The 142,647-nt window shown below is 47.1% G+C and overlaps 6 protein-coding genes and 1 pseudogene across 10 annotated transcripts; 4 read left to right on the top strand and 3 right to left on the bottom strand.

Annotated features, from left to right (window-relative positions):
* Positions 1–4,471: 4,471 nt before the first annotated feature.
* On the bottom strand, positions 4,472–32,486 carry ZNF283 (zinc finger protein 283). Of its 2 annotated transcripts, XM_029241589.1 has the most exons (7): positions 32,424–32,486; positions 29,202–29,268; positions 28,805–28,892; positions 26,525–26,651; positions 8,414–8,480; positions 6,513–6,568; positions 4,472–4,519 (listed from the first exon to the last, which is right to left on the bottom strand). In XM_029241589.1, exons 2-6 carry the CDS (start codon positions 29,231–29,233, stop codon positions 6,538–6,540), a joined length of 345 nt encoding a protein of 114 aa, XP_029097422.1. In that variant the 5' UTR covers positions 29,234–29,268; positions 32,424–32,486; the 3' UTR covers positions 4,472–4,519; positions 6,513–6,537. The 2 variants fall into 2 exon arrangements, with proteins under 2 accessions (XP_029097422.1, XP_029097413.1); XM_029241580.1 differs by lacking the exons at positions 4,472–4,519; positions 6,513–6,568; positions 8,414–8,480 and adding an exon at positions 13,321–16,110.
* Positions 32,487–34,802: 2,316 nt separating this feature from the next.
* LOC114906951 (proteasome maturation protein-like) lies at positions 34,803–35,576 on the top strand. Its single transcript, XM_029241975.1, has 2 exons — positions 34,803–35,181; positions 35,399–35,576. The coding sequence occupies exons 1-2, from the start codon at positions 34,836–34,838 to the stop codon at positions 35,476–35,478; spliced, it is 426 nt and encodes a 141-aa protein (XP_029097808.1). The 5' UTR covers positions 34,803–34,835; the 3' UTR covers positions 35,479–35,576.
* A 16,750-nt stretch (positions 35,577–52,326) lies between these two features.
* LYPD5 (LY6/PLAUR domain containing 5) lies at positions 52,327–55,838 on the top strand. The gene is given in 6 exon segments (XM_029241951.1): positions 52,327–52,408; positions 54,125–54,253; positions 54,799–54,921; positions 54,924–54,974; positions 55,203–55,349; positions 55,597–55,838. Coding segments are annotated over 6 exon segments (774 nt in total).
* A 9,847-nt stretch (positions 55,839–65,685) lies between these two features.
* KCNN4 (potassium calcium-activated channel subfamily N member 4) lies at positions 65,686–79,267 on the top strand. Its single transcript, XM_029241718.1, has 9 exons — positions 65,686–66,815; positions 69,731–69,826; positions 71,076–71,506; positions 73,543–73,678; positions 76,266–76,376; positions 76,608–76,726; positions 77,044–77,113; positions 78,313–78,480; positions 78,792–79,267. The coding sequence occupies exons 1-8, from the start codon at positions 66,657–66,659 to the stop codon at positions 78,475–78,477; spliced, it is 1,287 nt and encodes a 428-aa protein (XP_029097551.1). The 5' UTR covers positions 65,686–66,656; the 3' UTR covers positions 78,478–78,480; positions 78,792–79,267.
* Positions 79,268–95,072: 15,805 nt separating this feature from the next.
* On the top strand, positions 95,073–113,720 carry SMG9 (SMG9 nonsense mediated mRNA decay factor). 4 transcript variants are annotated; one of them, XR_003796538.1, is made up of 14 exons: positions 95,073–95,437; positions 98,073–98,228; positions 100,465–100,539; positions 100,628–100,892; positions 100,970–101,067; positions 102,571–102,683; positions 104,879–104,990; positions 107,282–107,377; positions 107,780–107,865; positions 110,526–110,632; positions 111,353–111,452; positions 111,630–111,758; positions 112,048–112,192; positions 113,204–113,291. XR_003796538.1 is itself a non-coding variant. In XM_029241663.1 (14 exons), exons 2-14 carry the CDS (start codon positions 98,079–98,081, stop codon positions 113,280–113,282), a joined length of 1,563 nt encoding a protein of 520 aa, XP_029097496.1. In that variant the 5' UTR covers positions 95,073–95,437; positions 98,073–98,078; the 3' UTR covers positions 113,283–113,720. The 4 variants fall into 4 exon arrangements, 3 of the variants coding, with proteins under 3 accessions (XP_029097496.1, XP_029097515.1, XP_029097505.1); XM_029241663.1 differs by having other exon boundaries at positions 111,353–111,460; positions 113,204–113,720; XM_029241672.1 differs by lacking the exon at positions 95,073–95,437 and adding an exon at positions 99,804–99,838 and having other exon boundaries at positions 98,173–98,228; positions 111,353–111,460; positions 113,204–113,714.
* A 2,074-nt stretch (positions 113,721–115,794) lies between these two features.
* Positions 115,795–120,727, bottom strand: LOC114903270 (annotated as a pseudogene).
* A 445-nt stretch (positions 120,728–121,172) lies between these two features.
* Positions 121,173–122,965, bottom strand: LOC114903260 (interferon-inducible GTPase 5-like). Its single transcript, XM_029236108.1, is given in 6 exon segments — positions 121,173–121,448; positions 121,450–121,714; positions 121,716–121,920; positions 121,923–122,345; positions 122,348–122,605; positions 122,899–122,965. Coding segments are annotated over 6 exon segments (1,494 nt in total).
* Positions 122,966–142,647: the final 19,682 nt, after the last annotated feature.

Below are 142,647 nucleotides of genomic sequence, written 5' to 3'. Positions count from 1 at the left end.
ACCCAAAACAACTGAAAGCAGGGACTTGAACAGATGTTTGTACTCCAATGTTCATAGCAACATTATATCACAATAGCCAAAGGTGGAAAAACCCCAAACATATACAATAGATGAGTGCATAAACAAACTGTGGTTTATACATATTATGAAATATTATTTAGCCCTAAAAAAGAAGTAACATTTTGATACATGCTACAACATGGAAATCTTGAAAGCATTAGGCTAAGTTAAATAAACCAGACACAAAATGTCAAATATTGTATGATTCCACTTACATGAGGTACCTAGACCAGTCAAATTCAGAGACAGAAAGTAGAATAGTGGTTACCAGAGGTTTGGGGGAACAGAGGCTGGAGTGATGGGGAGTTATAGTTTAATAGGTACAGAGTTTCCGTTTGGGATGATGCAAAAGTTCTGGGGGTGGACAGTGGTAGTGTGAATGTGCTTAGTGCTACTGAGTTGTACACTTAAAAATGGTTAAAATGGTAAACATTATGATACATATTTTACCACAATGAGAAAATAATGAAAGAAACATAGACTACCAATATATTTATAAAATATAAATGAAAGCTTTCAGAATCCTGGGTGTGGGTGCATAACATCCAAGCAGAAAATAAGTAAATAATAAACAAACTTATCTACGAAAATAGTAAAGCTCCTGTTTTAATATCCCCTTGAGCAAAGTTAAAGCAAATTAAGTGGAAAATTTTTGTTCCAAATATGAGAAACAAACTATTGGACTGAATAATGTTTTCATATAACAATATACAGATGAATACACCAATGTGAAGAAGAATGAGCCAAGGATAGGAATGGAGATTTAATAAAAGAGGAATTAAAAATGTACATGAAAACATATGTAACTTATGACAACTAAATAGAAACGTTATAAGATATGCCATATTGGCCTTAAAACTAGCAAGTTTTTATAAAAATAATGTTCACTGTACCTTAATTTTGATGTACTATTAGTTCCTAATTCATTTTGGTGGTAAATAATTCATATACAACTTTTCTAGAGAGTACTTTATATCCTTATTTAAAATAAGCATGCTTTTTGAATTTTATTTTTTTATACAGCAGATTCTTATTAGTTATCTATTTTATACATATAAGTGTATATATGTCAATCCCAATCTCCCACTTCATCACACCACCACCACCACCCCTGCCACTTTCCCATCTTCGTGTCTACGTTTGTTCTCTACGTCTGCGTCTCTATTTCTGCCCTGCAAACTGGCTCATCTCTACCATTTTTCTAGGTTCCACATATGTGCATTATATATATACAATATTTGTTTTTCTCTTTCTGACTTACTGCACTCTGTATGACAGTCTCTAGATCCATCCACGTCTCTACAAATGACCCAATTTTGTTCCTTTTTATGGCTGAGTAATATTCCATTGTATATATGTACCACATCTTCTTTATCCATTTGTCTGTCAATGGGCATTTAGGTTGCTTCAATGTCCTGGCTATTGTAAATAGTGCTGCAATGAACACTGGGGTGCATGTGTTTTTTCGAATTATAGTTTTCTCTGGGTATATGCCCAGTAGTGGGATTTCTGGGTCATATGGTAATTCTATTTTTAGTTTTTTAAGGAACCTCCATACTGTTCTCCATAGTGGCTGCATCAATTTACATTCCCACCAACAGTGCAAGAGGGTTCCCTTTTCTCCACACCCTCTCCAGCATTTGCTGTTTGTAGATTTTCTGATGATGCCCATTCTAACTGGTGCGAGGTGATACCTCATTGTAGTTTTGATTTGCATTTCTCTAATAATTAGTGATGTTGAGCAGCTTTTCATGTGCTTCTTGGCCATCTGTATGTCTTCTTTGGAGAAATGTCTATTTAGGTCTTCTGCCCATTTTTTCATTGGGTTGTTTTTTTAATATTGAGCTGCATGAGCTGTTTATATATTTTGGAGATTAATCCTTTGTCCGTTGATTCGTTTGCAGATATTTTCTCCCATTCTGAGGGTTGTTTTTTCTTCTTGATTGTACTTTGCTTTGCAAAAGCTTTTAAGTTTCATTAGATCCCATTTGTTTGTTTTTATTTCCATTACTCTAGGAGGTGGATCAAAAAAGATCTTGCTGTGATTTATATGAAAGAGTGTTCTTCCTATGTTTTCCTCTCAGAGTTTTATAGTGTCCGATCTTACATTTAGGTCTCTAATCCATTTTGAGTTTATTTTTGTGTATGGTGTTAGGGAGTGTTCTAATTTCATTCTTTTACATGTAGCTGTCCAGTTTTCCCAGCACCACTTATTGAAGAGACTGTCTTTTCTCCATTGTATATCCATGCCTTTGTCATAGATTAGTTGACCATAGGTGTGTGGGTTTATCTCTGGGGTTTCTATCCTGTTCCATTGATCTATATTTCTGTTTTTGTGCCAGTACCACATTGTCTTTTTTTTTTTTTTTTTGCGGTACGCGGGCCTCTCACTGTTGTGGCCTCTCCCGTTGCGGAGCACAGGCTCCGGACGCACAGGCTCAGTGGCCATGGCTCACGGGCCTAGCCGCTCCGCGGCATGTGGGATCTTCCCGGACCGGGGCACGAACCCGTGTCCCCTGCATCAGCAGGCGCACTCTCAACCACTGCACCACCAGGGAAGCCCTTCATATTGTCTTGAAACTGTAGCTTTGTAGTAAAGTCTGAAGTCAGGGAGTCTAATTCCTCCAGCTCCATTCTTTTCCCTCAAGACTGCTTTGGCTATTTGGGGGCTTTTGTGTCTCCATACAAATTTTAAGATTTTTTGTTCTAGTTCTGTAAAAAATACCACTGGTAATTTGATAGGGATTGCAATGAATCTGTAGATTGCTTTGGGCAGTGTAGTCATTTTCACAATATTGATTCTTCCAATCCAAGAACATGGTATATCTCTCCATCTGTTTGTGTCATCTTTGATTTCTTTCATCAGTGTCTTATAGTTTTCTGAGTACAGGTCTTTTACCTCCTTAGGTAGGTTTATTCCTAGGTATTTTATTCTTTTTGTTAAAAGTAAGCATGTTTTTAAATCCAGCAATCCATCTATAGGAATATATCTCATGGTAATCGTTAAACTTAAGAGAGAAAATAGTACATTCCTATGGGATTATTTACATTAACAAAGTTTGGAAATGATCAACAATAACAATTATGTATAGCAGATAAAGTATTGTGTTTCAAAAAATGGAAAACTTGGTAGGCATTAATAATTATGTACAGATATAATGACTGATAGTCACAAGATTTTTTTTAATTGATTTTTTTAATTGAATGGTTCTTTAAATTCTATAGTGCTTTACAATTTTCAAAAGTTTCACAGACATAATTTCATGCAATCCCATAATAACCCTTTTTTCCCCTACCCCTATATTGCCCCTCCCCCCTTCCCTCTCCTCACTGATAACCACTAGTTTGTTCTCCTTTACTGTGAGTCTGCTTCATTTTTGTTTTGCTCACTAGTATTTTTTAGGTTCCCCATATAAGTGACATCATACAGTATTTGCTTTCTCTGTTTGACTATTTCACTTAGCATAATGCCCTCCAAGTCCATCCATATTGCTGCAAATGGCAAAATTTCATTCTTTTCTATGGCTGAGTCGTATTCCATTATATGTGTGTGTGTGTGTGTGTGTGTGTATATATATATATATCACATCTTCTTTAACCATTCATCTGTTTATGGACACTTAGGTTGCTTCCATACCTTGGCAATTGTAAATAACGCTGCTACGAACTTTGAGGTGCATGTATCTTTCCGGATTAGTGTTTTTGTTGTTTTTTGTTTTGGATATATACCCAGGAATGAAATTGCTGGGTCATATGGTAGTCCTATTTTTAGTTTTTTGAGAAATTTCCATACTGTTTTCCACAGTGGCTGCACCAATTTATATTTCCACCAACAGTGTATGAGTGTTCCCTTTTCTCCACATCCTTACCATCATGTGGTTTTTTTGATGACAGCCATTCTGACCAGTGTGAGGTAATATATCATTGTGGTTTTCATTTGCATTTTCCTAATGATTAGTGATGATGAGCATCTTCTCATGTGCCAGCTTGCCATCTATATTTTCTGTTTGGAAAAAATGTCTATTCAGTTCTTCTGCCTATTTTTTAATCATTTTTTTATTGATGAGTTATATGAGCTGTTACATATATGTTACATATTAACCCTTTATTGGTCATATCATTTGCAAATATGACCCATTCAGTAGGTTGTCTTTTCGTTTTATCAATGGTTTCCTTTGCTGTGCAAAAGCTTTAATTAGGTCCCATTTGTTTATTTTTGCTTCCATTTCCTTTGCTTTAGGGGACGGATCCAAAAAAAGATTATGCAGCAATTTATGTCAGAGAGTGTTCTGCCTCTGTTTTCCTCTAGGAGTTTTATAGTATCCAGTCTTGCATTTTGGTCTTTAATCCATTTTGAGTTAGTTTTTGTAGGTGGTGTTAGATAATGTTCTGATTTCATTCTTTTACATGTAGCTGTCCAATTTTCCCAGCACCAATATTGAAGAGACTGTCTTTTCTCCTGATATTCACAAGATTTTGAGAAAATAAACAGATTACATACAAAAATGCAATGTCTCTGCAATTTTGTAAAAATTATAGATATGCCCTAAAATACCAATGTCTAATGTAAACACAGTATTTGTAAAGGTACATTTGATATTAGACACTAATTCTGACTGGTTTATAAAACTTTTGAAATTCAGGCATCTTTGCTCTTAAGTAGATAATAATTTCTTCTTCAATTTTTTATATAATACAGAGTAATTAAGCCCTGAAGGCACTGAAACACAACCTTCTCAGATCAAATCCATGTCATCCTACTTAGAAGGTGGGGAATCTTGGACAAGTTGTTTCACTTGCATAAGCTTTAGTTTTCCTTATTGGTATAATGGCAATATTACTACCACACACATAGGGTTTTGTTTCTAGATTTAAATTAGATAATTATACGAATCTTTTAGTTCTGTGCCTCACACATGAAAAACATAAACATAATATTTTCAGTCGCCCTCCTTGGCATGTTTTCGCTGGAGTAAAACAGGCAGGGATTGTTGGGTGGGACACCAACAGAATGTTCTGCTCTAGCTCCTATTATATGAAAGCTGTGATGGGTAATTTTATGGGTCAACTTGACTGGGCCATGGGTGCCCAGATATTTGGTTAAACTCTATCTCGTATGTCTCTGAGGGTGTTTTGGATGAGATTAACATTTGAAATCAGTGGACTGAGTAAAGCAGATTGTCCTCCCTGATGTGGGTTTCACCCAATCCGTTGAAGGCCTGAATAGAATAAAAAGACTGAGCAAAGAGAATTCTTCCTGTCTTTGAGCTGCAACATCAGTCTTCTGCTGCTTTCACACTCACACTCCAACTGGAACATACACCATCGGCTCTCCTGGTCTTCAGGCCTTCAAACTTAGACTGGGACTATGCTATCCTGGGTCTCCAGTTTGTCAGCTGCAGAACTTGGGACTTCTCGGCTTCCATAACTTATAACATTGGGTTGGCCAAAATGTTCATTCAGGTGTAAGGAAAAAGTGAACAAACTTTTTGGACAACCCAATAACTATCTATCTATATATCTATCTATATGGTTATATATGGTCTATATATAGGTAGACACATATATGTATGTATATATTATCTATATCTATATCACCTATTGGTTCTGTTTCTCTGCAGAACCCAGACTAATAGAAGAGCAAAAGAAAGAAATCTCAGTTATGCTGGGGCTCAGACATCCACTGTATGTGACCTACAGAAGTTGTCTGAGGGAACTCTTAAGGGAGGGGACCCAGGCAAATGACATTTAAATCAAAACTAAACTTTAAGGGAAGGGGAGATGAAGTGCACACCCAAGAATGATGCTTCTGCACCTCTGACCCTCTTCCAGTTCCTCTTAAAGTCTCCAAGCACTTTCCCTTCTTGGTGTTGGTTTGAAAACTCAGAGAAGTCCCCAGCTTAAATTCAAAACTGGCCCCCATACATGGAGGGCAAGGAGAGACCAATAGAAGCAGCACAACACTCCGGATTGGTAGGTGGCAGTGTTAATAAGCAAGGGAACTTACATAGGAGGCCTGTCTTGAGCAGCTGCAAGTGAGTAAATCTCTACACCCACCTGCCAGAATCTTAAAAGTTTATATAGAGGCTGTATCTGGGTTCAGTCACATATACTGTCCAGATGGTCTCAACAACACATTAGCACCTCAAGGATGCATGCCTGGAATGACTCCTAGTGTGAGAACATTGGGCAGAATGTACATTCCAAGGAAGGGAGTAGGGAGGAGTCTCCAATTGCCAGGATCCAGTTTGCAGGTCAACCAGCGGTCACTTCCTCCTGATGACCTCTTCCAACAGCCTCCATCTTTTAAAAGGCTGTTGGTGGGATTCTGTACGGCCTTTTGTTAGAGCACCTCCCAGTCCAGCATTGTGGTCCAGATAATAGTCATTCAAAGGTGTTCCCTGTTTCGAGACAACCCCACAAAGTAAGAATACCCATTTGCCTGCCCATACCTTTTATTTCTTTGTCAAATTGTGCTCACATGGTGGGGGTCACATCTTCAGGAAGTCTGTATGAAGAAGAAATCTCCTTAACTTGGGATATTAAAAAGCATCTTAATGTAGAGTTCTGTCACATTTTCTTTTTCTCCTGTAATTTTCTCCACAATTATTCATAAACTGGCATACTGTTGACTTTAATCATTCTGCCATGTCATCATAAGACTCACTTTAAACCATATTAATATAGAATAGTTTGCTGAATTTTTCACTATTTTTAAAAGAAATAAATATAAATTTATAAATTCATATAGCAACTATAAGCACGGTTATAGGAAAGGTTTATATTTTTCTATTGACTGATGTCATGGAGGTAAATTATCCTCTTTGAAATTATTAACTACTGCTCAGTTACCCTGTAATGGGTTGTGCTGAGGCACAGGGATGCCAGCTATGTTGTTAGGAGTCTGGTAGCTTACAGCGGTTTTCCGCAATTCTCCGTTTACTAGGTGCCCTTGTCATGGCTCACCCCTGCTGTTAATATTGGACTCGTTCATTTGACTTGTCTAATCAACAGAATGTGGGCTGATCAGGATGGGTGTATAGACTTTAAAGATGCTTTGGCTCAGCCTTTTGTGCTTCTGCCGTGCACCATGAAAAGAACATGCCTAAGAACCTGCTGGCCAAAATGAGACATCAGAAACAGAAGGGGAGAATAACCTTTTTAACCGCATGAGTTATTTCAAAAACCACCCCTTCTAAGAAAGCAACTGGAAGTTTTCCACCAGGTGAAAGAGTAGAAAACTAGAAATTCAATATAGAAGAGAAGTGAAAAGCATCTCTATAGTGATGGTGGTGGAGGAGATTACAGTATCTCTTGTGCACCAGGCACAGAGGGCAACCAGCCCAGAGTGGATCGTATTTTAAAATTGTGGCCAAAGATGATGCAGACCTTTTCCTCCACAGGAAACACTCAGGTATACCGAAAGTAAATTGAATTAAAAATCTGACTGGTGAAATCCGTAGTAATGGTATATGACTGACACTGAATTATGAGGTATTAAAGAAATATTTTCAAATCTTGAATGTCTACTCTGAGGCAATATAGTCTGCTATTTATATAGAACATCTCCCCAAGAATACAGAAGCTGAAAAATGAGGTTGTCTCTAAAGAGCATCATTGTGTAGCTTGGGGAAAGGGGAAAGAATAAGACTTGTTTCTTTTGAATTTAGCACTGTGTGTTATAAAAATGAACTGGGTAAATATATCCCCCAAATTCCAGTTACACCTTTGTTTTATTTCACATTATAAAATTTGGCCTTCTTTAGCTTTGAAGCTAACAGAATTCCAGGAGTTAAATTTGAAAGAGTAGCCTCCTCTGACTCTGGGAGAAAAACCACCTTACAAAGATGGACCAATAATATTTCCCCTGTCCCCAACAGCTACAAAAAATCAGATAATAAAAAGCTCCTAGTAAATGTTCTCACTAATAAAATAGACTTTAATACTTCAGATTTTTTTGCTGTCTTTTTGAAATAAACATTAACCTCTCAAGAGTCTGTAATTATGTTTGGTGGTCTTAATCATACATACATTTAATTTAAATTGTCATGTTTTATGAAATGTACACATATATGTAAAATTTTTGTTAAAATAAAGGATCTGGTTTATTTTGGTTTTTCTTTCATTATATATACATGCATGAAAAGTTAATGAACTGCATGGGTCTGCTAGATTTCTTATTTAAATAAAACATTCAAGAGTTTGTGACCAATTTAAAGTAACATTAGTGATTATGTCTGAACCTACCCATGACCCATTTTAGCAATTAAGAGCAGACGTACACTGTTGGCTAATGGGAAATGTTTCCTTGCTCCTAAGAGAGAGAACAGAAAATGATCTCTCCTATTTTTACCTCTGGATGTTGTCATGGCTGTGTAGAATGTCCAAAAACCTGTCAGCCATCATGGTAGCAGCCAACACTGGGGAATACAAAGTGGAAAACGAAAGAGAATCTGAGTCTCTGAATATTTCATTTTGCTAATGAATCAAAAATCTCTGGAGCTGGTTCTCCCTTTTAAAGCCTGTTATATGACTCAACATACTTTCTCATTGCTTCAGCCAGGTTGGTATTTTAATTTCTGATGAGTATATCCTAACTGTAACAAACAACTAAAGGACATGGTTCATACTCAGAGCTGGAGATGCAGAGACAAAGCTGATTCCATCACAGCCATCAACCAGCTGTCTGGTGGCGGATGAACACACACACAGAAAGGCCTAGGTGTTAAATGCTGTCCTACAAATTGTACAGATACTTTGTGAAACTAGACAAACCTAATGCATCCAATGATGTATGAGCAAGGAGCGAAGAGATATTGCAAAAATATTCAAATAGCCAATAAACAATAAGAAAATTGGAAATGTGAACCACAATCGTCACAATCAGATGCCACTATATACCTACCAGGGTAGCAGAAAATATATATATATCTTAAACTGACGATGCCAAGTATTGTCAAGGATACAAACACACACTGCTGGTGGGAGTGCCAGTTGGTATATCTGTTTGGAAATCTATTTAGGAGAACTAAACTTACTAAAGCTGAACACAGGCATACTCATAACCAAACCGAAGCAATTTCATTCCAGTATATAGAGAAAGAAATGTGTACATGTATGCTCTGATAGACATGGACAAGTTTGGTCATAACAGTCCTATAAGGAGCTCTGACTTCCCAACACAGCATACCCAAGAACATATAATGAAGGATTTTCAATGAGAGACAGTGTTGGAATGCTGCTTTTATGTGGATCTCGGCTATGAAGGTTCCTTAGAGGAACTGTGCTGGGCACTCAAGAGAAATTGTTGTGTCCTAAGTAGAAATTTGAAAACAAGCAAATCAACAGATGAAACTAGAAGAGCGATTAAGGGTTTCCAATTCAAAACAAAACAACCCAATACAGTCCTGCAATTTTAAAGAACAGGTAATCACAATACAAAACATACAAAAATACATTTTAAGAGACAATTATCAGTCTCACTCATGAGATGTAAAAATTCTAAATAAAATAGTAGCAAATGAAATCAAGCAGTGCATATAAAACAGACACGTGCGCGCACACACACACACACACACACACACACATCAGTGGCTAACCTGGGAATATCCAGGGATGGGAAGAAGTCAAAAGGTCTGTCAGTATAAATTATCACATTAACATATTAAATACTACACCACTGCAGAAAGGGATAATGAAATGGCATTTGATAAAACTCAGGAGCCATGCCTACTTAGGTACAAAAAGATTTTTACTCACAAATAAGAGAAAACGTTAGAAGGCAACTGTTTGAGAGCATGATGCTGTCAGCTAACAATCAGACTTGGTGACTGAAATTTCCAACTTTGCAAACTCTCTTTTAGTTATGGCAGCATTTCCCAATGCAGTTTCACATCCCTAAGATGTTAATAAGTCATGAGAATTGGTATTTCCATAGTACAGTTTGAGATATACCAATTTAAACAAAGTTGAACAATTTTCTTCACTACTCTTTTGTCTTTTGATAAGCTGATAAGGTGCTTTTGGTCATTCCCTAAGGGGGATTTAGAAGATGCTGCTTCATAAGCTTCTTTAACCAGAGAATTCCCCTTGTTTTTCAAGTATTTTTAAGTACTGGTGATCTTTGAGACAATTTCAGAAATGCTTGGTGGGACGAGGCACGATCTCCACATCTCCTAGTTAACATGCAAATATGGCACCCAGGAGGAGTAAAATACTGACTGGTAACGCTTTACTCTATTAAAACACTCAAAAGTATTCTGCTTTGTGTTACACTGGATGATTAAAATTGCAATTACGTGGAATAATGCTGTCAACCACTAGCCAGTAAACGACTGTACAGTGATATCGCGGATGGCCTACCTGCACAAAATGGACATAGAGGTAGGGTGCAGATTAAAACAATGACCAAGATGAACCACAGACATTTGTCAATGCAGTTTTGATGTAACTGATATTTGGAAATAAGTAATTTTTAAAGGGTTGAATTCTATTTCATCATAACTAATATGCTTTGATGCTAGCACTAAATCATGACAACCACCCAGATGAAAGTGAATGTGAGAAGCCACCAACTTTGAGATGCATTCTGATTTCCAAATATTAAAATTCATCTTATAATTAAGTCGCTGTGTGTGATTTCCTGCTCTAAAAGTCATACAGGTCTATGAAACTATCAGAATGAATTACAGTTGTGCTGATTCCATTTTTTTGTCAGTTAGCTATTTCCATTTAAACCAGAAAATTTTGGGTCTGGATATCCCATATATTTTCTATTGCACAATCTTACATCTTACATTTGGATTCTGCTTGCTGATATTTTAATTAGAGTTTTTACATTTACCTAAATTCAGTTAATCTAGCTTTTGCTTTTTAGAGGGTATCTCCATTTAGTTTTGTTACTGGATTTATGTTATCCAGGTAAGATGAGTTAGTAAAATTTTTAGCTATTTTCGTCTTGAAATTTTTACCTAAGGAGATGACAATTTCCAAGTGTTGTTTCTAAAAGGGAGATCCTGGACCAATTTTTTCAGCCTTTTCCTTTATTCGTCCAAATAGGTTTAAATATATTGTACTGCCTTAAATTAAAAAAAAAACTCCATATCTATAATTATATCTCCTTTCTTATTCATGATTCTACAATGTTGCCAATTTTCTTGATTTTTCCTTGTTCAGATTTATCAAAGTCTAGTTGAGGTTAGTGGACTTTTCACAGAGGAATAATGATCAAGGACTACTGCTTTAATTCCTAATCATTAATCTCAAATTTTAGCTATATTGATTGCTTCTGTATTTTGGTTTAGGATTTGTTATTTTTCTAGCTTCTTAGTTCAGTGTGACAGGAACCATGTAGATACTGGGGGAAACAAGGTGTAGTTCTGGCCCTCCATCTGGGCCAGATGCATCTTGGTTCCTCCAGGACATATTAACAATGGTATTACTTTTCCACTGAGTAGAGCTTCAGGGACATCCTACAAGCTCCAATATACAATCATTTCATTATCATTGTTTTCTGCAAAATCTCTAATTGTTTCAATTTTCTCTTTGATTCAGAACTTATACATACATATGATTATACATTCCCAAAAGTAGCTGACCAAGGTTCACTAATCCTACTAGTTGTATAATGGATCTTTATAATGGAGAACTCTAGCAGTCACCATCTTTTTTTAAAAATTATTATTTATTTTATTTTATTTTTGGCTGCGTTGGGTCTTCGTTGCTGCATGCAGGCTTTCTTTAGTTGCAGTGAACAAGGGCTACTCTTCGTTGCAGTGTGCAGGCTTCTCATTGCGATGGTTTCTCTTGTTGCGAAGCACGGGCTCTAGGCACATGGACTTCAGTAGTTGCAGCGCATGGGCTCAGTAGTTGTGGCTTGCGGGCTCTAGAGCACAGGCTCAGTAGTTATGGTGCATGGGCTTAGTTGCTCTGTGGCATGTGGGATCTTCCTGGACCAGGGATCGAACCCATGTCCCCTGCATTGGCAGGCAGATTCTTAACCACTGCGCCACTAGGGAAGTCCAGCAATCACCATCTTAATGATCAAACGTAGCATTGGTGATAGTGGGGAAAATGGATATTAATTGCTTATGATGTCTTTCAGTAAAATTACATGTCACCTCCTATGAATTGTTCTGGTGGAAAATGTTTAATCCTGTAACTCTAACTTGATTTTATGAGAGATATGAAGGATAGAGGTACAAATTAAATTTCACTATGAGAGAACAAAAAAAAATCTAGAATGTATGGCATTCTATAAAATAGCTTTCCTGAAATCTTCAAAAAGTCTGTTCAAGACTAAAATCTAGAGACATGACAACCAAATGCCATGTGTGAATAGATATTCAGAAAGCAAAAATGGCCAAATGTTTAGAATTCTTGATTCCATGTAGAGAGTAGATGGATGTTCATTATACTGTCCTTTACATTTTTCTGAATGTCTAAAAAATGATCATAATAAACTTTTGGTAAAGAATTCCAAAATGGACAGTTTTCTTTTTGTTCTCTTTAATTTCTAATTTACCTTGAAAAGTGAGTGGAGAATTTTAATTACTACTTGTCTGTTGGGATTCATTACAGCAAATTGCTTCACATTTCTCTCTGATTCTTCTCCAGGTATAATCCCAACATCTTAACACTTACTAAATCCAAAATGTTTCTTTTTAGTCTTAATTTTTGATGCAGCTTAAGGAATAAATTATGAATAAAAATTCTCTCAAATTCTTTACATTTTATTAGGTCTTTTATCCAGAATGCACTATCTGAAATTCAAATGGATGAGTGGTTATGGGTACTTTTCTTAATTATACGAAATGGGCATTCCTCTCCTAAGACTTCGCCAGTAGTAATATTTATGATGATGATAATAAGAATAGTATGTATTGAGCACAGGCTACATACTAGATACTCTTCCAAGGATTTGACCCATACTACATCAATCCAATCTCTACAACAGCACTATTACAGAGCTACCATCACCAGCATATTAAACATGATGCCCAGAGGGGATAAGCAGTTTGCCCAACATCCCACAAGTAATAAGGAGGTAGAATGGTGATAAAAATAAGTATGGTTGTGCTTCCCTGGTGGCGCAGTGGTTGAGAGTCCGCCTGCCGATGCAGGGGACACGGGTTCATGCCCCGGTCCGGGAAGATCCCACATGCCGCAGAGCGGCTAGGTCCGTGAACCATGGCCGCTGAGCCTGCGCATCCGGAGCCTGTGCTCCGCGACGGGGGTGGGGGTGGGGGTGGGGGTGGGGGCGCGACAGTGAGAGGCCCGTGTACTGAAAAATTTTTAGAAGTATGGTTTCTGCCATGGATAAGGTGTTTCCTACATTTGTGATATTAACAGGGTTATTCTCTAGGAAGAGTTTGCTGAAGTTTAACAAAGACTGAATAGTGTTGGAAAGCTTCTATACATTCACTAAATCAACATATCTGGTATAAATTCTCTATGCTCTTATGGGCAAAAGGAAATTGTGATTCCCACATTAGCCAAATCTTCCTATGGAATGAATATTCTGCTACTTTAATCAGGGAGGTAACAAGGGAGGGATTTCTTGTTCTAATTAAGTCACATTGTGACTTGTCTCATGTTTTAAAAACTGTGAATGCTGTCTCTCAAATTATCTAGGAAAGGACAAACTTTTTGCTTTTAATTTCCAATCATTCATCGACTGATACTTTTGTAAAATATAATGATGTTATAGCAATATCAGACTGCTATAAAAGCTTCCAGACACTTACTCTCATTTTCTGCATTTATCTCATGATTGATAGGTAACAATTCTGTGGACTGGCAAAAAGTCTCTGGCCAATAGTTTGAGTAGCACTTGTCTAAAAGCCTTCCTACAATTCTAATTCAAAGGACTTCTCATTTGGATGAATTCCCTGATGTATTCTAAGATGTTTACCATGTCTACAAGTCTTCCCACATTCCTTAAATTCACAGGATTTCACAGCAGTATGAATTCTCTGATATGCAGGGCAAGAACCAAATTAAATTTAGATCCTTCCCTTAAAGAGTAATGAGCATTTTTCCAATGTTTATGAGGCTTTGCACCATGAATTAAATAAAGATCTTTACACATTCCCTACATTTAAATGGCTTCACATCAGTATAGATGTTCAATAAGATCATACAGAAGTCTAAAGGACTTTTCATATTCCTCATGTTCAAAATATTTCTCACTAGTATGAATTTTCTGGTATCAAGTGAATTGTCCATACACAGGTAAGGCTTTTGCACATTCCCTACATTAATAAGGTTTCTCAAGAGTAAGACTTCTCCTCATGTTAAGTAAGTTGTCTGTACACACACAAAAATATGTTCTTTCACATCTCTTCAATCATAAAGTTTCACCAGCAATAACTGTCTTATTTGAGTAAGCTGTCCATATAAAGACTTCCCCACATTCTTTATATTTGTAGGGTTTATCATTATTATTAGTTCTTTCATGTTGAACATGGCTTGAGCCACAAGTAAATGTCTTTCCAAATTCCTTACATTGATAAGGTTTCTTGCCAGTATGAAATCTCTGATGAACATGAAGTTGATAGCCACTACCAAAGGCCTTCCCACAGTCTTTACATTCATAGGATTCCTCACCAGTATGAACCCTCTCATGTTTAACAAGGCTTGAACCCCAACTAAAGGCCTTCCCACATTCCTTACATTTAAAAGGTTTCTCACCAGTATGGATCTTCTGATGTTGAGTAAGGTGATAGCCACGACTAAAGGCCTTTCCACATTCTTTACATTCATAGGGTTTCTCACCAGTATGGATTCTCTCATGTTGAACCAGACTTGAGCCACAATTAAAAGTCTTCCCACATTCCTTACATTCATAGGGTTTCTTGCCAGTATGAAATATCTGATGTCGAGTAAGTTGATAGCCACTACCAAAGGCCTTTCCACATTCTTTACATTCATAGGATTTCTCACCAGTATGGATTCTCTCATGTTTAACAAGGCTTGAACCCCAACTAAAGGCCTTCCCACAATCTTTACATTCAAAGGGTTTCTCACCAGTATGGATTTTCTGATGTTGAGTAAGGTGATAGCCTCGACTAAAGGCCTTTCCACATTCTTTACATTCATAGGGTTTCTCACCAGTATGGATTCTCTCATGTTGAACCAGACTTGAGCCACAAGTAAAAGACTTCCCACATTCCTTACATTCATAGGGTTTCTTGCCAGTATGAAATAACTGATGTCGAGTAAGTTGATAGCCCCAACAAAAAGCCTTTCCACATATTTTACATACATAAGGTTTCTTACCAGTGTGGATTTTATGATGCTGAGTAAGCTGATAGCCACGACTGAAGGCCTTCCCACATTCTTTACATTTATAAGGTTTCTCACCTGTATGAATTATCTCATGTTTAGCAAGGCTTGAGCCCCAAAAAAAGGCCTTTCCACATTCTTTACATTCATAAGATTTCACACCAATATGAATTTTCTGATGTTGAGTAAGGTGATAGCCACGACTGAAGGCCTTCCCACATTCTTTACATTCATAGGGCTTCTCGCCAGTATGAATTCTCTCATGTTTAACAAGGCTTGATCCCCAACTAAAGGTCTTCCCACATTCCTTACATTCATAAGGTTTCTCACCAGTATGAAATCTCTGATGCACAGTGAGTTGATAGGTACTTAAAAAGTCTTTCCCACATTCTTTACATTCAAAATGTTTTTCAGCCATATGAATTCTTTCATGCTGAACAAGTTTTGAGCCATGACTACAAGCCTTCCCACATTCCTTACAAACGTAGGGTTTCTCTTGATTATGAATTTTTTGATGTGCAGTAAGAGATTTATGTTTTCTGTAAGTGGGCACTTTTTCATAGCTGATTATCATTTGATTGAAGTATCCCTCTTGATGTCCCTGGAGGCCCTCAAATCTTCTCTTACACTTCCAATTATTTTTGAAAAGGAATGCCTCAAAGCCAAGGGTTTTACTTCTTTCCTTTATCTCCTGTTGGGGAAAATTTATTTCAAAAATGTCCTTTTTTGCAAATGTATTTTTGGTCTCGTATGTTGACTCCAGCTCTGAAAGAAAACAAGAAAACCACACATTTTATTGCCTTTACCAGAAAAAAAGCCCTTTATAATAGTAGAAATAAAGACAAATTGAAAAGAATACCCATAAGTGAACTCAATCAGGAGACTTACTGAATTCCTAAGCACAAGCCTCTCCCCTGTCCAACAACAAACTCAGCTTTGATTTTTCAGTTCTTGTGATATTAATGTTCTGATATGACAGTTTTCTGGAGGATTCCACAAAGATCACTTTAACAAGTCCCTCATCTTCCTGTGTAAATGATCTCTTAAACCAAAATGTGCCCTTCCACTAGTCAAGTCACTGGGCAAAGGATATTAGGATTTGAGTTCAGGGCTGCTCAGTTGACTGGAATTTGTGGTTCAAGATTTATCAGAGAAAGAAGTCATGCAAAGAAGTTCCGGGAATCTATACAGGGATTCTCCCTTGGATCTGTAACCGAATGTCGTTATGCATCCACAAGGTGCCTCTCCACAATGTGACTGGGGTACTCTCAGAGATTCTAGAGGTTGTACACTGGAGTGCCAACCCAACCTGAATGGAAAGACCTCAGTGAACACCCTCAAGCATTTATCTGATGCCTCTCAAAGGCCACATACTGAAAGTAAGAACCACACCCTGGAGTAGTAGTTCTCAAATTTTTTGGTCTCAGTATCTCTTATACTCTTAAATATTGGTAAATCCCTTGCTTGCACATGCATAAGTATATTTGAAATACAAAATATACAAATCTAGTATTTTTGCCTATTGGTGATTGTATAATATTTTGGTTGAGCTATTAAATGGTGGATGAGTACTGTGGATGTGATTGTGGGAAGTAATTTTAATCATGAATTAAACTGCACTATTACTCTTTTATGTAACAATGTCTTATTGCTTTGTATACGTTTACATTTGGGTGTAAAGACTGTGTGTATATGCAAAAGGAAGCCACAGTATTTAAATTGACCAACCTAATATTACAACTACTTTGAGATGACCAAATGTCAACTAAAAGGAGTACAGTTTTGTACAACTTAGCACCAACAAATAGTTCAACAAATTTGAATTGGGGGCTTCCCTGGTGGCGCACTGGTTGAGAGTCCGCCTGCCGATGCAGGGGACACAGGTTCGTGCCCCGGTCTGGGAGGATCCCACATGCTGCGGAGCGGCTGGGCCCGTGAGCCATGGTCGCTAAGCCTGCGCGTCCAGAGCCTGTGCTCCGCAACGGGATAGGCCACAACAGTGAGAGGCCCACATACAGAAAAAAAAAAAAAAAAAAGAATTGGGCTTGTATTATAATTACTTGGACTTGAATGTTAAGTGTAATGCTTAACAGTGTTAGTAAATGAATACAGGTTTAACTTCTTTTTAGATGTTTAAAAAAAAGCACTGAGAACCCAAAAGAGGTTTTGTTTATGTGGGTTATATCTTTTGATATTTACCATATTAGAAATTAAAATAGAAATTTAAAGATTTATTAATTATTTTAAAGTGACAATAAATCATTAAATGTTAACAAATAATATTAAATAATTAAATTTTCCCAAACAAAAGAATTAATGAATTATTGTTTTAATCTTCTGCAAATCTCTTTAATATCTGGTATAACAGACGACAACTGGATTCTCACATCTGCTTTTGCATTCAATCTGTAGCAATGCTATTTTGGTTGAAGGATATGAAGAAAATCCAGCCTCTCACAAATGTGTAATTGTAAAATGGCAGAATAGTCTATGAACCTGTTCAGGTAATTTTGGGTGTTAGTCTTTGATACTACAGTAAAAATCGAGACATGGTGGTTTCTTAAAGATTAGTTCCAATGTGGAATATGCAACCATACTGGTGAACTTTTCATACTACGTTACATTAAAATCCATTGCACTTTGGATGATTTTTTATCCATGCATAATTTTGTACTATGTACTGGTTATCTGAAAAACAGTGGTTCACTGAGTTATGCAGATCTTTGAAATGTTGACATATTTCATTACATGATATCAAAAAATCACGTTAATAATATCACCTCACCAGAAATTTTTTTATTTATTGGGAAGCTGTAAATCTCAAAATAATAGATATAAGCTTCACACAATTCTAATTTTTACTTAAAAGTTTGAATTTTATCATTGGCAACAAATACTTTTAGTTGTTCTTCAAGTGACAGGCTCATTTACAAGAAAATGTTTTCCAAATACCCAAGCCTAAAGAACCATAGTTTGTCTCATTCTTCCAAGGGAAAAAAAAACCAAAAACAAAACCAAAACTGTGTTCCATGAAAAAAGCAGCTAGTTTAACTCACAATTCAAACATCGGCACAGGTGGTTTCCCTCAAGGCAACCACTGCACCTTAGTATACAGCAAAAGAGCTTAATGGAGACTTCCCATTTCATCATACAGAATATTCGAAAAATGTATCCTCAAGGGTCAAGATTTAATAAAATGAAGCCCCAGAGCAGGGTACTAAAGGTCAACCAGCATGAGGAGGGTTTCAGTATAAAAGGGTTGTCCTATGTCAGGAGTCAGAATGCAAGCAGAGTAAGGACAAGGGTCTGTGTGTGAGTGACCTGGTATGGGTTGTCACAGCCCAAGTGGGATGAGACAGGCAATCACATATCAAGGTGGTGGTGGTGGTGTTGATAATAGAAGACTGGTTACAGATAGAGAGTTTGATCAAATAAGTACAGTTGTCCCTTGGGATCCTTGGGGGATTGGCTCCAGAACCCACCTCAGAACCTATACCTGAGGATGCTAAGTCCCATAATCGGCCCTCCTTTTCCACAGATGCAGAACACATAGAAATGAAGGGTCAACTGTATATTTATTGAAAAATAATCTGCATATAAGTGGACCTGCATAGTTCAAACCCATGTGGTTCAAGGGTTGACAATAAATACATTAAGGATAATGGAACCCAGGTCTTTCACTGTCAGAAAAGGGAGTTAGAAATATGGAAAGTGAATAAGCTGAAATGAAACCTGTACTTTGAAATGGAATTGAAGATAACTGTATGAACTCATGGTTTCAATCTATAGATGTAAATGTGTGTGCATGTATACGTATGTATGCATATAAACATATTCCCTACTCTGTCCACTGAGAGGGCCTAGGGACAGCCATCCCCCAGCAGCAATGAGCAAATCTAGTACCCAGATTCTGGCTTCTAAATAGCATTCTCAACTAAAAGGAACCAGGACACCTTGAAGAAATGGCTGTCTTTAGGGCTGGAGCAGGGAAAGTGCAAGATGAGCCTGGAACATGGTGTGGGGAAGAAAATAAGGAGGTGCTCTAAGTGTGATGGAGACATGCCAAAGGACACAGAAACCACTGCTGAGAGAATTCCCACTGGTCAAATCCAGGACCAGCTTCAAAATAAAAAATGGGAAGAACAGATTACAACCCACTGACTAGAAATCCAACATATGAATAAGTTGAAAGTTTGAAGAGGAATATAATACTTAATAGTCTCAAAGTTCCTCCTCACAAAAGGCTCATTAAAGGAAAAAAGATTAACTTTACAGGGAGGAGGCCCGTGGACACTACCATAATTACCTGCTCAAAGTAAGCATCATCAATAATGACAAATCATTTGCTCCACCTGACAGAATGCAAGGAGAATACACCAACAGTTCTGTGATACTCCTGCCAAAGATGCATAATCCAAATCTAATCATGAGGAAAGAGCAGACAAACCCAAACTGAAGAACACTGTACAAAATAACAGGGCTAGAATCTTCAGAAGTAACAAGAAATGGGTATTTTGATAGGGAATGCATTAAATCTGTAGATTGCTTTGGGTAGTATGGTCATGTTAATGATATTAATTCTTGTAATCCAAGAGCATGGGATATCTTTCCATTTCTTTGAATCATTTTTAATTTCCTTTATCAATGTTTTATAGTTTTCAGCATATAGGTCTTTCACCTCCTTGGTTAACTTTATTCCTAGGTACTTTTTTTTGGACATGATTTTAAATGGAATTTTTTTTTTTTTTTTTACTTTCTGGTATTCCACTGTTAGTGTAAAGACATGCAACATTTTCTGTATACTAATCTTGCATCCTGCTACCTTGCTGAATTTATTTTTTAGTTCTGATAGTTTTTGTGTGAAGTCTTTATGGTTCTTTATATGGAGTATCGTGTCATTTGCAAATAGTGACAATTTTACCTCTTCCCTTCCAATTTGGATACCTTTTATTTCTTTTTCTTGTCTGAATTCTGTGGCTAGGACTTCCAATACTTTGTTGAATAGAAGTGGTGGGAGTGGGCATCCTTGTCTGGTTCCTGAGGTTAGTGAGAAGGCTTTCAGCTTTTCACCACTGAATACTATTGATATGTTGGCTGTGGGTCTGTTGTAAATGGCTTTTATTATGTTGAGATATGTTCCCTCTATACCCACTTTAGTGAGAGTTTTTATCAAGAACGGATGTTGAATTTTATCAAATGCTTTTTCTGTGTCTATTGAGATGATCATGTGGTTTTTCTCTTTTCTTTTGTTAATGTGGTGTATGTATCACAGTGATTGATTTGCATATGTTGAACCATCCTTGTGACCCTGGAACGAATCCAACTGACCATGGAGTATGATCCTTTTTATGTATTGTTGGATTCAGTTTGCTAATATTTTGTTGAGAATTTTTGCATCTATATTCATCAATGATATTGGCCTGTAATCTTTTTTTGTAGTGTCTTTGTCCAGTTTTGGTATCAAGGTGATGATGGCTTTATAGAATGAATTTGGAAGCATTCCCTCTTCAATCTTTTGGAGTAGTTTGAGAAGGATAGGTAGAAGTTCTTCTTTGTATGTTTGGTATAATCCCCCAGAGAAGCCATCCAGTCCTGGACTTTTTGTTTGCATGGAGTTTTTTTAAATTACAGATCCTATTTCATTTCTAGTGATCAGTCTCTTCAAGTTATCTGCTTCTTCTTGATTCAGTTTTGGCAGGCTGTATGTTTCTAGAAATTTGTCCATTTCTTCTAGGTTGTCCAATTTGTTGGCATATAACTGTTCATAGTATTCTCTTATGATTTTTTATATTTTCATGGTATTGGTTGTTGTTTCTCCTCTTTCATTTCTTATTTCGTTTATTTGGGTTGTATCTCTTTTCTTCTTGGTGAGCCTGGCTAGAGGTTCGTTGATTTTGTTTATCTTTTCAAAAAACCAGCTCCTGGTTTTATTGACCTTTTCTATTGTTGTTTTGATCTCTTTTTTATTTATTTCCTCTCTGATCTTTATTGTGTCCTTCCTCCTGCTGACTTTGGGTTTTGTTTGTTCTTCTTTTTCTAATTCTTTTAGGTGGTGGGTTAGGTTGTTTATTTGAAATTTTTCTTATATCTTGAGGAAGGCCTGTATCACTGTGAACTTCTTAGAACTGCTTTGGTGCATCCCATTCATTTGTAAGTTGTGTTTTCATTGTTGTTTGTCTCAGTTTTCACAGAACCAGAACAAATAAACCTAAAATTTATACAGAACCACAAAAGACCCAGAATTGAAAAAGTAATCCTGAGAGGAAAAACAGCTGGAGGCATAACTCTTCCAGACTTAAGACAATATTACAAAGCTACAATAATCAAAACAGCATGGTATTAGCACAAAAACAGACATATTGATCAACGCAACAGAACAGAGAGCCCAGAAATAAACCCATACATCTATGGTCAATTAATCTATGACAAAGTAGACAAGACATACAATGAAAAAAAGACAGTCTCTTCAACAGTGGTGTTGGGAAAGCTGAACAGCTACATGTAAATCAATGAAATCAGAACACTCCCTCACACCATATACAAAATGATTTAAAGACGTAAATATTAAGACATGACATCATAAAACTCCTAGAAGAGAAACAGGCAAAACATTCCTGGACATAAATCGTAGAAATATTTTTTTAGACCAGTCTCCCAAGGCAAGAGAAATAAAAGCAAAAATAAACAAATGGGACCTAATCAAACTTAAAAGCTTTTGCATAAAGCATAACAAAAGAAACCATCAACAAAATGAAAAGACAACATACAGAGTGGGAGAAAATATTTGCAAATGATGCGACCAACAGGGGTTAATTTCCAAAATATACAAACAGCTCAAACAAATCAGTATTAAAAAAACAAACGACCCAATCAAAAAATAGGCAGAAGACCTAAATAGACATTTTTCCAAAGAAGACATACAGACAGCCAACAGGCACATGAAAGGATGCTCAACATCAGTAAGTACTAGAGAAATGCAAATCAAAACTGCAATGAGGTATCACCTCACACTGATCAGAATGGCCACCATCAAAAAGTCTACAAATAATAAATGCTGGAGAGGGTGTGGAGAAAAGGGAACCCTCATGCAGTGTTGGTAGGAATATAAATTGGTGCACTCACTATGGAAAACAGTATGGAGGTTTCTTAAAAAACTAAAAATAGAGCTACCATATGATCCAGTAATCCCATTCCTGGGCATATATTCCAAAAAGATGAAAACTCCAATTCAGAAAGATACATGCACCCCAATGTTTATAGTGGCACTATTTACAATAGCCAAGGCATGGAAACAACCCAAGTGCCCATCAATAGACAATTCATTTTAAAAGATGTGGTGTATATACACAACAGAATATTACTCAGCCATAAAAAAGAAAGAAATATTGCCATTTGCAGCAACATGGATGGACCTAGAGAATATCATACTAAGTGAAGTAAGTCAGAGAAAGACAAATATTATATGATATCACTTATATGTGGAATCTAAGAAATAGTACAAATGCATCTATATACAAAACAGAAGCAGACTCACAGACACAGAAAACAAACTTATGGTTACCAAAGGGGAAAGTGGGGGGGGGGATAAATTAGGAATATAGGATTAACAGATACAAACTACTATACACAGAATAAACAACAAGGATTTACTGTACAGCATAAGGAACTATATTCAATATCTTGTAATAACCTATAATGGAATATAATCTAAAAATATATATATTCTTAAGACAAAACCCCCAAAACTGTGTACTGTCTAGCCCTTGCCTATCTTCATGACCTAAATTCTTAGCACATGCTCCTTTACTAACTCTACCCTGGCCTTCTTAGAGTTCCTCCAATAAAGTTCCTTACCAACCTTAGGGCCTTTGCCATTCACTGTGATTGATATATTCCTCCCCCAGGTATTCATGTAACTTGATCCCAGGCTTCATGTCTCTATTCAAGAAAGCTTTCCCTGACCATATTATCTGAATTGGCCCTATCAATTCTCATCATTTTCTATTCTCTTACGCTGTCTGCCTCTCCTGAACATGTTTCATTACATGATACTATTTATCTACTTGTTTACTTATTTTATGTTTCTCCTCAACTACATAAAGTGCATGAGAATAAGCAAGTTATCAATCTTGTTCCTGATTGTATTAATAGTGCCCAGTACAATGCCTGGCTAGGAGTAGGCACTCCAAATGTTTGAAGAATTTATGAATGAATATTTATATTTATTCACATACACACACAAATGCAAAAGAGCTGGAAAGCACCTGCATCCAACATGTAAGTAAAATGGTTCCATTGGGAACAAAAAAGAACACTTTCCTCACTGAAATGGGAGGGAATTATAAGAAGAAAAACAAGAAGCCTGGGAAATGAGATGAAGATGAAGTTCCTTTTGTAGCTCACACTGAGATCTCTATCTCCTCCCAGGCCTTGGTCCTTCATAAGGAGTTTCCAAATACCATCCCAGCTGTTCCCCCTTCTCCTCCTCTGTGACCTGTGAGGTTGTTCCTGCACTGATGGTTCCCTCCTGCCTTTGCCTTCCTGGAATCCGACTTCTTGTACCCCACCCACCCCTCAACTACCCAGGGCTCTTCTCCTTGCTCTAATAATGTCATCATATCTGGCTTAGAAATGGAGTGTGTGCTTGCAAGAAAAGAAATGCCAAATGGTGTAAGGGTTTTGTTGTGTTTTTTTTTTTAATTATAAGGGCAAAACATTTGGTTAAATTTGCAATAAAGTAAAGGTAAAAATAATATTGATGAAGACTTCAGAGAAGAGAAGGATGGTGGGAATTAAGAACATTAGATCATATAAATAGGAAAATGATCTTGTTTTAGACTCATTCAGGTTCTATCTCTTTAGAGCAAACAGAACACAGTGGTTAAGAACACAGTTTCTGGAGCCAGACTTCCTAGGTTCAGTTGTTGCCACTGCATCCCCACCGGCTGTGTGACCTCGGGAGGGCACTTAAACTGTATGTGCCTCAGTAATCTCATCTATAAAAAGGGTTAAAAATAGTATCTACCTCATGGGGATCCTGTAAAAGTTAAATAAGTTCATGTATTTGCTCTGCTTAGAACAGGGCCTGGTTTATAGTAAGCACAATGTTAACTATTACCATTATTATTGTTACTGTTGTTATTTTGCTTAAGTGGAAACAAGTTTTGTGAGACATTTCTAGGATTTAACTTAGTGTAGGATTTAACTTTGTAGAGTGCAAAGTTCACAGATTGTAACTTTCAACTTCAAATATGTTGGAAGTAAAGGAACGTATTCACTTAGTATGAATTTCTGTTCATTCAATCCACTGCTACATAAATTGGAGAGGCTCTTTTGAAAGCCAGAGTATGTCAGGATCCTGTTTCTAGCTGTACTCCCCATACATGGGTCAGAATATAACAAAGAGCAGCGATTCTTTAGTATGCATAAAAATCACCTGGGGATCTTGTGTAAATGTAGATTCTGTTCTGCAGCTCTGGGGTAGGACTCAACGAGCTGCATTTCTAACAAGGCCCGGGGACTTCCCTGCTGGTGCAGTGGTTAAGAATCCACCTGCCGAAAAAAGATGCAGACTTAGAGAACAGACTTGAGGACATGGGGCCAGGGTGGGAGTAGGGGGCTGGGGGCTGGGATGAAGTGAGAGAGTAGCACTGACATATACATACTTCCAAATGTAAAATGGATGGCTAGTGGGAAGCTGCTGCACAGCACAGGGAGATCAGCTCCATGCTTTGACGACCTAGAGGGGTGGGACAGGGAGGATGGGAGGGAGGTTCCTTAGAGGGAGGGGATATGTATACTTATAGCTGATTCACTTTGTTGTACAACAGAAACTAACGCAACATTGTAAGGCAATCATAGTCCAATAAAGATATGAAAAAAAAAAAAGAATCCGCCTGCCAGTGCAGGGGCACGGGTTCAATCTCTGGTCCAGGAAGATCCCACATGCTGCAGAGCAACTAAGCCCGTGTGCCACAACTACTGAGCCTGTGCTCTAGAGCCCACAAGCCACAACTACCGAGCCCGCATGCCACAACTACTGAAGCCCATGCGCCTAGAGCCCATGCTCCACAACAAGAGAAGCCACTGCAAGGAGAAGCCCAAGCACCACAATGAAGAGTAGCCCCCTCTTGACGCAACTAGAGAAAGCCCACACGCAGCAACAAAGACCCAATGCAGCCAAAAATAAATTAATTAATTAATTAATTTTTAAAAAAAAGTTACTCTAAAAAGCCCCGGAAGAAGCTGATGATAGATATTTGTGTAATACTTAACAATAAAAAAATTAAAACCCCACATAAAGCAAATCATGGCTTCTAACCACTAAGAGAACAAGCCACATTCTTCCCCAAAACCAACAATGCTGCCTGTCACCTGGATCCTGCCTGTCTCCCTGACTCACTTCTTGGTACCCTCTCCTTCACTAACGCTGCTCTGGCCTTTCTATGGTTCCTAATACAAAAGAACCATACTTTTGGGACTCCCCTGGTGACGCAGTGGCTAAGAATCCGCCTGCCAATGCAGGGGACACGGGTTCGATCCCTGGTCCAGGAAGATCCCACATGCCGCGGAGCGACTAAGCCTGCAAGCCACAACTACTGAACCCACGTGCCACAACTACTGAAGCCCACGTGCCTAGAGCCCCTGCTCCACAACAAGAGAAGCCACCGCAATAAGAAGCCCCTGCACCTCAATGAAGAGTAACCCTCCCTGGCCGCAGGCAGCTAGAGAAAGCCCATGTGCAGCAATGAAGACCCAACGCGGCCAAAAGATAAGTAAATAGAAAATAAATAAATTTATTTTAAAAAAAAGAACCACACTTTGAGTAGCAAGGACACAGATCATCTATAGAAATGTTGAAGCTAAACACAGTATGAAATCTGGTTTCTTTGACAGTGGTTATGAAATAAACACCCCATAATGCAAATCCAGCTCTTTGGTCATTAAAGAAGAGAGGCCATTACAGAAAGGGCCAGAGGAAGGTTGAAGCTCACTGAGGGATGGGACGATCGAGGTGCTCAATGAACCCATTTCTAAGCCAACAAATACCAAAACATTCCTTTGAGAACACGGAGGAGAAATTCACCTGGTTTCTTCAAAGATAGCCCTGTAATTCCTAGTGCAGAAAGCTGATGTTCCAGAAAGGAGATTCTAAACTATTTCAGGCAGGTGAACTTACCCAGTGAGACCAAGTTGCTATAGTTCTCCAACATCACATCCACGTACAAGTCCCTTTGAGCAGGGTCCAGGAATTCCCACTCCTCCTGAGAGAAGTCAATGGCCACATCCCTGAATGTCACCAAGCCCTAAAACCAAAAACCCACACATTACTTGTGAAGTTAAAGAAATTTAGAAACTATTTCCAACAGGAAAAAAGAGGAGTATGAAGCATAAACTATAAGAAGAGGAAAATATAACGATCCAGTCGGCTGGAAGCCTGTGAGACGTATGGGTAGGGAAAAGTTAAGAAATTAGTATGACTAAAGCAGAGTGTCTACATGTTCTAGAAGAAACCTATTACAGCAGAACTTCCTGGATACTGTGAGGTAACTCAGCTATCCAGACCTGTCTGATAATGCATAAAATAATGTTTCTCTTCTATTAAATAAAAATAGTGTTGGGGGAAGGGGATGGGGGCGTTTATGGGTGTGTATACATACAAACAACTTGCTAAGTGCCTGCCTCATAAATTCTTATTTATTTATTTATTTATTTATGGCTGCGTTGGGTCTTCGTTGCTGTGCGGGCTTTCTCTAGTTGCGGCGAGCGGGGACTAATCTTCGTTGTAGTGCACGGGCTCTAGGCGTGCGGGCTTCAGCAGTTGTGGCTCGTGGACTCTAGAGTGCAGGCTCAGTAGTTGTGGCACACGGGCTTAGTTGCTCCGCGGCATGTGGGATCTTCCTGGACCAGGGCTCGAACCCATGTCCCCTGCATTGGCAGGCGGATTCTTAACCAGTGCGTCACCAGGGAAGTCTCATAAATTCTTTATAAATGTGAACTGCTACACCATCTTTTCCCTTTAAGAAATACCAAAAACACATAAAAACTTTTTTTCCAAATGTCCTATAAAATCTCTTATTTTAGAAAAATGATTTCAATTAAGGATTATCATTAAGCCTCAAGTGAACCATGCTGTGAGATTATATCATCAGCATTTTTTCTTATTATGATGAATCGAATATGTAAAATGTTTTTATTACCTGCAATTCAGTTCATCATGTGGATATATGAGATTAATAACTATTATACATTCAGGTTGAACAAAACTTCCAAGATTTTCTTAATTCTAGGAGTCTATTATCAGCCAGTACTTAAGAATCTGGATCATCTTTTTACATGGTAACTTCAACCACCTGTTGCTTAACACATTCCTTGTTCCCGAATTGGAGGATATTGATAGAGTATATCAGACACAACACAGGTGTCACATCCTGGTCAATAACTAAACAGACTTTGACACTGGTGTTTACTGATAAGGGAGTCCCTGGAAAGAACCACTCACTCCCCGCTCTAATCCTAAAAGCTTGCAAAGCATGTGATCCCATACAAACTGAGGCTATGACGAAGAAATCCCATATTCCATCTTGTCTTTCTGGAAAACTCAGGTCTGTGAAGAAGTTCCACGTTTTCCTGTGTGGTCCAAAGGGACCCTCATCACTAACTCATCACACCGCAGACCTGTCTTGGGAATGAGAAATTCTGATAAGGGAAATGGGGCAGCCCTGGCCGAACAAAGATGGAAGTGATAACAAAAGGCAAGACCCAAGACAGCCTGCCATGGATACGTCCCAGTTAAACACCAAAGCTCTTCCAGACAATACACAGACTACTGAAACTGTTCTCGTGGGTGGCCATCCAGCTGGCTAAGGGCAGAGTATCCTGACCAACTTCTTTGCTAGCTGTATCTTAGCCTGAAAAAGAAAAACAATTGGGAGAACTTCAGCCATTTTTTTCTAGATAGGACATGAACTAATCAGCATCTTAGCTTGAAAAAGAGAAACTGTTGCTTTCCAAATGTCTGCAGTCTTTCATTCTCTCCCCTTTCCTTCTTCTATGAAATCCTCTTTGTGCCTTTGAAAGATGAACTCAATCTACTGTTGGTTTTCCTTGTATACAAATAAAAGCGAGCTGATTGTTCTCTATATTTCTTTACATTATTCTTTGATAGACACTCAAATATTTCCCTTAAAGGACTCCATTCCTTCACTGCTCTTGATGGAAGACTGAACCGCAGGAGATGTTGAGTAATGTGCTCAATGAATATGATGGCACTGATTGGAAAAGGCACAGAGGGAGGACGCTGGGCTCTTTGGCATCATCCTTTACTGGAACAGAAGGAACCGAGAAGCAGGTTCAGGCATGGGGTTCTGTTAAGTAGAAAGCTTTAGGGTTAATTCAGGAAAAGATTCACATGACCTAAAAATCACAACACTTCAAGGAGAGAGAAATACCAACTTACGTCAGTCATGGTTCTAGAATTGCAGGAACTAATTAATGCTCCATAGGGTTCCTCTACTGGTGAAGCACAGAGTCCAGAAAAGCCAGAGCTGCAGAAGGAAAAAGAAGCTTTAGATCAGGTGTGCTTAAGTGATCCTGTCCTGCCTTAAGCAACTGAATAAAAATACATCAAAATATTAGAGATGATTAACTCTACAGGATATAATTTTAACTTCCTTCTCTATACATTCCCTGGATTGCTGAATTTTTTGCAACACACCTGCATTAACTCCATAATCAGAAAAATAAAGATATTTCCAAATGTAGAAAACTGAGTGACAGGGAATTCAGTCATTAGGAAAACTGAACAAATAGGCCCAACACTGAAAATCGGTGGGTCTGAAACAAATGACACCTACCAGCTCTTCAACATCTTGTAGCTGTAGCTCATCACTACAGTGAGACACTTTCACTGTCAAGATTCTCCTGTGAATGAACACAAATTATGTTAAGTCCCCTTCAAAGTCGCAGCAAGGAAATATATGCATATAAACAGAACAATATTTGGTACAGAGTAGATACTTAACAAGTGTGGCTACACCTCTCTAATTCTTCACTGAATGGTCAATTTAAAACATTTGGATACAATCCTTGAAAAATGTCTTTCAAAACTCTCTCTTATTGGATGGGATCCATATATAACTCATAATATTCTTAAGTACTTTTGTTCATAACTATAACTATTGCTTGATATTTTATCATTTACATTTTCCCTTCTTTTGATTCTTTATAAACATAATGTGTATTAGGTGCATATTATTCCATCAAATGGTATACTGCATTTACTTAACTGTTTCCATGTCATTGGATTCTAAATTTGTAAAAGCTCCTTCCAAGCTATTATAATTTTATTCCAGACAAACGGAACTAGATCTTTTTGGGGTCATGCATACTCGGTAATCTCATGAAATTAGGGACACTCTGCCCACTTAGAAAATTAATTTACAAATATTTACAAAAATTCTGTCTCTATTTCAAGGGATCTGTGATCACCTGGATGCTTATAAATGGAATAAGAAGACCTCAGGTTAAGACTTCCTGTTCTAGACCATTTGAGCCCCTGGTAACTTTTTCAAACTTGCAAGGACCCACCACAATCATTTTATTTCTCTTCATATTTTGATCTATAAAAAGTCGATGTGGAATGATCCAGAATCACCACATAACAGCAAATCTTAATATTTACTAAGCCTTCATATTTTGATCTATAAAAAGTTGATGTGGAATGATCCAGAATCACCACATAACAGCAAATCTTAATATTTACTAAGCCTGTATCATGGGGCAGGCACTGTTCTATGGAGCTTTACACATATGAACTCAACTTACATCGTTATAACTCCATTAGATAGGTATTACTTTGTTTCAATTTTGTAGACATGGCACAGAGAGCCTGAGTCGTTTATTTACACTCACACAGCAAGTAACAGGTAGAGCTGGATCCAGATGCTCTAGATCCAGAGCCTTACTCTTAACCACAGCACAGTACTACCTCTCAGAACCCGCACAGAATTGGACCTGAAATAACTCATGTTTGGCAATGCTACAGATTTCTACCTAAAAATTATCTGAAAGTCTCTGCCCTTGTGGGTACAAACTGCAAACCACTACTGTAATAGGGAAGAAACTTTATGTTCTATTACAAGTTAATCACTAAAGATATGTTGCCTATAAGCTTAAATTATACATAATGGCCCATCTCTGGGAACCCTGCCTAACCCCCCCAGGTAATGAGCATTAAGCTAAAATACCTTTGTTTAGCTCACAGGAAACATCCTGACCAGATCCACCTACGAATGCCTACAGGGAGGAAAAAATTAACACATCCCCTCCAGAGGCTGACGGGAACCAGGAAATGTTTGACTCCACTCCCTCCCCTTTCAGTATAAAAGAAGCCTGAATTCTAATTCAGGCCAGATGCTTCTTTGGGACATGAGCCCACCGTCTTCTCAGTCTGCTGGCTTTCTGAATAAAGTCTCTATTCCTCGCCCCAACAACTCGTCTCTCGATTTATCGGCCTGTCCTGGGGCAAGTAGCTTGCGCTTGGACTCAGCAACACTATGCTCAAACCTCAATCACATTCCCACCCCTGAAAGCCTCACAACACTGTAACTTACTACCTGAAATAACCAATCCCCTCCTACCTTGCCTTGCTTTGAAAACCATGACTGTGGAACAGATAAAAAATAATTTGTATTCGATACCACCTAAATGCTAATCTCCTCAAGTAATCATAGTCTAAAATAAAGCCCTAACATCCCACCTCCAGCCCACCTTCTGGAGGTGGTGTGCTTCTATACCATCAGAATGCTTAGGGACTTCCCTGGCGGTCCAGTGTTAAGACTCCGCCCGTCCACTGCACGGGGGAGGGGCGGGTTCCATCCCTGGTCGGCAAACTAGGATCCTGCGTGCCACGCGGTAGGGCCAAAAAAAAAAAAAAAAAAAATTGCTTAGAAAGGGAAAATGTACTGGAGGATTTGAACAATTTGCCATATGAACGGATGGCTACTGACTGAGGAAAAGGACAATGGGGGGCCTCTGGGAAGAGGGAGGCACCAGCATGATGGGTCATTCACCAGAAGGAAGACCCAAGATAGACACTACTAGTCAAGTGTCTTGAAAAATGGTCAAGATATTTCTGGTCAAGGAAAGCAAACAGCGTCATGATCTAAAAACAAAAGTAACTATGAATAAAAAAGAAACACAAATTCACCTGAACCTTGATTTCTAAATATGTAACAATTCTGTCCTTTTCAGGGTCCTTCTCAGAAACCCAGCAGCAACTAGGGTTGGGGGTGGGGGTGGGCGTTAGGGGCAGCAGGAGGGGGTGGGGAGAAATCACGAGACACCAGTATTTCTCGGAACACAGACAAACCTAACTAAAACCAAAACAAAACACACCCCAGGGCCACATCTGCCTTCATCCACACATACACAAACGGACTTCAAAGGGAAACTGGAATTGAGTTGACAGCAGTTCTTGGGGACAGAGGTCTGTTTGTAGTGGAGCTGAAACAGGTAGCTGGTCCCCCAAGGAGGTGATTTTTCTAGGAATCCTACCTGTGGGACCTCCCCAATCATGTCTTTCCAGGAACCTGTCACGAGGACACGTCCAGGTGTCAAATTTTCATCCCAAGACTAGATCTGTACTTTCTTACTGGAAACGTACATTCTAGGGCTTAGTCCTGGAATTCTTTTCTTGCGGTCACTTAACTCTGGCAGCCCCTAAGAGAGTCTAGAAGGAACCTAGAGCATCCCGCCCAAGCAAACCACACCTACAAACAAGGTCACGCACTTCATGACCCCGTCACACATTCCCAATAGCACACACCGTTAGGGAGACACACCCCGGCCCTGTCACGCCGTCTGTCACACACCATCCTTCTCAGCCTCTCGCTCACACACAGGCTTGAGGCTCCGGACACGACTCGCCCTGTCCGCTGCCTGGGCCTTCTCACCTCGAGCGCCTCCCAGTGTCACCCCCACACGCACTACTGGTTCCGACAAGGCTCTGGCGAAGTTCGCTAAGCCCTCCCACCCTCACCCGGCGCTGATCACTTCCTCGGACGCGACCAACTCACCGCGCAGAGTCCAAAAGTCTCGAAGACACCGGAAAGGGACTCAGAAACGGAGGTTAGTTTGGGCCCAGAGGCTCATGGGAAATAAGCGCAGGAACATCCTCTGAGGCTCGGAGCCCGACGCTTCCAGGCGCTCTCCGCAGGCAATCTCGCCCTGCCCCGAGAGGTCCTGTGCCATGGGACTTCTGGGAAATGTAGTCCGCGGCAGACGAATCCCCAGAAGCTGGGAACCTGGACCTTCAGAATGCTCCCAGCATGCAACTCGGCTCCGCCTATCAGAGACGCCTTTTCCAAAGCCCACCCGAATCTCTGGTCTTAGGTGGGAGGAGTAGTTCGAGTCTTGGTCGAGCCAGTAGTCTTTAGCATGGCTCTGGGCGAATCAAGAGGTTCCCAGCGAAGGCTGAGGAACGCATTCTGGAGTCCAGAGCGGGGGCGGGGGGGAGAGGGAGGAGGCGCGTGACCAGGGACTTAGGCCTCAGTGAGCGGGGGCATCCTGGGTAAAGTCCGTGAGAATGACCCTGAGCGGGGTCACGAGATTACCTGGGCACAAGAGATTGGAGCAGGGTCTGGCAGTTGAAATGATGAATGTGTCTTGCTTTGGGTGCGCTTGTGGGTCCGATTCGGTGTCTGGAACCCTGTGTAGACTTGTTTATTTTCATGGGATAGTCTCTGCAAATGTGAATCTTTGTTTCCTTAGGTGTAAGGCGGTTTGTATCAGAGGTTATATGCTACTGTTGGAAAGCAACAGTGAGTGGTCGTGAATGGATATTGTGACCATGGAGACTTGTGAGAAGGTCTCTGTAGGACTGAGAGACTTGAGGAGGTCTGTGTCTCTATGTATTTCTGTTAATGTCAGTAACCGAAGATGACAATATTTGTAAGATGTTTTTTCTGATAGGCTTTTCTTTTGTGTGCATACCATGGTAATTGTGAAAGTGGAACACTGTCCAGCTGGGATTGAAAAACAGTGCAGTGTTATCTAGCTTGGCATGTTAGTTTGATTATCTGACTACCAACCACTATAGGTGCCTGGAAATTGTGACTGTGTGTTTTGATAGTGAGTGACAATAAACCAGTTTTGTTACCTGTAAAGTAGAATAGTGTTATTACATCTTCTTGGAGAATCAAATTTAATATGCAGAAAAAGACTTGCAATTTATCTGCCAAAAGATTTGGACGTTTTATGATGAATCAAAGATGTTTTGGGAAAGACTGCAAATCAGCATAACTTTGAAAAAGAAAGAAGAAATCAAAGTAACAGCCAGTCTTGGAGTGGCTGAGGTAGGCTTCCAATCTTCATGATGTTAAGAGAACTTGAGCAAATAACTTTGAAAACCCTGGATTAAAGAAATAACTTCCCATGGGTAGAGGCAGATAGATGAGAGGAGAGCCCAGAATTAGGTAATCAGATGTCCTAGCTTATAGGTCAGACAACGCAAGGAACCTGTTTGAGACTACATAATTATAGTCAATCAGAAAACTACTTGTTTTATTTTTAAGAGTGATCATTGCATTTTAAAATGTTCTAAATATACAAAACCAGGTTTCCATTTCCTAGGCAGGGCCTGTTGCAGTTGGCAGTTTTGAACCAAAATATCTGTAGCTTCCTCTGGCAGACTTTTTTTCTGATCTGAAATGGTAGGTAAAAACAGTTTATGGATATAGTATTAGGGAAGAAGGTAAAATTCCATTCCTATTACAAGTTCAGAATAAAGTCCCAAGTGTTCCTGAAAAAAGAGCATTTTTTAATATCTTTATTGGAGTATAATTGCTTTACAATGTTGTGTTAGTTTCTGTTGTACAACAAAGTGAATCAGCTATAAGGATACATATATCCCCATATCCCCTCCCTCTCGAGCCTCCCTCCCAGCCTCCCTATCCCACCCCTCTAGGTCGTCACAAAGCACCGAGCTGATCTCCCTGTGCTATGCAGCTGCTTCCCACTAGCCATCCATTTTACATTTGGTAGTGTATATATGTCAATGCTACTGTCTCACTTCATCCCAGCTTCCCCTTCCCCCGACTGTGTCCTCAAGTCCATTCTCTACGTCTGTGTCTTTATCCCTGCCCTGCCACTAGGTTCATCAGTACCGCTTTTTTAGATTCCATATATGTGCATTAGCATACGGTATTTGTTTTTCTCTTTCTGACTTACTTCGCTCTGTATGACAAACCTTAGGTCCATCCACCTCACTACAAATAACTCAATCTCGTTTCTTTTTATGGCTGAGTAATATTCCGTTGTATATATGTGCCAAAAAAGGATTTTCTTTTCTAACCTTTTTTCCAAGTCTCTCTTTTGCTTCACCCTAATTGGCTTCATCACAGCTAAAAATCCTTAAAACAATTTCTCTGTCGTCAAAATCAATAGCATTGGGTAACAGGCTGAGAGGCTGTTTGCAGAGCTAGTTGAAGATGAATGTCAGAGGACTTGGATCTCAGCAAAAGGACAGTATTCCAGTTACTGAACTTTCAGCAAGTGGACCTTTTGAAAGTCATGATCTTCTTCAAAAAGGTTTTTCTTGTGTGAAAATTGAACTTTTGCCCAGTCATCCTCTTGAATTATCAGGAAAAAAATTCCAGCTCGACCAAGATAAAATGAATTTTTCCACACTGAGAAACATCCAGGGTCTATTTGCTCCACTAAAACTACAAATGGAATTCAAGGCAGTGCAGCAGGTTCAGCATCTTCCATTTCTTCCAAGCTCAAACCTTTCATTGGATATTTTGAGGGGTAATGATGAAACTACTGGATTTGAAGGTATTCTTTTTTTTTTTTTGCGGTACGCGGGCCTCTCACTGTTGTGGCCTCTCCCGTTGCGGAGCACAGGCTCCAGACACGCAGGCTCAGCGGCCATGGCTCACGGGCCCAGCCGCTCCACGGCATGTGGGATCCTCCGGGACCGGGGCACGAACCCGTGTCCCCTGCATCGGCAGGTGGACCCTCAACCACTGTGCCACCAGGGAAGCCCCTGAAGGTATTCTTAATGACCCATCAAAAAGTGAATTAATGGGAGAACCACATTTGATGGTTGAATATAAACTCGGTTTACTGTAATACAGTGTGCTGTTCATGGAAATAGATGGGTTGCATCTTGTTTAGAGTTGTCTTTTTACTATAATTTGACATGCACAACATTAGAAGTACTGACACATGAGAAAAATCAATAGCATTGCTTTCACTAATATCATTGCAGTAACAAATCTGGAAATGAAACATGCCCATCAGAAGTAGGATGTTTAATTAGGTGTGGAGTACCTATACAGTGGGATAGTGCACAGCAGTGAAAATGACTGAATTTAACAAATATGATAAACAAAGAGTTATAGATATATACATACAGTATAATTCCATTCATAAAACTTTAAAAAGAGGCGAAACAAATGATATTTTCTGTGTAAGTGGTACATAATAAAAAACAAGGGGACTTCCCTGGTGGTTCAGTGGTTAAGAATCCGCCTGCCAGTGCAGGGGACACAGGTTCGAGCCCTGGCCCAGGAAGATCCTACATGCTGCGGAGCAACTAAGCCTGTGCACCACAACTACTGAGCCTGCACTCTAGAGCCCACGAGCCACAACTACTGAAGCCTGTGTGCCTAGAGCCCATGCTCTGCAACAAAAGAAGCCACCACAATGAGAAGCCTGCGCACTGCAACAAGAGTAGCCCCCACTCGCCCCAACTAGAGAAAGCCCAAGTGCAGCAACGAAGACCCAATGCAGCCAAAAATTAATTAATTTTTTAAAAAAGGATATGATAAAATTCAGGAATGTGGTAGCTACAGGAAGGCAGGATGATGAAGAGATAAGTTGGCAAAAGGATTCAAAGTTATTTTGTGTATTCTGTTTCTTAACTGGAATGTATTTACACAATTGTATACTTTTAAAATATATTTATTATAAAGAATTTATCTGTGATGAAATTTTAAAGTTTTTTATATAGAAATTGAAGGCAGCCATGTGTATTTGGGTATGTATGACTGTATGAAGATGAAGAAAGTTATGGGCTATGTATGCCAGATTTTAAACAATACTCTACACAAGGGGAGTGTGGGAGCTTGTGAAGGTATGTGCAGAGGAGAAACTTACAGGTAAGTGATGTGAAAAAAAATGCCTGTTAAAAGTGTAAAATACATACATCTCTGTTATTTACATGTGTATGTGTTAGAAGATACTAAGAAATACTAAGAATCATTATAACAAGGTAGTAAACTTTCAGGTGTTTTCACTTGGTATTTTTATGCCTTGCTTGAACTTTTGACAAAGTCTATTTTGTATAATATAAGTATGGCCACCCTTGTTTTCATTTACAATTTGCATGGTATGTCTATTTCCACACTTTCACTTTCAGCCTCTGTGTGTCTTTAAATCTGAAGTGAGTCTCTTGTAGACAAAATATAGCTGGATTTTGTTTCTTTTTTCATTCATTCAGCCATTCTCTCTTTCGATGGAGAAGTTTAATCCATTTACATCTAAAGTAATAATTAACAGGGAAGGACTTACTATTGTCATTTGTTAATTGTTTTCTGTTTGTCTTATAGCTTTTTTGTCACTCTTTTCCCTTGCTTCCTTTCTGTTTCATTGATTTTTTTTTCTGTGTGTGTGTGTGTGTGTGGTGATGTGCTTTGATTCCTTTCTCATTTTCTTTTGTGTACCTTCTATAGGCATTTTCTTTGTGGTTAACATGGGACTTAAACAAAACATCTTAAAACAAGCTGTATTAACTGATAACATCATATACAAATGCTCAACACTTTTATTTCTCCCCTCACACATATTTTATGTTATTGATGTCACAAATTATGTCTTCATATTGTGTATCTACTAACATATTTTTGTAGTTATTATTTTTACTTCTGTATTTTAATCTCTATTCAGAATTAAATGTGATTTATGCGCCACCATTATAATATCACAGAATTCTGTATTTGTCTATACATTTACCTTTTCCAGTGAGCCTTTTCCTTTCATATTCTTTCATGTTGCTGTTTGGCATCATTTCCACTTGAAGAACTTCCTTTAGCATTTCTTGTAAGGCAGGTCTAGTGGTGATGAACTCCCTCAGCATATTATCCCACTCCCTCTGGCCTGCAAGACATCTGCTGAGAAATCTGCTGAGAGTCTTATAGGGGTCCCCTTGTACATGACGAATTGCTTTTCTCTTGTTGCTTTCAAAATTCTCTCTGTCTTTGACTTTTGACAATTTGATTACAATGTGTCTCACTGTGGATTACTTTGGATTCATCCTGTTTTGACTCTATATGACTTCACTTTTTAATATAAATTTATTTATTTATTTTTGGCTGTGTTGGGTCTTCTTTGCGGTGTGCAGACTTCTCATTGCAATGGTTTCTCTTGTTGTGGAGCAGGGCTCTAGGCATGCGGGCTTCAGTAGTTGTGGCGCAGGGGCTTAGTTGCTCTGCAGCATGTGGGATCCTCCCAGACCAGGGCTCAAACCCGTGTCGCCTGCATTGGCAGGCAGATTCTTAACCACTGCCCCACCAGGGAAGCCCCTATATGGCTTCTTGAATCTGGATGGCATACATTTTCCCAGATTTGGGAAGTTTGGGGCCATTATTTCCTTTCTTTCTTTCTTTTTTAAATCGAGGTAACATTGGTTTATAACATTATATGTTTCATGTGTACAACATTATATTTCTACTTCTGTATACACTAAGGCATGCCTACCACCAAAAATTTAGCTTCCATCCCTGACTCTACAGTTGACCCCCTGTTGGGAAGCCAAGATATCGAGTAATATCCTCTGAACTGAGAAGGAACTTTGAAGCTGAAATATGAAGCAGGCCACTCCATAAAGTGCAATTATGAAGTTTATTATGGGTAACTTACATACAGGCGGGAAAGATCTGCTGGATGGATGATCCAGAAGCATTCGCAGCTGCACTCCATGTCATCGAAAAGGGCACAGGGGAGTTCAAAGGGGCCGAAGCTAAAAATAGAATCTGACTACCAAGTAAGAAGCATACCCACACTGACAAGAACTGGGGATTTTTCCTGTCTCTGGGGGTCTCTTGACCATTGACCATCTGCACCAGCAAAGGCATTCTTCCAGTTTTCGTATCAGATGAAGGCAAGGGTAAAAATTGATAGGGAACTTACCTGGCTTGGGTGCATTCCTTGTGAGTAGGCTAAAGTTCAGTCACTCAGAAAAGGGAGAGGGTAGGACTGTGGGCCTGAGATGGAGTTGACAAAATGGAGTCAGTGTGGTGAAGCCACACACTCCCTGTAACCATTTCACCTTCCCGCACCCACCCCCTATTCCTTCCCCTCTGGCAACCACCACTCTATTCTCTATATCTAAACATTTGGTTTGATTTGGTTTGTTCATTTGTTTTTTGTTTCTTTTTCTATATCTCACATATGAGCGAAACCATATATTACTTGTTTTTCTCTGATTTATTTCATTTAGCATAATACCCTCAAGGTCCATCCATGTTGTTGCAAATGGCAGGATTTCACCTTTTATGGCTGAATAATATTCCTGTGTGTTTGTGTGTGTTATCTCCCACATGTTCTTTATCCATTCATCTGTTGACGGGCACTTAGGTTGTTTCCATATCCTGGCTATTAATAATAATACTAAGATGAACATAGGGGTGCATATATCATCTTCAGTTAGTGTTTTTATGTTCTTTGGACAAATACCCAGAAGTGGAATAGCTGGATCATATGGTAGCTCTATTCTTAATTTTTTGAGGAATCTCCCATCCTTTTTTCCAAAGTGGCTGCACCAATTACATTCCCACCAACAGTGTAGGAGGGTTCCCTTTTCTCCAACACTTGTTATTTCTTGTCTTTTTGATAATAGCCTTTCTAACACATGTGAGATGATGTCTCATTGTGGTTTTCATTTGCATTTCCCTAATAATTAGTGATGTTGAACATCTTTTCATGTACCTGTTGGCCATCTGTATGTCTTCTTTGGAAAAATGTCTATTCAGCTCCTCTGCCCATTTTTAAGTTGGATTGTTTAGGGTTTTGTTGTTGTTGTTGTTGAGTTGTATTAGCTTTAATTATTGGCCATGGATTGAATTTGATCTGTAGCCTCCCCACCCCCGCCTAGGTAGAACCGATATCACATGGTTCAAATCCCCAACCCTGTAATCACACAGTTGGTCTTTCCAGCATGACAAGCCCCTATTCTGAAGCTACTGAGGGGTTACCTGTGAATCACCTTATTAGAATAAACTCCAGTGTGATCTAAGGGGCTTATGAATAACAAAGACATTCTTATTACTCAGGAAATTCCAAGGATTTGGAGTCTCCCTCCCAGGAACCAGGCACAAAGGCCAGTCTACTTCTTTATCATTCAACACTGCTGCAAAGAAGACACAAATAGGTTAAAATTAAGAGGACAGAAAAAGATATACCATACAAAAAGCAACCAAAATAGAGCTGAAGAGGTTAACAAATTAATAGATCTATCAAAGGATCAAAGTAAACCGTTAAGTGAAAGGCCCAAATATAATGGAAAACTAATATCTGGGAAGTACATTATTTAATATAGTAGGAGAAAGATGGTTTATTCAATAGACAGAGTTAAGTAAATGGACTAACAGTATGTGTGTGGGAGTAATTATATACCAATTTTATTTTATATATATATACACACGTGTGCACACACACATTTACAATGCATGGAATAATTAAATGACTCAGTGAAAATCAGGTAAATATATACTTAAATTCTGATATAGGCATGGATTTTCTAAGCATAACACCAAAGGTAAAAACACTAAAATACTGAGAGATTTGACTTGATAATTATTTGTAAATATCCAAAAAAAAAAATGCCTGAATGGCAATAGTTATATTTTTAAAAATTGAATTGGGACAGAAAGTTTAATGTATATGATTGACAAACAGATGATAATTTTAACACAATGTGCCTGCTTCACTCAGTACTGTTTTTTGTTTTTGTGTGTGTGTGTATGTTTTTGTTGTTTTTTGTTGTTTTTTGAATAAATTTATTTATTTATTCTTGGCTGCAGTGGGTCTTCGTTGCTGCACACGGGCTTTCTCTAGTTGCGGCGAGCGGGGGCTACTCTTCATTGCGGTGCGCAGGCTTCTCATTGTGGTGGATTCTCTTGTTGCGGAGCACAGGCTCTGGCACACAGACTTCAGTAGTTGTGGTACACGGGCTCAGTAGTTGTGGCTCGCGGGCTCTAGAGTGCAGGCTCAGTAGTTGTGGCACACGTGCTTAGTTGCTCTATGGCATGTGGGATCTTCCCAGACCAGGGTTTGAACCCGTTGCCCCCTGTATTGGCAGCCAGTTTCTTAACCACTGTGCCACCAGGGAAGCCCCAAGATCATCTATTTTGTAAAGAAATGGGATCATGCTATACATATTGTTCTGCTATTTCCCCTTTTCACTTGAACACAATTCCTCTACTTCATTTTATGTCAGGTATAGAGATTTAACTCCTTCTTTTTAATGTTGAATTATTATCTAACTGTCCACTAGTCACACTGGCTAACAAGCATCTGAAATGTGACTAGTTTGACTAAGGAACTACATATTAAAATTTTATTTAATTGTAATGATTGTAAATAGCCACAAGTAGCTACCATGTTGTTCAGCATAGACTAACAATTCCTCAAAGGATAAACATTGAGGTTAATTTCAGTTCTTCAGTATTACAGACACGGCTTCAGTAAGCATTACTGTATCCACATCTTTTTCTTTCAAGTCAGCATTTTTGTAAGCTAGAATCTTATATGTAAAAATGCTGGTTGATTAAGGGTTTGCTTTCAGACATTGTGATAGATACTACCCAACTCAACTGTAAAAAGACTGTAGTCATTACTAACAGCTACCTATGAGCGTTCTCATTCCCCCACATTCTCAACAATACTGTATACTATCAACATTTGTTTTTGATATTTGTTAAGTGAAAACATGGTAAGTCATAAGTTTCCATTATCAATTAATTGCCTCAGCTCACAATGATAAGCTTAACCAAAAGACGGTGCTGGAGGGACATTGCAGGACGAGGAGGTAGGACTTTGGGAAGCTTCCCCATCCCCAGATCAACAAAACAATAAATCAGGCCCTCATTTGTAGTAACTGCCAATTCCCATGGTGTAAACAGTCCTGTCACCGCCAGTTTCTAGCTGCCAATGTGGTATCACTGAAGGTGGAGTTGGGAAGAGATGTACAGTGATACACCACGATATAATTTTTTCCGCCCTACAGACACAATTGACATAATCTCAATAGCATAGATAACAGGAAGTGATGTGTTGGGTATTTATTACCTTAGTTTTCTAAATGCATTTATCGTAAGTCTACATAACTTTTAAATACAATCAGCCCTCCATATCATGGGTTCAGCATCCGTGGATTCAACCGTTAATCAAAAATATTAAAAAAAAAAATCCCAAAAAGTTCCAAAAAGCAAAACTTGAATTTGCTTCATGACAGCAACTATTTACATAGTATTAGGTATTAGGTACGTAATACCTAATACAAGTAATCTACAGATGACTTAATATATAGAGAAGGATATGCACAGGTCACATGCAAGTACTATGGCATTTTATAAAAGGGACTCCGGCATCCTCAGCACTATCCACAGTGAGTCCTGGAAGCAAACACCAGCAGATACTGGGGGACTACTGTAATGGTTGTGTTAACACGTCTCAATTTTTCTGAGAATCTAACCGTAGGGACCGGCTCCGGAACACTGCTACATCCATCTACAGCCATTCAGTCTGTCCCACGACTGTCACAGTAACACAGAGTCACACACACACTCACACACACCCCACCTGCTGTGTCCCCAGTGCGGGTCCAGGAGCTGGCGCACCTCAGGGACCATCAGCCTACACTGGGCCTTCCGGAGAGCAAACATGTTCAGGCACAAACGTGGTCAGGTAAGTACAACCGCTGGGGACTCACCCTAGAATCCCACGCCCAAGACGTCACTCACACACGGCAGGCGCGAGCCGGCGCTTGCGCACTGCGAGCACCGACTACAACTCCCAGAAACCTCCGGGGCGGAGACCCCCCCGGGCCCTTGGGTTTCCGATGTCTCCTGCTTTTCCGGCTCTGGACTACATTTCCCACAGGCCACTGGGCCCCAATGACCGTGGGTCTCGGAAGTCCACCTAGAGCTTCCTCGTGGTTCTTGGGCTGCGCGTGGGAGCAGGTTCAGTGTAAAGAGAAATCATTGCGGGGCGTGGAGGGGAGGGCTTTGAGAACTCCGACCCTAGCCGGCGGTGGGAATGGACGGAGGCAAACGCTCCAGGTAAACGCGAGCTGTGACCGAGGTGATGGTGTGACAGACAAGAGGGGAGGGGTCGTCAAAACAGGTGAGGGTGTCTCCAGGCTGCGTGTGATGGAGAGTCAAGTATGCGACAGCGCTGGAGTGTGCTTCAGTGACGGTGAGGGACAGACGTGGTGTAGGGGTTGTGTGTGAACACTGCGCGTGGTAGAGCCAAGGATACGTCACGCTGTGTGAAAGGTGATATTGCATTTGCATGATTGTTCACATGACGGGCCTGAGATATCCTGTGACAGACGGAATGGTGTGTGTGTGTGTGTGTGTGTGTAAGTGGGCATCTGTGCACACGAAATGGCCAGTGTATGTCTCTGTGACTGCATGTAAAATACGTTGTATGCGTTTATCTGGTGACCATGACGGAGCCGGAGTGTTTCTCCGCGACCGTGTGACAGACTATACGTGTGTGTGCACCAGAGAGGAGAGAGATTGCAGTTTGTGTATGACAGGATCAGGATGAATCTGTGACTGTGGTGGAAGTGTGTTTTTGTGTGTATCATGACAGGGCGAGGGTATGAATGTGTTGTGTGGTTGTGACAGGTCTGGGGTGTATCAGTGATTGTGTGATACGTGTGTATGTATGACCATCTATGCGTGTGCGTCAGCATATATTTCTGTCACTATGTGTGACAGGCATTGTGTATGTTTGTTGGGTGGGTTGTTTTTTTGAGTGGGTTCTTTTTTTTTTTTTTGCGGTACGCAGGCCTCTCACTATTGTGGCCTCTCCCGTTGCGGAGCACAGGCTCCGGACGGGCAGGCTTAGCGGCCATGGCTCACGGGCCTAGCCGCTCCGCGGCATGTGGGATCTTCCCGGACCGGGGCACGAACCCGTGTCCCCTGCATCGGCAGGCGGACTCTCAACCACTGCGCCATCAGGGAAGCCCGAGTGGGTTCTTTAGTATGATGTTTTCTCCTTCTTTTAAAAAAAACACACACTCAATCCAAAGAAATAAGTTCATTTCAATTATTAGTTTGCTATGAGTTTTCATTATTATTATGAATTTCTGTTGATTATTTATCAAATGTCTTTTCTGTGTCTACAAATATGACCGTAAAATTTTTCCTCTTTATTTTGATAACACGGTAGAATACATGTTTTTGGTACATGGTAGAATACATAGATTTTTTAAAATGTTAAACCAACCTTACATTTTTGGAAGAAACCAACTAGGGCATGACATAAGATTTTTTTTGTAAGTTGCTGTCTGCCTCTTTTAATATTTTGTTAGTACCTTGATTTATACTGCCAGCATGTTCTGGGAAACTCAGGCTGAGAAATGAGTATAAGATTGATCCTGGGCTTGGAATACCAGGGTGCTTGGAGAAATCATCAAGGAAATTCTCTGGAGGATTGTAACTTCCATTCATGCATTGAAGAGTTTTTACAGATAAACCCAAAGTTAACATAAGGAAACAAGCCACCATGTATTACAGTAGCAAAAACAGCAAACAACATAAATAGAATGCCAAGAAATTAAGGTATGAAGTTTATTGGGTACAGATAAAGGTATGAACTCTATTGGGTACTTATTACATAAGTTCAAAGGAAGAGGAAACTAAAAAGGATGAAAATTATAGGCTTTGTCTATCTTGGGAAGTTAGAAAACAAAGAATAACAGAATGAATAACAGAAAATGGGTCAAAGCAAATTATAAGCATAAATTAATGAAGTAGAAAACACTGATGCAACAGAGAGGCTAAACACCAACCACTGCTTATTTAAAGTGAGTATTTGAAGTGATGCACTTCTGAGGTGATTAATAAAACAGAGAAAAGGCACAAATAAATAATATTAAGAAGGGAAAAGACTACACAAAAATAGAAGACTTTTTAATTAGAATAAATTTGAAAACAGATGGGAATTCCCTGGTGGTCCAGTGGTTAGGACTCAGCACTCTCACTGCTAGGAGTCAGGGTTCCATCCCTGATCGGGAACTAAGATCCCTCAAGCTGCACAGCATGGCCAACAACAACAAAATAGATGACATAACCAATTTCCTAGAAAGATACAACTTAAAGAATTGACAAGAAGAAATAGAGGGATTTCCCTGGTGGTCCAGTGGCTAAGACTCCGCGCTCCCAATGCAGGGGGCCAGGTTCGATCCCTGGTCAAGGAACTAGATCCCTCATGCATGCCACAACTAAGACCTGGTGCAGCCAAATAAATAAAGATTTTAAAAAAGAAGAAGAAATAGAAACTTTTAATAGGCAATTAACCATTAATGATATAGTATCAGTAGTTTAGGCTCTAAACTCTAATCATAACTAGGCTCAGATAATTGTGTAGAAGAATTTAATTAGGGAAGGGTTCAGACACATCTCATTCGTATCCTCTCAGCCTCAGCTGTGCCTGGGGCCTTGGGAAAATTGTTTCTCTTGATTCACTGATGCGGCAATCATCCCTGCATGAACTCTGGCCAATTCCACATGGGCACAACCCAGTGCCTGACCTCATGCCGGCACTGGGCACCTCTTGCCTCAAGCCACCTAGGCCCATCTGGTTGTGCTTTTATCTTGATCACACAAATAAAATAGATTCTCCAAAGGGTTTTAATAGATGTTGTGGCTCAAACCTGTAACTTCTTTGTGGGTAAAAGTTCATGTTTGTAAATATTTCTCTCAGTTGGCCCTGTGGGTCTTCCTTTGTTCTTCATTATTGTTGCAGTTATTGTGTGAATGGGAGATGAATGACCAAGTTTCAAATCATTTAGCCCTTTAAAAATAGCCTGAAGAACCTAAGTGTCCATCAACAGATAAGATGGATAAAGAAGATGTGGTATATATACAAGGGAATATTACTCAGTCATAAAAAAAGAATGAAATAATGCCATCTGTAGCAATATGGATGGACCTAGAGATTATCATACTAAATGAAATAAGTCAGAGGAAGACAAATATCATATGACATCACTTATATGTGGAATCTAAAAAATGATGTAAATGAACTTATTTACAAAACAGAAATAGACTCACATAGAACACAAACTTATGGTTACCAAAAGGGAAAAGGCAGGGGGAGGGAGGGATAAATTAGGAGATTGGGATTAACAGATATACACTATTATGCATAAAATAGATAGACAGCAAGGACTTACTGTATAGCATGGGGAACTATATTCAGTATCTTGTAATAACCTATAATGGAAAAGAATCCGTAAAAGAATATATATATTTGAATCACTTTAATGTATACCTGAAACTAACACAACATTGTAAATCAACTCTACTTCAATTTTTAAAAAAATAGCCTGCCGAGAGGGAAGAGGAGAGTCACATTAGGGAAAGATCCTTTGCTTACTACATGATTTATATTTATAAGTGAAGCAAAATGATATCTTCCATTTGCTTTTATTGGTTCAATAGTGATAGTTAAATAGAACAAAAGTAACCACAAGTTATTCCCCTCCTTCTATCCACACGGTTAATGCCCTTCCACACTGATTCTGGGCAAGCCTTGTGACTTGCTGGCCAGTGACATTAGCAAACGTAACTTGAGCAGAGGCATGAAAAGCACTTCCTTATTGGAGGTTGCCCTTTCTCTCTGCCCTTTGGAAACATGTCATTTCCATGTGAAAAATGTCCAGTCTAGCCTGCTGGAAGATGAGAGGCCATATGGAGGAGAACTGAGGCCTGACTGATAGCCAGCCGACTACCAGTCTTGTGAGTGAGACCATCCTAGATCATCCAGCCCATCAGCTGACCATAGAAACATAAGAGAGCCCAACAGAGATTGGTCAAGTCAGCCCATACCAGAAGAACAACCCAGGAGACACAGAGGATCAGGAGATAAATAAAGGGCTTGTTGTTAACCCTTTTTGTTTGTTGTTTGTTACACAGCAGAAGCTAACTGATGCAGAAACATAGAATAAGCAAATGTTAATATAGTTGACCCTTGAACGATGCAGGGGTTGGGATGCCAACCCCACACACAGTCGAAAATCCATGTATAACTTTTGACTCCCCCCAAACTTAACTACTAATAACCTACTGTTGACCAGATGCCTTACCAATAACAAACATTCAATTAACAGGTAATTTGTATGTTATATGTATTATACTGTATTCTTACAATAAAGTATGCTGGAGAAAAGAAAATGTTATTAAGAAAATCATAAGGAAGAGAAAATACAGTATTATACTATATTTATTGGTACCATAAGTTTACTTGTCAGTTTACAAGATGAATGGTCTGTCAGTACCTACATCAATATTGTCTTATATGATACAAAGCACTGTAGATGTTATATGTATTACTAACACTAGACATCAAAAATAAAAATGTGAAAAAGCAATTCATATTTATTCACAGGTATAACATTATCATGCATTGATCACAAAGAAGCAGCAATATTGCTTTATGGTAGTCTAGAGTAATTGATACAATTGCTTTATGGTAGCCTAGCCTATATACTAATGAATGAATCATTATAAAATTTTTATGGCATACAGTATTACAGTCATATTCATAATACAGTATTGAGAACATTGTTGCTTTAGAAAAAAAAACACCTATGATGATAGGCTGATACACAGTTTCCCCAGTTATAAGAGAGAGAGGCATACTGTACAATACTGTAATTCTTTGAAAGCAAAGTTATAAAACAGTGAGAAAACTAACATTATTGATTTTATAATATCACTCACCTTATGCCTATGTAAGGATAGACTAGTATCTACAAATATTTGTGCATCCATGGCATACCTAACTTTAATTTTTTTTCAATATTTCTAGGCTACATGGTTCATCTGTTAGTTTTTTCAAACTGTTGCAAATCTCCAAAATTTTTTTCCAATAAATTTTGAAAAAAATCCAAGTATAAGTGGACCTGCACAGTTCAAATCCATGTTGTTCAGGGGTCAACTGTACTTTTGATCTAGATGATAGGTATATGCATCATATTTGAACTAATTTTCAACACTTTTGCACCTGAAATTTCTCACAATAAAATTTAGGAAAATTACTCTTTATTTTCATGATATTATGATTCTCTACCATTTCATATCATCTTTCATTTCAAAGCTAATCAACTAAGCATTGCTTATATTAAGTTGATTCAAAATATTTACCTCTTGCCTCTAATTTAGATCTTTGTTCCTCAAAAAAGAGAATATTTAATAGTTCGTTATGAACATATATTAGAAACTACACAGGGACTTCCCTGGTGGCACAGTGGTTTAAAATCCACCTGCCAATGCAGGGGACACAGGTTCTATCCCTGGTCCGGGAGGATCCCACATGCCGCAAAGCAACTAAGCCCATGTGCCACAACTACTGAGCCTGCGCTCTAGAGCCCACGAGCCACAACTACTGAAGCTCTCATGCCTAGAGCCTGTGCTCCGCAACAAGAGAAGCCACCACAGTGAGAAGCCCGCGCACCACGATGAATAGTAGCCCCCGCTCACCGCAACTAGAGAAAGCCCACATGCAGCAACGAAGACCCAACACAGCCAAAAATAAATAAAATTTAAATTAATTAATTAATTAAAAAGAAAACAATTATTGCTGGATGGACAGAGTCCCAGACTGCACTGATTCTTACATGTGAGCACTTTCGGGAATTTTGTCCAGTAGATGATATATACTAAGACAGGTGATGCACACATTTAGTAAACTGCTTAAACAAACCAAATCTGGGGGGAAAATTATTTAAGAGGCCAGGTATTTGTAAATGTGCATGGAAATGGAAGAGTGCATGGAAGCTTACAGAATACAACAAAAGATCCTTGAAAAATTTCCAAGGCATTCTGTAACAGGGAAGAACAAATCTGACTCCATATTGGATGTGTTTCTTTTCCTTTAACCTTTGTATTCTATTGCTTTTGCTTCAAAGTAATCACTAAAGGGATGTCGCCTGTAGCTTAAAGTATACATAATGGCCCATCTCCTGGAACCCTGCCTCCCATGTCTGAGTGTTAAGCTAAAATACCTTTGTTTAAGCTCACAGGAAACATCCTGACCAGGCCCTGACCTGTGAATGGCTGCAGGAAAGAAGAACCAGGAACTATTTGCAACACCTTATCACCTTTTTTACTTTACCTCCTCACCTCCCCCTCTTTGTTCTATAAAAGAAACTAGCATCCAAACCTGGGCAAGATGGTTCTTTAGGACGCTAGTCCACCACCTACTCAGTATGCTGGCTTTCTGAAAAAAGTCGCTATTCCTGGCCCCAGCAACTTGTCTCTCCATTTATTGGTCTGTCCTGCGGCAAGCAGTACGAGCTTGGACTTGGTAACAATTGGACTGACCCATGTAGACGCTCAAACACCGGGCAGTTGAGGACATCCACACGGATGCTCCTGTAGGTGGTTGGGGCTGGGCAGAGACTCTAGGTAACACCCCCGATCTGCCTCCTTTCTCTCTTCTTGAAGGAGCAAATCCTTGTGCTGCCCATCCTTTAAACTGGATAGTGAATAATGCAGCAAAAATTTCTATACCACTGAATTTTAAAATATCATTCAAGCGCTCTACAGCTACTCTTCAGCGTCTAATAAATGTTGGAATATATTGAAAATACATGTATCGCAAATAAATTTGAAACTATTCAATATGCAAATATGTCGATTTGGTGACATCATAGGACTAAGAATTCAACTCGAGGTAGTGGTTAAACACTCTTTTAGAAATTGTACGTTACGTTCCTGAAGATTGCATCTTAGAACATAAGCCAAAGTTACACTTTGAAAATCACCAACTTTTAAATGTTGTTTTACGGAAAATTAATATTTTGAGAAAATAATGAAGGCATCCAATTCAATGCCCTTAAGAGCACCAAAGGGGGTAAGAATAACATAGGATTAGTAGATATGTTAAAAACTGTTGAGTCTGGGTAGTGGGTATGCTATTTTCTGTATGCTTGTGTGTGTTTGAAAATTTCTACAGTAAAAAGTTTTAAAAATAGCTCTTTAATGGCTACCACAGAGCATCCTCCATTTTCTCCAATCTCTCAAATAATTAATCACTTAATTACAAAGCTTAATTACTAAAACGTGATTACAAAAAAAAAAAAAAAGAATTTCTGGGTTCATAGGGAGCTTGGAGTTCATGCTCTGTGGATGGATGCAAGAGCCCTGCCAAAATCTCTAGACCTAGATCACTGGGTCTCCATTGGATTACCTGGATGAAATAAAATTTATATTTTATGGCAAGACAAGAAAAATTTAAACATAAAATTATTTTCTACCAGTTTGGGCCTCTGCCTTTCCCTTTAGTGTGTATTGAACAGACTTCCTTAGGAGATAATGTTCCTTCTTAATCTTGTAAGGGATCACAGTAACCCACTACTTGCTTTGTACATACAGATCTGGATTGTATAAACTGTCAATACATCATTTGTTGGATAACTCTTTGCCTCAAAAGCTTATATAACTGTGCTTTGACCTCTAATGGGCAGAACAGTCCTCAGAGCTTTCTGAAAGACTGTCTCCCAGGTTATAATCCTCAGGTTGGCTCGAATAAAATTTTCCATTTCTTTCTTAGATCGACCATTGATTTTTTTTTTCATCGACAGCCTCCTGCAGTGGGGAGCTTCCCACCTGATACCTCACAGCCTGCAAAGGTACCTGAAGGCTACCAGAGTTCAAATCACACGGGCACAGCCGCACGCTCGTACAGTCACTTACGCTCACTCACACACACACACATGCTCACACACAGGCTCACACACTAAATGGGCTGGTCAGCCAACTCTTCAAGCCTCAGTCTCTGAAACTGTGAATACCTCCAATGCCCCCACCTTCCACTGGGGCCTCAGAAAACCCAGCCTCCTTTCCTGGACAGTCTCTACTCCCCAGGGGTCCTTAGCTCCACCCTCTCCCTGAAGGGCCAGCCCCTGACAGAGAGGCAGGAACAGGAGAAACAGGAAGAATAATTTGGATACAAAACAGGTTCAGGGAAGTGAGGCCTGTTGGGAGGAGCAGGGTTTTGGCAAAACGAGGGTGAGTCCAGAACCCTAGTGAGTATCCACAGTTCCTGGGTGTTTGCTGTCAAAGAAAAATCGCACCGAACAAAGTTAAACAGGCACGGGAGACTTTATTCAAGACTATGGCAATAAGAGAGAGAGACTGAACTCAACTCCACTGAAACAAAAGGTGGGAGGGGTTTTCAGCTGGATGAGCTAGTGGGAAAATGCCAGAGACAGAGGGGAGGTTGGTGCATGGGATGGTCCAGCACCCTGACTTACTCCTGAGTTTACAAATGTTTTTCTCTGTAATTAGGCATCTGTGTTTGCTAACTGCCACTTATTCAAGTTCGGCTCCTACCCTCCCACGGAGCCTGAGGGTCAGGGGTGCTATCTTCCTTGATGATGACATTTTGGAGGGGTGGCTCCCAGGTCCCCTGAGAAAGACATTCCTGGGCTGTAAAACTAGCAAGAGGCTGGGAGAAAATTTACCTACATTTCAAAGGGACAGAGAAGGAATCGGCAATGACAAGTTTTCTAAAGTAAATGCTCTAAGGAAAGGGAGATTGGGGGCCTAAAGTCAGGAAGAAGTCTGTGTAGAGTTTAGTCAAGCTCAGGAGACCATTAAGGCTGTCCTGGTCACCGCTATTGTGTCCCCTCTGCCCATTCATCTGCGGGTTCGTGAACCTAGGTCTCTGCACATGCCTGGTACCCACCCTGCATGGTACGGTGAGTAGGTGTGATCCCAGCAGGCAGTGCCTCCAAGCGCAAGAAGCAAGGCAGATCAGGAGATGCCAACTTGGCATCAGCTCCCACTACCCTCGGTAGCATCCATCTGGAAGTCCCCATCTGCCTGGTGTCTGAGTGTCCACATGGGTTTGGCTGAATCCTCGGGACAGTGTATCCCTCCAGTTGTCTGCCTGTGTCTCTATCTCCTCTGATGTTTTAAAATTCATTCATTTAAAAGTCTAATAAAAAATGTATTAAACACCTTCTGTGGGCATGTCCTGTTCATCAAGTCTGCATTTGTCTGTATGTCTACATTTGCGTCTGTCCACACCGGATGTGTCTGTCTTTTTGCATCCCATGTGTAACTGCCTCTCTGGGAGTCTCTATCTCCCTGTCAGTTTGTTTATAAGTTCCTCGATTCACTCATTCCTACAACATCACAAACATCCCCTGAGGCCTCTGAGGAGTTCACAGCCTGTTGCGGTGACAGACACTAGCCCAACCCAGGGTGACCAAGGCTGGGAGACGGAGGTATTTGAGGCTGAAGGTGGGTGGATGATTGTAGGAGGGCGTGGCAGGTCAGAGAAGTCTTCAAGGAGGAGGTGATGTTTGTGTCTCTGGGTCTGGAGACGTGGGCGCATATAGATGGTACGTGTTGGGATAGAGGAAGAGGAGAAATCAAGAGGCCATGAGTGCCAACCTCAGACTAGAACACAGTGTTGGGGAACAGGGTAGAAAGAGAGCCTGCAAAACACAAATCCCCCCAAAGTTAAGGGTTACAGGCCCCTAGCTCCCTCCTCCCTCAGATCCAGGAGTCCAGGCCCCATCATGATTTTCTAGGAGGAAACCAGCCCAAGCAAGGGAGGGCGGGGGTGGAGGAATGCCTGCCGGGCTGGGGCTTTGCTGGGAGAACCAGCCACGCAGAAATCAGAGCAGGAGCTGTCCTCGGTGTCTCCACTCAGGTCCACAACCTGGCAATGGGAGGCCCCAGAGCCATCCTGCCGTGCCTCTTTGGGGCTGTCCTCTGTCTCACAGGTATTCAGACTTTTGAGTCCAGTGGTAAGAGGGCAGTTGGGTGGGAGATAGCTGGACTCTCCTGGGTCTGAGGGAGCAGAGAGTGGGGGCTGGATTCCAGGGACTCAGGGAGAAGCGAACTAGGGGCCCTGATTCCTGGGTCTGAGAGAGCAGGGGCTGGGGGCCCGGACTCCTGGGTCTTGGTTGGGAGAGGCCTGGAGACTGTATCCTCTCCAGTTCTCTTCCCCTCCTCTGTTCTTTCCATATCACTCATTTCCTCCAGTGTCTCTGTTCCACTACTCTAGCCTTTCTCATCCTCTTTGCCCATGTCCCCATTCAAAGGTACCTCTGGGGAGCCATGGGGGCTCTTTCCAGAACTGGCAGGAAACCTTGGCCTCATCCTCAGGCAACCCCTTCCCCTAGTTTGGGTAAGGACAGGGACATAGTCATATCAGGACTGAAGTGGCTACAAAGGCAGGGAATTTGAGAGGTGGGAAGGAGGTTATGCCTGCATATAACAACTTTGTGTGTGTGTGTGTGTGTGTGTGTGTGCGCGCGCGCGCGCACATGCACACGCTCATCCACGGAAGAGAGTTCGATTTCTCTGTGTGTCCATGTGTCAGGGTGTCCTGTGGGGCTCTGTGCTTGTGTGTGTTTATCTGTACCAGGTTTTGATGTCTGGGTGTTTGAACAAATGCTTTTATGGGTCTGTTTATCTCCGGGCCTCACTTTCTTTTTAAAAGAGATGTGTGTATAATTTTGCATCTCTGTTTCTCTTTGTGTTCATGCATCTCTATGACTGGTGGGCCTGTATTTCTCTCTGTGTATGTGTGTTTGGGTATTTTGATGTGTATCTGTCTCTCTGTGTATCTGTTGTGTGTCTCTATGTATCTTGCATCTGAATATGATTTTAAATTGTTTGTTTTTGTAGGCCTCTTTTTTGTCTATCTCTAACTTCGCCCAATTTCAGGGTCTCATTTTATTTGTACGTCTGTGATCCTTGGGTCTGTATTTGTCTCTCTCTGGGTATGGCTTCCTGTGTTCCTGGGTCTGTGTGTTGTGATTATTTCCATATCCACAGAGTTTTCTGTCTGTGAGTGTGATTTTGCATGTGTGAGATCCTGTGCCTTGGTTTTGGGGGTTTCTATTGGAGGGTCTGGGTGGTACTCATTTTGCTTGTAAATGTAGAACTCAGTGTGAATGCATTCAGGGTACTCTGTGTATATTTGTGAGATCTGCATGAGCCTGTGTCAATTTTGTTATTTTGTGTTTACGTCAGTGTTTAAGTGTTCTGTGCGTGTGTGTATCTGTATTGCTAGGGGCTGGCTCTGTGTGCATTTGTAGCATGAGATTGTACATCCCAGTGCCTATACTGGAGTGTTTGTTTTCCATCAGTGACCTTTTAGTGCTACTGGGTATCATGAGTATAGTTGGGAAAGGGATAGGCAGAACAGGAGTGAATCACTTCCTCCTTTATCAAAATCTTGGAGGGCTTCCTGGAGGAGGATGGAGATTTGGAAGAGCCTGGGGAAAAAAAACCTGGACTGGCAGGTGCAGATACCATTGCTGTGCCAAGAGGTAGACACAGTCATGACCAGCCACAGCAGCAGCCCCTGCTTCTTTCAAGGCAACAAGGCCTGTCTCCCCTCAGAGCAGAAGAGCCTGGCCCATGTGGCTGTCATATGCAGGGTGGAGCCTGATTCCTTGCACAGGCTCATCCTTGGCCTGTTCCTCTCACTCCACCCCTGCTCCTCTCCCCAGGGTCCCAAGCCCTGCAATGCTACAGCTTTCAACACATCTACTTCGGGCCCTTTGACCTCAGTGGCATGAAATTCCTCAATGTCTCCTGTCTCCTCGGATGCTCCGAGGCTGTCTTATCCCTGAACACTGGTGAGGGGCAGGAAACACACAAAAAAAGGGCGGGAGCGGGGGACAAGGACAAGAATGAAAGATTAGACCGGGGGGGGGGGGGGGGGGGGAGGAGGAGACAAGGGGTTGGGAAGGAACCGGGCAGAAGAGGGGAGGGAAGGTCAGGATAGAGATGCGGAGGTGGAGGTTGGAGGAGAAGGGAGAGAAAGAAGGAGGGGATGGGGGGGCAGGAGGTGGGAGGAGGAGACAGTGGGGGGCCAGGAAGAGGAGGTGGGAGAGGGGCAGAAAAGCGGAAGAGGGGAAGGAGAGAAAAGGAGGAGGAGGAAAGGGTTGGTGATGAGAGGAGAGGGGGAGGCGGTGTAGAAGGAAGCAGAGTTTGACAGGGAGCGAGGGACGAAAGAGAAGGGCAGGGCTGGAGGGAGAAGCCAGGTTGAGTGAGAAGCGAGAAGACAGAGGAGCAAGAGACTTGAGACTAGAGGGAGAGAGGTGGAGAGGAGGGGGCGTGGGAGAGGAGGAGAAGGGCTGCGGGGGAGGCAGCGCTCCAGTCCCCATCCCCTCGCTCCCAGGGTACCGCGCCTCATTGACCATGGTACAGAAGGGCTGCTGGACAGGCCCGGCTACGGGCCAGATGCAGTGGAATGACAAGGCGCTGCCGCCTAACTACTCGGTGGTGCGCGGCTGCGGGACCGACTTTGCAACGCGAACTTCCAGACCCACGACTCCCTCGCCAACCTGAGCCGAGGTATGCGAGGGGCGGGGCTGGGTGTGGGGCGGGACTGTACGGGGCTGGGAGGGGCCCCGGCCCGCGCGCGCGCCCGGGGAGGGGTGTGGTCTCCGTTGGGCTCCTCCTCCCGGCGCGCTGGGATTCCACCGCCCAAGTCGGGCCAGACTGGAGCCCTGGCGCAATGCACAACCCGCACGACCGTACCGAGGACCGTTACCTGAGTGTGCGTCCACGCTCTCTTGCCAGCGCCCAACCCGCCGACGCTCAGCGGCGCCAAGTGCTACTCCTGAGTGGGGACCCACCCGGAGGACTGCACCCCGGAGAAGTTCCGGCGGGTCCAGTGTCACCAGGACCAAAGCATCTGCTTCCAGGGCAATGGCAGCATGACCTTTGGTGAGAGGCTGGGAGGGTGTGAGGGCCTGGGCAAGGGGTGTGGAGGCAGGGCAAGGCTGACAGGGAGACACGGCCCTGGTCTAAAGAAGGAGGCATGGTCCTGGACTGAGGGAGGAGGCATGGCTCTGGTCTAAGGAGGGGACTGGAAGTAAGTCTGAGGACCCAGTCATGGCTGTGATCTCTGAGGTGGAGGTTCAGGTGCAGCTGCCTCCCTCGGTTCTGACCCTCCTCACTGCCCCCCTCCCAGGCAATTTCTCAGTCCCTGTGTACATCAGAACCTGCCACCGGCCCTCCTGCACCACCCGGGGCACCACCAGCCCGTGGACAAACATCGACCTTCAGGGCTGCTGCTGTGAGGGGCACCTCTGCCTTCAGCAGTGCCTCGGGCACCGTCCCTCCTGGGGCGCCCCCCCCACCGTCATAGTCCTTCACCTCATGGCTACCCTGCTGGCTAGCACTCTGGGAGGACCCCTCGGGCTCTCCTCATAGCCCCTCCAGCCCCTTCCTGAGCAGGATGCTGGGGTCAGGGCACACGCGCCCCCTTCTCACTGCTTCAGTTCCTGGAATGTGGAAAATAAGAGCTGCACTCCTGTCTCTCCTCTCTCTCTCTCTCTCTCTCTCTGTCTCTCCCTCCCTCCCTCCTGCTTCCCTACTGATGCCCAGCCCTTACCTGGTCAGCGGGCCTGGGAAAAATTGGGCAAGGTCCCTAGCATCCCAGGGTGGGGAGAAACAGCCACATCCCACCCCGCATGCAGAGCAAACCTGATCATAGATCCTGCTTGCTGAGCACCAACCAGGCCCAGGCTCCCCACAACCCCATTTCCTGGTTGTGGGTTTCCTGGTCCTAGGCTCTCCCTCCAGAGCCTGGAGCCAGGCTGCATGGGTTCGAATTCCAGCTTCAGCATTTTGCCTGTGGGTGACCTTGGGCAAGTTACTTAATCTCACTGAGACTATGTTTCCTAACTTGCCAGGCAGAGGTGAAAATAAAACCTACAATAATGACAAGGTCCTACTTCACAGTGGTTGTGGGCGGGATTTAATGAACTCCCTCTCTTTGTCATCTTGATCTGTGATCATCTGTTTGAATATTTAGTCATTTAAAAATACTCATTCAACACCTACTTATTGCTGTCTGCTAACTGCAGTGCACGAGAAATATCTGGTTTGGGTAAGAGGGAAAAGGCAGTAAAAAAGTAGAATGGGGGCTTCCCTGGTGGCGCAGTGGTTGAGAGTCCGCCTGCCGATGCAGGGGACACGGGTTCGTGCCCCGGTCCGGGAAGATCCCACGTGCCGCGGAGCGGCTGGGCCCGTGAGCCATGGCCGCTGAGCCTGCGCATCCGGAGCCTGTGCTCCGCAACGGGAGAGGCCACAACGGTGAGAGGCCCGCGTACCGCAAAAAAAAAAAACAAAAAACAAAAACAAAAGGAAGTACTTGGGCTGGAAGGGCTGGCAGGTAGAGAAAAAAACCTCTGACTGGGGGTTAGGGCATCAGGAGTGATTTCATAGAGAACGGAGCCTGTGCTGGGTCGTGAATGATGAGGGAGGTCACCAGGTGGACAGAATGAGGAAGAGCATTCCAGACAGAAGGGCCAGCCCACACAGCTCATGAAAGGAAACACTTGGTTTGTTTGCTTTTTATCATTATTATTATTGAAGTATAGTTGATTTACAATGTTATGTTAATTACTGCTGTACAGCAAAGTGATTCAGTTATACATATATATACATTCTTTTTTAAATATTTTTTTCTATTATGGTTTAACATAGGATATTGAATATAGTTCTCTGTGCTGAAGAGTAGGACTTGTTATCCATCCTATATATAAAAGCTTACATCTGCTAACCCCAACTTCCCAATCCATCCCTCCCCCAACCCCCTCCCCCTTGGCAACCCCCAGCCTGTTCTCCATGTCCTTGATTCTAGGAAACACTTGTTAAATGGCAGAGGGACAGCAGGACAGAAGCAGGAACAAGTAAGAGACAGAGGGAGCTGCAGGGAGGGACAGTCAGCAAACATTTATAACCTATTCTTCTGAGCCAGTGACGCCAGGGACCCAGCAATGAGTCAGACCCAACCCTGTCCTCCTGGTCTGGAAAGAGTCAGTCACAAACCCAGAGGCTGATGGTTGGTAAATCATAAAGTATGGGGGTCTAGGGGAGCTCCAAAGAGGAAGACCAGGGAAGGCTTCTGATAGGAACGAATCTCTGAGAAGACACTTAAGTGACAAGTAGGAATTGGCAAAGGAGAAGGAGGAAGGGCGGAGTGCAGAAAGGCTTGGTCTGTGTACAAAATGAGAGAAAAGATGAGGATGAAGTGATGGCAGCGCTCCTGAGGGGCTTAAAATGTCAGATGAAGCTAAAGTTTCCTGAACTTATTCTGCAGCCAATGGGGATCCATGGAAGGGCTTCGAGCAGGGGAGAGGTATGGTCGAAGCCAGGGGATGGGAAGCTCTCCCTGTGAGCACGCAGGGGACAGACTGGGGGAGTGAGACTGAAGGTAGGGACACCAAGGAGAGGCTGGTGATGGGGTCTCTCATTCATGGTCTCCAGGGTCAGGGGCCACTTAGTGTTGAGGGGCTTGGAGGGAGAAGGAAGGAGTGAGAAAACAGTGTGTCAGGGCTGAGGAGTAAAGTCCCTTATGCATGAGGATTGTGGCTTCCTCTGGAGATTGGGAAGAAGGCGGTGGTCATAAAGAAGCACACAGGAAGATTCTGGGGAGTGGCAGTATTCTCTCTGGGCGTGTGGTAATTTCATGGGGATGCACAAATGTAATCATTTGTCCAATATAAATCTCTATATGGTATGCACTTTCTGCACGTATGGTATATTGCATACAAAAAAAAAAAACTAATGCCAACAGCAAAGTTAAGGCAAGAGCCTAGGTTTTTGGACTCCCATATTGTGGCTTTCTAATCTTTGGTGACAGAGGTCAGGATGCTGGCTATCTCTGGTGTATCAGTTGGGAGACGGTTCAGGAGAACCTCCTGTGGCAATGGAGATGCTCTATGACTTGCCTGAGGTGATGGTCACACGTGTCTATACACAGGTAGAACTGCATCAATTTGTACACTTAAGACTTGTGGGGGACTTTCCTGGTGGTGCAGAGGTTAAGAATCCGCCTGCCAATGCAAAGGACATGGGTTCGAGCCCTGGTCGGGGAACTAGATCCCACATGCCGTGGAGCAACTAAGCCCGTGTGCCACAACTCCTGAGCCCACGTGCTACAACTACTGAAGCCCGCGTGCCTAGAGCCCATGCTCCACAACAAGAGAAGCCACCGCAATGAAAACCCCGCGCACCGCAACGAAGAGTAGCCCCCGCTCGCCGCAACTAGAGAAAGCCCGCGCGCAGCAACGAAGACCCAACGCAGCCAAAAATAAATAAATTAACTAATTAATTAAAAAAAAAGATTTGTGACCTTTCCAACGTGTAAGCCATAACTCCACAGAAAGAAACAAAATTAAAATACGACATACAATTAAATGATATCATGTCTGGGATTTGCATGAAAATAATATAGGAAGTGAGGAAGCAGGTGGAGGCACAGATGAAATGCAATTAACAATGAGTTGCTTTTGTTAGATGGGTACGTGAGGTTTATTATACTCTTCTGTTCACTTCTGCTTGTTTGAAGTTTTGCATAATAATAATATATATACGTATACGTATACATGGATAGATAGACAGATAGGCGATAGATAAAACAAATACCTGTTGAACCCAGTGACCCAGGCACTTCCCCCTTCAGAACTCAGATGCCTGCTGTTCTCAGTGACCCAGGTGGTCCAGTGCTTGGATCACGCTCACAGCGCCCCTCTCCTAAGATTCTGTTGCCCTCCCCAGGTTAATGCAGGTGGGAGCCTAGGTCAGCACCAAGGACAGATCCACAGCATTGGGTCTCAGAACCACAGACAGCAACTCAATTGATAGGTGAGACAAAGGACACGGAAATGAGGAAATGACATCCTTCCGATTTCCAGAACAGTGTGGAACAGGGCAGGAGGGTGGAGTCGAAGAAGAGTCAATCAGCACTACTGAATAAGAGCATTCCTTCAACAAATAGCCATTGAGCATCTCCTCTGTGCCAGGCACAGTTCTAAACACTGGAGATGGCAAAATCCCTGTCCTGAACAAGTAGAAAAATAAGAAAACAGGATCATTTAGATAAATGCCATGCGCCATGATAAAGACGTAGCAATGAAATATGATGCAGAGTTATTTATGGAGTGGGAGAGGAGCATTTCTGAGGAGATGGTCAAGGAAGAGACTCTATTGAAAAGAGAACTGGATGAAGTAAGGAAATGATCCAAGAGGAGACTGGAGGTAAAAGCATTCAGGCAGAGGAAGAAGCAAGCACCAAGATGTTGAGGCAGGAAAGAGCATGGCATGTTTGAGGATCAGCAAGAAGGCCAATGTGGTGGAGCAAAGTAAGTGGACGGGAAAGTGGCAGGAGGGCTTTTGGTAAGATAGGAGTAGACACACAGAGAGAAAGAGATAGAGAAAGAGAGACAGGAAAATATCAAAGACAAGCAGAGACTGAAAGAGTCAAGAAAGACCCAGAGGCAGAAAGAGAGAAGCAAAATAACACTAGCTGTAATTTATAAAGTGCAATTTCCATTATCTCTTCTATTACCTATTCATATATACGTACTCATATATATTAATATATACATACTTTTTTTGTGTGTGTGTGGTACGCGGGCCTCTCACTGTTGTGGCCTCTCCCGTTGCGGAGCACAGGCTCTGGACGCGCAGGCTCAGAGGCCATGGCTCACAGGCCCAGCCGCTCCATGGCATGTGGGATCTTCCCGGACCGGGGCACGAACCCGCGTTCCCTGCTTCGGCAGGCGGACTCTCAACTACTGTGCCACCAGCAAAGCCCTACATACTTTTTATTATGGAAAACTTCAAACAGAAAAGTGTAATATTTATTGTTATTATTATATAACAAACCACTCCAAAATTTAGTGTCTTAAAACAAGAAGTGTATTATTTCTCATGATTCTGAGGGTTGACGGGGCACTTCTGCTGGTCTCACGCAGCTGCATTCAGATGGGGCTGGACTGGGGCTTTTGGCCAGAGTGCTTTGATTCTCCTCTGCATGGCCTCTCCATGTGACTAGCTTGGGCTTCCTCACAACATGGCAGTCTTAGAGTTCTAAGAGAACAAAAGCAAAAGCTTCTAGTTCTCTTAAGAACTGGACCTGGAACTGGCCCAGCATCATTTCTGCCACATTCTATTAGTTAAAGCAAGTCACAAGCCAGCCAGATTGAAGGAGAAGAGACAAAGAGTCTACCTGTTGGTGGGAGAAGCCACATACCAGCACAGAGGAGGAGGAATTACTGGAGCCAGCTTGGGAAACAATGTGCCACGAGGGCTTAATGTATGCCAGGTCCTGTGCTGAGGGCCCCAGATATTCCACCTCACCTAATCCTCAAGCAACCCTGTGACACAGGGTATAATCATCCCCCCATTTTACAGGTCTCAAAGGACACACAGCTAGGGATAGCAGAGCTAGATATGAACTCTGGTCTGTCTCTAAACCAGGCTGTATGTGTGTTATGTTATTATGTTCCACCCAAAAATAAAGTCAGTGACCATGGCCATGTCAAGGCCTAACCCAGGGCTTCCCTGGTGGCTCAGCGGTTAAGAATCCGCCTGCCAATGCAGGGGACACGGGTTCGAGCCCTGGTCCAGGAAGATCTCACATGCTGCGGAGCAACTAAGCCCGTGTGCCACAACTACTGAGCCTGCGCTCTAGAGCCCATGTGCCACACTACTGAAGTCTGCAGTCCTAGAGCCCGTGCTCAACAACAAGAGAAGCCACCGCAGTGAGAAGCCCGCGCACCGCAACGAAGAGTAGCCCCCGCTCGTCGCAACTAGAGAAAGCCTGCGCACAGCAACAAAGACCCAACGCAGCCAAAAATAAATAAATAAATTTTAAATTAAAAAAAAAGGCTTAACCCAATTGACCCAAAGTCTCTAGATACCCAGATTGCGAGATATATATCTATATAGATAGATAGATAGATAAATAGCTTAACATAATACATAATATTTAATTGGTTGGGAACACAGAGATACAAAGGATAAACTAAAAGCAGAGGGCTTCCCTTGTGGCACAGTGGTTGGGAGTCCGCCTGCCAGTGCAGGGGATGCGGGTTTGAGCCCTGGTCCGGGAAGATCCTACATGCCGTGGAGCAACTAAGCCCCTGCACCACAACTACTGAGCCTGCCCTCTAGAGCCCGTAAGCCAAAACTACTGAGCCCGCGTGCCACAGCTACTGAAGCCTGCATGCCTAGAGCCCGTGCTCCACAACAAGAGAAGCCACTGCAATGAGAAGCCCACACACCGCAACAAAGAGTAGCCCCTGCTCACTGCAACTAGAGAAAGCCCACGCACAGCAACAAAGACCCAATGCAGCCAAAAATAAATAAATAAATTTATTTTAAAAATAAAATCGGGGCTTCCCTGGTAGCGCAGTGGTTGAGAGTCCGCCTGCCGATGCAGGGGACGCGGGTTCGTGCCCTGGTCCGGGAAGATCCCACATGCCGCGGAGCAGCTAGGCCCGTGAGCCATGGCCTCTGAGCCTGCATGTCCGGAGCCTGTGCTCCGCAGAGGGAGAGGCCACAACAATGAGAGGCCCGCGTACCGAAAAAAATAAAATTAAAAAAATGAAAGCGGAGAGGCGTGCACCTGGGGACAAAGACCAGGAGACAGAAACTCAGAAGCAAGGCCAGTGAGATACAGAGAGAAGCAGACTCACAGAGACAAAGCAAAAGCAAGAGAGAGATTGACAGAACCACAGGGTCTCCCTCCTTTAGCCAGGAAGCTCCATGGGGGCAGGGATTTTGTCTGTTTTGTTATTACTGTATCCCCAACGTGTAGAGCAGTACCTGACTCTCAGCAGGTGCGCAATAGATGGATACTAGGCTGGAAAAGCAGAGAGCCTGCAGTTCCCTCAAACAGCACCAGGTGGCAGTATCCCAATGCCCCGAAGCCTCCAAATGCCTAAATCCAAAAGACAGCAGTTGGAGGATTTGCCGCCACAGGCCTCAGACTTTCTGGACGTCTTCCCCTGGGCTGAGCCCCGCCTTTCCCTGCACAAGCCCTGGGTGATGAGTGACCTTTCCATATGAGACTACCTCTTCACCCGCTCCACCACCAGGCCGAGTTAAACAGCTCTTTCTTTGTCCTTGGCCCCTTCCGGCTGGGCTCCAAGGCATCTGGGTCCATTCCAGGCCCGGAGATGGGGCTGGGATGAAGGTGGGGCAGCTGGGACGAGGCCAAGGAAATGTCCTAAGGATTTTGGAATCAGTTTTCCTAGTCTTCCTGGACCAGGAGTATGGGTCCAGCCCCCTCCTCCCTCAGACCCAGGATCCAGACCCCCGGCCGCTCCCCCATCAGACCCAGGATCCTGGTCCCCGGCCCCTCCCCCCTCAGACCCAGGATCCTGGTCCCCGGCCCCTCCTCCCTCAGACCCAGGATCCTGGTCCCCGGCCCCTCCTCCCTCAGACCCAGGATCCTGGTCCCCGGCCCCTCCCCCTTCAGACCCAGGATCCTGGTCCCCAGCCCTCCTCCCCTCCAAGTCCCTTGCAGCTGCCCTGCTCCCTCCTCTGGGCAGAGAGGTCCTCTAGTGCTCCCCCTCCCTGTCTTTTACAGAGACCCCTCTCCCCCTCCACGCCCCCCTTCCAGGGTTGAGACTAAAGGTGAGTCACAGGAAGCGCTGGGGCCCTGAGTCACCAACCCCCTCTCTAGGCTGCAGGGAGCTGGCTCTGGCGCAGTGTGCTACCAACTGACCCCCATAGCCCAGAACTTCCGTTTGGAGGCAGGTGCCCTTCCCACCTTGGCATCTCCCACACCCTGCCTAGTCTCCACTTTTCTCTTTTAGTCGTGGTCTCTTTGGAGGCAAAATTTCCCTCTGCTCCAACCTCCCTGTCTTGATTCTGACTCCTGCTTTCTCTTCACCACTAGGTCTCTTCTGTCTCCAGCTCTTTGAGTTTGTAAAAACTTCTCCCCCCCAACCTCCTCCCTCCCCTCTCTCCCCCTCCTTCTCTGTCTGTCTCTGTCCCTCCCTCTCCTCTGGCTCCAGCATTCACGGTCTCTCTGGTTGTCTCTCTCCCCTCAGTTTTTCAGTTGCCTGCACTGGAGCACAGAGGCTGTGGAAGGCCTGGGGCTGGAGGTCTCTGTTCCGTGGCCACTGACCCTCTCAGGCAGCTGCAGTCTGTGTGTCCCTGGCCTTTGGCCCCTGAGCTTAGAGAGGCCCAGAGACACAGAGCACTAGAGGCAGAGAGAGGATGAGACAGAAAAGAGAGCACAGGCAGAGATGGAGACAGAGTCAGAGAGCAACAGACAGAGACACAGATAGCGACGAACACAGAGAGGGACAGGGACAGGTAGCGAGAGTGAAATAGAAAAGCAGTGGGATCATAGGATCTCACTTCTATGTGGAATCTAAAAAAAAGGGTGCAAATGAACTTATTTACAAAACAGAAAGAGACTCAGAGACACAGAAAATAAACTTATGGTTATCAAAGGGGAAAGGGTGGGAGGGATAAATTGGGAATTTGGGATTAACGGATACACACTACTGTATATAAAATAAACAACAAGGACCTACCGTATAGCACAGGGGACTACATTTAATATCTTGTAATAACCATAATGGAAAAGAATCTGAAAGAGAATATATATATTATATATACATATATATAACTGAATTACTTTGCTGTACATCCGAATCATTGTAAATCAACTATGCTTCAATTAAAAAAATATTAAAAGCAGTGGGATGCAGGGATAGACACAGAGACAGAGATGCTGAGAGACATAGGGACACAAAGAGAGGCAAAGCCAGAGAGAGAAATGGAACCAGAGAAATGGACAGAGAGAGACAGAGCCAGAAGATACTTAGGCAGAACGGAGATAAAGGCATAAAGGAGAGGAAAACAGAGACAGAGAAAGACAGTCAGAGAAAGAGATAAAGACAAACCAAAAGTCTTCCAGAGCGGGAGAGACCGAGACAGCGGTCTGAGGCAAGGCCTGGGGAAGCCAAGAGGGAGGGGAGGTGGGGGGGTTGCTGGTCAGGCTGCAGCCTGGCAATCCCCTGGCTGCAGCATCTCCTCCAAGCAGACAGGCATGTGTCTCCATCACTCCCCCCACCGCATCTCATCCCGAGTGGGAATCACATGCGCACCATGGGGCCGGGCTCCAGCATAGGTTGTGTTTTTGTCACCGGGTGTGTCTGTGTGTGCGGTTTGGTGTCTCTGGGTGTGTCCATGTGGGTTGTGTTGGTGTGACGCCAAGCATGTCTGTGTGTGTCTCATTGCCCTGTGGCTGGAGGGACCATGTTCCTACATGGCATACAACTCAGGAGGGGAGAGGGGTTATGTCTGTGTGTTTCCCCAGAGAGTGGTGTCCATAGGGCCACCCACTACACGGTGAGAGGGGTTTTGTGTCACCTCGCCAGTGAGTCCTGGTGTGTTGCTGGTGGAGGGTTTTGATCTGTGTCTAGATGTACGGTGTACAGACCCGTGCATAACTTCTGCGCTGCTGCATGTGGTCACATGCCGCATGGTTGCCACTCTGGGGGTTACCATGCATCAGTCTGCATCGCATTTGCTGTTCTCTTCCTTATGGGTGTTGTGTGTGTAAAGTTGTGTATCACTCAGTGATGTGACCCTGTGTCTCCTTCCAGGTGTGTGTCCATGTTGGGGTCTCTCTTTTCCCTGCCAAGAACACAGACTGGGGACCCACACGCAGAGTGTTGTGTTTGCACGGCTGTGTTATTACATTGTACCAGAGGGCGTCCCCCGGTGCTGTGTGTGGTGTCATTGCAGGCCTAAGTGATGGCTGTGTCAGTGGGTCACATCTACTGGTTCATGAGACAGTGTTTGTGCTGGGAAATAGTGTAGCACGTGTTCTGTGTCATTGTGTCTTTGTGTATTCCACTGTATATGTTGTGTTTGTGTGGCCACCTGTGTTGGAGTGTATCATGTGCCAGGCTGTGTGTGGGTGTGGTTTATGGCATCGGTCCCAGGCGATGGTGCACGTTTTACTCTGCTCACGTTGCTCTTGGGCATCAGGGACCATGTAGCCTGTGGCCAGCCCCCCTCCCCCCGGGGCACCATTCTTGGTTGTGTCCTGTGTGATGCACCAAAATAGATCAAAATGTCTTACACGGGGCATGTGCCACTTGGGTTTCTGTGTGTGTCACTGTGCCTATAGGTCCGTTCCTACACGCATCCGTTCGTATTGTTCTCTGACTGCATATGTGAATGGCATTGTGCACCGGGGTATATTGTCTGTCAGGGTGAATCCATGTGTGTTGTGAATCATTCTATGAGCATATGTGCTTGAGTCACCACGTGCCGTGACGTACGTCAGTGTGCATTTCTCTACGTGCTGGGTGATTGGAGACTGCCATGGGTGTGTCCCTAAGTGCTGTGTGTCTGCACATGTCGTGTTTTGTTCCACAGGTGTGTGATGGCTGAGTGCTTTGTTCACACAGATATGTTGTGTGTGGCATTTGGGGACTGCGAGGTCAATACAGATTGTGTGTTTGTGGAACACCCGTATATGTTGTGTTTGTGTAGCTACGAATGGGCATCATCCTGTGTGAGGCGTCTGGGTGTGGCTGTTTGTGTCAGAAGATGTCGTGCCAACTCTGATTGCAGTGTTTGTGCCTGCGTGTGGACAATATTTAAGTGGCTGTGTGTGCCACAGGGCGCTGCCTGCCTCACTAAGTGCCGGTGTGTGTCGTATCATGTGTGTGGTGTCCGGGTGTGGCTGTGAGTTTCAGAGCTTGTCGGGAGTCGGGAGTCACTCGGTGTAGGTTGTGTTGTATGCCCATGGGTTTTATAGGTTCTGTCTCCGGCCATGCCGTGTTTGAGGGTGTTATCACCCTGTGTTGCATGGTGTCCGGGTGTGGCTGAGTGTAGGTGTGTATTACACGCTGCAGACCGTTGTGTATGACAAAGCCCATTGTGTGTTGGTGTGTGTCTTAATCCATGTGGACACACGCCTCTTCCTTGCTCTGCCCCAAGACACACCCAGCCCCTCCTTAGTCTGAGAAGGGGGGTTGGGGAGCCTCCCCTCTGCCCAGGGGCCTCCCCAGCACCTCCCCGCCCTGCCCAGCAGTCACCACCCCCCAGAGGGCACAGGCTCTGCTGTGCCTCAAAGCAAGAGCCCAGAGCGAGGGAGCAGAGCAGGCCGGGGACCTGCAAGCCATAGTGGCTGCTCTTTGTGTGCTGCGAGGTGGGGGACTCTGGGCAGGAAGCTGGCTGAGCCCCAAGACCCCGGGGGCCATGGGCGGGGAGCTGGTGCCGGGCCTGGGGGCCCTGCGGCGGAGAAAGCATCTACTGGAGCAGGAGAGGAGTCTGGCAGGCTGGGCACTGGCACTGGCAGGAATCGGCATCGGACTCATGGTCCTGCACGCGGAGATGCTATGGTTCGGGGGGTGCCTGGTGAGTGGAGGCTGGAGGCTGAGACTCTCGAGTCTTGAGGGAGGAGGGGCTGGAAGCTGAAACTGCTGGGTCTGAGGGAGGAGGGGCCTGGGGGCCAGGACTCTCGGGTCCTGAGTGAGTAGAGGCTGGAGACCCCTGGGTCTGAGAGTGGAGGGGGCTGAGGGCTGGACTCCTGGGACCTAGGGAGGTAAATGCTGGGGGCCCTCTCTGCAAAAGGAAGGGAAGAGGGGTCACAGAGTGTTAGTTTGAAGGTATTGCAATTAGACAGTTGGAGGTCCAGGAGCCCTGGAGGCCAGGAGGTGGCTGGTCAGATACTTGAGCAGATTAGGGGAGAGGTAACCCCAGGTTCAGTGAAGGGAGGGTGGGGAGAACGGCTGACTTCTTCCAGTAGGCAGCAGCTCCTTGGTCCTTATCTAAACTCTAATGTTTGCGCAGTATCTCAGAGGCAAAGGGCAGAGACCAAAAGAACTGGCTGGGTGGTGGGGGTGGGAAAAGAAAACAAGCACCGCCCCCCTCCCCCCTCCATCTCCATCATTAAGAAGCTCAGCTTCCCCAGAATCTATGGGCTATTTAGTCTGGGAAATAAGGGAGAGGTAGGTTTATGGTAGCCTGGACTCCTGGGTCCCAGGAGAGGAGAGGCTGGGGCCTGGGTTCCTTAGAGGTGACTTAGAGCGTTTTTAGGGGAAGAGGGGCTGACTTTGAGGATACTGTGAGCGGGGAAGGAAAGAACAAGTGGGGCTAGGACAGGTCGGAGCAGGTTCCCAGCACATTCCAGCCCTGGTCCGGGCAGTGATGGGGGCAGATGAAGGACACGGGTCAGAACTGGCGGCTTGAGGACGGGACAGAATTGCTCAACAGGAAAGGAGGGGGTGGAGATCTGTCTAGGGTAAGGGACGTGGAATTGGGCTGGTTGGAGGGCACTGATTTGAGGATTGAGTTGGGGGGGATTTCTGGGGGACAACACTCAGGCTTGGATTTGGGGGTGGGAGAGGCAGACAGCTTTGAAGTGACCAGGAGCCACACGGACTGTCAGGGCAGGCTGGCTTCCTCTGGCCGGGTGGCCAGGCAAGGGCAGCGGGCACTGAGGGGGTGGGGCCGCCGAAGCCCATGCCAACAGGAAACATGGTCAGGCCGACCCGCCGCTCCCACACTTCAGCACCCCGCCCAGCAGGCGAGGTGAGGACAAGGGAGCCCTGGCAGATGGGAAGAGACAGGGGGTCTTTCCTACGCCACCCCATCCCTCCGCTGCCTCACCTCCAATTGCTTCCCTCTACCACCTGCCAGGCTGCTGCCTCCAGCACGGGGACTCTGGAATCTGCTGCAGCTCTCTGAGCCTCAGTTTCCCCAACTGGAAACCGGCGGTGAGGGTTGAAGTACATGATCCGAAGGGTCCTCCTCAGCCCCCTTTCTATGACTGCCTTGACAACACCCGTGTCCCCTCCCCACCTCCATCGTAATCTAATAAAATCATTTTGCAGGGATCCAGACACCTGCTCGCCAGGAGGGAAGGGCTGGAGGAGAGGCAGGTGCCAGACCCCACCGATGCAGGGGAACGTGATAGAGATAGTGGGGCGGGAGAGGGAGGGTGGTGAGAGGTACCAAGAGGCAGAGATACACAGAGAGACCGAGACAGAGAGAGACCAAGACAAAGATGCAGTAAGAGATGGAGTGGTACAGACAGAGAAGGGGGTCGGGGATTCGGGGCAAGAGGAATTGGAAAGGAGAGAGGACCACCAGAGAAGTGGATTGCAGAGTGGGGAGGAGGTTGGGTCTAGTGGGATGTTCTTTGGGACAAACTAAAGAGGGGGATAGGGAACTGGGGAGCCACAGAAGGATGAAGGGGTGGGGAGGGCTAGGGACAACAGCACCATTGTTCGGGGAAGGGGGGCAGGAAACTGGCCCTCTTCCCCTGCACAGAGGGGGGCCCTGGCGGGGTCAGGGGAGCTGGCAGTGTTTTAGGAGAAACAGGTGCTGAGCTCAGAGTGGGAGCCCAGGTGGCCCCTTCCCCCTGACACCACCTCCCAGGCAGAGATCCACACACACACCCCCTCCTAGGGAATCCAGCAGTCCCAGTCCCCTCTAAATCCCTTCCTCAAGAATTCTAGATTCCTCCAAGGTATTGCCACACAAAGACAGGGGAGAAAACTTCCTGTGGTTTCTGGAGGCCATGTGCTTCTGGGCAGCTCTGCCCTGGGCTTAGAGCCAGGAGAGAGCGCAGGAGGTGGGGAGGGGGGCAGAGGAGACACACGGGGCAGCAGGACTGGGGGGCCTTTCTCAGAGCTGGGGCTGGGGTCTTAGGAACCCAGCCCCCTGGATGAGGGCAGGGGAGGTGTCACTCATTCCTTGGGGCCTGAGTGATAGTTTCTAGGCTCCTCAGGAACTGCGGAGGGCGGGCGGGGAGGGGGGGGACGGGGAGGGGAGGGACCTGAAGTTGCTTTCTAGGGCAGAGACCAGCTGGGTGGGAAGGGAAGGGGAGGGACCACTTTTTAGAAGCTAAATGTCTGTTTCTAGACACCCCCCCATACACACACACACACACACACACACACACACACACACACACAAAACTGAGGAACTATTATTAATGGGGACCAGTACAGGGGAATTAGGAAGGAATGTGAGTTTCAAGGTCTTCCCTCAGGGGTGTGGTCCTAGCAGAAGAGCTGAGGAGGAGGGTGAACACCGGCACCTGGGCCTGGGCTGTCCCCTTGGGAAGGAAGAGGGCACTCTCCCTGGGGACCAGATGATGGTTTTGAGACTTCCCCAGACCTGAGGCATCAGGAGGAACTGGGCTGGGGGCTGGGAGTTAGGAGGCTAGAAAATTGGGACTGGAGAAGGGATGGCGGTTTGGGAAGAGTGCAGCGGGGACTGAGGGAGACCTAGGATCTCACCCCTTTCTCTCTCCCTCCCAACAGTGGGCGATCCACCTGTTCCTGGTTAAATGCATGATCAGCATCTCCACGTTCTCGCTCCTTTCCCTTATTGTGGCCTTTCACGCCAAAGAGGTCCAGGTAGGCCCCCAGCCCCTTCCTAGCTCCCCTCAGCCCACCCCCACGCCCTGTCGGCTCACACTTCCCACTTCCTGGGCTGAGTAATGAGCTTCCTCCACCCTGAGATACATCCACACCCTCATCCACCCGGAGGGGATGAACCACGGACAGACAGACAGCCTCCCCGAGCAGCCCTGACCTTCCTCCACCTGCTGCCCTGTCTCACCTTGCACACCGGTAGATGCTGAGAGTTCCCGCCCCCAGGCCTCTGTCCACTCTGTCCCAGGTTGCCTCACACAAGACACAGCCTCCCAGATCTCACTTCTCCACCCCTGAGTCCCTACCTGTTCCTGTCCCAACAACCCAAGATCCTAGCCCTGTGCCCGCAGGTCCTTCCCCACTGCTGAGCTCCCCACCTCTGTGCCAACGACTCCACAGACCCAGAAGCCCTTCCCACCCGTATCCCCCCCTCCCATCTCATGTCTCAACCCACACTGGACTCTCCACCCCTTCCCTTCTCATCCCATCCCCCACATCCCCAGATCCTGTTTCCTTCCCCCCACACCTCTGCAGTATAAAATGAGGGTTATTGGTCGAGTGTGGTGACGCCCCTTGCAGTGCCTGGCACACAAGATGCGCTCAGTAAGAAGTACACATTATCATTAAAGCAGTCATTCGAATAGTTAAGTGGCCTGAGAGCCCTGGGCCTCAGTTTCTGCATCTATAAAATGGGGGTAAGAATATTTTCAATCTCACTGTCTTGTGAGCATTCACTGAGTCACACACACAAAGAGGACAGCGCAATGCCTGGCACCTCCAAAGTGCCCTGTAAATGTTGGCTATTATCATTGCTAATGGGATGATGGCAATTACTACTGCGTCCCCAGAAACTGGAGTTAGGACATAGCTCTATGGATGTGGAATGTAAGTTCTCGGAGAGGCAGGGGTTTTGTTTTGTTTGTTTTGTCCACCCATATCCTCAATATATCTCAATATATGGAACAATGTCGGGCATACAATAGGCACTCAATAAGTGTTTCTGGGCTGGAAGTTCTGGAAGTGGGCTGAAACTAGGGGGAGAAGGTGGAGAGATGTCTTCCTCGGTTCCTGCCCTGCCCCTTCCCACCCTCCCGGGCCCCATGCCCTGCGCTATCTGCCTCCCTCTCCGGCCCCGCGGGCGCGCCCCCCTTATCTCCCCGCGCAGGCTGGGGAGCGGGCGCCTGACCTTCGTGTGACCCCCCTCCTTCTCCATCCGTTCCCCTCCCTGCAGCTGTTCATGACGGACAACGGGCTCCGGGACTGGCGCGTGGCGCTGACCGGGCGGCAGGCGGCGCAGATCGTGCTGGAGCTGGCTGTGTGCGCGCTGCACCCGGCGCCAGTGTGGCGCCCGCCGTGCGCGCAGATCTCGGGGTCCCCGCAGACGGCGGTCACGCAGTCCAGGCCGAGCTTCCTGGGCCAGGCGGAGGCGCTGCTGTCGCTGGCCATGCTGCTGCGCCTGTACCTGGTGCCCCGCGCCCTGCTTCTGCGCAGCGGCGTCCTGCTCAACGCCTCCTACCGCAGCATCGGCGCGCTCAACCAGGTCCGCTTCCGCCACTGGTTCGTGGCCAAGCTGTACATGAACACGCACCCCGGCCGCCTGCTGCTCTGCCTCACGCTTGGCCTCTGGCTCACCACCGCCTGGGTGCTGTCGGTGGCCGAGAGGTGAGGGGGCGGGGGGCGGGGAGGGCGGGAAGGGACGGTACCTGGAGCCTCTGGAGGAGCCGCTTACAACCACCATCGCTCTGTACCGTGGTGCAGGTTGGGACTCCCTGGGACCAAGAAGTGGAGAAAGCCTATCGCCCCAAAGCCTTTCCTCCATCTGCAGTCTCCAGTCTCCCCAGACACACACACACACCATAGGAAGCCCTGCCCTTCCTGCTTCCAAATCTCTCCTGCCTCAGGTTTCCAGGCATCTGTTCAGTCTCAACACGCAGGCTCTGGGCCCTGGCCAAGGGTTGCACCTGCTTTGGAGGAAGGGGACGTCTTTTCCAAATTAGCACAGATGCACTGTAGGTGCTCCCAGTGACCCCCGGGCTGCGCCAGAAGGGAATTCCGTGCAGAGAATTGGTACGGGAATTCGAGACCCCCTGCTGGACTTTGAACTGATGCTGGAACTGTACCCCTCAGGGCCTCCACTTACGTTACAGATAAACAAATTGGGGGTAATCTTAGCCAGTGGTTCTCAAAGTGTGGTTCTGGACCAGCAGCATCTCCTGGGAACTGGTTGCAAATCCAAACTCGCAGGCCCCACCCGGATCTGTGGAATCCAAAACTCTGGTGGGTTGGGCCCAGCAATCTTTTTTAACAGTTCACGCTGAAGCTGGCTGAAATTTGAGAACCTCTGGTTTCGTACATCTGGCAAAGGATTCTTGAGGGGAGATGGAGAATGGGAAGAACTGGCCTTAGATCTCTCCTCTCTGAGCCTCTGTTTCCGCATCTATAAAATGGGTATCAAAATCCACCATCTTTAAGGTCTCCCTGGCAATTCTAATCTTTCATGATTTTAAACTCATTCATCTCACAGGATCTCAGTTGGGAAATTGGTCAGGATCAGTAAATGATCCTCCCACCAATTTTCTCACCTGAAAAATGGGAGGATGGGGAGGGAGCCAAATTTCTAAATCTGTTTGAGGCAGAAGTCCTCAAACTTGAATGTATTTTGGGATGAAGGGGTTGGAGCTCAACAGGGCAGATTCAGTCGCCACCTCCAGACACTAATTTAGTGGGTTTGAGGTGTCTGGGGCCCTGGTGAGTGATGCTTTCCCTGCTTTGGCCTAACTGTGGGTCAAAGTTAGACAAATCCTGATTATCCATCCTTTCCATGGCTGGACCTAAATGTCCCCTCCTATGAAGTGAGGGGAAAAGAGGCAGAGTCTGCCAAGCCTTTTTATTTATTTTTTTAAAGTGCATTTATCTCCTTATTTTAAAGATTTATTATCTATTTTATTTACTTTTGGCTGTGTCGGGTCTTGGTTGCGGCATGCGGGATCTTTTGTTGCAGCGCGTGGGCTTCTCTCTAGTTGTGGTGCGCAGGTTTTCTCTTCTCTATTTGTGGCATGCAGGCTCCCGGGCGCGTGGGCTCTGTGGTTTGCGGCACGCAGGCTCTGGTCGAGGTGCGCAAGCTCAGTAGTTGTGGCGCACAGGCTTAGTTGCCCTGCGGCCTGTGGGATCTTAGCTCCCTGACCAGGGATTGAACCCGTGTCCCCTGCACTGTAAGGCGGGTTCCTTACCACCGGACCACCAGGGAAGTCCCCCGTCAAGCCTTTTTAGAGTCCCACCTTTTTAGTCCTGATAGGGCCACCTCTAGGCCATAGAGCATCTTTGCGGAAATTAGAAAAAGGTGCCCCTTCCTTTGAGTGGATGCAGCCCCCTGCCGGGTCTGACAAGTGGACTTCAGGCTGGGTGTCTGCCCCCCTCTCAACCCCTCAACCACACGCTCTGAATGTAGCAGCCCTGGTAGCCTAGCTGAAACCAAAAAGACTTTGGAATTGGTCGGATCCAGGTTCAAATGCCACAGCCCAGAGTGGTTAAGCATCTTGCCCAGGTCACACAGCAAGGAGGAGGCCAGGCAGGCTCTCCAAAGCCCAGAACTTAACTGGCTTTTTCTGAGTCCTTCTTGCAACAACTGTGGGTGTATGTTAAGAAAGAGGGTATCAAACATCACAGGAACCCCAGAATTAACCCACTCTTCCCCACAGACAGACCGTTAATGCCACCGGGCACCTTTCAGACACACTGTGGCTCATCCCCATCACATTCCTGACCATCGGCTACGGGGACGTGGTGCCGGGTACCACATGGGGCAAGATTGTCTGCCTCTGCACTGGGGTCATGGTGAGTACACCCACTCAGGGACCCTGCCTTTATCCCACAGTGCTCATCCCCTGGGCCCCAGGAAACCACAGAGCCAACTAAGGCACTCAGGGACACCCCCAAGAAACTCAGGTGTCTGGTCCCCCACAGCCCCATTCCCTGTCCAGGACACAAACACTAGCCTCATTTCCTTTGAAAATCCAGAAATCCATCCCCTGAGTCCTCGCTCTCTCCAGAACCTAGGACCCAGCCCTCATCCTCCTCGGGAACACAGGCCCCTGACCTCCCAGCCCCATTTCCTCCCAGATTCCAGGAGTCCAGTCCCAAGCCCCACCAAGACTCAGGTATCTTGCCCTCTCCCCCCGCTTTACCCTCTCAATCATCCAGGACTCAGGTACCTGGTTTCCCAGCTCTAGGCTCTTCCAGGACCCAGGAATCCAGCCTCCCAGCCTCCATTAAAGTTATTTATTGCGTTTAGACATCAAGAGCATGCCTGTGGACTCAGGCTGCCTGGGTTCAAATCCTGCTTCTGCCCACTTCCTAGCTGGGAGTCAGCCACACAATCTTTCTGGGTCTCAATTTCCTCATCTATAAAATGGGGATGCTGATACCAGTGTACTCCTCACGGGGTTCCTGAGAAGACGAAATGAATTAAACCACGTAAAGGGTCTCAAACACAGAAAATGCTCAGTAACTGGGTCAGGGGGTGGCGATGCGGAAGCTGTTGTTGTAACTGGTTCCAGGCGTCCGGCTGCCCCTACCCCAGCTCTTGTGCCCTCAAGGATGAGGCAGAGGCTCCCCAAGGGCCAGACTCCAGCCTCCTCCCCAGAGTCGGCCTCCTCCTAAATCTAGACATCTGCCCCCTTCCCCTCATAGACCCAGCACCCAATGCCTTGGCCTTCACCTCCCTGTGAGATCTGGCTCCCTTCACCCACAGGAATTCAAGCCCCCAGCCCTGATTTGTCCCGGGAAGGACATGGTGAATCCCCCAGTCCTGGGTCCACAGGTGATGCATGGGGGGAAATGTGACAGCCCCCTTCCCTCCAGCAGTGAGTCTTTGTGACTAGGAAAGAGGGGCAGGGACTCAGCCAAGGACACACTCCCAAAGGGTCAGGGATCCTCAGGGCTGCCTGGGACCTCCTCCCTCATTTGACAAAAGGAGAAACAGAGATAAGGCGATTTGCGGTCGAGCTCACAGCCAACTCCTAGCTGAGAGGTTCCAAGGTACAATGAAATTATAACGGCTAACTTTTATTGGGCACATACTCTGTGCCAGTCTCTGCTCTAAAGGTGTCAACTTATGGAATCCTCGGAGTAATACTGTGAGGGTGTGCACATTTTACAGATAAGAAACTCAGACCCTAAGAGATTAGATAACTTGCTCTGAAGCTGGGCTTGAAAGCCAAGCAGTCCCAGAGCCAAGGTTTACAGCTAGTAATTATTCTGAGGGTCAAGAGTTGAAACATATGGGGTGGGGGAAGACTTCAGGAGATTCATTCTAACTCCAGGTGCTACAGAGCAGTTGGGATTTGTTGGGGCCTTGAAGGATCAGAGCCCTCGAGAAGGAAGGGAGAAGAGTGAGACCAAGGTGCTCAGGCAGGTGAGGGCCGAGTTGCCTGGGACGGAAGCTGGGCAGAGGAAGAAGAGCGGCCTGGACCTTGGAAGGCCTTGAGAGCTGCACTAAGAAGTCTGGGGCAGTGGGAGCCTAGAAGGAGATTAGGGTGAGGGCATCAGGGACATAACTGGATGTTTGATCTCCCTGGGGTCAGGGTGGAGTGAGGGAAAGGCTGGAGACTGTCCAGAAGGGAGAGGATGTGGCCAGAGCTGGGCAGAGGCTGTAGGGGTGGGGAGGAGGGGGAGGACACCCTCACTGACCTGACGGCCCACTGGACCGTGGGGAGGAAAGGGTCCCGCAGGAGCCTGAGGTCTGCTCCTTGCCCAGAACCAGCCCTTCTCCCCAGTCTCCAATCACACTTAACCAAAGAGAACATGAGCTTCCCTGGTGGCGCAGTGGTTAAGAATCCACCTGCCAATGCAGGGGACACAGGTTCGAGCCCTGGTCCGGGAAGATCCCACATGCCACAGAGCAACTAAGCCCGTGAGCCACAACTACTGAGCCTGCGCTCTAGAGCCCCCGAGCCACAACTACTGAGCCCATGCGCCACAACTACTGAAGTCCGCGCACCTAGAGCCCGTGCTCTGCAACAAGAGAAGCCACAGCAATGAGAAGCCCGCGTACCACGACAGAGTAGTCCCCACTCGCCACAACTAGAGAAAGCCCGTGTGCAGCGACGAAGACCCAATGCAGCCAAAAATAAATAAAATAAATAAATTTATTTTTTTAAAAAAAGAGAGAGAACATTGTGATGGTGTAAATACCGCACCTAGGAGTTGGACTCGGACGCATGATTTTATGATCCCAGCTCCACCACTGGGAGCTGTGGGACCCTGGTTCTCTCTGGGCCGGTTTGCTTGTCTGTCAACTAGCGGTGGTGGTGCCTGCTGTCTGTGGCTGTTGGGAGGGCTCAAGGAGAGAGAGAGTTGGTGGCACACGGCTGGTCCTCAGATCCCCACGGGCCTTGTGTCATAGTGCCTGCTGTGCCCACAGGGGGTCTGCTGCACAGCCCTGCTGGTGGCCGTGGTGGCCCGGAAGCTGGAGTTTAATAAGGCAGAGAAGCACGTGCACAACTTCATGATGGATATTCAGTATACCAAAGAGGTGAGGGGGGACTCCAGCACCCAGAGCACACCCCTTCCACAGCCCCAGGATCCAGGCCCCCGGCCCCTCCCCGCTCAGATCCAGGATCCAGGCCCCCGGCCCCTCCTCCCTCAGACTCAGGATCCAGTTACCCGGCCCCTCCTCCCTCAGACCCAGGATCCAGACCCCGGGCCCCTCCTCCCAGAACCCTAGGAGGACTATCTCGCTTGACACTGTGAAACCCACCCCCAGATGAAGGAGTCGGCCGCCCGAGTGCTGCAAGAGTCCTGGATGTTCTACAAACATACACGCAGGAAGGACTCTGGAGCCACGCGCAGGCACCAGCGCAGGCTGCTGGCCGCCATCAACAGGTGAGGACCTCTGTGCGTGCGCACGCCATGTCCAAGTCTCTTCCTCTCTGCAGGGTGCACGCGCATGCGCGCGTGTGTGTGTGACCAAGCATGAACGCGTGCCCAGGTCAGGATGCCCATGTGTTGTCTCACTGAACGGATGCCCACCTGGACCTCACAGTGACTCTGCGTGATGGTTTCGTTTACATGTCTCAGAGTGTCTGTGGGCCTGGATGCCCGGGTCTCTACGTGGGAGGCGGGCTCATGGGTGCAGCCACCCCTTCTCACCCCACCTCTGAGCTAGGGCCACTTTGACCCCCGCATTTTTTTACCCCCAGGTTCCGCCAGGTGCGGCTGAAACACAGAAAGCTCCGGGAAAAAGTGAACTCTATGGTGGACATCTCCAAGGTACTGGGATCCCATGAGAGGGGGTCTGGGAGAAGAGGGAGGTTGGGGGCGGCTGGTAAGGAGATCTGGCCCTGGAATAGGGAACGCTGGCACACACAGGCACTCACTAAAGGTTTGTGGCTGAACGAACGAATGAATGAATAAGTGAATGATGCAATAGCGTTTCTCATGTAAGGTGCGGTTTCCTTTGAAACTTAAATAACTTGTACAAAGAACTCCAGTGTTCGATGTGAAATTATCTCCATTGTCAAGTTACTTACATGTGGACGGATATAAAATTCCTTTCAACTATGACTCTTATACAACAATAAAACCAAAGCAAATTGACAAACCAAGTTCAGACACAAAGGGCAAAGCAATAAAATGAGAATTAACAGCACTGACACACGGACAGGTGGAAAACTCAATCTGTGTTGCTATTGTGAAGAGGGGGCCCAGGAGCGCTGGGCAGCCTTGCCTGGCCAAGGGGTGACTCAGCTTGCCCTCCTTCTCCTGGGTCCCCTTGATTCTGAAGTGCTCGAGTAGGTGACATCATGTACCCCGGCTTGGCTCACAGCACCTCTTGCTTATCCGGTAGCCTCTGCTTTTTTCTCATTAGTCCACGACAATTCAAACAGTGGCCCTTGGCCCCAATACCATGGTAAACACAGCCACAGATGCCGGCCCCTAAACTGCATGGTGGTGGCCTAAATCTGCCGGAATTGGCAGGTCATGATTTCCAAGATTATCCACCCGGCCCAAAACACGGAAGTCAAGAGTTCTCATAGAAAGCTCACACACTCTCAAGGACGAAGCTGTGAATCCTAGTTTGAGAAGGCAGAGAAAGGGCTCTGTGGATTGTGAAGTCAGGCAGTCATCAATTACACAAAGATTTAAGTGAGCACCTACTAAGTTCTAGGGCCTCCCTGATCCAGGTGCTGCCTTGGGCGTGTCATTTAACTGCTCCAGGCCTGTTTCCTCAGCTCTTAAAAATAGAAACAGGATTCCCACTGCCCACACTTTTAGGAGGATTTTAAACTATAAAAAGCACCAGGCCAAGTTGCTGGGCGGTGGCAGGTGGTTGATAAGGTACCTGATACTATTGAGGATAATCCTCCAAGGCCTGTAAGGACTTAGTAAATGCTGGTTCCGCTGCCTTACTCCACGGGGCAAGGAGAGTCTCCCCCAGCCACCGATCCCTCTGACCTCTCTCTGCCCAGATGCACATGAGCCTCTGTGACCTGCAGCTGGGTCTGAGCACCTCACACCAGGCCCTGGAGAAGCAGATTGATGCGCTGGCAGGGAGGCTAGACACCCTGACCGAGCTGCTTAGCGCTGCCCTGGGTCCACGGCAGCTTCCAGAACCAAGCCAGGAGGCCACGTAGCTGGTAAGGGAGCTGGGACTTGGGCAGGAGAACATCCTGGAGGAAGGGTGCCTGTGGCCAGCACTCCATGTGACTAAGGGGGTGGGGGATGGGTGGCCTGGAGGTGAGGCCACCCTTTCTCTTCCGCTTTGGCTCTGTCTGGATGGAGGGACTCCAAGTTCGGGGCTGGACCAGCAGCAAAGGAAACAGACGTTCCATCCCCCCTTCACAGACTCTCAGTACCCGCTCTCTCTTTCTTTGCTTGGTCTCTGTCTCTGTCTCTTCCTCTGGTGTCTGGCCTGCTTGTCTATCCATCTCTCTGTTTGTCTCCCCAGGACCCAGCCAGGAAGAACCAGGCTACTTTCCCCAGGATTAAGGTCAAGGACATTCTCTCTGCTACTCCTAACCCAGCCCCATGCATAAAGCCAGTTAAGCGTAAGGACCGAGGGGGGCCACACCTTGGGGTGGGTTGACTCCCTGATGGCTGCTGGCGGGGACACTAGCTGAAGGAGGGAGGCCGTGGCCCATCCCCACCGAGGCCCCAAACGGGAAAATGGTCACCCCTGTCCCACATACCCTGTGCCTGGGGACTGGGACTCCTGAGTCCCAGAGGAGGAGGGGAGCGGGGGCCCAGAGTCCAAGATCCTGGACTGCATCAGTTACCCGCTGACCAGCACAGATGAAGGAACGAGGCCCGAGGCAGAAGGCAGAGCCCCCTGGCGGGAGATCGAGGAGGACACCAATTCTCCAGAGCTGCAGAGAATTATCTGGTGGGGGAGAAGGTGGGACCTGGGGGGAAGGGTGAAGCTCACCAGTCTCTGCTCTTATACTTTGTAATAAATGTTAAACAAAGTCAGAAGAAGTTGCTGTTTCTTTCGAAACATATCCACACTCCAAACAGGCAGGTCAGCCAGTGGAACGCCCTTGCCCTGTCTGAACCTGTTTCCCCATCTATAAAACAGAGGCCTCTAAGAAGTATCCTCCCAGGTCTGTAGGCTGGGGAGTCCTCAACTCCCACCTGGCCCCAGCCCAGATCTGGGGTGAAGAGCAAGGGCTTTCAATTCAGGCCCAGGAGCCCAGCCCCCCAGCCCCTCCTCCCTCAGACCGAGAAGTCCAGGCCCCCAGCCCTCCTCCCTCAGATTTGGATCAGGGTCCAAATCCTGGCTCTGCCAACCACTGGCTGTGTGACTTTGGGCAAGTGGCTTCACCTCTGAACATTTCACTTCACCTGTAAGATAGGGCCACCTTCCCATGGGTCAGCTGTGAAGATTAAAACTGGGAGTGCACAGAGGGTCAGGTATTTAGTAAGAACAAATACAGGCGAGAACTTAATCATTTTTATTAGTGCTACTGATTTTCAGACACAATGAATACGGGGCTGCCCTTTCTCTTTTTTCTACTGCCCTTTAACCCTCTCTACTCATATCCCACCAGAACCTAGATGAAAACTCACCTATCAGGAGACTAACAGGAATTCCAAACCATCCTACGTACTTGTTTTGTACCTGCTAGGACTAAGACAGAAAAAGGAAAGGGGGCTGGCACTTACAGAGGTCCTCCTGTACGCCCAGCTCTGCGCTCCTGTTTTGTAAGTCACCACCACCACTGCCCGCCCCACTCCACCCCATTGTACAGATACAGAAACTGAGGTTTCAAGAGGAGCAGGGCCTAGAGGGCCTGGACTCACACCCAGCTCATCCCACTGCAGAGCCCTCCCTCTCTGCCCTGCTTGAGGTGAGCCAAAGACAGAGCAGCCTTGGACCCTAAACCTAGGTCTCGTTTCCCACAGCCGCTTCGTTCCACTTGCAGAGGCTGATTCATCCTCGCTTCCCTTGATTTGAGGGGAAGCCCAGGCTGCGAGTCATCCTTCTCTGCTGAGCTATCTTTGGATTTCCCTGCAAGTCCACAGCCAGCCTCCCCCTCAGCCCCAAGAGCTAAACTGGGGTTTGCACCACCCACTGCCGCAGACAGCCCTTCCTCTGGACGCCAGCCCATCTGCGGGAAAGAGGAAACAGGAACATTTCCAACACCCTACCCCTGCAGTAAGCCCTCCTTAGTGATGCCAGATACCCTGCCGAACTCATTCCTCCAGGACCACCCTTTCCTAGTTGTACTTGGCTTCAGCGGGCAAACTCTTTCTTACTCCTCCTTTGGGCCCCTGCTTAGATGCCCCCTCCTCCAGGAAGCCCTCTCTGAAGCTCCCATAGCCCCACGAACCTGTCTCTATTACGATAATAATATTTATTGGGCAAAGCCCCAAGTTAAGTCCTTTATATAAATGATCTCACAAAATCTCTACAAAAGGAGACAAGGTGGTATTACTGGTCCCATTTTACAGATGAGGAAGCTGAGGCACAGAGATTAAGAACCCTGCCCAAAGCCACAGCAAAGAGATGGGAGAGCTGGGATTTGACCCAGGTGGCCAGGCTCTGGAGCCCCAGCACTTAGCCAACCAGCCCATTCATTCACTCAGAGATCCCTACACCCTATTTTAATTTTTACTCTGTTGCGTCTTCAATGTCAAGGGCCTGACATATACCAGGCCTCAGTGAATATCACTGAATGAACACACTACCTGGGATGGCTGGAAGCTTCTCACCCTCTGCCACATGTTGGTTTCTTCTGGGACAAGGGACGAACTGGTTATAAGGGGCTTTTGACTAAGAAACTAAGAGCACACGTGAGAGCGCTCCTGTTCTGAGTTATCTCAGATCTGCCCCCGCCACCCTGCTCCCACTCTCCACTGTGGAGCTCAGGTCCTGACCTCTCCCTCCAGCAGTCTCTGCTCTCCCCCTCACACAATCAGCACTTCCTGAAGGCCCTGCACCAGGGGCAGGGCTGCAGGCATAAGTCAGAGGGCTCTGCCCCCAGGGGCTCAGTCTCATGGTGATTTTGGCAACTTCCCCCTCCTACTTCTGTTTTGCCTCCATGCCCACGAGAGGACTGGGTGGGGAAAAGTGGGTCCAGAGGGGGCTGGAGGGCTTACCAGGGTTAGAGAGCCAGTCAGGAGCTGGGGCCACCCCATCCCCCACCCCAACCATGCCCCAGACATGCCCTTCCTCTGCTCAAAACCCTTCCATGGTTCCCACCTGCCCTTCTCTCAAAGTCTGGCTCCTAGTCCTAGCTCATTTTTTCTCTTCTTGCAGGATCTTAGCTCCCTGACCAGGGATTGAACCTGCACCCCCTGCAATGGAAGCGCAGAGTCTTAACCACTGGACTGTCAAGGAAGTCCCCACTCAATTTTCTTTCATTGAGATTTATTTTACATAAACACCACAAATTTTAAATGTGGCCTCAATAGATTTTTTACAAAAGAATTTACCTGAGCAACTACCACTCAGCTCAAGCTTGAAGTTTCTGGGCCCCTAAAAACTCTCACGCCCCTCCCATCTTGATTCCTCTTGCCCAATTTTGAACTCTGAAGGGAGCCCTGCTGCACACCCCAGTGTGTACCTGCTTCTTGGTACCAGCCAGGTGCACATTCGTTTTTACTACAGAATGGTGTTACTACGCGCACAGGCCTCACCTGGGGGGGCTCTTCAGGCTCTGCACCCCCCTGCCCCTGCCTCTAGCCTCCCCATCCCCTCCCTGTCATGGCTGCTAACGATTCTGCACCCAATTCCAGTGTGTGAGGGTCTTTTTCCCCCATGCCAAGCAATTCTCAGACACCACAGTCGACTCAATCCTAACACTGTCTACCTGGAGATGGCGTCAGATTCCACAGGTTAAGGGTTCAGTCCTACAAGACTGCCCCCTACCCTCACCCCTTCAGATGCCAATTTCAAGTCCAGGCTGTCACCCATGCTTCTGACCAACTGGCTACAGATCCAACAACCCCCTTCCTTGGGTTCGATGAGTGGCTCACAGAACTCAGAGACATGCTTGATTTACTAGATTACTGGTTTCTTACAAAAGGATATAACTCAGGAACAGCCACGTGGAAGAGATGCATAGGACAAGGTATGGGGAAGGGGCAGGGAGCTTCCATGACCTCTCTGGGCACCACTCTCCCCAAATCTCCATGTGTTCACCAACCTGGAAGCTCTCCAAACCCTGTCCTTTGAGGTTTTCTACGGAAGCTTCATTGCACAGTCATGACTGATTAAATCATTGAACTTCCGTGACTAATTCAACCTCCAACCCCTCTCCCCTCCCTGGAGACCTGGAAGTTCTGACCCTCTAATCATCCAGTTGGGTCCCTTGGCACCCAGCCCCTATCCTTACGTTACCTAGGTGCTTTCCAAAGCCACCTCATTAACATAACAAAACACACCCTTATTACCCTGTTCCAAAGGGTTTAGGAGCTCTGTTCCAGACTCAGGGGACAAAGACCAAATACATATTTATTATAAATCACAGTATCACAGCTGCTCCAGCTGTGGGCTGGAGCTCTTCCCTCCCAAAGATTCTCTGTCGTAATTGCCCACCACTCTCCTGGCCCTTTTGCCCCATCCATGTAGAACAAACATGGCCAGTATCTGTCCAGTTCTTTATGATGGTTGGTAAAGGAAGCTGTATCATCTACATCAACACCAGACTGCAGTCCAAGGACCTGTTTTGAGCTTTTCTGCTGTGTGGGATTACTGCTAACACATAAAAACTAGGAGAGTGCTTTTCACTATTTGGAGGCAATGTCAAATGGTAACACTTTCCTTTCTTCTACCAGGATGAGCTGGCCCTTCTTCAATTCAAGTCCAAGCCCTGTCTCCACTTGTAACCAGGCTGCACCCTCTCTCACCTCCTTGAGGGCCTGGGTCCTAAGTCTCCTGCCTCATCCATTTTCCCTGCTATTGAAACAGGAGGCAAGGGGCAGGGCACAGCCTTTAAAAGAATGACATAGCCAAAGGACATGACAAAAACTGGTTAGAAACAACTAAGTCCAAGATGGCGGAAGATTCAACTTCCAGTGGAACTTGAGCCTCATTATCTGCTCATTGTAATACATTAGTTAAATGAAACACCCACCAGCGCCATGACAGGTCTGAGGACAAGCATAAAAGGTCAAAAAGTGTGCTGTGGTGCAATTCCTGGAAATCCACGCCCATTCCCCTGAAATAGATGGAATAATCCTTCCACTCATTAGCCTATGAAATTACCCAGTCCATAAAAATTAACCACCCCATATTTCAGGGCCTCTCGCCTTCTGAGATGGCCCACACTCTGTCTGTGGAGTGTGTTTCTCTCTAAATAAATCCACTTCTTACATATCACTTTGTCTCTCACTGAATTTTTTCTGCAAGGAGACATCAAGAACGTGAGCTTCATTTAGTCCTGAGACCAGGTGTGTCATCTCAATTAAAAGGCCATGGGGAAGACGGCGGAGTAGAAGGACGTGCGCTCACTCCTGCTGTGAGAACACTGAAATCACAACTAACTGCTGAACAGGAAGACACTGGAACTCACCAAAAAAAGATACCCCACATCCAAAGGCAAAGGAGAAGCTGCAATGAGATGGTACGAGGGGCGCAATCACAATAAAATCAAATCCCATAACCGATGGGTGGGTGACTCACACACTGGAGAACACTTATACCACAGAAGTACACTCGCTGGAGTGAAGGTTCTGAGCCCCCCGTCAGGCTTCCCAACCTGGGGGTCCGGCAACAGGAGGAGGAATTCCTAGAGAATCAGACTTTGAAGGCTAGTGGGATTTGATTGCAGGACTTCGACAGGACTGGGGGAAACAGAGACTCCACTCTTGGAGGGCACACACAAAGTAGTGTGTGCATCGGGACCCAGGGGAAGGAGCAGTGACCCCATAGGAGACTGAACCAGACCTACCTGCTGGTGTCGGAGGGTCTCCTGCAGAGGTGGGGGGTGGCTGTGGCTCACCATGGGGACAAGGACACTGGCAGCACAAGTTCTCAGAAGTACTCCTTGGCACAAGCCCTCCCAGAGTCCGCCATTATCCCCACCAAAGAGCTGGGTAGGCTCCAGTGCTGGGTCACCTCAGGCCAAACAACCAACAGGGAGGGAACCCAGCCCCACCCATCAGCAGACAAGCCAATTAAAGTTTTACTAAGTTAGGCCCACCAGAGCAACACCCAGCTCTACCCACCACTGGTTGCTCCCATCAAGAAGCTTTCACAAGCCTCTTTGAGAGCTTTATCTACCAGAGGGCAGACAGCAGAAGCAACAGGAACTACAATTCTGCAGCCTGTGGAAGGAAAACCACATTCACAGAAAGACAGACAAGATGAAAAGGCAGAGGACTTTGTACCAGATGAAGGAACAAGATAAAACCCCAGAAAAACAACTAAATGAAGTGGAGATAGGCAACCTTCCAGAAAAAGAATTCAGAATAATGATAGTGAAGATGATCCAGGACCTGGGGAAAAGAATGGAGGCAAAGATCAAGAAGATGCAAGAAATGTTTAACAAAGACCTAGAAGAATTAAAGAATAAACATCTAGAAGAATTAAAGAACAAACAAACAAAAAAAGAAAAAACAAACAGAGATGAACAATACAATAACTGAAGTGAAAAATACACTAGAAGGAATCAAAAGCAGAATAACTGAGGCAGAAGAACGGATAAGTGACCTGGAAGACAGAATGGTGGAAATCACTGCCACAGAACAGAATAAAGAAAAAAGAATGAAAAGAAATGAAGACAGCCTAAGAGACCTCTGGGACAACATTAAACATACCAACATTCTCATTATAGCGGTCCCAGAAGGAGAAGAGAGAAAGGAAGGACCTGAGAAAATATTTGAAGAGATTATGGTAAAAAACTTCCCTAACATGGGAAAGGAAATAGCTACCCAAGTCCAGGAAGCACAGAGAGTCCCAGGCAGGATAAACCCAAGGAGAAATACGCCAAGACACACAGTAATCAAACTGACAAAAATTAAAGAAAAAGAAAAATTATTGAAAGCAGCAAAGGAAAAACAACAAATAACATACAAGGGAACTCCCGTAAGGTTAACATCTGATTTCCCAGCAGAAACTCTACTAGCCAGAAGGGAGTGGAACAATATACTTAAAGTGATGAAAGGGAAGAACTTACAACCAAGATTACTCTACCCGGCAAGGATCTCATTTAGATTCGACGGAGAAATCAAAAGCTTTACAGACAAGCAAAAGCTAAGAGAATTCTGCACCACCAAACCAGCTCTACAACAAATGCTAAAGGAACTTCTCTAAGTGGGAAACACAAGAGAAGAAAAGGACACACAGAAACAAACCCATAACAATTAAGAAAATGGTAACAGGAACATACATATCGATAATTACCTTAAACGTGAATGGATTAAATGCTCCAACCAAAAGACACAGGCTCGCTGAATGTATACAAAAACAAGACCCAGGGCTTCCTTGGTGGCACAGTGGTTGAGAGTCCACCTGCCGATGCAGGGGACATGGGTTCGTGTCCCAGTCTGGGAAGATCCCACATGCCGCGGAGCAGCTAGGCCCGTGAGCCATGGCCGCTGAGCCTGCGCGTCCGGAGTCTGTGCTCCGCAACGGGAGAGGCCACAACAGTGAGAGGCCTGCATACTGCAAAATAAAACCCCCCAAAAAACAAAAAAAACAAAAACAAGACCCATATATATGCTGTCTACAAGAGACCCACTCTGAAGACCCACCTAGGGACACATACAGACTAAAAGTGAGGGGATGGAAAAAGATATTCCATACAAATGGAAATCAAAAGAAAGCTGGAGTAGCAGTACTCATATCAGATAAAATAGACTTTAAAATAAAGAATGTTACCAGAGACAAGTAAGGACACTAAATAATGATCAAGGGGTCAATCCAAGAAGAAGATATGACAAGTATAAATATATATGCACCCAACATAGGAGCACCTCAATACATAAGGCATATAGCTAACAGCTATAAAAGAGGAAATTGACAGTAACACAATAACAGTGGGGACTTTAACACCTCACTTACACCAATGGACAGATCATCCAGACAGAAAATTAACAAGGAAACACAAGCTTTAAATGACATAATAGACCAGATAGATTTAATTGATATTTATAGGACACTCCATCCAAAAACAACAGATTACACTTTCTTCTCAAGTGCATACGGAACATTTTCCAGGATAGATCACATCTTGGGTCGCAAATAAAGCCTCGGTAAATTTAAGAAAATTGAAATCATATCAAGCATCTTTTCCGACCACAACATTATGAGATTAGAAATCAATTACAGGCAAAAAAACATTAAAAACATAAACACATGGAGGCTAAACAATACGTTACTAAATAACTAAGAGATCACTGAAGAAATCAAAGAGGAAATCAAAAAATACCTAGAGACAAATTACAACGAAAACATGATGATCCAAAACCTATGGGATGCAGCAAAAGCATTTCTAAGAGGGAAGTTTATAGCAATACAAGCCTACCTCAAGAAACAAGAAAAATCTCAAATAAACAATCTAACCTTACACCTAAAGGAACTAGAGAAAGAAGAACAAGCAAAACCCAAAGTTAGCAGAAGGAAAGAAATCATAAAGATCAGAGCACAAATAAATGAAATAGAAACAAAGAAAACAATAGCAAAGATCAATAAAACTAAAAGCTGGTTCTTTGAGAAGATAAACAAAATTGATAAAACTTTAGCCAGACGCATCAAGAAAAAGAGGGAGAGGACTCAAATCAATAAAATTAGAAATGAAAAAGGAGAAGTTACAACAGACACTGCAGAAATACAAAGCATCATAAGAGACTACAACAAGCAACTCTATGCCCAAAAAATGGACAACCTGGAAGAAATGGACAAATTCTTAGAAAGGTATAACCTTCCAAGAGTGAACCAGGAAGAACTAAAAAATATGAATAGACCAATCACAAGTAATGAAATTGAAACTGTGATTAAAAATCTTCCAACAAACAAAAAGTCCAAGACCAGATGGCTTCACAGGTGAATTCTATCAAACATTTAGAGAAGAGCTAACACCCATCCTTCTCAAACTCTTCCAAAGAATTGCAGAGGAAGGAACACTCCCAAACTCATACTATGAGGCCACCACCACCCTGTTACCAAAACCAGACAAAGACACTACAAAAAAAGAAAATTACAGACCAATATCACTGATGAATATACATGCAAAAATCCTCAACAAAATACTAGCAAACAGAATCCAACAACACATTAAAAGAATCATATACCATGATCAAGTGGGATTTATGCCAGGGATGCAAGGATTCTTAAATATACACAAATCAATCAATGTGATACACCATATTAACAAATTGAAGAATAAAAACGATATGATCATCTCAATAGATGCAGAAAAAGCTTTACACAAAATTCAACACCCATTTATGATAAAAACTCTCCAGAAAGTGGGCACAGAGGGAACCTACCTCAATATAATAAAGGCCATATACGACAAACCCATAGCAAACATCATTCTCAATGGTGAAAAACTGAAAGCATTTCCTCTAAGATCAGGAACAAGACAAGGATGTCCACTCTCGCCACTATTATTCAACATAGTTTTGGAAGTCCTAGCCATTGCAATCAGAGAAGAAAAAGAAAAGGAATACAAATTGGAAAAGAAGAAGTAAAACTGTCACTGTTTGCAGATGACATGATACTATACATAGAGAATCGTAAATATGCCACCAGAAAACTACTAGAGCTAATCAATGAATCTGGTAAAGTTGCAGGATACAAAATTAATGCACAGAAATCTCTTGCATTCCTATACACTAACAACGAAAGATCAGAAAGAGAAATTAAGGAAAAAATACCATTCACCACTGCAACAAAAAGAATAAAATACCTAGGAATAAACCTACCTAAGAAGGTAAAAGACCTGTACTCAGAAAACTATAAGACACTGATGAAAGAAATCAAAGATGATACAAACAGATGGAGAGATATACCATGTTCTTGGATTGGAAGAATCAATATTGTGAAAATGACTATACTACCCAACACAATCTACAGATTCAATGCAATCCCTATCAAATTACCAATGGCATTTTTTTATAGAACTAGAACAAAAAAATCTTAAAATTTTTATGGAGACACAAAAGACCCCGAATAGCCAAAGCAGTCCTGAGGGAAAAAAATGGAGCTGGAGGAATCAGGCTCCCTGACTTCAGACTATACTACAAAGCTACAGTAATCAAGACAATATGGTACTGGCATAAAAACAGAAATATAGATCAATGGGACAGGATAGAAAGCCCAGAGATAAACTCACGCACCCGTGGTCAACTAATCTATGACAAAGGAGGCAAGGATACACAATGGAGAAAAGACAGTCTCTTCAATAAGTGGTGCTGGGAAAACTGGACAGCTAAATGTAAAAGAATGAAATTAGAATACTCCCTAACACCATAAACAAAAATAAACTCAAAATGCATTAGAGACCTAAATGTAAGACTGGACACTATAAAACTCTTAGAGGAAAACACAGGAAGAACACTCTTTTACATAAATCACAGCAAGATCTTTTTTGATCCACCTCCTAGAGTAATGGAAATAAAAACAAAAGTAAACAAATGGGACCTAATGAAACTTAAAAGCTTTTGCAAAGCAAAGGAAACTACAATCAAGATGAAAAGAAAACCCTCAGAATGGAGAAAATATTTGCAAACAAATCAACGGACAAAGGATTAATCTCCAAAATATATAAACAGTTCATGCAGCTCAACATTAAAAAAACAAACAACCCCAAAAAAATGGGCCGAAGACCTAAAGAGACATTTCTCCAAAGAAGACATACAGGTGGCCAAGAAGCACATGAAAAGCTGCTCAACGTCACTAATTATTAGAGAAATGCAAATCAAAGCTACAATGAGGTGTCACACCAGTTAGAATGGGCATCATCAGAAAATCTACAAACAAATGCTGGAGAGGGTGTGGAGAAAAGGGAACCCTCTTGCACTGTTGGTGGGAATGTAAATTGATTCAGCTACTATGGAGAACAGTATGGAGGTTCCTTAAAAAACTAAAAATAGAATTACCATATGACCCAGCAATCCCACTACTCGGCATATACCCAGAGAAAACCATAATTCAAAAAGACACATGCACCCCAATGTTCATTGCAACACTATTTACAATAGCCAGGACATGGAAGCAACCTAAATGCCCATTGACAGACGAATGGATAAAGAAGATGTGGTACATATATACAATGGAATATTACTCAGCCATAAAAAGGAACAAAATTGGGTCATTTGTAGAGACGTGCATGGACCTAGAGACTGTCATACAGAGTGAAGTAAGTTAGAAAGAGAAAAACAAATATTGTATATTAACGCATATATGTGGAAACTAGAAAAATGGTAGAGATGAACCGGTTTGCAGGGCAGAAATAGAGACACAGATGTAGAGAACAAACGTATGGACACCAACGGGGTGGTGGTGGTGGTGGTGGGATGAATTGGGAGATTGGGACTGATATATATACACTAATATGTATTAAATTGATAACTAATAAGAACCTGCTGTATAAAAAATAAAGAAAATAAAATTCAAAAAAATAAAAAATAAATAAAAGGACGTGGGTTCAATTCCCAGTCTGGGTTTGGCCCAGTTCAAGTCCTGGCACGTGGGTTCAAGTTCCAATTTGAGTTGCATGGTTTCCCTATCACTCCCAGCAGCATACAAACATGCTGTCGTTCCTCCCATCTCAAAAACGGCCCACAGGGACTTTAAGCACTTTACATCCTCCACTATGTATTCACCAAACTGCAAAACATCCGGAATTCAAATTCAGAGTCTTTATTTTACACATTGTAAAATAACCTGTATGTGGAAATCCTTTAAAAGTAAGTTCTTATAGAACAAACTCCTGATACATTCAACAGTAGCAAAGACTCTCACAGACCAAAGAGCTAAAGAAGGAAGACAACACAGAAGACCTGCTGTAAGATTTCATTTATATCAAGTTCAAAAGAGCACACACAACTCACGTATAGTAACCAGAATTAGATCAGTGGCTGCTTCTGGAGTGAGGGAGCTGACAGGGAAAGGGTCCAAGAGAAATTTCTGGGGTGTTGGAAATGTTCTCTACCTTGACCTGGTTAGTGGTTACACGATTATATATATTTGTAAAAATTCATTGACCAATACTCTTAAGATCTGTGTCTTTTCTGCACTTAGCCACGTTTAAGTTACACCTCAACAACAAAAAAGATAAAGAAAAGTAAGTACCTGTAAACTTTTCCTTATAGATTCCATATTACGATATTGAGAAGTTTCCATGACATAGTGAGACTGAGACAGGAGGGAAGGGGGCAGGACACAACCTTTAAAAGAATGACACAGGACTTCCCTGGTGGTCCAGTGGTTAAGACTCCATGCTCCCAATGCAGGGGTCCTGGGTTTGATCCCTGGTCAGGGAACTAGATCCTGCATGCATGCCACAACTAAAGACCCAGCGCAGCCAAATAAATAAATAAGTATTTAAAAAAAAAAAAAAAAAAAAGAATGACACAGCCCCTCGAGGATACGACTAAAACTGTTTAGAACCTACTAGGCCCAAGATGGCAGAAGATTTGACTTCCCTAGACCTTGAGCCTCATGATACGTTTGTTGCAATACATCAGCATATGCTAAGTGACACACCCACAGGCACCATAACAGTTCTGAGGCTGACCATAAAAAGCCAAAGAGTGGGTGGTGGCCCAATTCCTGGAAATCCCCGCCCCCTCCCCAAAATATTTGGAATAATCTTCTCACTTGTTAGCCTATGAAATTATCCAGCCCATAAAAACTAACCACCCCCGCACCCCAGTGCCACTCTTGCCTTCTGAGATGGCCTGCATTCTGCCGATGGAATGTGTATCTCTCTAAATAAACTTACTTTCACTTTACTGTGGCTCGCTCTTGAATTTTCCTGAGTGAAACCAAGGACCCTCACTTGATGGCCCGTCCCTGGGACTCGCCTGGGACATGACCATCTTGTTGCACCCCATTCTCCTGCAACAAGACTGGGGGATAAGACAGCCATGTTTTCTCCATGGTGGACCCCATGTCCACCTCCAGCTACTGCTCTGTATCTCTGCTCCCTAGTCGATCACCATCTTTTTGGAACTCTGTTTCCTCGGCCCCAGTTTATCACCTCTCCTGATATTCCTGCTCCATCTCTAGGATGCTGGTCCTTTCCCCGATTCCTAAATGTGGGAGGCCCAGGGCCCAGTCTCTGCTCAACCTACTCCCTCAGGCTGGATGGTTTCAGCAAATTCCGGGGCTTTAAATGTCATCTATATATTAACAGCTTCAAAATTTAGCACACTTGTATAGTCATTGATAAAATGACAGGACATCTGAGGTTTGCTTAAAAGCTTAAAAAATAATACAGAAACTCCAGGAAAAAGTGTGCTTATATGTGGGAGAAGAAAATAGAAGAAATAAGATAAGTAAAATCTGATGACTCTCCACACTGGGTGGTGGATATATGGGAGTTCTTTACACCAGAAAACTTTTGTGCGTGTTTCTAAATTTGCATAATGAAAAGTCAGTAAAAATTCTGTATCTACAAACCCTGGCTTCGCCCTAGGGCGACCACTTACTTGGACCACTTAAGATGTCCAATGTGCATCTCAAAGTTAAGCAGTTCAAAGCTGGTCAATTTCCCGTCAAGTCTACTCCTCCCCGTCTTGGTAAAAAGCATCACTCTTCACCCAGTGGGTCAGGCCCAAACCTTCAGGATAACTTTTAAGTCATTCCTGATTCATGCTTCGTCTCACATAACCCTCTTCCTGAGTCATCATCATCTCTTGCCCAGGGAGGAGACAGCAGCTTTCTTATCTCCTCCTGCTTCCACTGCTGCCCAGCTGCAGCCCATTCTCCCCATGGCGGCCAGCGCTGCTTTAACTTTTTTGTGCATAGGTAAGAGTCACATAGTTCAAAAACATGAAAGTCTTAAGATGTTTTCCTCCACATCTACCTATAACCTTCACCCCCACAGGGAACCACTGTTACTACTTTGTGAGAATAACACTAGAGAAATCTTTATAAAACATACCTCACAACATGCTTGTCCTTGCTCACGGCCCTCCAAAGGCTTCCTGTTACACTTGTAAGTAAATTCAAAAGCTCTTACCATAGCCCACAAGACCCCATGTAACCTGGACCTCTCTACAGCTATATCCCTAAATAATTCTACCCCTTTTCCACTCTGCTCCGGTCACTCTGGTCATCTTGATAATCCTTGAACACCCAGGTCCATTCTCACTTCGGGATCTTTCCACTTACTGTTTTTCAGCATCTTCCTATGGTTCATTCCCTTACCATCTTTCAGGCTTCTGCTCAAATGTCACCTCAGCGCAGCCTTCCCTGACCACCTGTCACTCTCTGTGACCTCTGTCACTCTCAATTCCCTTATCCTGATTTTTCCAAGCATCTTTTACCTGACATCACCTGCGCCTACTAGAAGATCCATTCCTGAAGGGCAGGTGCTCTGTCCTGGCAGATGACTAGAGTTCCATAATTCGTTCAGTAGATACAAACGAATGAATGAAGTGAACAGAGAAGTGACTTGAGAAATGAACAGATTGTTTGGCAAAGGGCTCTTAAAATTCCCAGTGCATGTACCCTTTGACTCAGCAATTCTACTTCAAACAGGATATTCTATTGATAATACTATCATCCACATGCAGTCAGATGTACAGCATATTCATTGTGGCAAATGTCTGTAAGAGCAGAAGTTCAGAAACAACCTAAATGTTTATCAATAGGGTAATGGTTAAGTATGGTACATCCACACAACAGCACGCCATCCCATTTATATAAAAGGCAGCTCTCTGGGTGCTTGATTGCACCACTGACTCACCGCTAGGCAGGCTGCCCAATGCCAGGGAAAAAACGTGGGCTCGCCCTAGAGTGAGACAGGGTTGGGTTTGAATCCAGGCCCTGATGCCTCCTGGCCCTGGGTACTTCAGTAAGGCCCTTCTTCTCTCTCAGACTCATTTTCTGCATCTGTTAAATGAGGAGGGGAGAAGGTTACAGTGATGTATATAAAGCAGAACCCGGTATACAGTGGGCCCATGGTCCAATGCCAAGCCCCTTCTTTTCCCTTAAGTCAAATCTCCACCTCTGAGGGTTGCCCAGAGGTGAAACTGGCATTTGTGAGGCTACTCTGGGGTTGAGAAATTCAGGTAAAAAAACAGATTCGACCTAACAGATGAAGATGCTAAAGGGGATAATGTCAGACATAACACAAAGATGGCCTGTCATGTGTATCTCTTCCAGACACCCACAATCTTCTGGAGAATCCATAAACAACAGGACTCTCAACTCAGTCTGTGTGATGGTTGTTTTCACCCAGCCTGTGACAGCCTGGAGAAATGGTTCCACCTGCCACCTGTGCTGAGAAAATGGCAGCAGGGATGAGGCCTGGACGGGAGGGGGGCAGTTCAGACTCAGTCACTATCACTGTCATCGTAAACCACGAAATAATGACAACACACAGTGCTACTATGCACCAGGCACTATTCTAGGCACTGTCACCCATTTAACTCTGCCAGTACCATCATTCAGCGCCCTCATCTCCATTGTAGAAACAGGACACAGACGCAGAGAGGTTAAGGAACTTGGCCAGGCTCAAGCTCTCAACCCCAATGCTTTGCTGTAACAGTAGCTCCAGAAGGAAACTGAGAAGCGGTGCTCTAGGAATGGAATATGGGAACCAGAGAGGAGACGGACTTTTCTTGTCTACCCCATGGACTGCTCGACTTTTGTCAGAATGTACATGTATTCCCTGTCCAAATATAATTTTGTTGTTGTTTGGCCACGCCACGCGGCATGTGGGATCTTAGTTCCCCGACCAGGGACCACCTGTGTCCCCAAGCAACGGGAGCCGAGTCTTAACCACTGGACCTCCGGGGAGGTACCCAAATGTAATTTTAAATGAAAAATGGTAAATTCCTCACTCACCTATATATCTATGAATACATGTATATGTATATATACACCCTTCTCTCTTCTCTTGAAGCATCTATCGTTCCCATTGGTAACCACCCGCTTCGGCTAAGTCGCGGAGGCCTTTCGGCTAACTGCGCATGCGGTCTCTGCGGGCCTCACTCTCCGCCCGGTATTCATCTTAGGCGCGCACAGGGTTCCCACCGCAGGCGTTTGAATTGTCGACTCTTAGCACTGTATCCCTCCTCCACCGCAGCCCCCGAAGGGTTTATACGTGCTCTTCTTCCCACCAGTCCACGTCTCACATCTCTTCAGGATCTGACCTGCCCATGTCTGCTGCCTCACCTCCCACCCCAGTGGAACTCCATGAGTCCAAGCCAGTCTGGACCTTTCTCCCGGGGTTCCCTCGCCTGGAGTGTCCTTGACTGCCCTTCAAGGTCCAATCGTACCCGCACCCTTTCCTAAGTGATTTGATTCCCTATCCGTCTCCCTCCACAGACCGGGATCCCTTCCAGGGCCTACGCCAGTTCTGATTCATACCTGTGTTCTCAGCACTCACTCAGCCCGGGACACTTAAAATTCTTTCCTGCCGTCCCACCCCACCGCGTCCTGCCAACACCACAGCTGAAGCGGTACTCGAACCCAAAGCCTCCGGCGTCCCCACCCCGCCCCGCTTCCCCAGCTTCTCTGAAAGCCCACGTACGCCCCCTGCGATGAGCACGCGTGCTGAAGCGGAGTCGCCGCGCACTCCCAACTGCCCTCTGCAACCCGCCGGCTTGCTGAAGCCAACCACCTACATCAACGCATGCTCAGCCCGGCGCTCACGCTCGATTCTCGCGCGCCCAGCCTGCGGCGCATGCGCAGGGCCGGCAGCCCGCGAGACGTGATCTCGGTTCGGCCCCGCGAGATCTTCTCGACTTCTTCCTCCCTCGGACCGGCCTACCTTCGGTGCCGCTTCCGGGATGCCCCCACCGGTTCTGGGTTGACCGGTACCTGTTCTCTCCCGCCACGCTCCCGGGTTCCCAGACTCCATTTACAGGCCGGTGGCTTGCAGTGGAACCTCCCCGTCCCCACCCCACCCCCGTCTCGGAGAGCACGCGCCCCCTTACGCCCCGGGAACCAATCAGCAGCCGCCTTAGGTAAGTGGCCCGCGTGCCTGCGCTAGGCTGGCGCCTCGGCGGGGGGCGGGGCACGGGGCGTGTTTCGGGGCCCGGCTCCTCCTTGACCGCTAACTGGTCGTTCGGACGCCTGGCGGTTCTGCGTAACTAAGTTCGGAGTCAAAGCAACGCATTAAAAAGCGCGTTGCCGGGAGTGGGGTGGGCAGGAGACAGATAATGTGTATATTGGAAAAATTTCAGTTCTGGGAGACCATTTATAATGAGGGCCTGTAAACTGGCGGTAAAGTACTGCGAAATCCATGCAATAACGTGCAGAGCCTTGGGGACACTCGTAGAGGGCCTACAAACGGATTTTTAAACAGTGGAGAGGTCCTCCAAATTCCTCTAAATATAGTGTAAATAGAAACTTAAGTTCTGGGATTCCCTATAGGAGGCCTGTTAACAGGTGCCTAATTATGCTGAAGTCCCCTGAATAAAACACAGACTCAAGTTCCAGGGGAGACCCCATATAAGAGGCTGTACATATACATGTAATTGCTGGAGAGTCTTGTAGAAAAATAGTGTGAATAGACCCAAGTTCTGGGGTGGGAGTGCTCCATTAGACCATAAATACGGAGGTAGGAATTGGGAGCCTCCCCAAATAACTTGCAGATAGATTCTGGGTGATCCCCCAAGAGGAGCATGTTAAGAGATGCTTAAGTACTGAGGAAGCCCCCCAAAGAATTTGTAATAGGGGAATTTGTAATTGTAGTTCTGGGAGGTCACCTTAAGAGTCCTGTAAATAAACCCAAATAGACTGGCTTTATACTTTTGGGGGGGGATCCCCAGAGGAGCCTGGAAACTATTGGGAGTCCCCAAAATGCTTGTAGGTGAACTCTTAAATTCTGGGGAGCTTAAACTCAGATACTGTGGAAGTTCTCAGAATAACATGCATGGGAAGAAGATCCTCATGGGTTATGTAAACAGACACTTTAGTGGTGGAGCAGAATCCCTATTGAGGCAAGAAAACAGACAATTAAGTGCAGGGGAGGCCTCCAGGGTAAAGTGTAAACAGAACCTTAATTGCAAGGCGGGGAAGAGTCTTGATTTCTGAGGAGGCTGTCCTTCAGGAGACTGTAAACAGTCACTTAAGTGCTGAATCAGTTTGCATAAGCATCTGTAAACTGGCCTTGCCCTCCTTTGTCTCAGAAGGCAGTCTTCCACCTAGTTTGTGGCTAGGGGAGAGGTCACGTAGAGCAGTGGGAGAGGAGCTAGACAAGCCCCTACCTGGCTAGCAAAATTACTCCTGCATCCTGTAAACAGATACTTCCGTTCTGGGGAAAGAGTCTTACACAAGGACCTCTTAATGTCACTGTACTGGGGGGGGGAGGTGGAGGGATTCGTAGAATGATTTGAAGGCACTTCAGAGCTAAGCAAAGGTCAGCCAACTTTTTCTGTAAATGTCCAGAGAATAATTACTTTAGACTCTGCAGCCCATAGTATCTGTCTCAGCTACTCACCCCTGCCATTGTATCAAGAAGGCAGCCATAGACAACTTGTAAATTGATGGATGTGGCTGTATTCCAATAAAACTTTATTTCCGAAAACAGAAGGCAGACCAGATATGGACCCGTGAGCTATAGCAGTTGGCCTCGGAGTCCTGCAAACAGACACACTCAAGAGACGTCCCTGGAATGAAGTGTAAACAGCTGGGGAAACTCTCTAGGGGCCTATAGGCAGCTAAGTTAAATGATAGAGAGTGGGTTATATAGCTAGCCATACATTGTATAATGTCTTAGATGTGAGACATATAATGACGTATAATGACCCTGGTGAGGGACATATAATGTCCCTGGTGAGGCCTTGGAGTGTGAGGGATGGCAGACCATCAGTAACGGAAGGTGAACACACTGAAAGTAGAGGGACACCTGGTGAAAATAGGTCCTTGAATACAGGTGCCCCACCCCCACATGTGCCAGTATTGGGTAATCAAAAGGGCAGTTGTGGGACTGGGGGTCATGTTACAGATTTGTATGGAAATGCTTTGCTGCACTTTGGGAAAGAGTATGTCCCATTTTTATGTGACCTTCCCCCATGTGTTAGTATTTATGTTGAGAAAAGTGATTAACAGTTGGGAATAGTTTTGGCTACAAGAGATAGAAGGGGATTTGTTTGTCACTGCATCCAGAGATAGGCAATTTAAGGTTAATAGGGAGTCCCCAAACCTTGTGTTTTGTCTCTTATGCCTTCCTTCCATTAAGATGCCTCACAGACCTTAATGGCTGCTTGAGCTCCAGCCTCCACACCCGCATTCCTTTCAGCTAGTAGGAGGAAGGGACAAAAGGCAGGTGCCAGTGTCTGTGAAGAAAAGTTTCTGAACGCTGCCAAAACACACTTCTGGTGTCATACCGTTGGCCAGAAAGAGCTTAGTCACATGGCCGCAGCTAACTGCAGACTAGGCTGAGAAGTGTATTCTGGATAGCCAGGTATCCAGCTCAGAACTGAGGGTTTTATTTCTTTGGAAGTAGTGAAGAATGGCTATTGAGATCCTGCTGGCAGTCACTGCCACAGCCACAGAGCTCTCTTGAAAGGAAGTGCCTTCTTATAGTCCAGGGTAAGCCAGATAGAGTGGGGAGAGACTTTTTTCATCCTGGAATCAACCTCTTTCTACCCATAGGTGACCATGTCTGAGTCTGGGCACAGTCAGCCTGGGCTCTATGGGGTAGACAGGCGGCGGCGGTGGAAGGAGCCAGGCCCTGGCGGCCCCCAGAATCTCTCCGGGCCTGGTGGTCGGGAGAGGGACTACACTGCACCTTGGGACAGAGAGAGACGGGTGAGTGTCTGGGCCCAAGGGCAGCATTCATGTGTCCACTCATTCCACCAATGTTTATTGAGCACCAGCTAGGCACCGGGCCCTCATCTAGATGCTGGGGATATAACTGTGGACAAAACGGACTGCGCTCAGAGTGATAAAGGGGCTGTCTTAGATGAAGCAGTCAGAGAAGGCCTCTCTGAACAGCTGACTTTTGAGCAGAGACCTGAAGGAGGCAAGGGGACAAGTCCTGACAGAATCTGAGTGAAGAGCATTCAAAACAGAAAGAACAGCAAATGCAAAGGCCCTGAGGCCTTTATCTGGTGTGTTCAAGGAGTAGCCAGGAGGCCAGCGTGGCTGCAGTGGATGAAGAAGGGGAAGCGATAGAAGATGAGATCAGAGAGGAAACTGGGGCCAGATCATGTGGGACCTGATAGGCCTTGGAAAGAACTTTGGATTTCACTGACTGGAATTGGCATTGGAGTTTGAGCTGAGAAGTGCCAGAAGCCCCTGTTTTCCAGAGTTGTGTCATAATAGCAGCCTTTTTTGTTTATTGAGCAGTGTGCAGTGTGCTGGTGCTCTGCAGAGTGCTTTCCATCCTTTGGGTCTTGCTGAGCTCCTGCAGCTGTCCCATGAAGTAGAGCCTATGATAGACGCAGTTTTCACTAATGAGGAAATGAGTCTTAGAGGGGAAGGGACCTACCCAAAGTCACAGGTCAATAAGCTTTGGGGCCAGGACTTGAACCCAAATCCAAGTGAGCCTCAGGCACAGCACCACTTGTGTCTGCTGTAGAGTGTCCTGGACCGGGAATTGGGAGTCGGGAGCTTCGTTGTGGGCCCGGTCCAGCCTTGCTCCTCTCCTGTGTGTAGGTGACTCACTGCCACAGCCTGCCCCCCGGGTTCTTTCTCCAGGGCCCTGCCCGCCTCTAAGGGCTGTTTATTGGCGGGGGTGGGGGGAGTGGAAGAAGATAATGGTTGGGACAGTTTCTGAGCCATAAAACTGCAAAAAACATGAAGGAAATTTATTCACAGTGAGCTTGGCTCTTACTTACTCCTTCCCTTGGGCCACAGCATAAGTGACAACACGCAGTCTCTCCTCCTTCCACACACATCTTTCTGGGGAATGTTACCATCTTCCTGCACCTTCAGCTGCAGTCCCTGAACAAGCAACTCCCAGATGTCTTGTCTTTGACCCTGGCAGCCTCCTAACTGGCCAATGGCCTCCTCACGTCCTCCATGTCTCCTGCTGACCTCAGTGTCTTCCTGCCAATTCTCTTCCTCCCGCTACTAGTGACAGCCCATCAGGTCTCATCCTGGTCACCCTCACGCCCATCGGGCACCAGTGCTGTACATGGTGCCTCCTGACTGTATCTCCTATCCATCCTCATCTCTTCACCCTCACCTGTTCTTTGCAAAGCACGTTCATATCCTTTGGTTTGTCCTTCGTCATAGGCCAGTGAGTGAGCAGGATTTAAATAAGTATCCTCAATATGTAGGTGAAGAAACAGACCTACTGAAGGATCAGGACTCTCCCAGGGTTACTCAGGGTACCACAGAAGGAACAGGATTCAAACTCAGGTCTCTCCCCTTTCTTAGGCAGGTGGGGGTGAGACAGAAGAGGCATGAAGAGGGTAAGGCACGGGAATCAGTCCGCTGACTTGGCTAGCCCGGGTGGGGCTGGGGAGCGGAGGTTGGGACAGCAGGGCTGTCAGGATAGCAGCTCTAGATACTGTGCACCTGCCACGTGCCCAGTGCTCCGTGGACCGTTTGTGAGTCCTGTCTACTTTCAGCCTCTTAACAGTCCTGTGAGGAAGGAATTCCTATCCCCATTCGCCAGATGAGCAAACAGGTCTAAGTAAGTGTGGTTCCTTATCCGTGTTCACACAACCAACAAAAGTCAAGGCCAAGTTCAAATGCAGATGTCTCTCGCTCCAAAGCCCCAGCGCCTTCTGCCTGGGCTTGTCTAGCAAAGGCAGCTGAGTGGAGCGGCTGGCAGCGTGGTTCTGGAACCTGGCTGTCTGGCTTCAAGGCCTGGCTCCACTGCTTAATTGGCTGTGTGGCCTTGGGCAAGCCAGTTAACCTCTCTGGATCTCAGTTTTTTCATTTGAAAAATGGAGATAAAGGTATCTCTCACAGGGCTGTTGGTAGGATTGGAGGAGTTTATGTCTGAAGGCGTTTAGAATGGTTCTTGACACTTAGAGGGGTGTCCAGGGAGCTAGGGGAGCCACTCCTGAGTAACTGCCCTCCCTCACCACAGGATGGCAGCGAAGAGACAAGCACGGCGGTCATGCAGAAAACCCCCATCATCCTCTCAAAGCCTCCAGCAGAGCGGGTGAGTGGGGAAGACGCTTTGGAAGGGGCGGCTGGGAGCAGTTAGGGCAAGGATCTCTCCACTGACCGGAACCTTCTCACGCCCGTAGTCAAAGCAGCCACCGACTCCAACGGCCCCTGCCGCCCCGCCTGCCCCAGCCCCTCTTGAGAAGCCCATTGTCCTCATGAAGCCACGGGAGGAGGGGAAAGGGCCTGCGGCCACAGCGAGTGCCTCCACCCCCGAGGGCACTGCCCCACCACCCCCTGCAGCCCCTGCGCCACCCAAGGGGGAGAAGGAGGGGCAGAGACCCACACAGCCTGTGTACCAGATCCAGAACCGGGGCATGGGGACTGCCGCGCCGGCAGCCATGGACCGTGAGTTGGGGCCGGGCGGGATCTGGTTGGGAGCCGGAACCCCCTCGCACAGACCCTCAGCACGCTCTTGTCTGCAGCTGTCGTGGGCCAGGCCAAACTGCTACCCCCAGAGCGCATGAAGCACAGCATCAAGTTGGTGGATGACCAGATGAATTGGTGCGACAGTGCCATTGAGGTACTGGGGGGCCAGGGCTCTCTCCCTGCTCGACCTCCTCTGGGTCCCACACCCTCACCTCCTCCCCGTCCCCCACCTCCTTGGCAGGCAACACCAGACTAGACAGCTTTCGGGCAATGGCAGCAGTGAGAGAATGGATCAGAAAGTTCTCACCTAGCTGGGCCGAATTTCAGTGGCTTACACTAGCTCAGCTGTGCTGGTTGTTAAAATGCTGAAATACTTTGATACTGGTTGGCAAAGAGGGACCCATTACCACCGCAGAGGCCCTGGGATCTCCTGCCCGCTCTCGCACGCAGCAGGGCAGCCTCCTGGGCCTGCCCCAGTCCTCTTCATGATTGGTCAAGACCCATGCAGTACCAGTGTGAACTGGTTTGAATGTTAGCCCCCGGAGGTTCCGCCTCCATCCCAACAGCCCTCACTGTAGTCCACACCTCACACCTCTGGACCATCATATCTACTTCCAGTGTCCCAGTCTTCATTTCCCCCCGTCCTGTTTTTTCCCTCCCAGGCTTGTCACATTACTCAGATTCTCCCAGGTATGCTCCCTCTCCTTCTCCAACAGCTTGGATTTACTAACAACATACCAGGCCCATCTGTTACCACTCTCATGTTGATATCAACTGGGAAGCTTTAAAAAAAAAAAAAAGAGCCGCTGTCCAGGCCCTGCTATAGAGCGCTTACCCACAAATCCCCAAACGTGGATCGTATAACTGAGGAACTGATTTGTAGTTTTGTTTAATTTTAATTAATTTAAATTTAAGTAGCCACATGTGGTCAGTGTCTACCATATTGAACTGGGCTAGCCCTCGATATTCTGCTTTAGTGGGTCTAGGGTTCAGCCCAGGATTAGAGGGGTTTTTTTTAGAGCTCTCCAGATGATTCTGAGGTGCAGCAGCCACACTGAGGACATGACTGTTTTCCTTGAGGAGTGGCTCTTATGCCCCCTGGTGGTGAAAATCAGCAGAGCTGGCAGCCCAGAGGTGAAGGTCTCAGGATTCTGTAGGACTCTTAAATCCCACAGACAGAGCCAGGATGGGCTGGTCTCCCCTTCCTGCTTACTGCTGCCTTTATCATGCTTTCCCATGTTTTCCCAACCTGCCTGAAGCCCAAAGCCTCCCAGGAGTCTGCTCCAGTGGCCCTCAGTTACCCAGTCCTGGCTTCTTCCACCCATCCTTTTGTTCCTATGCCTCTCCCCTTCTCCCCAAAATCAGGCGCCCCTTTTCCTCTGTGTTCCAGCCACTCTGACTTCCTAGTACCTTCTTGACCAGTGAGGCTCTTTTCTGCTTTGGAGCTCTCACAAATGCTGTTCTTTGTGCCCAGAACGTTCCATATACCCCCCTTCCCCCGCCCTTTGCCCAATTGAGGGGATTTGGAGCACAAACGTTTTTCTTTATCTCTGAGAAGGTAGGTGGGCAAGCCATGGAAGTCTTTAGGGCCCCTTCCTCACTCCCACTCCATCAACCGACAGAGTTTTGAGGGTCTCATTCCTGCCTCTTCCCGCAGTACCTGTTGGATCAGACTGATGTCTTGGTGGTTGGTGTCCTGGGCCTCCAGGGGACAGGCAAGTCCATGGTTATGTCGTTGTTGTCAGCCAACACTCCTGAGGAGGACCAGAGGTGAGGGGGACGTTGGGTCTGCAAGGGAGGTGGCACCCACCTAGGTCAGGGAAGGGTGGGCCTGGATATTGCAAGTGGTGTTTGGTGTTCCCCTACCTTGACCTCAATGTCTCTGTCAGACGAGGATGATGACCAGTCTGGACCAAACTTGCGTGTAGCTCCAAGGACACCAATCCTGTACCTCCCTCCCTCCCTTCCTTCCTCGTTCCAGCAAATGGTACAGGACCAGCCAGGAGCTGGCATGGCGTATCCATTAAGTCTTTGGATTTAGGTTCACCCCAGTCTCAGCCCTGCCGCTCACCAGCTGGCTGGTCTTGGGCAGGTCCCTTCACCTCCTGGTATCTCACTTTCTCATCTGTAAAGTGCGTTTTTGGAGGATGAGACAAGATCGGGAAGGCAAAAGTTAACAAGAACTTGGCACAGAGCGAGTGCTCACAGGATGTGGCTGATGTGGCCTGGGACAAGAGACCTGGGTGAAGGGCGTGGGTTCTAGACCAGCCTCAGTCCTGCCTTGCTGAGTAAGGACAGGGTATGATTGTGAAGGTAAAGGAGGGAGTCCTTTGGGGGAGGAGGGAGCTTGAGCACTAGAGCCCCAAACTGAGGGCAGGGAAGGAAAGAGGGAAAGGCAGGGATTGGGGAGTAAGGTAGGGAACACAGACAGTCTAATTAGGGAAGAATCAAGATGGGGGGTGAGCAGGGGTTGTGGCCACTTAGGGTTATCTTAAAGTGTAGGAGTTTGGTTTTTATAAAGTCGGTGATGTCACCCTGGACACCACGGATGGGCCTCGGGGGTCCATGAACCCCCGAATGGTATATGCAGGATTCTACACACATTTACAGTCAGGCTTCTCTTCTAGGGAAAGTGTCCATAGTTCCCACCAGCTCTCAGAGGGGCCTGAGGGAAACCCGGAACAGGTTAAGAACCCCTGTGGTGAGAACATACATCACCAGACCCCGAGCTGCAGTGCCCCGCCTCCCAGGTCGGCTCCGTCCCCACTCTTCTCTGCTCACTCATGACTTTAGCTCAACTGGGCTCTGCTCTGGCACAGCTGCAGCTCTCTTGGCTGGCATCCTTTCCATCTCAGCTTCCACCCCCAACTAGCAAAACTTCCCTGTGGCTGTCAGCTCAGATACTTGAGCTAGAATCCTGTCGGCCTAATGTGTCCTTCTGAGGCAGGTCCGCCTGTGACATGGCAGACGTTGGTACCAACTCTTGTCATCAGGTCTCATAAGTTTTACCTCCTAATTATCTTGAGAATTCACCTGCTCCTCTCCTGCATGCCCATCTCCTGGTCCAGGCCACTGCCATCTCCCCTGGAGGAGGCCAGGAGCCTCCTAACTGGTCTCCCTGCTTCAGTTCAACAAATATTTATTGGGTGTTTACCACGGGCTAGGCCCTGTCCTGGGTGCTGGGGCTACAACAGTAAACAAAAGTGGCAAAAATCTCTGTCCCCGTGGGGCTTGCATTTTAATGGGGAGCTAGTAAACAAGCACATTAGAAGATGATCATCAAACAGGAAGGGGCTATAGGGAGGTGGCTGGGGCCAGGCTACTGTGCAAATCAGCTGGTCAAGGGGCCGTTTGAGAACACGCAGACGCTGAGGAGGGGCAGCAGGGAAAGCGCTCCAGTCAGGGCAAGAACTGGGAGCCTGGCTGCCCCGTACCCTCTCACCATGGGGTGGAGAGTATTCAGTGCTGTGTGTCCCATACCTGGCACATGGCAGGTACACTTGATAATTAATAGCTAGCTATTTTATATCGTCGTGTATCAGGCACTCTTTTAAGCGCTTTATGTATATCAACCTCACAGTCACTCTGAGAGATTGAGACTATTGTTGTCCCCGTTTTACAGACGAGGAAACCGAGGAGAAAGAGATTAAGGAACTTACTCAAAGCCACACAGCCAGGAAGAGGCAGAGCTGGGGTTTGAATCCCAGCAGTGCAGCAAAGTCCTTGCTCTTAAACACCTCAGTCTATTGATTTTGTGAAGACTTAACAGGTCTGCCTATGGGCAGGGGTAGGGATGAAGTCATGTGATATAAAACACAGCCCCCTAGGCAGCAGGGGCCATGAATGGAAGGCTTCGCGGGCAGGCGGGGAGTCACATCTCATGGGCTCACTCACAGGGCCACACCCCGGAGGCGGCAAAGGCCGAGAACCTGACCTCTAATGCCCCCACCTGCTCCTTTCCACAGGGCCTATGTCTTCCGGGCCCAGAGCGCCGAAATGAAGGAACGAGGGGGCAACCAGACCAGTGGCATTGACTTCTTTATTACCCAGGAGCGGATCGTTTTCCTGGACACGCAGGTGCTGACCCCCACTCACCCCACCCTGCTGCGTGCAGCACTCAGCTTCATCCCCAAATGTGTTTAAGCCAGAACCTTGCTTGGATTCCATGGGGCTTCGGCCAAGCCACGGACATGCTAGTGCCTTTGGGCAAGTTGTGTCTCTTTTTGGCCCTTAGTCTCCTCTTGTCAGATTTCACCCCCTCTCCACTCCCATCCATCGTGTACACAGGAGCCTAAAGAATCTTATAGCATAGCAGTTGGAAGTGTGGGCCCTGGAGTCAGTCTACAGCCAGAGCTGGCCTTTAAGTAAGTTTTAACCCCCCCACCTCCATTTTTTCATCTGTAAATGGGGGTGATAGTTTTCTCAGCTTCATAGGAGGGTTGCAGGGAGTCAGTGGAACAGTCCAGGCAGAGTGCTGGGCACGGGATGGTGCGTGGTGAGCCTTCAGGCGCCTCACTGTCACAAGAGCTGGCCTGTCCTGTGTTACCTGGCAGCTTTCCTCAGCTTCTCCAAGATCCCTGTTCCTTAGCTAGGCAGCCGGGGCCCGTGCGGCTCGCCTGTCAGATTCCCTGGACTCCCCTCTCTGATGTAGACATCGGTCCCACCACACACACCTCCAGGCCTTGCCATAGTCTCGCTCCTGAGCTCTGCGACCTTGGCCAAGTTGTTTAACGTTTCCACTCCTTGGTTTTCTTAAGTGGGAAGAACAACATTACCTCCCTCGTGGGGTTTCTGTGAGGTGTCAGTGAATTAACACAGGTAAAGTCCTGGCATGAAGTGGGTTCTCAGTACTCTTGGCTGTCAGCATCGTCACCATTAGAACATTCTCTCTCCCCTTGCTTTGTTGCTTGGCTATTGCCTTCTCCTCCCTGAAGACTCCGCAGGGGCATTGCCTCCTCCCGGAAGCCTCCCCCTCCTCTGAGCGCCCACCGGTGCCCATGTGCACCCATATGCACCTCCCAGCGCAGCACGTGGCTTACCACAATCTGGTTCTGGCATTCTGTGCCCGCTCCTATCCGGTCTGCAGCTCCTCAGGGAGAGGCCTGGCCCACAGCTGATGCTCAATGAATGTTAGTGGAACAAAGTTCTGGCCACCGTACACATTGATGGATGGAAAACCTTCCATAAATGTGGTGTGAGACCTGTGTGCCAGGCCCTGTGACAGGATCACCAAGACCTTGTGCCGAGCTGAACCAGCTGCGGGCTGGTCCGGGGCCCCCATGGGGCAGAGCAGAAGTTAAAACAAGACAGAATGGAAGGGACTTCCCTGGTGGTGCAGTGGTTAAGAATCTGCCTGCCAGTGCAGGGGACAGAGGTTTGAGCCCCAGTCCAGGAAGATCCCACATGCCGTGGAGCAACTAAGCCCGTGCGCCACAACTACTGAGCCTGCGCTCTATAGCCCTCGAGCCACAACTACTGAGCCCATGTGCCACAACTACTGAACCTGTGCTCTAGAGCCCGCGAGCCACAACTACTGAAGCCCATGCACCTAGAGCCCATGCTTCACAAGGAAGCCACCACAACGAGAAGCCCGCGCACCACAAGGAAGAGTGGCCCCCGCTCGCCGCAACTAGAGAAAGCCCACGAGCAGCAATGAAGACCCAATGCAGCAAGCAAACAAGCAAGCAATAAATGAATGAATGAATGAATGAATGAATGAAAAAAGACAGAATGGAACACTGCAGTGTTTGGGGTTTTAGAAAGTGAGCCATTGGATTGACGAAAGAGGAAAGAGGAAAGCCTCTGCCTTTTTTTTTTTTTTTTTTTTTGTGGTACGCGAGCCTCTCACTGCCGCGGCCTCTCCCGTTGCGGATCAACAGGCTCCGGACGCGCAGGCTCAGCGGCCATGGCTCAGGGGCCCAGCCGCTCCGTGGCATGTGGGATCTTCCGGGACCGGGGCACGAACCCGTGTCCCCTGCATCGGCAGGCGGACTCCCAACCACTGCGCCACCAGGGAAGGCCTGACAGCATTTGAAACAACAAAATAAGGGTGTTGCAGGGACATGACTCATTCAAGTGGATGTTCGATTTTCCAGCACTAGGAGTGCTCTTCTGGGGCACGGAGCACTTGGGAGCAGTGGGGACTTGTGAGAGGGCTGAGGAAAGTGTGTCGGCTTTGAAACTCTTTTTCTGTCACCCCTCCTCTCACTGACTAGTTCTTTCCTAATTAGAAACTGCCCGTGTATCTGACATTATTTTGTCCTGAGAGGTGATGTATCTGCAGTCATCGGGTGGAACTTGGGTGGCCGTGTCCCCTGGGATCCTGACCCGCGGCCCTTCCCTGACACCTTGCTGTCTTCCTGCTCCAGCCCATCCTGAGCCCCTCCATCTTGGACCACCTCATCAACAACGACCGCAAGCTGCCTCCAGAGTACAGCCTGCCCCACACCTACGTGGAGATGCAGGTGAGGGGGCCGAGCCAGGCCTGGTGGTCCAGGATGGAGCGCTAGTGGATACGGGTTAGGCTAGTTTCTTTTTCATAAGAGCCCTGGGTACCCCAGAGCTGGAGGGAGAGGACGGCACCAGGAGTCAGACCTGACTCAGCCCCTGGCTCTGCCTCTTGGCAAAATCATCCCCCCTTCAAGCCTCCGTATCCGCCTGTGTAAAAAGGGGCTGATCATTGCCACCTGGCCCATTTTAGGGATGGCCTGGAAGGGAGGTGCCAGTGCAATCTGGGCGCATAGTAGGTGCTTATAGGCTCAGAGGCGCTTTTGCCCTGCGGCCCCCTCAGCTGAGTCCTGAGATCAGGGACCTCAGTCTGGGCTGAGGGGACCTTCAACTCTGTCGTCCCTTCCTGCCCCCCTCAGTCACTCCAGATCGCTGCCTTCCTCTTCACGGTCTGCCACGTGGTGATTGTCGTCCAGGACTGGTTCACGGACCTCAGCCTGTACAGGTGAGGCGCTGTCGGGAGCGGAGCCAGGCTAGGGACGGGGGCCCCGAGACTCAGCCACTTGCCCAGCTCTCACCACTTCCGCACGGCAGCCACAGGGACCCTTTGAAAACGTGAGTTGGAGAGGATCACTGCCACCTAATCCTCTCTCAGCACACATACACACTTACCACACTCCACGGACTGTGCACATCACTCAGAGTAAAATTCAGAGTCCTCCCCATGCATGGCTAACAGAGTTCTACGTGATGTGGTCCCAGTCACCGCCCCGACCTCCCCCAGCACTTGCCTCACTCCTTCCATCAGAGGTGTGGTGGCCCCACGGCTGTCCCTCGTGGCGCTTAGGACCTCTGCACGCCTCATCTCTCGGCTGGAAACACTCTCCCCGCGGCTGCCAGGCCCCCTCCCTCATGTCCTTCACGTCCCCCTGAGGCCTCCCTAACCTGCTAACTGCCTCTCCTGTGACTCTCCCGCTCTTACCCTGCTGTGTTCTCCTTCACTGCACGTATCACTCCCTGACAGGATGGTGTGGACCTTTTTGTGGTCTTGTCTCCCTCGTTAGAATGTAAGCCCCAGTGGCTCACACAGTGCCTGGCACAAGGTGGATATTTAACAAGTTTGTTGAATAAATAGCACGCTGAGGAACTGCTCCTTAGAGCCTCGTGGTCCATCTCCAGGCGTAGGTGCCATTCCCGCGGGTCCCTGGTGGGCAGGGAAGGGAGGGAGTCAGGATCTGGCAGGAGTACTGCCTGAAGCAGCTGGAGGTTCCAGAAATGCCCCCAGATAGGACTGGCTCCGATCCTCTTGGCCTCAGGCCCCAGGAGGTAGCTGTGGGGAGGCCAGCAGCCCTGGGCATGGGGCCCAGACAGACAGATGGAAGGAACGGGAGCTTGTGGGGAGGGGAGAGCCGAGCTGAAGGAAGCAGATGTCTCCGGAGTCAGGCAGCCCTGTGTTTGAATCCCAGTACTTGTTAGGCGAGCGGTTGCTTTTTCCACACTTCCTCATAGGCAAACGGTGTCCTGCAGATGAAGTGAGTTAAAGAATGTAAAGCATTCAGCACAGCACCTGGTGCCTAGTAAGCAGTAGATTAAGTGGGAGCTTAAGGTTTGTGTTAGTAACTCTGGGGATGGGTGGGAGCTGAGGGTCTGGCCCACAGTAAAAAAACAAGCTGCTGGGGGAGCCGGCTGTTGTGACCAGATCTAAGTGACTTAATTCTGAAACACCCCCTCCTACCACCATCGTCTGTTGGAATTCATTCAAAAGACAAATATATTGGACATTTACATAGGCTGGTCTCTGTCCTGGGCTTTGGGGATACAGGTGTGAACAAACAGGTAACACAGGCTGCCCTGTGGAGTTCACATTGTGGTGGGGTGTGGCCTCAGGCTGGCCCTTGCAGAGCCTCGGTTTTAAGCCAGAGTCTACAGGTGGCCTCCCCAGAGCAGGTGAATCCCTGGAAATTGTGGATACCATATTTGTGGCCCGATTTAGGGACGGCCTGTAAGGGAGGTTCCAGCGCAATCTGGGCACATAGTAGGTGCTTATAGGCTCAGAGGCCCTTTTGCCCTGCGGCCCCCTCAGCTGAGTCCTGAGATCAGGGACCCCAGGCCGGTCTGAGGGAACCTTCAACTCTGTTGTCCCTTCCTGCCCCCCTCAGTCACTCCAGATTTCTTTGTGTACGTGTCCGTACGAGAAGAAGGGCCATAGTTTATCAGATCCCGTTAGCCCTTATCTCAGGTTTATTTTATTTACTTTTATATATACTTCTATATATTTGGAAGAATTACTTTAAAATAGCATAAACTGAAAACTTATATCCATACAAAAACCTGCACAGCTTTATTCGTAATTGCCCAAACCGGGGGCAGCCAAGATGTCCTTTGGTAGATAAACGGATAAATAAGTTGTGGTACATCCACACGATGGAATATTATTCATTGTTAAAAAGAGATGCACTGTCATGCCATGGAAGACAATGGAGGAGCCTCAAATGGAGATTATTAAGTGAAAGAAGCCGATTTGAAAAGGCTTCATACTGTATGATTCCAACTCTGTGACCTTCTGGAAAAGGCAAAACTATGGAGACCAGTAAAAATATCAGTGGCTGCCAGGGTTGGGGGGGGAGGGAGGGGTGAACAGGTGGAGCAGAGAGGATTTTTAGGGCCCTGAAGCTACTCGTGTGATACAAGTGGTGGATTTATGTGGTTTTTGTCAAAACCCATAGAACATACACCACCAGGAGGGAACCCTAATGTAAGCCATGGACGTCGGGTGGCAACGGTGTGTGTCACTGGAGGATCATCGGGATGTTGCCAAGTGGGAAGGCTGTGTGTTGGGGGGGGGGGGATCCGTGGGAATTCTCTTTGCTTTCCACTCAGTTTTGCTATGAACTTAAAACTCCTCTAAAAAGTAAAGTATTTTTCTTGATGGCATAAACTCGTTAAAAAAATACATACGTGTTGACATGGGTCCATGGATCAGTGTCTGAGAGGGTTGTCTCTGGGTTCCCTAAAACTGTGTGAGGAATATGGTGTGTATGTGGCATTTTTCTGAGTGTGGCTGTAGCTTTAATCAGATCCGTGAAGGGAGCCCCCTCCTTCCCCAGGCTGTGGGATATGGGGGGGCCGGAGGCAGAGCACCAACCTGTCACCCCAAACCCCAAGGTTCCTCCAGACAGCAGAGATGGTGAAGCCCTCCACCCCGTCCCCCAGCCATGAGTCCAGCAGCTCGTCAGGCTCCGATGAAGGCACTGAGTACTACCCACACCTGGGTGAGAGGCATTCCGGGGGCTGCACTGGTGGGCAGGGGAGAGTGGGGGGTGGAAACCGGGAGTACTCTGGGGAGGGGGCGCTGGGAGGAGCACCTGTGGGGGTTGTGAGGAGAGTCAAAAAGGATTAGCTGCCACTTCCTCTGAGGGGCCCCCTGGCCATCAGGGCGTGACCCCCGAGTCCAGCTCTGGCCCCTCGATCAGAATGGGAGCCCCTTGGGGGCAGGACCCTAGTCTGCCTGTTTCTGGGTCCATGGCATGGGGCTCAGGGAGTGAGTGTGGCGTCGGCCCCAGTGGCGCCACGCACCCTGTTCACCCTGCTTGGGCCCCTACTCGTGCATCCTTGGTCCGCTCTGTCCTTGCCCTGCGCTCTGACGCACTGCTCCTCTGCAAAGATCCGGCTCGTTTATGACACCCCAGGCAGGGTCTTCCCTGCTTCCTCCACCTGGCCCAGCCCCTGGTCTTTCTGCCAGGCTCCTGAGCAGGTGGACGTCAGACTGGCGACTTCCTGAGGGCAGAAACCAGCTCTGACTCATTTCTCTGGGTCCCCAGCGCTGCCCAGCACAGGGCCTGGTACTAAAGGGAAGTTACTTATTATGTAACTACAAGTGATCTGAGCTCAGGGGCAGGGCCGGTCTTTGGTGTGAGAAGGGGAGTCCGAGTGGTGAGTGGCAGTGGCGAGCGCGAGCACCACGGGAGCTCGGCCTCTCCTCCCACCCGCAGTCTTCCTGCAGAACAAAGCTCGCCGGGAGGACTTCTGCCCTCGGAAGCTGCGGCAGATGCACCTGGTGATCGACCAGCTCATGGCCCACTCCCACCTGCGGTACAAGGGTGAGGGCCCCCAGCCACCCCCAAGCTGGCCAGCGGCCTTCTGGCTCCCAATCCAGTCCCAAAGCCCCGGCCCCCAGACCCGTCCCCTGACCCCCGCTTGACCACCCCGCGCATACCTCCCCTGGCCCTGCAGCACTGTGCCTGCAGCCTCACGGGTTCCCTCCGCCAGGTACGCTGTCCATGTTACAGTGCAACGTCTTCCCTGGGCTCCCACCCGACTTCCTGGACTGCGAGGTCAATCTGTTCCTGATGCCCTTCATGGACAGCGAGGCAGAGAGTGAAACCCCCCCAAGAGCAGGTGCGTTCCGCCTCGAGGGCATCTGGTCCATAGGGAGACACGGGCTGCCCCGGTCTGGGGGTGACAGGGACCCGCCCTGGTCTGAGGGGAGACGCAAGCCTGTCCCTAAGGTGCTCAGACCCTTCCTTCCGTAGGAGCATGTTTCCGAGTCACGGAAGGACGGGGGGACCTGGGCCGGGGCTGGACTCAGAGGCGCTCCTGGCAGGCCAGGATTCTGTTGACGGGGAGGAAGGGCCTCTCTCGGCGGGCTGTCCCCCTTCCCCTTCCCTCCTAACTTCTGACTTTCCAGGACCCAGTTCCAGCCCCCTCTTCTCCCTGCTCCCTGGATACCGAGGCCACCCCAGCTTCCAGTCCTTGGTGAGCAAGCTCCGGAGCCAAGTGATGTCCATGGCCCGGCCGCAGCTGTCACACACGATCCTCACCGAGAAGAACTGGTAAGAGCGCTCGGCAGAGGAGTCAGTGTGAGGGCCCCACCTCGACCGTGTTGAGGGTCTCGGAGGTCTCTCCACACCTCAGCTTCCCTTCCTGGAGCACTGATGAGTGCCACCATCTTGTTGCTGTTCCATGTGATTTTGAATCCCAATCAGCCGGGAGGGTGTAGATCTTGTCACCAGTTTTACTAGTGGGGAGGTTCAGGCTCAGAGAAGGAAGTGTCACGTAGCAAGGTCATGCACTGTGGTTGGGTGTCACTTGACTGCAAGGAGTAGGGCCAGTGAGCCCAGTCAAGTTTAAAGATTTATTCTGAGGCCCTGAGTGCAGAAAGCATAGCTGCACCGGAGAGGAAAGCGGAAAGCTGTCGGGAACCACAGGAGCCGCGTTCTCCAGGCCCCCCCTCCCCCCACTAGCCCCTTCCACTGGGAGCCCCTGCCTCTGGCTTTCTCCACCTTCCTCCACAAAGCCCTGCGCTGCCTCCCCAGCCCCGACTCTACGTGGCTCTCTATGCCCAGAGCCCACAGCAGTGCTGCCACAGACCCGGGGCTGCCTCATCTCATTTTCCAGAGAAACAGAAACTTGAGAAGTAGCTGCAGCTTGGCTCCCCTGGGTCTGTCTGCAGTCGGCTGTGGGCAGAAGGGGCAGGGAGTGCAGACACAGCAGGAAGCCACTCTGGAGCTCTGTTTCTCTCTTTGGTCTAAACCAGGGCCCAGCGGGGAGGGGAGAATTTGGGAGGTGGGAGGGTTACGCAGCTGCTAGACATTTCTGATCATCACAAGACTCTGGAGGGCTATAGAGATAGACGCCTACCCACAAAGGCCAGCACTGAGTGGAGCGGGAAGCAGTTTGGGCCCAGGGGTGGGCGCTCGAGGACTTCACCTTCGCTTCCCCTGGGGGAGGTGAGGGGATCAGGCCACCTAGCATCGGCGTTGGCATCTTCCCTGCATCCCAGGCGTTACGGTCATGCGGGGGCCACAGCCAGGGCAGCTCTGACTGTTGACCCCCCCTCACAGGTTCCACTACGCCGCCCGGATCTGGGACGGGGTGAAAAAGTCCTCCGCCCTGGCCGAGTACAGCCGCCTGCTGGCCTGAGGCCAAGGGGAGGAATGTCTCGCAGAGAACCCCCTTCCGGGCCCCCAGTGGATGGCGAGGGGCACCCACGTCCTCTCCCTGCGGGGCGGAGAGCGGCAGCAGGCCTGATGGACAAGGGACCGTGACTTCCTCACCCGGAGACACGAGGTGTCCGGGGCCGGTCCCCCATCCTCAAGGGAGCGTTGTTCAGGGGGTGACTTTGAGATCCCGCCCCCAGCCTGGACGAGGTAGCCCATCATCAGCCCCCACAGGGACAGGCGGCGGGAGGAGCCTGAGTGGTCACCAGGAAGCCCAGGCTCCGTGTCGGCCTCCCTCTGCAGGGACAGGAGCAGCAGGTCCCTCTGCCCTGACTCCAGGCCCCTGCCTGGAAGGTGAGGCAGGGTCTGGGAGCTCTTTATTGGGGCAGATCGGGTGGCTGGAATAAAAACAGTCACGCAAGCCTGTTCTGGCGCTCATCTTCTTCCCCCTCCCCAGCGTGCTGTCCTGGGAATCCCCCTGTTCTGGATCCCAGCCCTTGGGGGCAGGTTAGCCATGGCCTCCCATTGGAGCCTGAATGAACTTCCCGTGGGCACATCCACTGTAGGTCAGAGAGTTGCCAGGGGTGGTTAAAGACCAGTCTTTGCTACGGAGGAAGCCTCTAGAAAGGGGTATTCTATTTCCTGGGGTGATATCAAGCCTCCCGTCTCTGTGTGCCATGGAGAGGAAGGTACAGGGCCCTCGTTTTCTGCTCACTTGAAGACGGTGCCTTCCCTTTGGTGAAATGCCTAGTTAAATGCAATGCCTAACTCAATTCGTTAAAAAATAGAACACGTCCTTAGTTAAATACAATTAGTCAATATAGTATACCGTCACTCGGTATCCACAAGGGATTGGTTCCAGGACCCCCCGTAGATACCAAAATCCTTAGATGCTCAAGTCCCGTATATTAAACAGTACAGTATTTGCATGTAACCTACGCACATCCTTCCATCTACTGTAAGTCATCTTCTAGACTAGTTAAAAAACCTAATCCATGGGCTTCCCTGGTGGCGCAGGGGTTAAGAATCCACCTGCCGGGCTTCCCTGGTGGCGCAGTGGTTGAGAGTCCGCCTGCCGATGCAGGGGACGCGGGTTCGTGCCCCAGTCCGGGAAGATCCCACATGCCGCGGAGCGGCTGGGCCCGTGAGCCACGGCCGCTGAGCCTGCGCGTCCGGAGAGGGGACACGACAGTGAGAGGCCCACGTACCGCAAAAACAAACAAACAAACAAAAAAGCCTAATCCACCAGTCAGTGCTGTGTAAATAGTTGTAAATACAATGTAAACGGTATGTAGATAGTTGCCAGCACTTGGAAAAGTCAAGCTTTACTTTTTGGAACTTTCTGGAATTTTTTTTTCAAATATTTTCAATCCAAGGTTGGTTGAATCCACGGATGTGGAACCCTCGGATACAGAGGGCCAACTGTACTTCCCCTTAGTCAAAACAGGTTCTACCCTTGTTCAAATACTCATATGTTATCCTTACACATGATGTTACCCTTACACATGGTGGCTTCCTTCCTCTCTAAACCTCAACTGCTCTTGCTGAGAAATGGTCCCTCCCTTTAATCCAGAACCTACCCTCAATTAAATACACCATACAGTTCAATGTAGTACCTATCCTCACCTGCTCAGTTAAATATGGTACATCATCCTAGTTTAGTGTTTCCCAAAGTATGTCTCCAGATTGGTCTGTTCACCACAACCTAATCCCAAACTAGTCCTGGCCCTCAAATCATACCACTCCACCCTTCAGTAAAGCAGTTGGTTCCAGTTCAACCAGCTGATCTGGTCTGTCCACCACCCCCCATGCCACTTTGGTCTCCCTGGGTCTCCCTGGCTTCCCCCTACCCTCTGACATACCCTGTATACAGTCCTGGTGTCCAGGTCATGGGAATCCCGCGGTCTTTTGAGAAAAAAAGCACAGCTGAAGAGGGTAGAGTAGGGGTCAGTAAAGAAAGCAGTCAGGCCAGAGAAGGTCTGGCCAGAAGTGGGGAGTCTGCAGACCCCAGGTCTGGGAGGTACGAGGCCCAGGGCAGGCTCTGGCCCTGCCACCACTGGCTGAGACCTTAGGCGGGAACCTCCCTTCATGACCCCCCAGGCCCTTGAGAGCTGTTCACTGCCCTCTTATGGAAATGCTTCTGCGGCCTTTGCCGCCGTGCCCGATCTGCGGGGACACCTTTCTGGCCGCTGTCTCCAGCCTGACAGCTGGCTCTTCTCTGCCTTAGCAGAACTTAGCACTCCCGTGTGCCGTTCCCTCCCCTTGCTTCCCAGGGGAGTGCTGGTTGGTGTGTGGGTTCACCAGAGTAGGGAAGGTGGGGGCAATGCCAGCGAGAGTGTGAGACCCAGAGCACAGAAGCACGAGAGCACACGGGCGCAGTCCAGGAGAGTTGCTGCTGAGTTTCTTCCTTCCTGTCCCCCAGTGCCACCCAGCCTGGGCACAGATGGAGCCTGCGTGCTCCCAGCCCCTCACTGCCACCTCCAGCTGGCCCGGGCTCAGGGCTGGGATCCTTGACTGGATTTATCTGGGAGCTTGTGTTCGGGGTTGTCGAGGGAGGCCTCAACCAGCACGCTCTAGGTGTCCGCATCCAGGGAGGTGCGGAGCATCGGTAAACAGTGGCGAAGGAGAGTCCGCAGGCGGCCAGGGAGCCCAGGATGGGCACGTTGAGGGGCTCCTGGCTGAACGCCGAGGCATCCCCGGAGGCCTGGCCCAGCAGTTCCGCCACCAGCGCCTCGGTGGTCTTGGTCTTCGGGCCCTGTAGCGCTTCCAGGATCTTGTGCACGGGCCGGCCCATCTGCTCCGCCGGCCTGACGAGGGGGTCCTCGTCCAAGCTGAAGCTGCGGCGGTAGCCCTCCAGGGAGCGGGTGAGCGTGTGTGTGTACAGGTCACAGGCCACTTCCGGCACGCCCGGCACGGGACTCGGGTTGGCCCCGCAGGCCACCGTGGCCACCAGCCAGATGTGCTGCCGTAGCGAGGCCGCCTTCTGCTCCAGCATGGGCTTGGAGACGTTGGGCAGGGCCACCAGGAACGCGTGCCGCTTGTGGCTCTCTAGGCCCCTCACCAACGACTCCTCCAGCAGGCGGAAGGCGTACTTGCCCAACTCAAACATGGACAGCAGGAAGACCCTGGGGTCCTTGAGGCTCTCTGCTGCAGGAGACAAAAGCACTTTCAGTGGGTTTCCGCGCCAAGCCGACCCAGCTGTCCTGAGAGCTGCCTGGGTGCAAGCTGGGTCTACACAGCATATGGCTTAAGACCGTCAGCCCTGGAGCTAGGCTGCCTGAGTTCAGATCCCAGCCTCGCTCCCTACGCCCTGTGTGGCATCTGGCTAGTTACCAGACCTCTCTGGGCTTTCCTGTACTTACCTGTAAAACCAAGGGATGCTTGTAACCCACCTCCTAGGGATGGCAGGGTGGTGAACTGAGCTGGTGAAAGTGGTTTGTGGCCGCTGGTGAGCCCTCAAGGAACAGCTGCCGGCCGCGACGCGTTGCCAGCGTCCGCATGGGCACGGGCGGATAGCATTTGCACTGCTCTAACTTGGCCAATACATAAGCCAGTACCTACCCTTTTTTTTCCTTAATGCAAGTGACTGGTCTCCATCACAGGTGACTGAAATGGCAGCTGTAAGCAGCATTTCACCATGGGGGCCATGTGACCATGGGCGACCCCTCCCCCCACTGTGGGCCTTGGTGGGAAGATGAAGGGGAAGGGGGAGGCAAGCCCTCAAGAATCCAGCCCCCCCAAAATAAATAAAAACTAAAAATTAAAAAAACAAATAAGGAAATAGGAATTTCCCGGCAGTCCTGCGGTTAGGACTCTGTGCTTTCACTGCCAAGGGCCCGGGTTCAATCCCTGGTTGGGGAATTAAGATCCCACAAGACGCTCAGCCAAAAAAAAAACAGAGAATCCAGCCCTCCAGAGCCTGCCCCTCACCCTCCAGCCGCTGCACACAGTCGTCCCGAGGCTGGATGAGCACCCTCTCCTCCGAGAAGGAGCTGGGGTGGCGGCTGCATGAGGCGGCGATGTCCACATCCACCTTGGAGTGGATGCAGTAGAAGCGCTCGCCCCGCCGCCCCGGGTCTCAAGGGCCAGCTGGGCATGGTCGGCGGAGAAGCTCTCCAACGTAATGGTGAGGAAGAAGTCGTACCGGCCCAGCAGCGCCCGCTGGAGGTGTTTGTCAGCCCGGAAGGCGTGTGCGCCTATGCCCAGCAGGTCCCAGATGACGATGTTGGGGTACTTGGGATGCGGGTATGGCGTGGGGTCCACGGTCATTTCCACCATGCCCGCGCAGGCCGAGGTGGGGGTCCTCGCCCCCCCAGCCCCTGGATGGCGTTGACAAAGGTCGACTTGCCTGAGCCCGTTCCCCCGGTAACACCAATGTCCGGCCCGACGTTCTCCAGAGGATGAAGCCTAGATTGTAACGTGGCAGCTACTGCTGGCAGGTCCCCCGCCGCCTCCAGAGCCCTGGTGCCCTGCGAGAGCTCCAGTATCTTGGACTGGCTGAGGCATGATTGGAAGACTTTGCTTGCCATGGGCTGCCTGACCCCCAGCTCTCCGTCTTCGGGACTTGATGACCTTGGACAGGACAGGTAAGGGAGTATTTTCACTCTGAGTTGCCCTCTCTTCTCTACATCCCTCAGCTTGCCTGAAGTATTTGCGGCATCCCCAGTAATAGCACTGAGAGTGTTACAAGATGCCAGGCCCGGTGCTAAGTGCTTTATTTAAGTTCGCATTTATTCATCACCACCAGTTTCTCCTCCTGGAGTATCTCATCAAATCCTCAAAACAGCCAGAAAAGATTCCCTCCCTTCCTCTCCACATTTGGCACTGAGACGACAGATCACTTGCCCAAGGCCTCCAGCTGATTCCTGGGGTTATTGGGAATGGGGCTGAAGTCTTTTGGTCCTGGAATTCAAAGTCTTAAATTTGGGGGGGCATTTACCATGCACCAGGCACTGGGATCAACCATAAAGGGCAGTGATTAAGAGCTGGAATCTTCATCATTGCTGGTAATCATAGATCAGGTTTATTTGATGTTTACTCTGGGCCAGCCACTGTTCTAACCATATACATGATTTCATCAAGTGCCCATTCTACAGAGCAGAAAACTGAGGCTCAGGGAGATAAAGGTCCCTTGCTAAATGTCTTACAGCCTGCACCAGAACCAGGATATGGGCCAGCTCCCTCTGATCCTTTTTCCATACAACACCCCCCCCCCAAATCTTTGCACAGCTAAGCCCTCGCTACATGCCAAGACCTCTTTGGGTGCTGCATTTCCAGCACTAGCAGAACAGACGGGTCTAGTGCATTTGTGGAAACATTACTCATCCTCGTTGCCTGGCTCCCGAGTATGTGCATGTGCTCGGGAGCCACAGGGCACACCTAGGCAAGCCCCGTCCTGCCTCTAGGCCTCCGAGGCCTCACCGGTGTGATGGACGGGGCAGCCACGTTTACATCCTGGGATTGCGTGACGGCATCTAATCCCAGCCATTGCCAGGGACTTGTGGGGTGACATGGGGCAAGCCATATCCCCTCTGGAGCCTTTCTTTTCCCCTCTGTGACGGGGGGTGGTGCCAGTTTCCTCGCCTGTGCAGTGGAGAGATGACTCCTCCGAGCCCTCCCAGCTCTGCTGTTCTAGGAAGACTCGGGGTCTTACTGCTGGCGAGGTTCAGGAAGAGGCCAGCTTGGGAAGGGCTTGGAACATCGGGCTGGGCTTGATCTTTATCTGTGGGTAGCCATGGAAGGGTTCTGAGCAGGGAAGTGAGGGGTCCGAGGTGGACCTTAGAAAGAGCCCCCCTGGGAATACCCTGACGGTCCAGCGGTTAGGACTCCACGCTTTCACTGCCGAGGGCCTGGGTTCAATCCCTGGTTGGGGAACTAAGATCCTGCAAGCCATGTGGCGTGGCCAATAAATAAATAATAAAAGTAATTTTAAAACGAACCCTCCGTGGCCTTACGGTGCATGAGACTGGGGCCTGGGAGACAAGGTGAGGGGCTGGGGCAGGACCTAGGTGTGGAGGGGGAGGCCTCAGCTGGAACAGGGGCTGGGGGTTGAGATGGGAGGTGGGAAAGGGAAAGATGGAGGCAGAAGGGATAGGACGAGGCCACCAGTTGGAAGCAGGAGACAAAAGCCGCCCAGGCTGTGTCTCTTAACCTTAGGTCCAGCGTAGTGAGAGCAGGCCTGACCTTTCCGTCCCAGCCCCTTGGGGCTGGTGAGTCCTGCGCTGAGGGCCCACAGGTACAGGGATGTGGGCTGTGTTTTTGAGAATGCATCTGGAAGGGACCTTCTTTCTTGTGCATCTAAGGGAAACTACCATGGTCCCTCGCACCTCCTTTGGTGCCAAAAGGTCCACATGAACCCCAAGTAGTCCTTGCAGAGCCCATGGGAGGCCTTCTGGGAAGAGGGGAATCTTTTGCAAAGCACAGAGCCCTTCAGCAAAGAAAATTGGCACCGCCATTAATCCTCCAGGTAAAAGTGGACCCTGTTAGTCTGTTTCCCAGAGTCAGGGGTAATTTGAGGACCCCAGATGAGGCTAGAGCCATCACCAGGTCCTGGAACACCCTCAGGGAGTATTAGTGAGGCCACCTCCACAGCACCAGAGCTGCCTTCTGAATTCCTGGAAACTCGCCCTTCTCTGCACCTCAATCCCACCTTTCCCTGACCCTCATCCAAGCCCACAGATGCTCTTGGGGCAACCCCTGTCCTGTCCAAGCCCGCCAGTCTGGTGGTCCGTTTTTAAACATGCATGACCCTTGACTCGGCATGTGAGTTTTGGCTTGAGCAGATAAGGGTGTCAGATTCCCTTCTGCATCCAGCCAAAAAGCCAAGCACAGAGCCAGAGGATGTGCCAACCAGCTGGGTTCCCAGGGTCTCCTGGGCCAGGCTAATACCGTCACTCAGTGCGTTACACACCCTCTGTCGTTCAAAGCCTCGTGCAGAAATCCCGACAGGCGTCCTCACGGTCAGACCCGTGGCCTTTCAGCACCATCCCCAACATCTGTGCCCAGCCACGCAGCCACGCACACACAGACCCGGAACCCCAGTCTCAGCCAACTATTCACGATCTTAGACCACAGCATCCAAATCACAGAGACGTACCAAGATTCCTCCCAATCACAGATACACCAGCAAGCTCACCGCCACACACATCCACACGTGGACCCACTCACCATCTTTCTGAAACGAGACTCGTTCTAGGTGTCCGGTTGCGACCCTGCCTCTTCCCTCTTTGCATGCTTACAGAATTGCCCACCTGCCCTCTCACCACCTCCGCTCTCGTTCTGTTCCCCCAGGTTCCCCACGGTTCCCCGTGGCCACCTGGCCTCCCCTCTCCCTGCCCCCCCCCCCCCCACCATCACTCACAGGCAGCAGGGCTGGCCCAGGATGTCCCATCTCCCCCTCCTCTGTTTAACCCAGCTGCTAGGCACCATCGTGCCGATCCTGGGCACGCGTTGGCCGCCCCTCTCCCACCAGAGCAGGCCTTTGGGACTCTGGGGTTCTCAGAAAGGGACATGAGATTGCAGGCCCCAGTGCCCACTCAGCCACCCACCCAAGGTGACAGTGGGCTCCTGTCCTGGATCCAGGCCGGGCTGTCCTGTCGCCCCCAAATCCCTCATGGTCACTTGGGGACCAGGGAGAGAGAGACTATTAAAGAGCCCTGACCCCCCGCCCCCCGTCCATACCTTGAACCTCTCCCTCCCAAGGTCAGTTCCTATCCCAGGTTCGGGGCTTGGACTTGGGCCCACCTGCCACCCTCAGCCCTCCACACCCCGCCCCTCAGCAACTGCAGCTCTCATTTTCAGCCTTTTTTGTCTGGTTGGTAGGTTTCGATAAGGCTTGGTTTGTGGGTGAGGCAGGGGGTTGGGGGCCGCACTTTCATTTGTCTTCCGACAAATCTCGCTTCTTCCAGCTGTGGAGAATGTACTTGAGGAGGAGGCCGAGCTTCTGGCAGGTCGAGAGCGGGTCTGCCTCGCCGCTCCCCTCCCCGGATCCCCGCTTTTCCACGCCGTTGTCACCAGCCGCCTGCAGGCTGACCTCAGGCTGGGAGCCCTCCTCCTCCGAGGCCTTGATGCGGACCTGCTGGGCATCCTCGGCCATCTCGTTGAGGCAGCCCCGGAGCATGGTGTAGACGGTGCTGAAGCTGATGCCCCCCGGCCACCAGCGTTCCGAACAGGGGGATGCCCTTCTCAAAGGCCCCAGCCTCCCTCATGGCACCGTCGGACGACTGGGAGTAGAGCCGCAGGACAGTCTCAGGCGAGACCTCGTGGGCCAGCGGGGAGAGGATGCCCGAGTGCAGATCGCCTGCCTGTTTGCCCACCTGCTCGGCCAGCTTGTCTAGCGAGTCGTCGTCCAGGCCGAAGCTGCGGTGGTAGCCGCGCAGCGAGCGGACGAGCAATGCATTGTCGTAGGCGGCCGCCGGCCGGCCCGAGCAGAGCCTGGATGACGCCCAACACCAGGGCCGTCTTGAGCACCTGCTCCTGGGGTATGTCCGTCTTCTTCCGCAGGGCCTCCAGCGAGACGTCGGGCAGCGACAGCAGGCCGGCCTGGCGACGGGGCGCGGGCAGATCGTGCTCCCAGGCGGACACGAGCAGCGGGAAGTCGTGGCGCGCGGGCGAGAGGTTGGCACGAGGAAGACGCGCGGGTCGTTCACGCCGGCCCCACGCACCCGCTCGGCGCAGTGCTCGCGGACCTCCTGCAGGGCCGCCGCCTCGCTGAAGCCCGAGGGTCGCTGGGTGCGCTTGCGCACGAAGTAGAACTGTTTGCCCTGGCGCAGGATCTCGGAGGCCAGGCGGGTCTCCACGGCGCCGCAGCGGCGGGGGCAGACCAGCAGGAAGAAATCATAGCGGCCGAAGTCCACCTGCTTCAGGTGCTTGTCGGCCGGGCAGCCTGGAGAGCCGGCCCCCGGCAGGTCCCACAGGGTCACGTCTGGAAACTGCGGGTGCGGGTAGGGCGAGGGCTGCATTGTGGTCTCTATGACGCCAGCGAGGGCCGCGCCGGGGTCCTCGGCGCCCAGGCCACGGAGGGCGTTAATGAGGGACGACTTGCCTCCCCCGACTCGCCTGTGACGCCCACCTCCAGCCGGGTGCTCTCGAAAGAGGTCAGCAACTCCCGGAGGCAGGAGGTGGCCTGGGGGATGTCGCCCGACTAGGAGGCTGTGCGCAGGGCCTCCAGCTCTTCCTTGGCCATGAGGATGGTGTTGTCCTCCTCCCCGGGCACCGCTGGCAACTTCGAAGTAGCCGTGGTGGCCGGCGGTTCAGAGGGCGCGGGGGCTGGGGGAGACTCTCGGACGGACGCGTGATCCTCAGGGTCTGCGGGGGAGCGGGGAGAAGGGAGCCGTTCACGCCTCCCGGGCCTTGGCGTGGGGCAGGGAGAGAGACACACCGAGGATATAAGGGGAGTCCCTCCGGAGCCCCGCAACCCTCTCCTTCTCAAAAACCCGGGGTACGTTTTGGACACGAGGTAGGGGGCTTTGGAGTTTGGTAGGCCCAGGTTCCCATCCCATCTCTGCCACTAACTTGCTGTGTGGCCTGGGGCAAAACGAGGCACCTCTCTGAGCCTGTTTGTTTCTCCGCTTAATGGGCGTGATGACTGACCTGCCTACTGAGCGGCTGAAGAGTCTTGGGATAACCTAGGAACTCGGACCGTTTCGTGGGCAGCTTGAGACCCATGCGGTCACACGGGGCTCCACGCTTAAAAGGCCCAGCTCTTTGCTTAATACTCTGATGACACGGATGAAAATTGAACTTTTAAAGCAGGGGCCCTGCAGTTTCATTTTGCACTGAGCCCCGAAATTTACTTAGCCAGACCTGCAACGGAAGGGGCTTCAGCCCAGCTCGTGCCAACCAGGCAAAGAGAACAGCTGCTCTCCGGCTGCTTCTACTGTGATCGGAAGCAGTGTGAAGTGATGGCCAAGGGGACCCAGACCCTGGAGCCACACTGCCTGGGATCCAATCCGGGGCTAACCACATACTGGCTGAGAGATTTGGGGCAAGTTCCTTAGCTCTGCCTCACGTTCCTCGTCTCACACATGAGGATCATAACGATCATAGTAGCAAACCACCTCCTAGGGCTGTTGAAAATGCAATGAGTTCGTACGTATAAAGCACTTAAAATAGTGCCCGGGGAATTCCCTAGTGGTCCAGTGGTTAGGACTATGAGCGTCCACTGCAGGGGGCCAGGGTTCGATCCCTGGTCGGGGAACTGAGATTCCAAAAGCCTCGAGGTGTGGCCAAAAAATAAAATAAAATAATAATAAAATAAAATAGTGCCCGACCCAGAGCAGGTGGTCTGCGTTATCCGCATCACTGTCATTGTTCTGATCATTATTAATATTCTGAGCTGTGTGACGTCCCTGCCCTCTCTGAGCTCTGAGCCTCACCTGCACCATCTGCACCATGGACGATAACCTTGCCCCCCTCACAGGGCTGCTGTGACCATCGTGAGCCTCATCGTCTGTCTTCCTCTAGGCCATCTTTGAAGACATTCTCGGGTGCAGCCGGGCACGGGAGGTGGCGCCCCCCACACCGGGCGTCTCATTAAACACCCAGCCCTGTTTGGCAGGCCTTGCTAGGCCAAGTCCCCTCCCACCTCGCAGAGCCCGTCATGATGGTCTCTCCTGTGATCCCATCCTCCTCACCCTGGAGCTTCCCTGGCCTCCCTCTTCCCAGTCACATGCTCTTCTCGTCCATCGCCTCTAAAATACACTTCCTCATTGACTAAGACTCTTCAGAGAACCCTGGGAGAGACGCTCAGGTCAGGGACCACTGTCCCCATCGGACGGAGACGGACTGAGGCTCAGACTAGACAAGCGATGTCCCCGCTCAGAGGCACAGCCGGGACTCAAACCCAGGTCCCTCTGAAGAGCTGCTCTCCCTTCAACCACACGTCTTTGCCTCCCCCTTCTCTCCTCGGCTTCCCTTGTCCCCAGGCGCACCCAACCTCCTACAGAAGACCGTCCTTATTCCACTGTTCCCTCCAGGTCTGATCCCCCAGCCCAGGTGGGGGCATTTCCCCCAGGCTATACCCAGTCCCTCCTGTGCCCTGTCCCCTTAACCCATCCCAGGGCATGGCCTGGGTAGAGGAGAGGGGGATCCTGGGACAGGTCCCAATGCAAGGGGCGGACAGGCCAGTGGCCCCTGGGGTGGGCTTAGGGTTGAGGGAGCTGGGACTGGGATTGGACAGGGCCCAGCTGGAGAGCCCTGCCCTTGGGGAACTCACCTGCCCTGCAGGCTCTCTCTCCCCTCTCACTCTCCCCACTGCTGGGGCCTCCCCCCACCCCCGTTAGCACAAGGTCAGGGCCCGTTGCTAGGACCCATTATAATAGCAAACCCCAGCTTATTGGTCAGCCAGCCCTGATACAATAATGTGAGGGTGATGTCAGAGGGTGGGGTCCCATGGTGGGCCCAGGACCCCACCCCCCAGCTGCTCATGGGGCCACCACTCCACCACACAAACACAGAGACCAAGAGATGAAAAAATATTCTCAGAAATTCCCAGACAGCAAACACACAGACTAAGTTTCCTCCCCAGAATCCACAGCCACGCAACCCTGGCCCGAAAGGGAAAGGAAAGACACAGACCCTCAAATACAGAGTCATTACAGAAAAGCCAAACGCAGGCAAACGTACAGATATAACAGCCACGCAAGCCACACACATTCAGGCACACACAGACTTGCAGACCGGAAGAGACACAATTACACACGCAGACAATGTATACAGATGGCATCCCCTGAAACCCACCACATCCATTCGTTCTGCTCCAGCTCCTAATCCGTGTGGCCAGCCGTGGTCCGGGGCCCGAGAAGTACATCAGGCTAGGCTTGGCCCTTGGAGGCTCCAGGTTGGAGGAAAGGGGGATGGCGGCAGCCCAGGGTGACTGTGGGCCAAGACAGCTGCCGGGCACCTGCACAAATGCATCTAATGCAGGCTGGCACGCTGCCAGGGGCGCTTCTCCCAGCTCCTGAGAGCACCAGCCAGAGAGGCTGAACCCATGCCTGTCTGCCAAGTCTCCTCTTCTCTCTTCATCCATCAAACATTCAGCACCTCTCCAGGCCTCGTCCTGGGCTAGGTGCTGGGAACGCAGCCATGACCAAGACGGCCCCGGCCTCTGTCCCCACAGGACTCACAGTCCAGTGGCAGAGTCAGATCCATCCCCAGACAGTGATGGCCCAGACGGGGCCAGACTGGGATGGGGGACCCCAGAGGACTGTGGGAGTACCAAGGGGCCACCTGACCCAGCTCAGGATTCAAGGAGGGCTTCCTGGAGGAACAGGCATCTGAGCTGAGAGCTGAAGGATGAATAGGAGTGAGCCAGATCGCCTGCTAGGGAGTTGCATCCAGGCTAAGGAACCAACCTATGCAAAGACGCTAAGCTGAGAGGGAGCTCTCATTTGCCCAGTAATTCACTCAGTTATTTGGCCATTCCACAAACATTTGTTTAGACCTGACCAGTCCCTGTGCTGGTCCAGAGATGTGACTCACACTCACCCCTGCTCCTACACACCTCCCGGGCTGGTGGGTGCGCTGAGTCGCTCACACACTAAGGCTGAGTGTTCACTTACTGGCATTTATGATGTGCCAGGTGTGTGTGAAGCCTGTCAGATGGAGTAACTCACTTAACCTGGTCTAGAATTCTGTTCTCCCACCCGAAAAAGAAAGAAAATATATATATATATATGTATATGTATAACTGAGCCACTTTGCTGTACAGCAGAAATTAATGCAACATTGTAAATCAACTCTACTTCAATTAAAAATATTTTAAAAAACGAACAAAAATGAACAAAAAAACCTTTACTGCTAAAAACTGCTAACCATCAAAAACACAAAAAAAGAAAAGGCAGCTCCATGATGACACCCAGGCAGGGCCAGCTACATCACAATGGCCGCCTGTCTGTAAAGCACCATCGACTGGGACTCTTCCTGATTTCAGAATTGCTAAAATGCAGGGGGGATGAAAGGGGTGCATCTTAGAATCGATGAAGGTGTTTCCTGAGTGCTCACGCTGCGTCTGCCAGTCCGGGAGCACAGCAATGACGCAGACGGTATTTCCCGCAGGGAGGAAGTTTGTGCAATATACGTTTACTATGGGCCAAGGCCCATTGGTCGATGTTCGGGACCCAGCAGTGGCCAAGGCAGCCCCAGCCCTGTCCCCACAGGACTCAGAGTCCCGTGGGGAACACAGACCCACCCCCTGACCGTGACAACCCACAGTGGGTGAGGTGGGGATGGAATGGCCCACAGGGCTGCGAGAGCCAGGGGATGCTTGACCCAGCAGTGTGTTGAGGTGCCAAGTCAGCGAAGGGTTTTTGGAGAAAGTTACTCAGCACACGTTTTCTGAACACCTGCTGTGTGCCCGGCCCTGTGCTGGTCAAGGCTGGAGATACAGCCAGGACTAAGATGGTCCCTGGTGCTTCCTTCCTGAAGCTCCCGGTCCTCTGCCGCCTCTTCCTCCTCCCATTTCTCCTTCCAGCTTCTCATCCTCCTTTCCTCTTTTTCCTTTCTCTGTGTGTCTCTGAAAAATCCTAAAGCACGGCCTTAGAAATATCTACACATTATGACCTTCACCTTCCTGCCATTTGCCATCATCCTGGGGAAACCTGAAGCTTGTCCCCAGGGATTCATTCATTCATTCAAATACGTATTGGCTGCCTTCTGGATCTGGACACAGTTCTGGGCACTGACACACTGGTGAACGAGACACAGATGGCCTTTGCCCTCATGGACCTTATATTTTTGGAAAGATATAGGTAATAAACAAAAATAAGGTAGTGTCCGATAGTGACAAGAAAAAAGAACAAGATAGCAAGGGTACAGGATGGGGCGGAGGGTTGGTGGATCACCTGTAACTATGGCTGCCAACAATTTCTCCCATCTCCTTAGACACATGCCACTCTTCCCATCAAGAGCAGGAGTCTCTGTCCTTTCCAGGATCTGAGCTGGCCTTATGACTTGCTTTGATCAACAGAATGTAGCAGAAATGACATTCTGGGATTTCTAGGCCCAGGCTTTAAGAGGGAAGCTTCTGCTTTCTCCTTCTCAGAGCCCTGAGCTACCATATAGAGGTCCTGCTACCCTGCTGTAGAGACCCCATGGAGAAACAGAGACCATGTGGAGATGAGCCTGAAGCCATCCAGGGTGTTCCAGTCCCAGCTGAGCTCCAGCTGAATGCACAGGAGTGACCCACAGGAGTGACCCTAGCCGATACCATGTGGAAGTGAAAGAACCATCCAACTGAGCCCAGCCAACCCTCAGACTTGTGAGAAATATTAAATCACTGTTTTACGCCACTAAATAGCCAAATGATTTGGGAGAGGGAGTGTGCTATTTTTGATAGAGTGGTCTGGGAAGTCCTGTCTAAAAAGGTAACATTCTTCTATCTTAATAAAGTAAGGAAACAAGCCTTGTGGACATTAGGAGGAAGAGCATTCCAGGCAGAGGGCATGGACGTGCAAAGGTCATGAGGCAGAAGTGAGCCTGGTGTGTCTGGCGAGAATCATGGTGGCTGGTGTGGCTGGAGCAGAGTGACAAGGGAGGGAGTTTTAGGACATGAGGTCTGAGAGGTGATCAGGGCCCAGATCTCATGCTAGGCAGTGCGGATTTATATACCTTTTACCTGTGGGGGAATCCAAGGCTTTTGGGGGGATGTCAGAAATGAGGTGGGGGATCCTTCTGCACTCAGTGACGCAGTTTGGTCATAACTAGTCAGAACTAGGGTCAATAAGCTGGCATTGGGTGCAAAATTTAAGGGGGTGCCAAAAAACTCAGTTATCAAGATAAATGATGTCTTTACTGCAATATATTTTTTTTAATTTATTAATTTTTCATAAATTTATTTATTTTTTTGGGTTGTGTTGGGTCTTCATTACTGTGCACAGGCTTTCTCTCATTGCAGCAAGAAGGGGCTACTCTTTGTTGCGGTGCACGGGCTTCTCATTGCGGTGGTTTCTCTTGTTGCGGAGCATGGGCTCTAGGCGCGCGGGCTTCAGTAGTTGTGGCACGTGGGCTCAGTAGTTGTGGCTTGCGAGCTCTAGAGTGCAGGCTCAGTAGTTGTGGTGCACGGGCTTAGTTGCTCCGTGGCATATGGGATCTTCCCGAACCAGGGCTCGAACCCATGTCCCCTGCATTGGCAGGCAGATTCTTAACCGTTGTGCCGCCAGGGAATCCCTCTTCACAACTTCTTGACTCCAATTTTGAGCTAGGTTTCCTTAACACATTTTCACATTTCCTCCTTTTGATCAAGATCTTTCTCTGAAAGCACAGCTGATCAAAAGTTGGGTCATCTGTTCCTTATTAGAATAATTTTTGTCCTTTAGTACCAGGAAGGACCTTTCCTGGGTGTCATGTCCAACATCAGAGGGAAAGTGCATATTGATCAGAAACCATTTGAGGCCACATTTGAGTAACAAGGAAGATAGAAGGGGTGACTCTCAGGCATTCTCACTCTAAAAGATCATACCTAAGCTTATAAGCATTAAAATTCACTGCAAAGCACATTATTCTATTTGGTGCATTGTTTCTGCAGAGGTTTGACAGGCAACAGATGTAAAGTTTTAAAATAATTATGCAAAGCAGAATTTAAAGTAGTATGACAAATCCAGTTTGTATAATCATCCTGAACCATGAACCCAGACCTGAGGGTAGTCAACTGAACAAGTTAAAGGACCATGGACAGTCACATGAAATTTGTTGTAACCAATGCACTTGTTCCCTGATCTTGTGTAATTGAGTTTCTACTTCTCCAGAGACATTTATCCATGTGAAAAAGGTACTCACTATTGCACAGATGCCTCTTTCTTCAGCAGGTAGGTAATCAAGGGCTATGTGATTGTCCAAAACTATTTTAGTTAACAAGTCAAGTAATGGTTGTTGGGCTGCTATTGCTTTGGCTGTGGAATTGGCCAGTTTTCCTAATGTTAGGGAGAGATGTCTGATCATACGTTTATTGACACTAAGTCCAACTCAAGGGAGAAAGGCTCTCCCTATGGAGGCAACCCCAGAGGCATGTATGTCTCCAAGTTGTTCACGCCTGAATCTGTGGCTCAGGACTGGAAAGGTGACAGCCACGGAGGCCAGTAAAATTTTAATGGTCTCTAGACCAAACAGGGAGTTTTATTCTTGTTATTCTTTCCTTATGTCCATTTCTTTACACAGAGCCTGGACAAAAATTTACCCATGTTTGGGTTTAACAAGAGAAAGGGAAATGGACCAGGGGGGTCTCTAGAATCACGGACAGATCAGAGTTTTTGATGACAAATACAGCAGTCCGAAAAGTTATCCCCCTTAACAATGGCCTGAGAGAAATGGATAATGGCATTATCTTTCCAGACCAATGCCAGAGTAAAGGAAAGAAAGGGAAGAAGAATGGAAGTGTTTTATGTTTAGCTAAAGTAAGAAGTCTTTATCCGGCATCTTGGGAGGAGGCAGTCTACCTCAATGTCAGCTATATCTCTTCCTAGTCAAGTTGATTTGGAGGTCTCTGGCATTTGTACAGGATTGGATGCCAGGCAGAGCCTTTTTCAGCTGTGAGATGTATATCCAAGTTTCAAGTCCCTGAAGTTTGGCTGCCATCCAGGTAATGAGGAAGATATGGTTAGTCTCTTCCTAGGAGACCCAAGGGCAGTCTTTGTTCTTACTGACTGAAACATAAGTGTGGAGATTCATAGCCAGAAATTTGAGGATGCTAGAAGACTTCAGAATCCAGTCCGGTTTACAGGTATATAACAAAATCTCAGAGACTATTAACAGGATTGAAATATAGACAGATTTCTCTCTCTACAACTGCCGCCATTTTAATCAAAGATACACAGTAAAACTAAATTTATTTGCATTAAATTTGCCCTTATTATAAATGCAGCAAGAACAGTGATTGACCATATAATCTCTTTTTAAGACTGCTTTGTTGGAACTTTTTATAAGGAATCTCAGATTAAATGCTAAAAACCCCTCGAGTCCAGGAAGTCAAGCCAAACTTAAGGCAGTTCCTTAAAGCTGTTTGGTCATATTTGACTCCATGCATATCTCTCTTGAATATAATATTCCAGTCAACACCTTGGTAATACAACCAGTGTTTCTAATTGTCCTGTTACAAGGAGAATAGATTTTTATTGAACTTATGTAAATAAGTAACTATATTGCCATGAAAATAATATGCAAGAATTTCCAAATTTTGGAGGGATCAGGTAGGAAGAGAAAGTAAATGTTTCATTTTTGTTTACAAAGGTATACTTTGCCAAATTGGTATAAGTCATAGATAACTTAAGACAAAAGGTTTCAGACTTCCCTGGTGGTTCAGTGGCTAAGACTCTGTGCTCCCAATGCACGGGTCCCGGGTTTGATCCCTGGTTAGGGAATAAGGTCCCACATGCTGCAAATAAGAGTTCGCATGGCAACTAAAAGATCCCATGTGCCGCAACTAATACCCGGCGCACTCCCCTGGTGGCACAGTTGTTAAGAATCAGCCTGCTAATGCAGGGGATATGGTTCGATCCCTGGTCCGGGTGGATCCCACATGCCACGGAGCAACTAAGCCCGTGCACCACAACTACTGAGCCTGCTCTCTAGAGCCCACAAGCCACAACTACTGAGCCTGTGTGCCACAACTATTGAAGCCCACGTGCTTAGAGCCCATGGTCTGCAACAAGAGAAGCCACCGCAATGAGAAGCCCATGCACCACAACGAAGAGTAGCCCCTGCTCTCCATAACTAGAGAAAAGCCCATGCGCAGCAACGAAGACCCAACACAGCCAAAAAAATACAATTAAAAAAAAGAAAAGGTCCAGTGCAGACAAATAAATAAATTTTAAAAAGTAAATATTTTTAATAAGACAAAAGGTTTCCTTAAATATGAAAAAACAGAGACTTCCCTGGTGATGCAGTGATTAAGACTGTGCTCCCAGTGCAAGGGCCTGGGTTTTATCCCTGGTCAGGGAACTAGATCCCACGTGCCACAGCTAAGACCTGATGCAGCCAAATTAATTAATTAATTAATTAACAAAAACACACAAAATCTTCCCTTTCTAGGCATATTGCTTAAAAAGTAAGGAAAAACCTTTTACAAGCTCCTCTCAGAAGCAGACCAATAGTAGAAGCAAACTTTGTCATTTTAGCAGATGAAAGAAAGTTCCAGTTTTATTCATAAGTACACTATTGATATTAAAGCTTATTTAAAAAAAAAACCTTTATAGCAAATTTTTTCAATCTTATCCAGCTTGATCATACCATAAAATTCCTTTCCCAAGATTCCTTTACCATGAATCTTCTACAAATATCTATGTTCATTTTAGTTTCTTTCCCTTTCCAAAATAACCAGCTTTACTTTAGGGCAAAATCACTTTCATCTTCCTCAACAAAAATGCATCTCCATACCTCACACCCTTTCTAAAACAATAACAACAATTAAAAAAAAAAACCCATATCCTAGTTTTCTTGCATACTGAGTTATTTCTCTTATTATTTCCAGTAGCTTTAATTGCATATATTAATTAGAATTCTTAACCCTTAGAAACCTTAATTTTTAGTGAAAATAAAAGAGTAAACAATTCTGAACTGTTTCTTCTAATTAGCATTCTGTGGCTTGGCAAATTTACGAATACTTTTTATAATTTCTAGAAACAAACTTTCTCATAGAAAAGTTTCTCAGTGTGGCATAAAACATGTTTACTAATAAACCCAAATGTCTAAAGGAAGCCCCAAATGGATAAAACTATGTTCAATATTTAATGTTTCACGGACTTCCCTCGTGGTACAGCGGTAAAGAATCGCCTTACAATGCAGGGGATGCGGGTTCGATCCCTGATCAGGGAACTAGGATCCCACATGCTGCGGGTCAACTAAGCCCGTGCGCCACAACTACTGAGCTCACGTGCATCAACTAGAGAGACAGTGTGCCGCAAACTACAGAGCGCACGCACTCTGGAGCCTGCGTGCCACAACTAGAGGGAAGCCTGCACGCCGCAACAAAAGATCCCGCATGCCTCAACAAAGATCCTGCGTGCCGCAACTAAGACCTGACGGAGCCCAAAATAAATTAAATAAATAATAAATAAATCTTTTAAAAAATATTTAATGTTTCAGTGTTTTATCTATTTGGAGATGATTTGGATATTCAATGAATTCAACTTAACTCATTATTTAACTGAACTTAGCAAAACTAAGGTTTCAGCTTCCAAAAGATTTGGGGAAACTATTTTTTAAATTCACCTAAACACTTTTTATCCTACTTACATCTATTTAATTTACTCATTTTTAACAACAATGTTTAGATTACTTATGAAAATGTCATACCAAGTTACTTTTCTTGCTGACAAACTTTGTAATATGAACTTATTTGACTAATAAGCCCAGGTTGAATAAAAGTTGTATGTTTGCATTACATTCCATGTTTATAACTCTAAGACATGTCCATTTTAATCAAATTATTTTAACCGAACAATATTTTCCCATATCACATGAACCTGAAAAGCATTTTGGTGGAGTTCTACTATATTTCTTGAAATTTTATGAATACTTAATTTATACAAGCTCTTTATTTTCTTTAAGCCAATTAAATCGAACTACACATTAATTTTATTGATTTATTTATTTTTATTTTTGGCTGCGTTGGGTCTTTGTTGCTGCATGTGGGCTTTCTCTAGTTGCGGCGAGCGGGGGGCTACTCTTCGTTGCGGTGCGCTGGCTTCTCATTGTGGTGGCTTCTCTTGTTGCGAAGCACGGGCTCTAGGAGCGCAGGCTTCAGTAGTTGTGGCACGTGGGCTCAGTAGTTGTAGCTCATGGGCTCTAGAGCGCAGGCTCAAGAGCTGTGGCTCACAGACTTAGTTGCTGTGCAGCATGTGGGATCTTCCTGGACCAGGGATCGAACCTGTGTCCCCTGCATTGGCAGGTGGATTCTTAACCACTGTGCCACCATGGAAGTCCCTACACATTAATTTTTGTGATACCATCCAAAGGTAGAAAATCCCACACATCTACAACACATTTATTGGCACACATAAGCACAGAGACAGATGCAAACAGAGACCTTATAGATTCATTTTAAAATTTATGCCATGAATCAGGTACAATCATACCAAGCACACTAGTTATAAAAGGACAGTTGGAACAAGTTAAGTTTTTCTTCCCAGACGGCTAAGCTCTCCTCCACCACCCAGGTATATTTTAGCTTAAAGGAAAGGGTCTAAAAGAAAATTCCTATCCGGATCTGTATATTAGCTTCCAGATTGGCCAAATTTCTGATCATGACGTTACTAAATCCTTTCAAATATCTTGTCAGGTTTCAGCTGGGACAAACAGTAAATATTTCTGGCAGTATTAAATAACTCCATGGACCCAAGAGGTGTCCTCAAAGAAGGTGCAAAGGTTATTACCTTCCCGAGATCCAGAGTCACTCCTACAGATAGCCAAAAGGAGGAACCAACAGCTGCTTGTCCCAGGCAGGTGGAAAGCCAAGCCAAGGTCTTCAGATGCAAAACACGACAAGCAAGAAGGCAGTAGCTATCTCTAGGAGAGAAAGGATCCATAATGAATGGGTCTGGACCTGGAAAGAAGAGGCAACGTGAAATTTTATTTTCCTATCGCAACTGGCCACTACAGATGGAGATTTGGGAGAGCTGGTCTTAGTAAGAATTTTCACCTTTTGTTGGCTTCTGCCAGATTTTTTTAAGGAGTGCATCTACAAGTTCTAAGTGGGGTTTAAAGTGGATAGTGTAGCTCCAATATTTACCAGAATTTGGCAAGGTTTTCTTATTAATTTTTAATTTTCCCTTAGCGGTTTAAGGGAATAATGTAGCAGTTTACCAGGAAATCCCTCAGAGTCTTGTCAACTTTAGGAGAACCTATAGGTAAAGAGAGGAAGTGACAGCCAGAGGTTCAGAGAAAAGGGGAAGTTCAGGGAGAGGATTAGAATGGAGAAGTGGAGGGTACAAAGGAGATGGGGCAGGTACAGAAGCCAAAGAGGAAGTTAATGCAGTGGGGTAAAGGGGGTGAAGAGGCCTCTGATGTCTTTTTATTTTCTTTCAATTGTTTATTTACTTCAATTTAGAATAGTATTTTGTAAAGAGATAGGCGTCCCATTCCATTTGTTTTATTTTAGATCCACAGTCTTCAAATTTACTTCTGAGAAAAACAAGTCTGGGGAGATCAAAAAATGCCCCGTAATGGTCATTGAAGTTCTAAATTATCTTTGGTTAGGTTAATCCATATAGTTAAAAATGCGCATGACGAGGGACCATAGTTTTTAAATATAAAGCTGGCCAGGATCCCAGAAGGAGGACCCTCCTGAGATAATTTAGAGGATTGGGATCCCATACTTCAAAATCAGAGGTTCAGAAAACAAATAAATACTCACCAAAAAGACGATGCCTTCGAGAAAAAGGATCCCGAATAAAGTTAGAGAGCTCAATCAAAAGGAGGGAGCGCGAATCCAAGAGAAGACTTACCAAACCAAAAGGAAGGAGATGGTTCACAGAAGCAGAGAGCGCAAGGGGCTTAAATGGGTACCGCACATGGTTCTGGGGGTTGCTAGTTCCTCAGGAGTTTGTTTCCTTCGGATCCCACTTATGACACTGATACCGGAAAAGGCCCTGTGGGGTTCCTGGGCACAAAAGCCTTTCTGAGTCCCCCATTTCTTTGATTACAGGAAATAGCCTTCATTCAGCCTCCATGACCTTCCCGGAGTTCCAATGGGCAGATTCAAGCAGCTGTTCATTAGGGGAGGGAGGGGACACGAGAAAAGGGAGAAACAGTGGAGAGAAACAATAGTGCAGCCTTGGAGCAAGGTCCTGCTTCCCCATCAACAGATACACACAACATCTTAGAGCTGTTTTGCAGATACTGAAACCCCCTCCAGGTGGGAGAAGTTAACAATTAATGATGGTATGCCACAAGCACATGGACACCAGACCAATTGGAACCTGAAGGTTGATGATGCCGACTCTTACTTACTCTCCAAGTGGGGACCCATAGTTTTTCGAGGCAGGAGCCTGCTGTGTCCCCCTTTGCCTGGCAAAGTAATAAAGCTATTCTTTTCTACTTCACCCAAAACTCCGTCTCGGAGATACGATTTGGTGCCACGTACAGAGAAGCTGAGCTTTCGGCATCAACACCATGAAATGTCAACCTTAATCAGAACAAAGAGCAATTTTATTTAAGCAAAAGTTGAGGTTATTCAGGAATAGCTGAGGAAGTGCAATTCAGAACAAGCAAACCATGGAGAACCATATGTAAATCCAGAAAACGAAGGAGGAAAGTATTCTTTTACAGAAGAAAAGAGGAAGTTGGGGAGGGGTTGTTTTGAGCAAAAGTTCATTGAAGGAAAATGAGAGTTTGAAGTGGTGGTGGCTTCTCATTGACTGCAGACAAGGGCAGCTCGCTGTTGTCAGGCACCTGCGGCTTGCTGTTGCCAACCAAGAGAGGAAATCTTCCTTCTTCCTGTTGGACTATACAAGCTGCAACACGTGACATGCACGAGAGCCCTCCCTTTGTGGCTTCCCAGCTCCAGTTTTGAGTTAGGTCTCCCTAACACATTTTCACAAAGGTATTTTCTCCACTTTTGTCTATGTTGACATTTCCTTAATGTTTAAGGTGGAAGAAACTTTATCTTCTGGAGTCAGACAGATGTGGGTTCAGATCCCATTGCTGACACTCATTAGCAGTCCTCTATCCCGCCTGAGTCTCAGTTTTGTCTTCTTCACAACACAGATAAATAATAGTACAGTTATCATGATGATTAGCAACCACAGGAGATGACTACTTCCATCTGTTGAAAACTTAGACCGTGCCAGTCCTTAAGCTTTACATGCCTTACAATAATGGGAGGTCAAACTCTAAATATCTCCCAATTACAAATGGGGACACAGAGCCTAGAGAGGTTATGAGACTTGTCCAAAGCCACACAACAGATAATCTGTGGATCTGCACTACAAACCCAGGTCAGGACCCCAGGTCTCCCAGGTCCAGAGATCTTAACCACTACCCTACCCAATGTGAGATATTTGGTTCTACCCCCAACTCTGCCTTTAATTACCTTGTGACTTTGTACTAGTCAGGATAGGCCAGGTGAAGCTACAGTAACAAACAGCCCCACAACGCTTTGGTGGCTTACAACAACAAGAGTTTATTTCTCACTCACATCACATGTTCATGGTGGTCAGCCTGATGGACTCTGCCTTGTGGTCATCCAGGTAGAGAGAGCAGGGATACGGCAAACCACTCTTAAGACTCTTAAAACTTCTGTCCAGAATTGACTCCTGTTGCTTCTGCCCACATTTCAGAGGCCCTGCAAGGACATCCCCATTCTTTCAAACTAGGCCTGATGACACTTCAACCCACATGAATCAGTAATCATAGATGAGTCCAGCTACTTGATGGCTGACCTTGAGATGGAGACTCAAGGACTCATCTCTCATTTGCAAAATGAGGGTCTGTAATGCCTAACTCATAGGGCATTAAATAAGATTAATTATGTTTAACACCCACACAGTGCTAATCAGAAATATTACCTCCTTCCCTCTTTCCTTTAAGTAATGTTAGGGACTAAATGTTTGTGTCCCCTCAGAATTAATAGAGTGAAGCTCTAACCCTCCAATATGATGATGTTTGGAAGCAAGTCCTCTGGGAGATAATTAGGTTTAGTGAGGCCATGAGGGTGGGACTCCCATGACGGGATTAGTGTCCTTATAAGAAGAGGAAGAGAAACCAGAGCTTGCTCTCTCTGCCATGTGAGGACACAATGAGAAAACAGCTGCCTTTAAGCCAGGAAGAGGGTCCTCACCGGAACCCAATCATGTTGGCACTCTGATCTCAGACTCCCAACTTCCGGAACTGGGAGAAAATAAATTTCTGTTGGCTAAGCCAGCCAGTTTATGGGTTTTTTTTGGGGGTTTTTTTTTCTTTTTTCTTCTTTTTTGTGGCTGCGCTTTGTGGCTTATGGGATCTTAGTTCCCTGACCAGGGATTGAATGCAGGCCCTCAGCAGTGAGAGTGCAGAGTCCTAACCACTGGATCACCAAGGAATTCTCCAGTCTATGGTATTTTGCTATGGCCGCCTGAGCCAACTAAGACAAGTAGCCTAACAACTGCCATCTAATGAATGCTTATTAACTACTTGTTAACTACTAAGTAGTTGATACTAAGTAGTTACTTATTAACTACTAAGCACTCTATATTCATTCGCCTTTTCAGGAACAGTTACTACTCCCATCTTACAGATGAAGAAACTGAGCAGGAAGGGACCTGTTTAATGTCATTGTTATTTACCTATGGTCCCTCAGTTCCATATCTACCCTTCTCTGCCCTGTAATGCTGGGGCTGGAGGATTTTGAAAACTACATTTCCCAGGATCCCTTGCCACCTGACTCCTGCAAAGAGGAAGCACTCCAGGTCAGAGGGTAAAAAGAGCCTCCCCCGCCCCTGCTTGTAGCGTTATCTATGGAACTGTGCCTGTGTGTGGTGCCTCCTCTGTGGCCCCAGCCCTTGCCACACAGCCCCCCACCCACGGTTCCAGCACAAGTTGCCCTGCAGTACAGCAGCAAGGGGCTCTCAGATGTGCTAACACCACCTCCTCCCTTTGGTTTGCCTGGCGTTAGCGGTGGGACCTGCTACCTGCAGTACCTGCAGTTGCTAATCAGTGGAATACTCCCTATGGCAGGTTGTATTTTTCCAAAAGTATTTCTGATCCTACATGCTCTTTTAGAGCCTTGTCACTCCTCACTCCGCATCCAGAGTGGAGTCCAGCTCCCCTTTCCTTGAGCCTGGATGAAGAGAATATGGCAGAAGTGATCCTGCCTGTCTTCATAGGCTAGGTCTCTCTCTCTCTCTCTCTCTCTCTCCCTCCTTCCCTCCCTCCCTCCCTCCCTCCCTCCCTCCCTCTCTCTCTCTCTCCCTCCCTCTCTCTCTCTCTCTCTTTCTCTCGACGCTCACCCCAGGGACTGACTCTTGATTAGGCAAAGTCATTCAGAATAATCTATCACCGTGCCAGGGGTTGGCAAATGGGACGTAAGAGATGTCTGCTAGGTGATGGGGTTTCTGACAAGACAAAGATGGGAAGCCACCTCTTCCAGCTTTGGATATGGTTGTAAGAGGGCTTGATGCTGGAGCTCTGGCCGTCATCGTGCAAACACCAACAGGCTGAGGACGGCAGGACAGCAAAGTATGTTCTCAATGACTCCTTGGAACGGCTGAATTAATGACCCATGGGTATGTCCATCTCCATTCTTTCTGTTATGCTGTATAATATTAGGTATTCCTTACTGCTCCTACCCCAAAGCCTTTGTGTTTGCCATTCCCTCCACCTGGAATGCCCCCCCCCCCACTCACTCCTCAGACATCTGCACTGCCCTCTCCCTCAGCCCCTTCAGGTCATTACTCAGATGTCACTCTTAACCCACCCTGCATAAAAGTGCACCCCTTTGGAAGTATCCCCACTTCTCTTCCCTGCACTGTTTTCTCCAGAGTACTCATTACTATCTGGAATATCATATGAGAGGTTTATGATCTCCCCCACGAAAACATAACCTTCCTGAAAGCAGGGGATTTTGTTTACTCTGTATCCCTGGTGTCTAGAATCATCCTGGAGGCATGGTATTTTGATCAATACCTGCTTGTTAAATGAACGCTGAGTGAATTGCTTCAGTTCTCCTCCTTGGACTTTCTATTACTTTCAGCTGCAAGCAAATGTTCCTGGCATTCTGCCTCCTGTGGGTTCCTCGATTTTACCTCTCTGCTCAGTCCTTTGGGTCCAGTGCTTGCTCTAAAATGACGCTCACTCCAGACTGAGCATTTGATCTTATGCCCACTCTGGCCCCCAGAGATTGTCCTCTGCAGGTCCCCTCAGGTCCCAGAATCCCCAGAGGTGAGAGTAGACCACATCCAGGCCCCACTTGAGGCTGCAATGTCAGAAAAAGGAAACTCAAACTTCTCGGCATTGTGCAAGGCGATTCATTCAGATTTGGTTGCAGCTGGGAGACTGAGCCCAGACAGAAGAGGGCCCATGGTGGGGGTGGAATGGGCTGCTCTAAAAGACTGGTGGGGGAGGCGGTATTTGGTCCTCAAGCCCCAGGTTGACTGCCCAGGACTTTGCTAGACCCTGAAGAGGGAGAGAGAAAGAGGAGTTGTTGCCCAATGTTCCTGAGAAGAGATATAGCCCTAGTCTGAGGGAGTAGCCTGGTGATGGGGACCCCCTAGTTTGAATAAGGATGCTTAGTCTTTGGGGCCCCCAATCTGAAGGAGAATGCGTAACCATGGTGGCTTCTCTTATCTGAGGAAGAAAAACAGCCTAGCCTGAGGGAGGAGGTACAGCCTTTGGGGTTCTGGCGTGAAGGAAGAGGACTAGCCTTGGGGAAGCTCTTAGCCTGAGGGAGGAGGCCCACCCCTGGTTTTTGACTTTCTCAGCAGAAGCTTCCAGGCCCCTAGAGATGCCATAGCAGAGGGGAGCCAGGGCGCCATCTAGCGGGACAAGCAGGCGGGCTCCGGGGAGGGGGTCGGGGGTCCGGGTCGGATGGCTCAGGAGCGGGCCACGGTGCTCAGGGCGACCATCAGCACAGGCAGGGCAAGGCGGGGGCCAGGCGCTGCGCCCGAGTGGCACTCGGAGTCCAGGACAGCGCGTTGGGTAGTGCTGCAGACCGGCCAGCGCGCCAGCCGGTGGCCGGGGAGCGTCGGGAACCCCCCGATCTGGCACAGGTCGCGGGTGCCGCAGCCGCGCACGCTCAGGTTCCGGCCGCCTGCGGAGACGCGGGTGGGGAGGGGGACGTGAGGATGCGCGCTGGCAGGTGTCCCCCTGCGCGCGCGCGCGCGCGCGCGCGCCTGGCACACGCACGCCACCACTGGCACCAGCCCTGCGTCGCTGTCCCCAGATTCCGGGGGTTCCTCCAATCGAGCAGATTGCCCTGAAACTCCCTCCAACCCCGCGGGGTCGCCTTCCTAAAAGACTTCGACACACGGAAAAGGGAACATGGGAGCCAGCCAACCTCGGAGGGAATGGCCGGCCCTCAAATCCATGTCCTTGGGGAAAACTCACCAAGAATGTTCTGATCCTTGATCTGGGGCTGGTCACGGCCGTCCCTTTCGTCATTCTTTATACCTTACACGTGTGTTACAGGTGTTCTTTTACTTGTGTTCAATATTAATAAAAACTATGACACCTGGAGGCCACTCAGCTTCACACATCCCTCCAACCGGTTTCCCAACTATTTCCTGTGCGTCCTCGGGGCCATCCATATACGATATAATATGATAGGATGGGATATATTTATATATAAATGTAAATATACCGATGTAACCAGTTTGTGGAGGACTTGATGGGAAATGCTAAAGTGAAATCGTGTTATTTTACCAACAGAAAAACACCTCACCACAACTCTTGGTTATTTTCAGGTCCTTAAGTTTTAGCCATATGTGGAAATACTTATTGTCAAGAGATAAGATATCTGTGTGCATTCAAAATAATATGGGGTCAAGGTGGAGATGAAACACGATCGGCCATGAGTGGATAATTCTCAGAATTGGGTGAAGGGTACCTGGGGCTTATTAAACTGTTCGCTCTTTTATTTCTCTTTGAATTTTTCCATGATACAAAAGTTAAAAAGAAATGTAAGCCCCACAGCACTGCCTGTATTTGTCTCATCTTGACCTGGAGTATGCTGGAGTATGCTTCCTCCACAGAGCCATGTTTGTGAGTCCTGGTCCCACACCCACTATCATGCACACCTACCCACACGTGTACACACACACACACATCTCAGTCACAAACAGCTCCCGTGATGCCCCAGTGACCAGAACACAATCCACACCAAAGTGCCCAGCCTCCCTGCCCACTGTCATATCACCCCTCCCCCAGAAACACACACACACACACACACACCCATTGTGCACACAAACACAAGTTCCCCAGCACATCCATTCTCTGGACAGTGATTGATTGAAGGTCTGTCCAGTCCACATAAGCCTTATACACACATAACAATGATGACCACTAACACTGAAAGTCATCAATTCCAAGACTCACATTCACATCCCCCAACACACACACACACACACACACACACACACACACATTTTAACATTCCTGAATAGAGCTGTCTTCCTGTCTTCTCATCGGTAACATCTTAGATTTGCTGAAATGCCATACACAGTCCTAACTATGTTCAAGAATTAAACTGTTCAATACAGTAGCCAGTAGCTGTATGTAGCTCCTGAGCAATCGCCATGTGGCTGATTTGAACTGGAATGGGCTGTGAGTATAAAAGCCACACCAGGTTTCAAAGACTTAGCAGGCAAAAATGAATGTAAGATATCTCAGTTATGAGGTCTTATATCATTTGCATGTTGAAATGATAACTGTTGGGTATATTGGGTTAAATAAAATATATTATTAAATTAATTTCACCTGTTACCTTTTACATAAGGCTAGTGGAAATTTTTAATTTACACACGTGAACATTGTATTTCTTTTGGACAGCACTCACCTAGAAGCTTCATGGATTATCTTATTTAATTTTCACAGAAGTCTTGGGGATAAGAGACTATAATTATCCCCTTCCTCAGATGGGGAAATTGAGGTACAAAGAAAGAAAGTCCCCTGCTCAAGGTCACCCAGCTCATAAAAGCTAGGATTTGAACCCAGGCAGCCTGGCCCCAGAGTCCTGCTTTATGCCCTCCACTCCATCACCTCTCTCATGAACAAATTTAATCCTCACAAAACCCTGTGAGGTGTTCTTCCAGCATTCCCATTTATCATAAGGGAAAACTGAGGCTCAAAGAGATGAAGTGGCTTGGGTCACACAGAGTCAATGATGGAGATGGACCCCCAAACCCAGGCATGCCTGTATCCAAAACCAGTGCACCCAGGCTCACTTGTGCACACGTGCACACACACATACACACACCTTACCTTCTTCAGACACCAGGTTCATCTGGACACACTCTGTCTCCCCATTGGGACACTGCATGTAGAAGAAGTGGTTGCAGGGCCCTGAGTGGCCCCCAGGACATGCAGGACACAAGAACTTGCTCAAGGTGCCTGAGGCCGGCAGGGTGGCTATGTAGGGGAGAGTGACGGTCAGCCGGGAGGACTCTGAGGACCTCCCAGGGCCCTTCGTGCGCTCCTCGGCTCTACTACAAGGGAATGACATTAACGGGCTTTCCCACTGAACTGGGGTCAGGGTGCCTTAGGATAGCCTGGCTGGAGAATGGGTGTTGAGTGCACGCCCTCTTCAACGCAGGACAAACTCTCCTCCAAAGTCACCCCACCACCTCCTTGGCCACCCATCTGACTGCTTTCTGGTGGCAGCGTACCGAGAGGAGGGGGCTCTTGACAGTTGCCTTGGCAACAGGTGGTGTTGACCCAGAAGCCAAAAC

Source organism: Monodon monoceros, unplaced genomic scaffold, assembly GCF_005190385.1.
Source record: "Monodon monoceros isolate NGI ecotype Baffin Bay Population unplaced genomic scaffold, NGI_Narwhal_1 Super_Scaffold_10, whole genome shotgun sequence".
NCBI classification, from domain to species: domain Eukaryota; kingdom Metazoa; phylum Chordata; class Mammalia; order Artiodactyla; family Monodontidae; genus Monodon; species Monodon monoceros.
This window is presented reverse-complemented; position numbering and strand designations above follow the sequence as displayed.

Coding starts and splice junctions, on each gene's coding strand:
- KCNN4 (XM_029241718.1), top strand. CDS start 66,657: ATGGGCGGGGAGCTGGTGCCGGGCCTGGGGGCCCTGCGGCGGAGAAAG. Junction 66,816..69,730: donor TATGGTTCGGGGGGTGCCTG/GTGAGTGGAGGC, acceptor CCCTCCCAACAG/TGGGCGATCCACCTGTTCCT. Junction 76,727..77,043: donor CTGCTGGCCGCCATCAACAG/GTGAGGACCTCT, acceptor TTTTACCCCCAG/GTTCCGCCAGGTGCGGCTGA.
- LOC114906951 (XM_029241975.1), top strand. CDS start 34,836: ATGAATGTCAGAGGACTTGGATCTCAGCAAAAGGACAGTATTCCAGTT. Junction 35,182..35,398: donor TGAAACTACTGGATTTGAAG/GTATTCTTTTTT, acceptor AAGCCCCTGAAG/GTATTCTTAATGACCCATCA.
- SMG9 (XM_029241663.1), top strand. CDS start 98,079: ATGTCTGAGTCTGGGCACAGTCAGCCTGGGCTCTATGGGGTAGACAGG. Junction 110,633..111,352: donor TGAGTACTACCCACACCTGG/GTGAGAGGCATT, acceptor TCCCACCCGCAG/TCTTCCTGCAGAACAAAGCT. Junction 112,193..113,203: donor ATCCTCACCGAGAAGAACTG/GTAAGAGCGCTC, acceptor CCCCCCTCACAG/GTTCCACTACGCCGCCCGGA.
- ZNF283 (XM_029241580.1), bottom strand. CDS start 29,233: ATGAGCTACAGCTACAAGATGTTGAAGAGCTG. Junction 28,893..29,201: donor TACAAGATGTTGAAGAGCTG/GTAGGTGTCATT, acceptor TTCCTTCTGCAG/CTCTGGCTTTTCTGGACTCT. Junction 26,652..28,804: donor ATTCTAGAACCATGACTGAC/GTAAGTTGGTAT, acceptor TTTTGGTTTTAG/GGCTTGGTGACATTCAGGGA.